This window comes from Pteronotus mesoamericanus, unplaced genomic scaffold (genome assembly GCF_021234165.1).
Source record: "Pteronotus mesoamericanus isolate MK-2021 breed Mesoamerican mustached bat unplaced genomic scaffold, CSHL_Meso_final contig_245, whole genome shotgun sequence".
In the NCBI taxonomy this organism is placed as follows: domain Eukaryota; kingdom Metazoa; phylum Chordata; class Mammalia; order Chiroptera; family Mormoopidae; genus Pteronotus; species Pteronotus mesoamericanus.
In genome coordinates this window covers 1,355,178-1,499,356 of record NW_026555103.1, presented here as the reverse complement: position 1 = coordinate 1,499,356, position 144,179 = coordinate 1,355,178, and the positions used below count along the sequence as shown (strand labels likewise).

At 40.3% G+C, this 144,179-nt stretch overlaps 1 protein-coding gene, 1 long non-coding RNA gene and 1 pseudogene across 3 annotated transcripts; all 3 read right to left on the bottom strand.

Moving 5' to 3' along the window:
• Window positions 1–24,882: 24,882 nt before the first annotated feature.
• Window positions 24,883–78,671, bottom strand: LOC129070093 (uncharacterized). 2 transcript variants are annotated; one of them, XR_008529094.1, is made up of 4 exons: window positions 78,459–78,671; window positions 29,852–29,983; window positions 29,556–29,774; window positions 24,883–25,243 (listed from the first exon to the last, which is right to left on the bottom strand). It is a non-coding gene; the product is annotated as an uncharacterized LOC129070093 (long non-coding RNA). The 2 variants fall into 2 exon arrangements; XR_008529095.1 differs by lacking the exon at window positions 29,852–29,983 and having other exon boundaries at window positions 78,459–78,664.
• Window positions 78,672–81,699: 3,028 nt separating this feature from the next.
• FOXA2 (forkhead box A2) lies at window positions 81,700–84,488 on the bottom strand. Its single transcript, XM_054572891.1, has 2 exons — window positions 84,384–84,488; window positions 81,700–83,351 (listed from the first exon to the last, which is right to left on the bottom strand). Exons 1-2 carry the CDS (start codon window positions 84,468–84,470, stop codon window positions 82,053–82,055), a joined length of 1,386 nt encoding a protein of 461 aa, XP_054428866.1. The 5' UTR covers window positions 84,471–84,488; the 3' UTR covers window positions 81,700–82,052.
• A 41,254-nt stretch (window positions 84,489–125,742) lies between these two features.
• On the bottom strand, window positions 125,743–126,411 carry LOC129070091 (ubiquitin carboxyl-terminal hydrolase isozyme L1-like; annotated as a pseudogene).
• Between the last annotated feature and the right edge of the window lie 17,768 nt (window positions 126,412–144,179).

The following is a 144,179-nucleotide window of genomic DNA, read 5'->3' as shown; positions in this document are numbered from 1 at the left end:
TCCCATATCTTGAATTAAAACAAAACAATCCTCATTTGTTGTGGACTAAATATTTATTTACGTCCCTCTAAAATTCTTAAAATAAAGCCCTAAGCCCCAAAGTGATGATATCTATAGGTGTGGTCTTTGGGAGGGAATTAAGTTTAGATAAAGTTATGAGTTTGAGATCCCAGTGATGGGGTTATTGTCCATATAAGAAGAGATCAGAGAGTTTGCTTATTCTCTCTGTCCTTCTGTCCCTCTGCCTGTCTGCCATGTGAAGATACTAAAAACCAGGAAAAGAGCTCTCAAAATACATAGAATCTCTGAACACCTTGATCTTAGACTTTTCAGCCCCCAGAATTGTTAGATATATACATCTGTTATTCAAGCTACCTACCTTATGGTATGTTGCTATAGCAGCCCAGTCAATTGAGACACCATTTTTCTGAATGAATGGCCAAGATTCAGGTTCATTCTAAAGACCAGGCTTCAATAAATGGCCTTAAAGTTGCTCACTGTTTAGTTCCATGTGTAAGTTACCCAACACCTTCATTCTCCAGTTTTAAAAAGTTGTGGGGTGAACACATGTCCCAAGGTGAAATCTACCATGGACAGAGCAGGGCCCAGGAGCAAAGGGATATAAGGGGCAACAGGATCCAGGTCCAATATCATGGAGGTGATGTTGGTTGGTTGGTTGTCAGAGATACTATGGAAGTAACTTCCAAAGGCTGCGGGCAGCAGCAATTGATTATGGGCAAAGATCAAAACTAAGACTTTCTCAGACATAGATTCAAACAAATGAGAAGGGGTGCAAGTGACACAATGGAGACCTCAGTGTCCTTTTTGAAAAACTGGGTTGGGAAGCATGAGGGATATACTGAAAATTTTTTTAAGATGCTAATATCTATTAAGCTCTTATTGGTGCCAAATACTACTCTACAGTCTTTACACTTAATTCTTCAAGCTCACAAAATCTATAAAATAGGTGTGATTATCATCTCCATCTGTTAGACAAGGAAACTGACTCACAGAGATGAGAGGTGCTCAACATTACTTAGCCACAATGTGAGCTGAGTGGAACTCACTCTGGGGTAATTCCTCTCAACCACTCCACACATGACCTCAGTGCACATCTCTGAACTTCATCTTCTCATCTGTTCAGTGATGGTAATGATGGCAACTGAATAGGGATGCTGTAAAATGGGATAATGGGTATGACTGTGTTTTGGAAAATGAAAACCTCTCCATAAGCATCATAGTTTTTGTTGTTATTTTTATCACTTGTTCCAGAGAAGAAAGGCTGTTTTTTTCATTGACTGGATGCCTCAGACATGACACTTTGGAAGTTCCTCTGTCCCAAAGGGGAATAGATAGCTGTTGGTCACACATGTAGCCTTAAAGCCTAGACACTCTCCCTGGCATGAGCAATGATTTCACAGGCAGATGGCTCTGGTAATGAAATGCTGAAAGGATTTCCAAAAAACACCTGCCTGCAAATAGGGGTTGCCAGCCACTTATCTTGCCATATTTGTATCCTCAGCTGCGGGAAGCTCACAATAATGGCAGCTCATCACCTTGTTCATCAGAGTGAGGTTGCAGGTGTTGTGCTTGGGCAATTTGATGGGAACCTCTTGATTGAAGCAGCTGCCCTTCCCACATGGTCTTCCTGTCCTCATTTAGAACGTGGGTGGTATGAGTAGAGACAAGAGAAAACATGGGCTGCTTGGAACACACCTGCTTCAGATCTTGTTTACTGACCTTCTTGCCCCCAACCTCTGTCAGGGACCAGGAGCCCTCTGTGTGCTCAGCAGATGTCTTGCTAATGCTGTTTTCACAGGCAAAGATTTTTCTTTCCCTTTTTTATATCAAGAACTCCAAAACAGCTGTCCAATGGGCTACTTGCTTCTAAGAACACATTTCCTCTGTAAACACCAGCTTTCAACTGGAACAGACCTCAGGCCTGATCCTCTCCTTCAGTGCCCATTCCAGCTTCATCCCTTGTCAGGAGATTTCCTGTAAGAACAGCAGAGAGAGTAAAGCTGAAGATTTAATTATTTGACCAAGTTCTGTAGCCTCCTGCAGATCAGCAGTAACATTAAAGAGGCTCCAGCTAACTCAGCATGGGAACCCTCTGCCTTCCTCACAACATGGTAGTCCTAGTACCTACCTGAAAGGGTCATCTTTGACACAGAAAGAAACCAAGAGAAATTCTAGAAAACTTGAATCACCTCAGTGTAACATCTTTGTTCCACACCTATCGTTGTCTATTCTACCCACAAAAACTATGTCTTTCTCTAAGACCTAAGCATAAAAGTGTTTCCTCTGTGATCAATGTGGTCAGTAAAGCAAGAGGGAATAAGATACCCAGACAGAGAATATTTCAAAAAAGGAGGAATGTAAAGAGTCTGAGAAGGTATATAGATATGATGTTGAGAGGCCTAAACTGTAACTCTTCTTATACAATCCTTTTCCCCCATGCCCTATTTGGAGCCCTTATTGCTTCTCTCCATCACTGCACATTGACTCTGGGCCTTAACACTCCCCTCTTAGGGTCAATCAGACCAGGGGGCTAGCATATAGGCTTGAGCTTTACAGCTCACTCAGCCCAAAGAAGCCTTCTTTCACTTTCACTTCCATGGATGTTAGCACTGGTCAATCTGCAAAAGACATTATAGAAAAATAGGGACAAGATCATAATAAGCCATTCTCAACACCAGGAAATGAACTCCAAAATAATGCTGTATAAATTAAGTGACTACATTGTTGTTTTAGGATAGAAAAGGCAGAAGAAAACAATTGCTGTTCCCTTTTACCAGGTGAAATGGACAACACACTGGACTTTGAATCAGGACACATGAGTTTGAGTTCCAGCTTTGCCAGTGACCAGTGTCTTGGGAAAGTCACCAATCTTTTCTCTTTCACTACTTAACAATAATAGGCATAATCATAATGGCCACCAATAATGCCATCTGTGTGTCTTGGTTAATCTTCACAAGTTGGGAGGTAGATATCTACAGTTCAGATGTACAAATCAAGGGCACAAAGTGAAGGAGTTGAAAAATGGGATATTTAGGGATCTGACCATTCCCAGGGAAAGCCCTCTGTAATAACATCCCAGAAAAGGACTGATTTGTTTCATAATAGAAACCACCTGAAGTCAGCTTACGGCACTAGCCTTCAAAATATCATGCTCATCAGCAGCCTTCAATGTGCCCTGCTCATCAAAGGTGAAGACATATTCTCATGGCCTTGGCTTTACATTGTTCTCTCAGACCCAGTATCAGTTCTGTTTCCATCCTGCTTTACTGCATATGCAGCTGGTCCTCAGCACCATGTTCTCTCCTTTTCCTATGGCTTCTCTCAGTAATGGCCCTCTTGCCTACTCCATCTCTGCTGTTTGGGATAAATAATTCTTCATATTCAACACATGTGTGGTGGTATGTGGTGTGTCAACTTCATTTACCTTGGAATTATATTCTCCAGAACCTCCTGCCCTGTATTGTTCTAAGTTAGAGAAACTTGCATAATGTTTGGGCTTTAAAAACAAAGCAATGATCATTATTCTCAGAAGATTGCCAAGGGGTTGGAAACAATGATGGGCAGAGAGAGGCACAAGTGTCCTGTGGTGTTGAGTTTGTCCCGGTTCTCCTCTGCTCTCTGTCCAGCTTATCTTTTCAGACTCGCAGCCCTGCTTATCAAGAACTAAATGGAGCCCTGGCCAACTGGTTCAGCTTATTGGGACATCATCCAGTACACCAAAAGGTTGTGGGTTTGATTCCCAGTCAGGGCACATACCTAGGTTGCGGATTGCATCCTTGGTCAGGGCTCATGCAGGAGCAACTGATAGATGTTTCTGTCTCTCATAGATCTCTCTCTCTCTCTCTCTCAGAAAAAAAAATCAATAAACATATCCTCAGGTGAGGATTTAAAAAAAGAATTGAATTGGACACCCAGAGTGGTACCTACACAGAGGAAATATTTCCCCATACATCTTTCCCCAAAGTCCTCCATCTAGGTCCCTGTCCTCTCAAATCAAAATGTAGTTAACGTTTCTCTAATTTTCCAATGTCCTTTGCCAGTAACACTCACCATATCCCTGCTTCCTGTCTGATGCAACATTCCTGAAGCACTCTTACCACAGGATTTCCAGGACTATGAAATGGGAAAAGAGCGTCATGGGAGACCATAGGTACCGGAGAAATTTCATTCTGCTGCAACATTTCTAAAATAAAAAGCTCCATCCTTAGTTCTCACTACATTTTTCAAAATGCAGGAATCCTTTCATGAGACCAACAGAGAGATATCTTATCACCTTATTTTCTGAAACTATCAAGGTGGTCAACCATGACAAAAGAACTGATGACCGAAGCCCAAATCAGCCACTTCCCACAGCCAGCAATGATTTTTGACATCCATGACAGTCTCCATAAGTGTCAAAGGATGTTGCAACATTCTTAAATAGTAATTACCATAAATTCACACTACATATAGTGTTGAAAAAAGATGATGCCAATGGGAAATGAAGAAAGTTGAGCTGCAAAATCAAGTGATCAAGAATCAGGAAGACAACTCCTCTGGTGGGTAAAGAGGTGGATTAGTGAGAAGATAGATAGGTCTACTCTTTTGAAGTGTTGCTAGAAGCAACGCAAGGCCTGGGTGTCCACACCCAACCTGTTCTGGCTATAAAAATAGTGTGTCAGATGACAGACAGGCTTAAACACTCCTGGGTGACCTTACCTGTGCAGGGGAGTATAACTGCTGTGAGGGGCCTTGAGGTGCAAGGATCAGCAAACAGGAAGAAATTAAAATGTCTCCTACCAGCAATGAGGATAAGCCTTGTATATGGGTGCAGGCTGTGCAAGATTTTTAGAAGTTTGCCCCAGAAGAACAAAGAAGTAATTGTTTTTGTTGTTGTTGTTATGTAGAGAGGTAAGAATGGGAGCAGAGCAAGGAAATTTCTACTCAAAGCTTGCAAGAAACTAAGGCAGCCATTCAAGTTCCCATTTTGAATTAGACAACCAGCAATTGATTGTCCTCTGACTGCATGGTGTAATAGCTGGGATACAGAGAAATCCAAAAGGGGCCAGTGGGAGAAAACCACAATGTGCCCCTCACAGGGTAGTGTGAGTGATGCTGTGAGCAGATGCCAGATGGGGTGTAAACAAAGTTCTGAAGGAAGAGAAGGCACTGAGGCCTAGAAAGGAACCCAAGGCTGAGTGAATTCCACCAGTGGGGGCACAGAGTGTGAAGAGGGACACAACATATTTGGGGAAACAAGAGTTTGGTTTTTGAAACTGATACAGGAGAGTGGAGGGCCACATGGTAAGGAATGAAATGGTCATGCTAACTGAGGTCAGACTTGGTCCTCAGAGCACTGGGCTCTGTCCAGAGACCATTCATATATGATCGGTTCTGTTTTAGGAGGCCAGATTTACTCAGAGCTGTTGACCTGGATAAAGAAGATACCTACTCTGGGTGAAAAAAGGGTCCTATAATTAACTGTAAATTTCTAACTGTACTGTGACAGGAGCCCGATATCAAGCGCTCTAGCCTACAAGTCTCTAGTGTCTATTGCACTGGCCAGGGCAGATATAGAACATTTCTCTCATCACAGAAAGTTTTATTGGGCAATGCTTCCCTAGACACTGACATTTTACATGATTGAAAACAATATTAAACAAGTATTTGTAATCACCTCCTCACACCCCATATTGCCTGTTATTTTTTAATATGCAGAAATTTAGAAATAGGTTATTCTGGAAAAATTCTGGTGTCTGGGGAGCCTCTTTTAATTGGCGAGTTTCATCCCCAGGTAACCAACCTCCTTTTCTTACCAGCTTCATATATGTATTACTGGTTTATGTGTCTTACATGTGTGTAAGTATACATATATGTATGTCTGTGCACTCATGCAATACAGCAGTGTTCTATATCCTGCAAACCATTTCCATTCACCAGGCTAAAAAATTCTCATGATCTCCAGTGAGGAGACTTAACTCACTTGTGAAGGCAACGCATGCTGAATATGCTGATGATCCTTCCAGAGACTCTGCAGATACTGTCTTGTTTTTGTTCTGAATAAAACTTATAGCTGGTCACTTCTAAAGTAAGTAGGTAGAGTATGACTGGTTTAAAGTAACTCCTGAGAAATTTCTGAAATTACCCTGAAAGGTAACTCTATATTGTATCACCATATGTATTACTCTTCCTGTCTCTCCTCCAGCACCAAAAAATAGTTATCTCTTCACACAAGCAACTGGTGGAGTTACTGCATTCATTTGTCCAAAACACAAGGATCTGAACAGCTGGTGCAACAAGATGCTCATACTAGGAGAAATAGGTGGAGATTCAAACAAAGGGGGCAACAGGATTTGCAGGCAGCCCCTGTTGCCCAGTGGGATGGCAGCTGAGCATAAGCATGACCTGCTCTCGCTCTCTCTCTACCTAAGGAGTTAGGATTCAGGGGTATTAAGGTCATATATGATGTTGTACCACAGCACTGCAGTGCCAGCCACCCATCTGTAAACACAGTCATCCCCACACCACAACTCCTGACAAGCCACAGAGAGGATGGCCAGAGGCTGGACTGGTGGGCACAGCACTTGCACTGTAGACATAGATCCTGTACAGTGAATCCTTTCTGCCCCTGGGTCTACTACTGGCCAGGTGGAGAGAGTATCTCTCTCTGACAAAGAAGGCAATGCAATTTACAGTCAAAACCAGATGATGCTTTCTGTTCTACTAACAGAAAATAGAAGTGTTACCAAGCAGGCATTATGGGGAGTGGCAATGGTGGCAAACCGAGTGTTCTCGGGGCCAGGCAGACAATGCTGGGCATCTTGGGTGAGAATGCCCAACCGCTATTTGATAAAAAGTTTTCTTTTCCTAGTAGCATGAGGGAAGAGAGTGAGAGTTCATAGAAAGGTGATGGAGAATGGAATCATTTCTGCACTGATTTATTGCAGACTCTTAGGGTGTCCCATCAGAAATGGATCCACAGGGCTGCATTACATTATCCTAATGAAGTCAGGATTAAAAAAGAAACCAACATCTCATTGTCTTAATGCTTCACAGTTAATGTAAAGATAAAGTACCAATGTTGAAATATTTTTTATTTTTCCTATAGATGTTTTTGCTCTGTAGACCAACTACTGAAGACAACTCAGGTTTAATAATTTTGTTCATTTTGCTTTCCTGGGATGTGTTTTAGGGGGCAGAAACATTAGCTTGGATTCTCTTTTTATATTCTTATTTTTAGAGTATAGAAATAATTTTCAAGTTCAAATAGCTTGCACATTCCACTGATTTGGAGCACACTGCAGACCTCACCACATGAAGACAGACTGTGGGCAGCTACAGAATGTAGTTTCCTCTGTCCCATCCTTGACTCTGAGGAAGACTGAGATTGCAGATTTATCTTTCTAAAGTACCACTTGCAACTTCTCAGTGCTGCAAATCAAACTTTATGCAGGCTGTGAAACCAATGCAGTTGGTTTAATAAATTGTTTGCTGAAGTTGACATGACTTGCAATTGTTACCTAAGAACCCAAATTTAACTTTCTATATAATAAAAGCTATGTTTATATTTTAACCATATAATAATATTATTTATTCTCTTTGACCTTATAATAAGCAAATATTATAAATATAAGCTAAGAAATAGTACACCTGCTAGTTATTAAACTAATAAGATATCTCCTTTTTGGCTCATATACATTAAGGTCTATGTATAACAATGTCTTTGAAAATAGAAGCATTTTTAAAAATTTATTTTAAATTTTATTTTTCAATTACAGTTGACATTCAATATTATTTTGTATTAGTTTCAGGTGTACAGCATACTGGTTAGACAATCATACACTTACAAAGTGATCGCCATGATATTTCTAGTACCCACCTGATGCCATATATAGTTATTCTAATATTGTTGACTATATTCCCTCTGCTGTACTTCACATCTCTGTGACTATTTTGTAATTTTCAATAATACTCCTTAATCATTTTGCCTTTTTCTCCCAGACCATTAACAACCCTCCCTTCTAACAACCATCAGTCTCTTTCTGTATTTAGGAGTCTATTTCTGTTTTGTTTCCTTTGTTTTTTAGATTTCAATTATATATGAAATTATATGGTATTTGCCTTTCTCTGTCTGACTTATTTCATCTAGGAGAATACCCTCTAGGTCAATTCTATCACAAATTGTAAGAATTATTTCTTTTTATAGCCAAGTAATATTCCATTCCAAATGTGCCACCACATTTTTATCCACTTTTCTATTGATGAGCACTTGGGATGCTTCCATATCATGGTTATTATAAAAAATGCTACAATGATCATGTAGGTGCACATATTCTTTCAAAATAGTGTTTTGGGTTCCTTCAGATATATGCCCAGAATTATAATCATTGGGTCACAAGGCAGTTCTATTTTTAATTTTCTGAGGACTGTCCATAATATCTTCCATAGTGGCTGCACCAATATGCATTCCCAACAACAGTATATGAAAATTCCCTTTTCTCCACGTTCTTGCCAACACTTGTTTGTGATTTATTTATAGCCATTCTGCCATGGGTGGAGTGATATGTCATTGTGGTTTAATTTGCATTCTTCTGATGATTAGTGACATTGAGCATCTTTTCATATATCTATTGGGCATCCAAATGTCATCTTTGGAAAAGTGTCTATTCAGGTTCTCTGCACAATTTTTTTAATCTTCACCTGAGGATATATGTTTATTGATTTTAGAGACAGAGGGCAGGAGAGGAAGAGGGGAGAGAGAGAGAGAGATTGATTAATTGCCTACCATTGCATCCTGTCTGGGGATCAAACCCACAGCCTGGGTACACACCCAGACCAAGTATCAGACCTGCAACTTTTTGTGTATGGGACAATGCTCCAACCAACTGAGCCACCCAGCTAGGGCTGCACATTTCTTAATTGGATCATTTGTTGTTTTTTTTTTTTTTTTGGTGTTGAGTTGTATGAGTTGTTATGAATTTTGGATATTAACCCCTTATAAAATTTATCATTGGTGAATATGTTCTCCCATTCAGTAGGTTGTTTTTGTGTTGTTGTTGTTGTTGTGTTGATGGTTTCCTTTGCTGTGTAAAACCTTTTTAGTTAACGTAGTCTCATTTATTTATATTTTGTTTCTCTTGCTAGAAGAGATATATCTGTATTTATCTATATATCTATCTATCTATGATGTATATAGATAGATATTGCTGAAAGAAATGTCAGAGAGTTTACTGTCTATGTTTTCTTCTAGGAGTTTTATGGTCTCAAACCTTACATTCATATATTTAATTCATTTTGATTTTATTCTTGTATACAGCGTGAGAAAGTGGTATCATTTAATTTGTTTGCATGTATCTGTTTGAATTACCCAATATCATTTATTGAATAAATTTCTTTTTTATCTTTACCCATTGTATGTTCTTACATTCTTTATCATATATTAATTGACAATATCAGTGTGGATTTATTTCTAGGCTCTGCATTGTGACCCATTAATCTGTGTGTCACTTTGTATGCCAGTACCAAGTTGTTTTGATTACTATGGCTTTGTATTATAGGTCGATATCAGGTACTGTTATACATTCAACTTTGTTCTTCCTCAAGATTGCTGTGGCTTTTCAGGGTCTTTTGTGGTTCCACATAAATTTTTGGTTTATTTATTCTAGCTTTGTGAAATACACCACTAGTATTATGATAGGAATCACATTGAATCTATAGATTGATTTGGGTAGTATAGACGATGTTTATTCTTTCTGTCCATGAACACAGAATATGCTTCCATCTATTTGTATTTTCTTTATTTTTTTCAATGTCTTAAATTTTCTGAATACAGATCTTTTCCCTTCACAGTTAAATTTATTCCTAAGGTTGTTTTTTTTTATGCAATTGCAAATGGGATTGTTTTCTTAGTTCCTTTTTTTTGATAGTTCATTATTGGTGTATAAAAATGCAACCAATTTCTAAATATTTATTTTGTATTCTGCTACTTTAGTAAATTCATTTACTTGGTGCAACTTCTAGGCTTCTCTTTGTATAGTATCATGTTATCTTCAGATAATGACAGTTTTACTTCTTTCTTTTCAATTTGAGTGACATATTTTTTTTTCTTCTTGATTGCTGTGAGTAGGAGTTCCAAAACTATGTTAAATAAAAGTGAATATATGTCCTTTTCTGCTGTTAAGAAAAATGCTTTTAGTTTTACCCCATTGAGTATGATGTTGGCTGTGATTTGGTCATATATAGTCTGTTTTATGTTGCAGTGTATTTCATCTATTCTCACTTTGCTGATAACTTTTACCATAAATGGGTACGGGATGTTGTCAAATGCTTTTTGTGCATCTATTTATATCATCATGATTTTTGTTCTTTATTTTGTTTATGCAGTATAGCATGTTATTCAATTTGCAGGTATTATACCCTCCTTGCATCCCAGGAATAAATTCCACTTGATCATGGTATGATTTTTTTATTGTGTTGCTGAATTTGGTTTGGTTTGCTAATGTTTTGTTGAGGACTTTTGCATCTATGTTCATGGGGAATATAGATCTATATATTTTTTTCTTTGTAGTGTGTCTATCTGGTTTTGGAATCAGAGTAATGCTGGTTTTGTAAAATGAGCTTGGGATTCCTCTCTCCTATTGCATTTTTTCCTGGAATAGTTTGAGAAGGACAGTATTAATTTTTCTTTGAATATTTAGTAAAATTCACATGTGCAAGACTTGTTTTTGTTGGCTTTTTTTTTTAGTGCTTTGATTTCATTGGCTATAATCAGTCTTTTCAGCTTTTCTGTTTCTTCTTGATTCAGTATTAGAAGATTGCATGTTTTTTGGGATTTACTTATTTTTTCCAGATCATACACTTTGTTTCCATATAATTGTTTGTAATATATTTTTACAGTCTTTGTATTTCTTTGGAATCAGTTGTCACTCCCTTTCCTTTTTTTATTTTATTTATTTGCCTCATATCTCTTTTTCTTCATGAATCTGGTTAAAGATTTATCAGTCTTGTTTATCTTTTCAAAGAACCAGCTCTTGCCTTTATTGATTTTTTTTGTACTTTTTTAGATTTCATTTCATTTATTTCTTCTCTGATCTTTATTATTTTCTTCCTTATTTTTTCTTAGGTTTTGCTTCTTGTTCTTTTTCTACTTCCTTTAGGTCTGAGGTTAGTTTGGTTATTTAAGATTGTTCTTCGTTGGTTTCTTTTCCTTTCAGTGTTGCTGGTCTTATTTTCTTTGCATCTTTGTATTGTTGGTTAGGTTCCACTTATAGGTGAGATCATATGGTATTTGTCTTTCGCCCCCTGGCTTATTTCGCTTAGCATAATGCTCTCTAGTTCCATCCATGCTGTCATGAAGTTTAGAAGTTATTTTTTTCTTTCTGCCACATAGTATTCCATTGTGTAAATGTACCATAATTTTTTGACAAGAGGGAAGGAGTGAGGGTGGGGCGGGTGAAAAGGAAGGGAAGGAGAAAGTCAAAGAACATATAGCAAGGACTCATGGACAAAACCAAAGAAGAGTTGAGGGAGGGTGGGAGGGGGCAAGGGAAAGTGGTGGGGGGAAGGCAGAAACAAATGTATTTGAAAAAATTAATTAATTTAAAAAATTCAATATTAAAAAAAAACGATTCTTGTTTTTTGTGGTAGTTTTGTAATGCTATGAATTTCCCTCTTAGGACTACTTTAGGTATGTCCCAGCAATTTGTGTTAATCTGCAGCTGTCTCAAGATATCTTTTGACTTCTTCCTTAACCTCAGTCTTAATCCATTCATATAACCCATAGTGACATATTATTTAGCTGCTATGTGTTGGTGTGTTTTTAGTTTTGTGGGGTTTTTTTTTTCCTTGTAATTGATTTCTAGTTTCATACCATTGTGGTTAGAAAAAATGCTTGATATGATTCCAATCTTCTTAAAGTTATTGACATTTGTTTTGTGGCCTATCCTAGAAAATGTTCTTTGTACACTTAAAAAGAATATATATTCTGTTGCTTTGGGATGAAATGCTCACAATATATCAATTAAATCACTTAAGGCCATTTTTGCTTTGTTTATTTTCTTTCGGGAAGATCTATCCATTGATGTCATTGGGTGTTATAGTCCCCTAATATAGTACTACTGTTGATTTCTCCCTATGTCCATCAGTATTTGCTTTATATATTTAGACACTCCTATGTTGGGTGCATAAACGTTTAAAGTGTTATATCCTCCTGATCCCTTTATCATTATTAAATGTCCTTATTTGTTTCTTATGATAGCCTTTCTTTTAAAGTGTATTTTGTCTGATATTGCTTCCCAGCTATTTTTTTTCACTTCCATTTTCATGAAATGTTTTTTCCATCCTTTTACTTTCAGTCTGTGTGTGACTTTCAAGTGAAGTGAATCTCTTGTAGACAGCATATGTATGAATCATGTTTTTTAAATCTAGTTAGCTACTTTATATCTCTTGATTGGAACATTTAATTCATTTACATTTTAAGTGATTATTGATAGGTAGATATTTATTGCTATTTCATTATTCATATTTATGTACTTTTTTTTTTCTTTCTTCTTCTTAAAGAAGTCCCTTTAACATTCCTGTAATACTGTTTTGGTGGTGATAAACTCCTTCAGCTTTTTCTTGTTTGGGAAACTCTTTATATCTCCTTCAATTTTAAATATTAACCTTGTGGGGTAGAATAGCCTTGGTTGTAGTTCCTTGCTTTTCATTACTTTGAATAACTTATGCAATTCTTCCTGGCCCAAAAAGTCACTCTGTAGAAATTAGCTGACAGAAAGTTAAGATGGCCACCTAGGTAAACATGGTTTGCCTCCTCCCACAACCACATCAATATTACAACTAAACTACAGAAAAACCATTATTAAAAACCACAAGAAATCAAACTGAATGGAAGTCCTACAACCACAGAGTTAAAGAAGAAATGACACTGAGACCGGTAAGAGAGACAGTGACATGGAACAGGCTGGTCCCACACCCACATGTGGTAGATCAAAATTAGAAGGGATATCTTGGGAGTTAAGGGTCCCAGCTCCACAACAGGCTTCTAAGCTGAGGGTCCAGTGCCAGGAAGATAAGTCCTCATAATGTCTGGCTGTAAAAACCAGTGGGGATTAAGGCTGTGAAATACAGAAACTTCTGGATTCCCAGGCAGTTTCTCTTAAAGGGCCCACACATGGGCTTACTCAGACTCATGCCCTCTGAACTCCAGCACCTAGGCAGCAGCTTGAAAGGTGCTAGAAGCACATGGGGAGGAACTGAAGTGTCTGGCATCAAGAAAAGAGCTGGGGGAAGCTTTCTCCAATGACAGAAGTATTGGCAGAGGTCATTGTTCCTGTTATGAACCCTTCACCCATAGAGCTGGCAGGTGGGCACCATATCTGAGATTGGATCAACCTCGCTCATACTATTTGCTCCATTGTGGTAATTCCCTGAGACTCTGCCCAACTTTCAGGCCCACCCAAGCTGTTTCCAGTGACTTCTCCTTATGAATGGCTTGTCTTATATCATGTTTAATTTTCCTAATCCTCTCAAACAAGCAGCATCTGACTGCAGCAAGCCCCATATCTCTTGCTATGTGGATCACAAACCAGCTCTAGCACCAGCTGGCCTTGGTTCACAACATTGCCTCACTGGGGTACCTCAAAGGCCAGCAGAAGTAGCAGCCATCTGCAGGTTGTGTTGTAGCTTACGCCAGGTGACCCCTACAAAAGACAGGTGCTGGATAAGCTTGGACAGCACCTCCTAAGAAGTCAGAGCCTGTACATCCAGTGGACAACTACAGACTACATTGGAGCAGCACCATCCAACAACTTCCACAAGCAACACACTCAAGGTGTGAACTCAGCAGGTACCAGAGCCCTGCTGAAGTAAGTCATGTTCTGTGGAGGGTCCCAAGCACAGCCGGTCCTCCAAATGGTCAGAAGTTGGTGATCAGTGGTCAAAGCCAGTCCTTGCAGCTGATTGGCCTGGATAAATCTTTCCCATTAATCTTTCAACAACAATCGAGACTCAGCTACAAGAGGAGAGTGTACACAGCCCACATGGTGCACCTTGAGTACCAAGCGTGGGTGATACAGAAGGCTGTGCCACTTGACCTATAGGACACCTACTAGATTAGGCCTTTCTACCAAGCCTAGGAGATGTAGCAGCTCTACCTAATATACAGAAACAAAGTCAAGGAGGGTACAAAAACGAGGAGAAAAGAAACATGGCTCACATGAAAGAAAAGAACAAAATTCCAGAATAAGAACTAAACAAAATGAAGACAAGCAATATACTAGATGCAAAGTTCAAAACACTGGTAATAAGGATACTCAATGAACTGAGGGAAAAGAAAATAAACTCAGATATAACTTCAATTCATAAAAAAAAAGACTTGGGAACCATAAAAATAGCCAGAAATGAAAGGTATACCAGCTGAAATGAAGAACAATTTACAGAGATTCAACAGTAGATTGTAGAAAGCCAAAAATCAGATCAGTAATCTGGAATATAAGAAAGGAAAAACACCCAATCAGAACAGCAAGAAGAAAAAAAAAATTTAAAAAAGGAGGATAGTGTAAGGAGCCAGAAAACTTTGCTAAACTTGGAGAAGGAAATGGACATATAAGTTCAGGAAGCACAGAGAGTCTCAAACAAGATGAACCTAAAGGAGTCCATACCAAGACACATTACAATTAAAAAACGAAAGTTTAAAGATAAAGTGAGAATCTTAAAAGCAGCAAGAAAAAAGCAGTTAATTACCTACAAGGGGGCTCCCTAAGACTGTCAGCTGAACGGATAAGAAAACATGACCCACACATATGATGCCTACAAGAGACTCACCTCAGTACAAAAGACTTAAACAGATTGAAAGTAAAGGGATGGAAAAAAATATTCCTAGCAAATGGGCAAAAAAAGAAAGCAAGGATAGCAATACTTATATCAGACAAAATAGATTTCAAAACAAAGGCCATAAAAAGAGACCCAGAGGGACATTTTATAATACTTAAAGGAAGAATCCATCAAGGACATAAAAACATTGTAAACTTATATGCACGCACCATAGGAGCAACCAAATGTATAAGGAAAATCTTGGACGACTGCAAAAACGATGCACACAGCAACGCACTGATAGTAGAAGATTTTAACAGCCCATTGTCAAAAATGGAAAGATTTTCCAAACGAAACATCAACAAGGATATTGTGGAGCTGAATGAGGCATTAAATCAAATGGACTTAACTGACATATATAGAACCTTACATCCCAAAGAAGAAAAATGGACATTCTTTTCAAATGCGCATGGAACTCTTTCAAAGATAGACCACATGACAGGACACAAAAGAGGCTTCAGCAAATTCAGGAAAATTAAAATAATACCAAGCTTTTTTTTGGAACACAAGGGCTTAAAACTGGAAATCAACCTCAAAGAGAAACTTCAAAACCTTGCAAACTCTTGGAGACTGAACAGTACACTATTAAACAATGAATGGGTCAATAATGATATAAGAGAAGAAATCAAAAAGTTTCTGGAAACAAATGAAAATGAACAAACAACAGTCCAAAACCTATGGGACACAGCAAAGGCAGTCCTGAGAGGGAAATTCATAGCAATACAGGCCTACCTAAAAAAGATAGAAACATTTCAAATAAAAGACCTAACACTACAACTTCAAGAACTGGAGAAACAACAGCAAATAAATCCTGGAGCAAGTAGAAGGAAGGAAATAATCAAGATGAGAGCAGAACTGAATGACATAGAGATGAAAAGAACAATTCAGAGGATCAACCAATCCAGAAGCTGGTTCTTTGAAAAGATAAATAAAATTGACAAGCCATTAAGCAGACTCATGAAGCAAAAAAAGGGAGAGGACCCAAATTAATAATATCAGAAATGAAAGGGGAGAATAACAACTGATACTACAGAAATACAAAGGATCGTCAGAAACTATTATGAAAAATAATATGCCAAGAAATTTGAAAACTACGATGAAATGGACAAATTTTTAGAGAAGTATAATCTTCTAACACTGAAGGAGGAAAAAGCAGGATGCCTGAACAGACCAATAACAGCTTGGGAAATTGAAGCAGTAATCAAGAAACTCCCAGCACACAAAAGCCCAGGGCCGGACGGTTTCACAGGAGAATTGTACAAAACATTTAAGGAAGAGCTAACCCCTGTCCTTCTCAGACTATTCCAAAACATCCAAGAGGAGGGAAGACTCCCAGACTCTTTCTATGAGGCCAGCATCACCCTCATCCCAAAACCAGATAAAGAGGCTACAAAGAAAGGAAACTACAGGCCAATTTCGCTGATGAACATAGATGCTAAAAGCCTCAACAAAATATTAGCAAACAGCATCCAGCAATACATTAAAAAGATTATCCACCACGATCAAGTGGGATTCATCCCAGGGATGTAGGGATGGTTCACTATACGCAAGTCAATAAACATGATACATCACATAAATAAAAGAAAAGACAAAAACCACATGATCATCTCGATAGATGCAGAAAAAGCATTCGATAAGGTACAGCACCCATTTATCATCAAAACACTCAGCAAAATGGGAATAAATGGGGCATTCCTCAATGTAATAAAGGCCATATATGAAAAACCTACAGCCAACATCATACTCAATGGTCAAAAACTAAAAGCTTTCCCACTAAGATCGGGAACATGACAAAGACGTCCACTTTCACCACTTCTATTCAATATAGTATTGGAGGTCCTAGCCAAAGTGGTCAGACAAGAAAAAGAAATAAAAGGCATCCAAGTAGGAAAGGAGGAAGTAAAACTACTGTTGTTTGCAGATGACATGATAGTGTACATAAAAAACCCTGTAGACTCCACCAAAAAACTTCTCATTCTAATAAGTGAATTTGGCAAAACAGCAGGATACAAAGTCAATATTCAGAAATCAAAGGCATTTTTATACACCAGCAATGAAATAGAGGAAATCAGAAATAAAATACCATTCGATATAGCAAGAAGAAAAATAAAGTACCTAGGAATAAATTTAACCAAAGAGTTAAAGACCTGTATACAGAAAACTATACTACATTCAAGAAAGTAATTAAGAAAGACACAAACAAATGGAAGTATATACCATGCTCACGGATTGGAAGAATTAATATCCTCAAAATGTCCATACTACACAAAGCAATGTATAGATTCAATGCAATCTCTATTAAAATACCAATGATGTATTTCACAAAAATAGAACAGTCATTTCAAAAATTTATATGGAGCAATAAACAACCCTGTATAGCCGCAGGAATTTTGAGAAAGAAAAACAAAGTAGGAGGGATCACAATACCGGACATCAAACTATATTACAAAGCCACTGTACTGAAAATAATCTGGTACTGGCACAAGAACAGACCCATAGACCAGTGAAATAGAATAGAAAGCCCAGAAATAAGCCCAGGTCTATACGGGCAACTAATATTTGATGAAAGGGGCAGAAGCATAAAATGGAGTAATAATAGCCTCTTCAACAAATGGTGTTGGGAGAGCTGGATGGCTACATGCAAAAAATTGAAATTGGGTCATCAGGTGACACCATACACAAAAATAAACTCAAGATGGATAAAAGACTTAAATATAAGTTGCAACACCATAAAGGTCCTACAGGAGAACATTGGCAGGAAACTCTCAAATATCCCTCGCAGCATTTTTTTCACTGATATGTCTCCTAAAGCAAGGAACATAAAGGAAAGAATAAACAAGTGGGACCTCATCAAAATAAAAGGCTTCTGCATGGGTAAAGAAAACATCAGCAAAATGAAAAGGAAGCCAACCATATGGGAAAATATATTTGCTAATGATACATCAGATAGAGGTTTGATCTCCAAAATATATAAAGAACTCACATGACTCCACTCCAAGAAAACAAACGATCCAATCAAAAAATGGGCAAAGGACCTGGGCAGACACTTTTCCAAGGAAGAGATATAGAGGGCCTAGAGACATTTGATATGATGCTCGGCATCACTAACCATCAGAGAAATGCAGATCAAAACCACAATTAGATACCACATCACATCAGTCAGAATGGCCATCATAAACAGATCAACAAACCACAGGTGCTGGTGAGGTTGTGGAGATAAAGGAACCCTAGTCCACTGTTGGTGGGAATGCAGACTGGTGCAACCATTGTGGAAAGCCGTGTGGAATTTACTCAGAAAGCTGAAAATTTAACTGCCTTTTGATCCAATGATTCCCCTTCTGGGTCTATATCCTAAGAATTCCCAAACTCCAATTCAAAAGAACCTATGCACCCCAATGTTCATAGCAGCACAGTTTACAATAGCCAAGTTTTCAAAGCAACTTAAATAACTTTTGCCATTTTAATCATGATTTGTCTTGATGTAGGCCTCTTCTGGTTTATCTTGTTGGGGACTTGTTGAGTTCCTGGACTTGTGTGTCTTTTTCCTTCATCAGGTTAGGGAAGTTTTTCATCATTATTTTTTCAAACATATTCTCAATTTCTTTCTCTCATTTCCTTCTGGTACCCTGTGATAGTAATGGTTTTACGTTTTATGTTATCCCAGAGATGCCTTAAACTATTCTTATATGTTAAATATTTCTTCCTTTTGTTTTCTGATTTTGTGTTTTCTGCTACCTTGTCTCTCAAATTGCTGATTTGATCCTCAGCTTCTTCTAATCTGTTCTTGATTCCTTCTAATGTAGTCTTTATTTCAGTTATGATAACTTTTCTGACTGGTTCATTTTTATGGTTTCTGTGTCCCTTTTTGTGGTGTTGATGTTCTTACTAAGTTCCTTGAGCCTCTTATAACCATTGTTTTAAACTCTATATTTAGTAGAACACTTGCCTTCATTTTAATTTAGTTCTTTTTATGGGGATTTCTCTTGCTCTGTCATTTGAGGCATGTTTATTTTTCTCCCCATTTTGTCTGTCTTTTCATGTTTTTTTCTGTGTTTCAGGTTAATCTGCTACATTTCTCAGTCTTAGTTGGGTTGCCTTATCTACTATGTGTTCTATGGAGCTCAAGGATGCAGCCTCCTTGATCACCTGAGCTAGGTCCCTTCAAGAGTATTTCTTGTGTGTGTTATGTGAACTCTCCTGTTGTAGTTGAGTTTTATTGATGTTGGCCTATCCATGCATCGGGTTGACCCTCAGGAAGGCTGTCTGTGAAGTTTGACCCATAGCACAATATAAAAGCTACTGCGTGTGAGTTGACCCTATGAAGTAGAATTCACCCTGGCAGTTCAGTGTCTGCAAAGATCTCCCCTTATCTGTACTACTTTTAGAGCTAAAAAAGTCATGTTCTGAGGTGGTCTAAAGCCAGTCACTAGATGTGTTGATTTGGAGATCCCTTGAAAGGGACTCTGGTGCAGGTCAATTTTAGATACTGCCTGTGACTGTCCCTGGGACACATGTTAGGAGCTATGAAGCAGTCCATGATTGGTAGCTCCCTGTGCTGGGTCTGGGTGCATGTGCAAAGGTCAAAGCTACATATCAAGGCTGACTGTCTTTAAAATCAGCTCTAAGGCATATTGGCAAAAGGCCAAACCACCCTGAGACCTGCCATTGACTGCCAGCTGTCCATTAAACTCAACCACTGAAAAAGTCTCACACAATATACAAGTTGCATAATATAGGTTCTCAGAGAGTTACAAGATAAAAAACAGTGGTGTTCACTAGGTTGGCACAGATTCAACTTGGCACCAGTGGTTGGCCTTAGGCCACTCAGCCAAAGCTTCTAGGTACCTAGGGGCCAGCCATCCACCTGAGGTCTACATACATTTATGGTGGGGCAGAGTCTCAGAGGTTAGTTGGGATGGAGCCAGAATATTTTGTCAAGAAATTGGAGATTAAGATTTGGCCTTGTAGAGGAAGAGCTCAGCACAGGAGCATTGTCACCTATCAAGCATTTGAGAAGATGGCCCTCTCCCTAAAGCCACACAAATTAGTTTTTCTCTGTGTCACTGGCACCCCCTTAAGCTTGCCCAGAATTCCTCGAGAAGTTTTCTTTTTAACGATTGAAATAAGGGCTCAGGCTGGCCACCACTAGCAGAGCCCACAGGCATGTGCAAGCTGAGTTGGGGGAGGGAGCGCAGGAAGTTGGAAGGGTAGGGCTAGTGCATCTTTCCAGGCTGATGCCATTGTGGGGGAATGTTCAACCCAGGAAAAATGGGGTCCATGTGCAGTGTAGGATAGAAACTTCACACAGGCATATTGGTGGTTATTCCTCCAGCCCTTTCCTTGAAGCCACACAACTCAATCTCTACTCTTAAGATTGCAGCTCCTTCAGAGCCCCTATTTCTCTGCTGGAACACAGGGTGAGTTGCTGTAAGCAAGGGTCTCTGTGTTGTCCCTTTAAGAAGATGCCTAGGTTTCTAGCAGCCTTATGTCTCACATGAATAGATGGAATCTCTACTGATTTTCACAGCCAGATGTTAAGTGGGCTCTTCTTCCTGGCACTGGTGGGCTAGGCTGGGCTTGGGGGCCCACATGAGATTGAAACCTCTCACTCCTCAAGAGGACCTCTGCAGTTGATATATCCTTTCTGATTCTCAACCACTGCACATTAGTGTGGAGAAAGCCCATTTTGCATCTCTGCCCCTCCTACAAGTCTTGATGTTCTTCTTCTGTATATCTTTAGTTATATGACTTCTATTCAGTTAGTCTTCAGATGGTCATCCAGGTTGGTTGTTCCATGTTGGATATTTCCAGAAGCATTTTTTTAAGTACTCAGGAATAAGCCAACCTCCCCATTCTATGGATGATAAAAAGAAGGCTCAAAGAGAGGAGTTAAGTAGGTCACAGCCCAATATATCAGCAGAGCTAAGACTAGTGTAGTATCTTCTTTCTCTAGATACAGTAGGAATTCTATCTTAATCTACTTCTCTCCTCTCATGAAGCTCAGAAACAATTCAGGATTTCAAATTCATCTTTAAAATAAAAATACAAAGAAAAATTCTGTGGTATAGCTAACCAAAAAAATAAAATAAAATCTTAAAACAATATAAAATAGCCCTGGCCAAGCGGCTTAGTTGGTTGAAGTGTCATCCTGTACACCAAAAATACTGCAGGTTCGATCCCCAGTCAGGGCACATACCTAGGTTGTGGGTTCAATTCCTTGTCAGGGATCATATGGGAGGCAACTGGTAGGTGTTTCTCTCTCACATAAATCTCTCTCTCTCTCTTTCTCTTTCCCCTTTCTTCTCTCTCTAAAATCAATAAATATATCCATGGATAAGAATTTAAAAAGTAAGTTAATTAAAATAATATATATATACATATATATAAAATAAAAACAATTCAAAATTAATTGAGATACTATCTTTCCAAATGGCATAGAGACAAGCTGATCATTGTCTGGCTACTGCTAGCCCAACACCAAGTCTCTACAGCACATGGTGACAGCCACTCTGCAGGCTCAGAGTAAACAGTTCCGCAATGCTCTTCTGTGGAAGGGACCTAGTCTGGCAGGCTGGGGTCAAGGTCCTCACCCCAGTTTCAAAACCCACTGCCAGACACTTAAAGACACACAAATACATTCTGGTGTGGATTTTAAGAACAAAGCAAACAAATTTAAAAAAAAAAAAAAAAAGAAAAACACAGAATGAGCCATGAGGGAAAAGGCCATTTTCTCTTTGAACAGAAGAAAAGGGTACCTGACAGTGACAGATGGAAAAAGAGAAGAAATTAAAATAGCAAAAGTGGCTAATAAAGTTGCATGTATAAATGGTTCTTTGGTATTCTTGTAGGAATCTAGTATCTGTTGGCAACTGGTGGCTGCCTACATCCCTCAGCATGTAAAAGACAGCAGGCGTCATGACCACAGCCCAGCTGGAGTCAATACACCTGGCCCGTGGTCTGTCCTGTGACTGAGGGACCTGAAGATTATTAGCCCTCTAAGTAGCAGGAGGTTAAAAACACCTAAGGAGTAAAAGGTGCCCTTTGGATCAGTAATTCTTTATTGCTGAATTTGTACAACCACTAGACAAGGAAAGCAGAACAGAAACTGCTATCTGCCTTGCACATCAGAGAAGTTATGGACATTTCTTAAGGTCATACAGATAGTTGATGACAAGACAAGTCCCCAGTTCTTCCATGGCCTATAAGTCTTCATGGTATCATACTTACCATTTCAGAGGAGGACGTTCTAATTGGCAAGGAGCTCTCAGCTTTTCCACTTAATTTATCTGTAGGCCAGAGAACTCGGGAAACTTTTATCCAATAAATAAAGAAGCAAACAATCAACAGAATAACTCCCATCTGGGAGGCAGGGTTTTTTACATTCTCACTAACCTTTCTGTGACCACCCAGATAGTCTCTGGGTACCACTGGCAACTTGCTTTGTTGGGTTTTGCTCTGCTCCTGTTTACCTGTTTTATCAAGACCTGGTGGTGTGTCAGTGCCTTGCAGGATATTAATAAAGATAAGAAAAGCCATAAATACCAAACAGTTTTCAAAAACTTTCCCTTGGTTTCTCTGGCTGCAGGGCTGTGTGCACAAACACACAGAGCCACTGATGTAGAAACTATTATTGCCATCTGATTCCTGTCATTGCAATGTCTATTCAACTGCCCTTTTGTAAGTTCCTAGAGGGCAGGGGCTGTGTCTTGGACTGCTTTTAATGAATTCATACCTTCCTACTTCCATTCAGTCATCCTACACACATTTATCGAGTGCAGCCCTCATTGTGTCTGCCACAATGCTGGGGACCCAGAAAATAACATCACATTCTGTGGGTCCTCAGTAGCACAGCCCTGCTCTGACTGCCAGCATTTGTCTACCCTTCCAAGAATGGAGCCCCAAATTGGACACAGACTGCATGATCTACAGCAGCCATAAGGTCATGAGGCTACAGGTGGCATCTTCCATCAACACATTCATTTCATCCAAACTTCTATAGCATACTTTTCTTTCTTTTATAATAAAACAACAATATAATAAAGTCTGCTTTTTAAATCTACTATTTTAAACCTAAAAGTCTATTTTCTTCATCTTTGTCCACTGGAATCATCAAGAGAACATTAAGATACTAACCCTGGGCCCTAACTAGTGTGGCTCAGTTGATTGGGCATCCGCTCACAAAGATAAAGCTCACTGGTTTCATCCCTGGTCAGGACACACAACTAGATTGCAGGTTCATTCCCTGGTTGGGGCCTGTGTGAGAGGCAACTGATCAATATTTCTCTCTCATATGACAATGTTTCTTTCCCTTTCTTTCTCCGTCCCTTGTCCTCTTTCTAAATAAATAAATATTTAAATTTAAAAAAAGAAAAGATACTGATGCTGGGTCCCATGCACATTGAGTCTGATTTCATTGTCCTGGCCATTGAGAGTTTTTGAAGCTCCACAAGTGATTATAATGTGTGACTAACATGAGAACCACCATTCGAACTCAAGGCAGAGGAGAGACAGTTACAAGTTTACAAATGGGGATTGCTCCCAGATATGTTTCTTTGTAAATCTGCCCATGTATTTTAGACCACAAGATCCCTGTCTTAACCCCACATTTCCCAGCTGCTCCACCCATGCCCAAGATCTCTCTGTGTTTTATGACTTCTTGACTGCTCTTGATTCAGGATATTCTGTTCTTCTCTGGTCCCATTAAAGCTTCAGGACTCTGGTCCTCTAACCTGGCAATATGCTCTTTCTTCTGACTTCCCCAAACCTGGCTATCCCTAGTCTCTGGACTCCAGGACGTCATTCTCTCTCTGCCTGGAGTTAAGATCTCTTTTTTATTCCTCTTACTGTCAGGTACACACCTGCCACTCCCTCTCCTGGTGGCAATGATATCCTGATTTCTTTTAGGAAGAAAGGCCCAACTGAGTATCAGAACTTGTGGCCATATAGTAGCTTTCAGGAGATGCCAGGAGAGTCTGTGGGAGGCTCCACAGGTCATTCCTTGATATTCATTCCAAAATTCCTTTGAACAAAAAATGACTCTTGAAATGTGCAAGTCAAAAGTACAGTGAGATACCACTTCACACCCATTGGAAGGGCCATTCATTTTTTAGAAAAAAGAATATAAATACGGAGGAGGATGTGGAGAGATTAGGACTTGTCCATGACTGGCGCAAATGGAAAAGTGTATGGTTCTCATGGAAGGCACTTCGGTGGTTCCTTAAAAAATTTAACATAGAATTACTATACATCTCAGCAATTCCACTCCAAAAAAACTAAAAATTGGGATTCAAATAAATACATGTTCATGCATGTCCATAGCAGCATTGTTCACCATAGCCAAAGGATGAAAGCAGTCAGGATGTCAAATGAATAAATATATTCATGAATAAATTTTATACATAATTATGTATAATTCTATTAATGTTTAAATATCATCAAATATATATTAGTGCTTAATGAACAATAATATTGTAATAAAATATATTAATACAACATGCATTTAATACTGGGTTATCTTACAAAATATATTACATATACCAAAATTGAAATTAAAAAATGAGGTTAAAAATACAAAGAAATTCCTCTTTCCTAAAGCCTCCAGTGGGGCCACCAATCTGGCAGAACACTACCACATTTGTTTCTCTTTGTGTAGAAACTCTGAGAGTCAAAATCTGAAGAGCTCTTCTACCCCCTCTCTCTGCTTTCTTTCCTGGCTTCAGTGAAACTTTAAATTTAAGGACAAAATTTGCTGTGCTCCTGTTTTAAAGGTGACTATTTTGTTTTCCAGATTCCTTCTGGAAAGACAATGTAGGTGTTTGGATTCCTTCAATTAGGTATATTTGCTCTAAAGACAAAACTGTGCTTAAGAGGTGTCTATGAGAATGATGAAATAAATGTAATTGAAGCTCTGGTGCTAGGATATGGAAGTGGACACACATAGCAGTGGGCAAAAGTAGGTTTACAACAGTGAGTGTGGAAAAAGACACACAGGTTATGATTATTGTAATAGCTTTATTAACTCTGTGTTTCACGTACTCACAACTGTGAAACTGTATTCAAAGATATGTAAACACAGAGCTGTTTTCACCTTTATACTCTACACATTTTGGAGTCCCCTATGCATTTAACACAGTGTTTGTCTCTTATCAAATGTAGTCCCTTTGCTAGATAAGAATCTTTTGTCCAGAAACTCCAAGTGAAGATCAGAGATAGAGCAGCTGGGGGATGACTGGTATCCAGATCTCACTCTACAGTCTGCTGGTGTAAGGACATGATGGGTGAGTTTCAAGGATGACTTCAACTTCAAAGAAGATTCTATTTCCATTGTGAAGGTATGCTTAAGATAGTCATAATTATAGGAATGTTGTGACATCTGGAAAAAAGAGGGGGACATTTTACTTCCGAGAAGGGCAAGGCAGAACAGGAGAAATAAGTTCTAAACAGAAAATTTGCTTCATGAATATTTTTTTTTTTACAAAATTAAAACCATGAACTGGTTTAGCTATCATCTCACACATGTACTCTAAAACAAAATGGGCAATTTTACAAAGAAATTTTTATATATATATATATATATATATATATATATATATATATATATATCTCCATACAAAAATGCCAATATCTGACTGTTTTAGACCTATAAAAACATTAAGTTCAAATTGTTTAGTCTAACACTTATGTAACATAATCAGTAAACTCCTGAAAGTGTAATATTTAAACAGAAAATGTTTTACTGAGGAATAACAATTATGTATGAGAGAGTGAGAAGGTTCTAGTTTAAGAACAATTAACCAAGATAAAAAATAAAAGCAGCAATATTTATTTTTGAATGAATGTTGAAATTCCTCTTAAAAGAAGAAAAATCAGGGAAAGATCAAATAAGCAAATGTGTGTAAAAAATAAGGCTTTTACACACATGGTGGTATATGAAGTAATAGATGGACAAAGACAAGATCCATATCCCCTTTTCCAAAACTGGTCTTTAGCAGCAGCCACTCCACAGAAGGACAAACCATAATCAAGAGACTTGTGAAATTAATACAATGCAACAAGGAGATTTCACTAGCTGGTGAGCACACAGCAGACATGCTGGATTGGACCAGGGTTCAGACAAAGGCTCCTGTTCAGTGGGAACAGGTACAAGACAGATGGTTTGTTAAACATTGCCAGCATACTTGAGCAGTGCCATTCAGCGGTCAGTGCCTGGATAATGGTCCCAAGGACATTGTGTAGCAGCGTGGTTGGCCAATTTCAACCCAGCTAAAGCTATTGCTTATCTTTGTTGGTTTTGCAAAGATTAAGGCCATTTTTCTGCTTTGAATGCACAACAGCTGCCCCGCAAAGCATTCCTGAAGCTTTGTCTGAAATCCCACTGCTGAGAGGGGCCAGCAGAACTTGGCACATGCAAAGACTTGTTTGCTAGTAGCTGGACTTGGTTCTCCTTAAAAGACCTGGGCCACTCTGTACTCTTACTTCTTAAAGACATGCTGGAGGGGCGGGGACCTTCTTAGTGAAATTTCCCCTGTGGGCTTCAAAAAGCATCTGCTGTGGGTTTATATTCCCTACCAGGACTGAATAATTTGCTACTTTTGTGTAAAAGGGTTAACACCATCATAAATTCTATCCACTGAATCATGGGGAGGTGATGGTGCAAATTAAACGTATTTGCTTTTGGAAAGGGCCCTTAGCTTATCTTTATGTACTGAAGCAAATCGAGCTCAACCTGGCCCTTGTGACCAATGGAAATGCACCTGGAGGTCAACCTAGTCTGAGCTCTAACCTGCTGCTCCTCTCCTCTGTTTGCAGATAAAGAGAGGCAGCACATAGCTGATGCAGAGGAGCCTAGAGGCCCAGTGCAGAGGGGAGTATGACCATCACCTGGATGTGTTAGGGAAAAGCAATGCCTTGATCAATTGGGTATTTAAGAGCATTCAGATGTCTCTTTTTTTGTAGGTGGTTCATGGTTCACCCTAGCTCACTGAACAAGTGTTACATTTACTTTAGGCAGCCTCTACTGCCTAAATTAGATTATTTTCAGATATAAAATTAAGATATTGTGCAAAACAGATAAGCTATTTAGCTTATCTAAATTAACTTTTTTGACAGCATCTACAGAAGCAGTCTCTCTCTTCCGCACCCCCCTCCATAAACATACACACACACTCCTAGGCTTCAGTTTCTCTGCTTAGCTTCAGATGTCGTCATGTAGAATCAGTCAGTAACAGCAAAGCAGTACTTATTTAGTAAACATCAAAGCATTGAGAATGTATCCTGGAGAAATAAAAGTCATTTCAATTATGAAGAGCTTTCTTTTAAAAAAAAAAAACTGCAGAACAGGAGAAACCATTGGGAACTGACATACTTAAATTTTGTGTTACTATATTTTTGGGATTCAAGAAAGAAGGAAAAAGCCTGAGCTGGGAAGCTAATCCAAAAATTCTTTATAACATTGACAGAAACATTATATATCTCTTCAAATGCAAAGAATTAAAATAATAACACTCAGGCCATGGCAAATCATGTCTACACATGTCCCCTCTCCTGATTTATTTTATATTATTATTTCCCCTTGATTGCCATCTGTGTTCTGGCTGCCAACCACTCACTCACATAGGCACCCACCTGAAGGTGTTGCGTGTGCAGTGCAAGACATGCGTGGATAGCTGAAAGATGTGTGGGGTGCCATCTGTGCTGACAGGCATTTTGCGGGGAATGGGAGTGCTTTCTTCGATTCATGGCAGCTTCTTTCCTTTGATTCCTCTAGTCAAGGATCACTATTTCTCTTTGTGCCATTTAATCTAGTTTTAAAGTGTATGAATGTATAAAATTTTATGCCCACCTTTATCATCTCACTTTTCAAAGAATCCAATTTAATTAGGGATTTGGGCTGTTTTGTTGATTTTCAACCTTACCTCTTTTATGCCCTTCCTTCTTTTTGCTTTGGTTTTACTCCATTATTATTTTCTCTTTTCCTAATGTGTTTACTTATACCCTTTGGCCTTGGTTTTCAATATGCCTTGCTTACTATTAATGTATTAAAGTTATGCAAAACTTCAATTGCTACTTTAGCTATAGGCCACAAAATTAACATTTGACACTTTCTATTTGTTCGTTTTTAAATATTTTGTAATTTCAAAATTTCCTCTTAACCCCGGTGACTATGTAGTACACATTATATACAGTTTTGTAAAGGGCCAAGGAGATGTTTAAAGCTTTCTTGTTGTTGTATTTTTTTTATTTTATTTCATTATGATCAGAGTACAATCTGTATGTGTGGATTATTTGGTATTTATTGAAACTTCCTTTGTTCTGTGAAAACTTAAAATGAATACTCTCTGTGGATGTATGTCTGATATATAATATTATACAATATATGTAAGTGTATATTATATATAGCCACATATATGTATGGTTGTATATAATATATAATATAGATATAATTACATGCTTTCTAGAAACCATGTAAACAAAGTAAAATTACACAGGTGAAATTAATTTTAATTATATATTTTACTTAAACCAAAACATGCAAAATAGCATACATAAAAGTACTAATGAAATATTTTACATTATTTTAAGTAATAGAAATCTGGTGTGAACTTTACACTCAGTGTACATCTTAATGTAAATATTAAATTCATATCAAATTTAGATTTTATTTTACAATTGAAAGTTATTCCAAACATACCTAAAAGTTTTTCTTTACCTGAATCACGTACAGTAGACCCCTTTACCCATGGTTTTCTTTGTGCAGTTTGTTTCCCAAAATCAATTACAGTCTCAAAATTGAAAATAACTATTAAGCACTTCAAAGGTTGTGGCTATTATGTACTACAAAAATTGCTGGCCCAATCTTGAGATATGCTGTGAGTATAAAACACACATTAGATTTTGATGATGTAATATGCAAAAAAATTAAAACTCTCAATATTTTTATATTGATTTCCCACTGACATAACATTTGGATATATTACATTAAATAAAATATTAAAATTAATTTTGCCATTTTTTTCAGGTTAATTATATTTTAGAGTTCATACTGTACTTATCAAATATTATTTGTTAATGATATTAACAAATATTATTCGTTCAATTAAAAGGACACTTTAACAAGGGGCCATGTTAACAAGAGGTATACCATTTGCAAAGGCTTCTTAGACACCTGAGGTGACAGTCAAGTTATTTAAAAGAAATTATACCCATTTGTTGACTTATTCACTTAAGAAAAGCTGTTGATCATATTCCGCATGCTAAACACTGCTCCCAGCACTCACCCTGCTACTGTGGGGTTATCTTCTTGTGAGTAAAAACATATGATAAACAATAAAAAAAAAGAAACTAGCACATTTTAGTGCATGCTCAAAGCCAATGGGTGCTATGAAAATAAAGAGAAAGGGAAGGAATAAGGGAGGTGTGGGCAAATGGATTACCATTGAATATTTGGTATTTTCATTAAGAAAGTAATATCGGTGCAACAATATGGAAGAAGTGAGGGTGTTAACCATACTAAGAGGATAGTATTCCAGATGGACTGGAGGCTGATGGGACTGGAGCAGATGAACAGGGTTGGGGAAGAGATTATCTTACTGGGGTAGTAGGACTGAGCATGTACAAATTTTTAGTTTAATCTCTGTGAGATGGGATGTCATTAGTGAGTGGAGATGGGATGTGTCTTAACTCACTTTACATTTTTAGTGGATGATTGCCTGCTTTGTTGAAAATAGGCTGTAGGCCGGCAAGGATGGAAACAAGGGAACCAGTGAAGGGGCTCCTACAATAATGCAGGAGCAAGGTCCTGGCGTAGCACATTCGTAATGGTCAGAGTGGTAGGAAGTGATTGGATTCAGGATGTAGTCTTGAGGTTGCTCTGATAGGATGTCTTGATACATCGAATATGTGAGCTGTAAAAGAAAGAGAAAGGGATGACACACAGCTTTTGACCTAAGCACTTAGAAGGATGCAACTATTGGGCACTCACTATTTATATTAGGCAGCATATGCAGGAAATATGGATATCCAAGTGTTCTCTGCACTGAAGGGATCCACAGCAAAGTGGCAAGAAAGATATATAAGCATGAGAATACATGGCATTCCATACGATAGTACCTCTCTGAAAAGAAAGAGAAGGATCATTTTAACTTGTCTGTCAGGTTTCAATTAGGTAATATAAGGATGCATACAAATTCATCAGACCCAAAGTACCAAAAGCTATTCTAAGGTCAAGAAATAGAAAGTGCAAAGCCCAACGTTGACAAAGAAAGTGGATTATTTGGAAAGCTGCAAGGTGAATGGATGGTGGGTGGCATTCAGGAAGAGGTCCATCATGAGAAGAGGTAATTAGAATAGGGGCCTGCTCATGATGGTATGTACAGAGCTAAGGGGCTTGGGTTTCCTGCAGGAATTGGTGAGAGATCAGAAGTTTCTTGTCAGGACAACTAGGTAGTTAAATTTGTGTTTTCAAAGGATAAGTCATGTAACTCTATGAAGATTTGAGGGAAGAAAGGATAAATTTTAAATATATAGAGGAGTTAGGAAGCTATTAAAATTTTCCAAAATTATGTTGACTGTTTTAACTAGAGAGACTTGGAAATAAAGGAAGGACTGATAGGAAAGATTTGTGTTTACTTCATAGGAACAGTGACCAAATGAAAGATGAATTTTCCAATATAAAGAAAAGAAAAAAAATCCCCTGAGTGATGATTTGGGGGTTGTTGGGTGCTTTCATAAACTGAGATGGAAAAAGTAGAAGTGAGAGACACATGATTCAAGCATGCCAAATTTGAGATGTATCTTTATTTGGGTTCCCCCAAAAGCTAATTCTGAAAGATTCATTTTTAAGTAGTGCATTTGGAAGGAGACTTTGTGAAAAATAATATAAGGTGTTAGATGAGCAAGACAAAGAAGAAAAGGCACAAACATAAACTTGCACAAGTTACTATTGTTTGGGGTGGGCAGGTAATATCACTCCTGCTCAGCCCCCTGGAAGAAGCAAAGAGTATACATTAGAATTGTTCCACCGAGGGAGTTGGGTATTATTCACAGATTCTCAGGAAACCATTGATTCCTGACTTCCTCTGAAGCCCTGAGAAAGCCCTCAGGAAGAAAGCAAGATGACCCCAGAAGGAAGTTCTGGGTGCATTACACACATGACTGGAAAAGCAAGTGCCAAGGGGATAAATTTGACAACATCACTTAAAATGTATCACTTAAGACAGATCTGCATGTGGAAATGCCACTGTAGCTACAGAGAATACAAATACAGAGTTCCAAGGAAAAGTCAGGCTGAAGACAGTGCTCTGGTGATTCCAACATACTTGGTTAAGATTAACATGAACATTTTCAAAGTGGTTTCTTTTCCAAACAGTTCTTTAGGTGAAGACACCTCCATTTGTAAGATATTAATGTGTGCCTCTCCCCAGCACCAGCAACACAGGTGCAGCTGAATTGAATTTGTGTGCCAACCCTCCTCTTTTGATAAAATTTCACTCTATTGGGCAATAACTCATCAGGTTTTATTACTAAAGGATTTTTCTAAGATTTCATTTCTTAAAGCCAAATTTATTCTATTAAACAAGTGGGTATTCCATTCATTGATTGAGTCCAGCTTTCTAAAGAGTAAACAATAAACTTCATCATGGACCAGTGTTATAAATATTCCTAAATTTGAGTTGGAATTTTAGCTTTAAAAGAAAAGCTGCAGGCTTGATTATAAAAAAAAGAAAAAGAGGAATAAGGAGAAGAAGGGTGAGGAGGAGGAGAATGGAAAGAAGAAGGGGGAGAAGATGAACAAGAAGGAGGAAGAAGAGGGAGAGCATAATGAGGAGGGAAAGAAGTAGAAAAAGGAAAAAGGAGGAGAAGGGAAGATAGGAAACTTCTATGTCCTTTTGTGGCAGGGACCAGTAGGACAGGAAAAGTCTTGGAAATAGAAGTATCTGGTGAAAGTAAGCACTCTTGTATATTTTCCTTTTAGTCTTTTTCTGTACAGCCTCACCAATGAGCTCCAGCCATGGAGCAGGAGCTTTCAAAATATTTAAGCATACATATTAAATTCCAATCTGTATCCATAAGATTCCAAATGTCTAAGAACTATCTCTTAATGATTATGAAGAGAGCCTTAGAACTATCTTCAAGTTCAAATTCTATCTCTGTCCAGGTAACAGTGGGCCTTTGTATGGGCTGTTTGGCCTTTCAAAGCCTTAACTTCTTCATCTGTGGAGTGGCAATTAGACTCATTTCACAATTTTTTCAGAATCAGGTATAATAGGGAAATAAGAAACTGTCATGAATACTGAAAAGTTCTCAATAATATTAAAGATGTGATCTCGAATGACTTTAACTGTTATCACAGCTCTGGATAATTCTTAAACTTCTTTTGACTCTAGTTATATCATGTAGCCCATGGCCTGAATGCCTACAGTATGGAAGGTAGATATCCACCTCTGGGGTCTCCCAGCTCGTGACTCAGGCAGTAGAAAAACACTGGACCACGGAGAGAGACCTTGAGCTCTCGATCCACGTGGACCTCTCACAATGATATGACCCTAGGTAGATTACTTCATTCCCTTTTATGTGGGAAAAATGAATTAGACATATTTAAGTCCTACAGTTCAACACTTCCATTATGTGTACTTAAGATTCTGGTCTTTACTAACCCATACCCCTATTAATCTGGTTAATTAAGAAACTGAGGTGATAGAAGCCATTATATTCTTAATGAGTGCTAACTGGCCATCCTCAGAAGCATTCCAGTTTTCTCAGCCACTGAGCAGCTGACTCTAAAACTATTACCTCCAGCCTTCACCTTTAGGTTCTGTTGGGAGTGAGGGGAAGGGAGGCTCTGAAAGGGTTAGGAGAACCAGGCACCCTATGGGGATGCCATGTCCCAATCTTAACAGGGGATTCCTTAAATTAAACTAGAGTTGGCTTCATTTTCAATTTAGGATGAAATTCCAGACTGGTAATGAAAGAAAATGAATTAGGAATTCAACACTTCCATTCAATTCATATCCCTGAGGGACTGCAATGTCAAGCACTGGAAAAAGTGAACAAAGTTGAACACTGTAAAACAAAGCATGGTTTAAAAATAAACATCAGTTAGGATATGACTAACAGATGCCCACTCCCTATATATGTCTTTATGTTTTTAATCATTCAGCCTTTAATTTCAAGATACATTTCCTCTGACCCACCTCCACCTTGGCCCAGGAAAACATATGCTGCGTAAGAGTTATGGTGATTCCGGCAAACATGTTGAGTCAGGGACATATGGTGTCCCCGGGCTCTCTGTTTACTCTTGTACCTGGGCAGATTAGTCAGCCAAAGCACAGAATCAGCCCGAATACCATCTGGTGATTCTCTGGTACAGGTTGAAAGTGACAAGTTAGCCCTACATACCTTGATAGCTAGGTGAGGGTTTGGATCATTCAAAATGAGAACTTCAAGCTGCAGACTTGAGCAGAAAACAAGGCTCTTGTTGCACCCACTGGCAGACTGTCTTTTCTATCTGAGCAAGGGGAAGCTGCATTCTGGAAAAGGAGGACTGGCCTTGAGTTGTTGAGAATCTGGTTTATTCAGGGCCCCCAAGAGCTCCAGTGGGCTCTTTCTGAATTCAAGACACAAGGTGCCTATTATCACTCTTTCCCTTGTTGGTCTGCAGACTTCAGGAGGTGGTCTAAGAGTTATAGGTATTCTGCATTTAAAGCTCGTGTTTTGTCAGTTGAAAGATTCTAGACTTTGTCCCTGTATCTGCCTGCTTTTAAACTCTGGTCTTGAGATCTTGGATAACTTTTCAACCTCTATATGTCTCCCTTTCTTTGTCAGACCTCAGTGGATTATTGCCTAGGATGAACTTTTCTTAGATAATCTATGTAAAACACCTGGATTTAAGAGAACTGCAATAAAAGTTAGTGTCCTTCCCTCTTCCCTGGATTATTTGGTTTTGTTCTACTTGCTAGAGACTCCTTGATGAATAGAAAGTTATTATGTAATTAGTCTGCAATCCATGTGATGAAATAAAATTCTCATCAAAATAATATTAATATTCCATTGACATGTCTGGGACACAGGAATAATGATGGGGTGAAATAAAGTTGAAGCTTTTGGCTGAAGGAAGAGGTTAACGAGTCACAGTGTGAAGAGAGGTAGACTGGCACTTGTGGGCAACTTGAACCCTTCTCCATGAAGAATAAAATTGTATGTGACTCTCTTGGGTGGTGCTTGAATTTGTGGGCCTCCATGATACATGCTTTGGATGAACTTTCCCCTCAGTCTCCAGCATCCCAAGTTCACTTTCCCCTAAGTCCCTCCAGAAGTGACTGTACTTCCCCATCCACCATCCCCAGAAGCAGGGCAACTTGGCAATGAATTTCCATAACTGATCACTGATGGGAAACTTTTCATCATTTATCTTGGGACAAAATGTTAAGTTAAAAGTTATAAGGTTCCAAATTATGAAGGAATCTCCACTGAATTTCAACTGGTCCAATGGGTTTTGTTAAACGATTTGATCTGTTTTTGAAAATAGTAATGTTATCTTTAAAATAAATCCTCTACTTGGAACACTGTCCCATTTGCAGCCATCCACTGTTGGTTCATGGAAACCTCTGGGTGCTATTTTCACCACAGAACTTCCCTGGACCTGACAGCATTTGATCAACCTCAGAGAAATCAGTTGGGGCTGACAGGGTGGACTTTGTTCACCTATAGTATTCCAATGAATATTTTCAGGCTTAAGGAACTGAATACATAAAAATCAAATTCATTGATTTTTGGAAAGGGCAAATGCAAGCAGATGGTCCCATTAAAAAAAGGGTTTCCCAATGGCTTTCTGACACTCACTCTTTATTCTTTATGTTGAACAGCTGCTCTTCTGGAGGCTGAGAAAGAAAAAAGAAATCTAATGTTGGCTACTGTGGAATATGCAAAGGGCAGAGGGCATTTTCCATAGAAAAAGCTGCCCAGTTATAGAGGGCCATCTCCCAAACCTCATACCCTGTGTGCAGCCATCTCCATGAGCTCCCATTACTTGTGGCTCTAATTTCTAGTGTTTCCATACTAGAATAGGTTTGCTAAGATCAGAACAGCTCTGTTTATACAAAATGAGAGTGACCCCAGAGTCCAAAATGACACAAGGCTGGAGGAGTGCCAAATTACATAAATACAGCCTCTTCTTATATGTTCAGAAGTGGGAACAATGCCCAGGTTGGAAAAAAAAAAAAAAAGCATAGGACTTCAGAATCAAAAGGAGTGGGTTCTAGCCCTAGATAGATAGCTTCCAAAATTAGTTGCTCTCTTCCAAGATAGTCACACAATTTAATCTTTCCCAGGCTCAGTTTCTGCATCTATAGAATGAAATCATGATGCCTGCGTTGGCAGTGGGCTCAGTGCTGGCTGAATGTGGTATTAGAGCAGAAATGGAGACAACTGACTTGCTTTTATGGAGGAATTTTAAAAAAGGAAGTTGGGAAAGTGCAACCTGTGAGATTCAGTGACACTTCCTTCTGCTACAGATCCCAGATGCCATATCAGATGAGGGCAGAGATCCCACCTCTGGCTACATTCTTGAGCAGTGATACTGACATCCCCAAGGTGAGAAATTGAAATCTGGAGCATTGAGCTGTTCTGGAGAAACCACCATTAATGGTAATAATCCAAATTTAAGCTGTGGCCAAGGACTTTTGTCTCTGCTAGTCCCCAGCACATCTTAGAATGGTGTTGGTGGTTACTTTTCCAGAGTGAACCTTTGCCTCCTGAACCATCCAGATTCGTCCTGGATTCTTCTTCTTTTTTTTTTTTTTTGAACTAGATATATTTTATTGTTGATATATTGGATTACAATTTTATGGCCAGAGGGTGACTTTTGGAATTAATTGAAAATCTTTTTTTTTTTAATCTATGTATTTATTTATTTATTTTTAATTTATTTATTTTTTCAAATACATTTGTCTCCACCTTACCCCCACCACTTTCCCCTGCCCCCCTACTCCCTCTCCCTGATCCTGGACTCTTCTTAAAGGGAAAGAACCCAGCACATATGTACAATTACTTTTTGCATCTAATTGTTGTGAAAATTAACTCTATTTTTACACACAAACAAAAATTGTGTTCTTAGAAAAATATTGGGATTATGTGGAGCTGTGAACTCACTCTGTAGCTGGGTTTTAATTCTCATGTTGACATTTATGGTGACTGGATTGCCAAGACGTATGCTCTTACCCCAATATCTTGAAAAGGTCCAAAGTCACAGAAAAGCAGAATCAGGGAGCTAAAAGGGCTGCGGAAAATCTGTTATTAATTAATTGTTAATTAATTAAGGGGAGACATTTCTGTAGCAGTGTGATTTGGCTGAGAGCTCAGCACTGGTATTTCAGTGGGACCTCTCTTCTGTGACATTAGGCAGCCCCCCAACCTCTCTGATCATGTGTTTCCTCCCCTATGAATACAGAAATGACACCTGATAATATCTCTTTTGGCTATACCTTAAGGGTGGTAAAGATCCACAAAGAAACTAGACCTGAAGACATTTTGAAAAGCACTACCATCTATAAAATATTATAATAATAAATTGCAATGATTATTGTTGTATGTCCAAGGAGTGCTATCTGGCAGAAGACACATTTTTCTACCTACTGGTTAATTTCTGCTCAGCATCTTGAAAGACATGTATTTGTGCTCAAAAGTCACCTGAAGCAGTATATTAAATTCCTTCAACTTTTCTGCATGTTTAAAATATTTCATAATAAATTATTGGGAGATTTTTTTAAATTACATTAACTGAAAACTGCAGTTTTATACTGCAGTGTATTTAGAGTCTTCATTTTAGGGGAGAAAAAAGGGCAGCATTATCAAAACAAAGCAAAAAAAATTGTAAATTCTGAAAGAGTATACCATGTTATATTCCAGGATACCCATCACAGTCCTACTGAAAATAGCACAACACTCCCCCCGAAAAGAAGTTTGAATTTTCTATGACACATTACTCTGAGGGAATGCTCCACACCCATTAAAACACTAAGTAAAAAGATGACTCAGGAACTTTATGTCTATTATAATACTAAGTAAAACAAGCAACAGAAAGGCAAATTTTTATGCTTTTATTGCAACTATGTTTAAAAGAAAAACAGAAAGACTAGAAATAGAGGTACCTAAAAAGATCCTGATGATTTGATAATTGGGACGAGGATTATAGGAAGACTTTCTCTTTCTTTTATACAAATGTTACCTTTGGTGAGGTTATATGACTTTTTTTTTTAAAGAAAAAATATATTTATTATTTTCATTCAGTATAATTCTTTGTTTTGAAAAAAATAAATGGAGGACTTTATGCCCAGGGCCCTCCCCTTGGCACTGCTGGCAAGAATAATTTTGCTTTGAAAGAAGACCTCGTTGGGTTGCCAAATACATTGTTCAACTGTGGACACAGAAATGAATTTGAACACAATAGTTGCCAAGTTAAGGAGCACCTTCTGGGCAGCTCTACTCAGCCTTGGTTCTAGTCCATTGTTGCATCCAGTACTTCTACAAAGAGCCCACGTGGCCAAGCTTTGAAGTTGGGTTCACTGAGCCTGTTTTCTCAGAGCATGAAGTTTATTATGTTGGAGACCACAGACTTGGGAGTGGCAGACAAGATGTTCCAAAATGTTCCCCAAAATCAACATAATCCCACAGAAATATGTCAGGAAGAGCTGGAGACCTCCAAGAAAAGGCTGAGGTGTTGCCAGAAGGCAAACAGGGTATAGGCAGGGTATTCGTTTCAGAAATTGATCCAGTGATCAGGCCAACCTTTGGCAAACCAGCCCTTGGCTTCCACTTAAACTGTGTCTCACAAAAAAGCCATAATTGCCCTTTTTCATAGGCAGCAGGAGTCAGAGTCACATCTCAGGGGATCACATCTAAAGCTCCTGGTTTCCCAACCAGAACTGGGCAAGGCTGAGAGGTCAGAATCCAAGAACACCACTGTGCTATGCCCTTTGTCAATGTTGCAGGCCTGGAATTCTGCTCCTGCTCTGTTCCTGTATTGTCAAAGGCCTCAAAGTCCCAGAGTTTCACCTCTGGGACAAAATATGCACCATTGCCCCGGGGAAGAGTTCTAGGTGAACATTTTGTTTCAGAGAATGTTAGATTCTTTTAAGAGCACTTATCTCAATGAGTTAGCAACAGTATTTCTTAAATACCTTCCATGTATAAGGAGCTGAAATGGTAAATATGGATAAGATATCCTCAATGGCTCCATAAGGAATCAACATAGGCATAGGCCACGCAAGAAGAATGTTTGTTGAGCCTTACTCCTTGATAAGCACTATTCTATAGACTTTTCCTAAATTAACTAATTTAATCCATATAACAGCTGTATGACATGGGTTCATTTTATAAATAAGGAAACTGAGGCACAGAGAAGCAAGCATAAACAGTCTGGCTCTAAAGTCTGCAGTCTTAAACCCCCATGCACACCCCAAGGCTGCCTCTCATAGAGTGGCAGGTGTCATGGGGCATTAGTTTTGGACAGGAAGTTTAGGGAAGGAAACTTTCCAGGTTTTAGAAGTGTGTGGTTCCAATGTGGGCTTTTCAGCATTGCTTTTCAGAATAAGGGATCAGAGACTAAAAGTCCTTATTTATTCATTTTGTAATCTCTGAGTGACATTATTTTTTTTTAATTAATTTATTTACTTTTAAAATACATTTGTCTCTGCCTTCCCCCCACCTCTTTCCCTTGCCCCCTCCCACCTTCCCTCCCTCAGCTCTTCCCCTTTGGTTTTGTCCATGAGTCCTTGCTATATGTTCCTTGACTTTCCCCTTCCCTTCCCTTTCCCTGCCCCCTCCCTTCCCTCTTGTCTCTGTTGATTTCTTTTCCTTTCAGTGTTGCTGGTCATATTTTCCTTCTGAGTGACATTAAATAAAAATATTTTTTCACTATAAAAACAGCAAACTATAAATTTTTTCTTAATTGAAAAAGTAACATCTTTGCGTAATCTCAGAGCCCCTTAATTCAGTGGTGTTTTGCATGCTTTTTTTCTCACCTTTCCCCACGTATATAACTCTTGCAATAATATGACATATAACACTCTGGCTTTTGTGGCTTAGTGGATTGAGCACCGTCCTGCAAATCAAAGGGTCATAGGTTCAATTCCCAGTCAGAGCACATGCCTAGGGTGCTACCAGGTTCCCCAGTTGGAGGCATGACAAGGCAACCAACTGATGTATTTCTTGCGCACTGATCTTTCTCTCCCTCTCTTTCTCCTTCCCTTCCCTTCTCTCTAAGAAGTAAATAAATAAGATCTTTTAAAAAATATGATATATAACAATTTGTCTTCCTTGTGTTCCTGTCACTTAAATTTATAGCAGCTACAAAGCTGCTACATAATTTTTGTATTTATTACATTAATGTATTCTGTCCAGTGGATATACAATGATCATCTTGACCATTATCTTATTTTTGATAACATTCTTTATGAATAACATTGTGATAAAGATGTCTAGGTTTAAAACATGTTTCATGTGTTACATTGTTTCCCAAGCCAGAATTCTCAGACATAGATTTACAGAATCAAAAGGTAGGAACATTTCTAAAAATTTTTAATATCCATTGCATGTTATCCACAAAAGTATATTACAAGGCTGAATGTTTTACTTGTCAGCAGTTGAACACTTGTCAAGCAGTATTTTAAGAAAGAATTAAGTATATGTGTGCCCAAAAATGTCAGTTGAGTCCAAGCTGAAGGATGAGACATTTTAAATAAAACAGGAAGTTCATGGAACCCCTAGGAGATGTGCTAGGGGAGGGAGAGGTGAATGAAAGGACTGATCACACACATTGTTAAAGAAAAAGGACTTGACTGTGGAGATAATGTGGACCCCCTTTCTAAGGTGCATAACAGAGCCTATAGGGTCAGATTTGCATGTGTGAAAGATGCCCATGGAAGGAAGACCTGGGAGGATGTATGGTGATAAGAAGACAGTGATTACAGGAAGCCAACTGAGGAGTGAGGGATGTGGAATTAAGACTTGAATGTAACTGATAAGAAATGAGGAATTTAGATGTCTCCCAGATTCCTGGATTCCTGGACTTGATGTCACACAGCTTAGAAAGGGCACTCAAAAAAAAAGAAAGGCTCACAAATGAGTATGGAAGAAAGTGATTAATTTAGCTTAAAACTGAGGCACTGATAGAGTGTCTAACAGGAGGACTGTTAAAGAAGAATAAGGGTCATCACCAGGGAGGGATTGGGAAAGGGGCTGAACTTGAATATCACCACTGTTTGGGGATAAGCTGAAGCTCTGTGAGGTGGACATCCAGGGAGAGGTGCTAAAGGGGACAGAAGAGAGAAGACTGACAAAGCGCAGACATTCTAGGATGCAGCTGATGGCAAGGATTCAGAAAAGGGTGAAGAGAAAGAGTGCTTTGAAAATGCAAGAGAACATGATATGGTGCAGCCAGGTCACTGGAGAATTTTTTAAAATTTTTAAATACTTAAATAATATATGTCCTGTGACCTTAGGAGAAAATTTTAAAAAGAAAAGGCAGAAGTAGTGAAGGGAAAGCAGAGATTAACCACAAATGTTGCAGAGATCTGTCAGCATCCAGGACAAACACTATTTGATAATGATTTCATGACATCCTGATTTTCAGTTTTCTCACCTATAAAATGGAAAATGTTACTTTTTAATTACAAAGTTTTTGTGAGGTATGGTTGAAAAAAATACAAGTGTCAAAATTGCCTATAAACCAGCATTCCCCAAAGTGTATTTTGTGGACTATTCCTTGAGATGTGAAGTGTAAGATGATGAGTGTTATGGTCTGATGGAAGTAGAAAATGACATTAGAAAATATTAAGCAGGTTTCCTTGCTGCAACTCCTCTGAACTTTTAAAGGACTTACATGCAGAGTAAGTTTTCAAGAGAGGTTACAGTGTTTTCCCAAATATATTGGGCCATGGAACACTTTTCACAGAGTACCTGGAAGGATGAGTGCCTGAAAAACCCACTTTCGGAAACCCAGTACCTGGGGTACAATGATGTCCACCTTGCCAAGCTGAGAGGATTGGGTGTGATAATATGTGAAGAGTCCCTGGCATAATTGGTGATCAGGGATCATTATTTCCCTTCCTACACCAAAAAATGAAAGCAGAGGAATCATTCTAGAAAACAAAAGCTAAAATGTATAAAATAAATCTTAACAGACACTCTAGGATTCTATGTTCTATAGCATTTTCTGAGAAGCAGCTATGAATGTGTTTAAGTGCCAGGTCTACAACTTTCTAGCTGTGTGATCTGAGAGTAGTTACTTAACCTCTCTGAGAAATGATGCAAGAATAAAATCAGATAATCTAGCATGTGCTATTAGTTACTGCTTACTGTATAATGAATTACTCTAAAACTGAGTGGCTTAATTAACACCCATTTATTACTTCACAATTTCTGTTGGTAGAAAACCAGGCATCATTTAGCTGTATTCTTGGCTTTGGGATCTCTCATAAGACTACAACTGAGGTGTTGGCCAGGACTGGGGTTTCAACTGAAAGCTCCACTGGAAAAGGATCCACGTCCAAGTTCATATAAGTAGTTGTTGAGGGATTCAGTTTTTTGAGGGCCTCAGTTTCTCTCTGGCTATTGGCCAGAGGTCATCCCTCAGTTCCTTACCAGGTGGGCCTCTCCAAAATGGCAGTTTGCTCCATCAAAGCAGGAAGAGGGAGAGAATTTCCCTCTCCTAGCAAGAAGTCACAATATTTTCTAACTTAATCATGGAAGACCCATCCCCTCATTGTGTCCATACTCTATTTGTCAGAAGGACATTACTCAAGGGCAGGAGATTACAAAAGGCCAGGAGGTGGGGTCACCAGCTGTCATCTTAGAGACTGCATACCACATAAAGAGAATCATTTATTTTAAACTTCCATATAATGGTTGATTATTCTTACTCCTTTTTAAAAATGACTGCTAAAATCTATCAGTCAATAATATCAGCTGATTATCACCTTAGAGAACCAAAATAGTTCGAAAACATGGCAGTGGGGGAAGAAAAAAAATACAAGATTCATCATTGGCTGACTATTGTACAAAACACTTTGAAATTACCTCAACCATAAAGAACACAGAAAGCCACTGCTTAATAATTTTTATCTTCCTTGACCAATGTCCTTGGACTTGTACCATTACCCATCTCTTTTTTGAAAGGCAAAGATAATAAGTTGTCATTGTTTTAAATATTTTACACATAGTAACTAATTTAGTCCTCAGAATAACATTGTAAGTTAGGTTTTATTACCTTTATTTACAAATGAGGAAACTGAAGCATGAAGAGATCACAGGACAAGGCCAGTGGTCTTGTAGCTCATGAGTGGCAAATTGGGGATTCCAAACCTCTTTGTGGCTACACACACCATCTTAACCTCTAAAGTTTATGACCTCGTAGGAGTAGGCATACATTGTTTCTGGTTTCTCAATGTAAATTAATTACAGAGAAACCATCCTCCAGATGAACACTAGAGGTTTAAGGTGGAAGAATGGGAGGTGGGAGGACAACAGACAGATATGCTCCCCTGAAACTTTGCCTTGGTCCTTGCTTCTATTCAGCATATCTGTGGGTGTCACTTGGCCAAGGCTAGCTCAGATTCTGCTGAAAATTGTAGGTAATTAGGGTCCTAGTTACCCCTTAGTGAGCTCAGATGAAGTTCTTGGACTTTCTGAACCTCCAAGTGAAAACATAAGACACTAAAAAAAATTTCTAAGAGCCTTTCATATGGCCAAGATTCCACAAATAAATAGGCCTGGATAACCTTCAGAGGCACGGTTGGGTAAGGACCCATGCCCTGATCTGTACAGATTACAACTGACCTTTTTACAGACTGATGATTTGTGTAAACTGTAGCACAAAGCTTGGAAACCTGAAAATACCTGTGCATGTTTCTGAGATTTCACAAGCCAGGGCACCACCAAAGAGATTTTGGGAACCTTATGAGATCAAATGTATTATACAGTTTATCTGGTAGACCCTGGTGTTCCCCTGCCTTCTCTACCCCTGCAGAGAGAGAAAGCTACTTTCCAGGAAGAACGAGGAAAAACTTCACCTTTCTCACAAATGGATCATGGTGGTCACCAGGACAACCCATGAACTTACTAAGGATGTCACAGCACCAACAGGTGAGTTTAAGAAGAGACAGAAGTTAGCACATCATGTGACTGAGGAAATAGCTGGAAGGAGTGTGAATGAAAGACCCTCAAATCCCCATTACCCACCTCCTAAAAATGAGAAGCCAGGGAGAAGGAACCACAGTGTTTCTGCCATTGTTCTCCCTAACTTTGGAGCCTGCTAATTAACCACTGAGCCAAATCAGTTCAACCAGGAACAAAGGCCAGTGGGGACAGGGAGCAAAGGACAAAGAAAGCACTTCCCAATGCCTTGTGGTCATTCTCCAGATCTGATGCTTGGAGAGCTACCCAGACAGGCACCTGCCACCTGCAGAACGGGAATCCGTTCCCACAAGGAGACTTCTGTACAATGCTCTCCAAACTTCACAAAGAATCTTTTGAGAAGATAAATACAACAGCCCCATACACACTCACATGAACCACACACATACTACCTTCACCACCATTAGACATTTTGAGACAAGATCTCCCCAATAATTCGAAACACTGCTCTGTCTTCTAAGAGCAATTCCAATCACATCCATTGAATATGTGGTGGGATTAGCCCTGCATCTGGAATCAAGGAACACAACATAACAGATAAGATCTCTTCCAAATGAGATCACTAGCTCTAAAAAGACTGCTTTAATTTTACATCAGTGTTTTCACTCTGGTATTGACATCTCTAAGGATAGAAGAAAAATGTTAAGAAGTTTCATGGGGAAGAAAAGAAAAAAGAAGTTTTATGACCTGAGAAGCTCTCTTTTCCTAACCCTGGGTATCTGGGCTTAATTCCATGTTTCCCACTTCCTAGTTGTACAATCCTAGACTTGAGGATGAACTGCTCAGAGCTTTAGTATCATTTGGTATAAGAACAGGATCATCACACAAATTTGGATGGTTTTCTTTAAGCACTGAATCATACAAGGTATATGATGTAACTTGCTGTTGACTTTCATTTTACAAGCATTTCTTCAAGGATTCCCAAAGGTGCTCTTGTCTTGCCTTGTTCAGCCAGATAGGTAAGGATTTTTCACTCCCTTCCCAGCATCCCCAGGTGGCAACACTTTTTAGTTCACTCAGGATTCTTGGATAAAATGCAAACATGACCCTGTCCATTGGGGTATGAGCTACTTACCAGCTAATCCCACAAACAGAACCTGAGAATTTGGTTGACTCAGTTTCCCAATCTTGCACAGTGCCTCTGTTCCATCTTGGGACTGGTTATTAAAGGTATACATTTGCAGTAAACCTGTAGTATGCTGGGTCTCTACATTGCCCATCCATACCTTCTGTTGGCTCTTGTCTCTGAATTGGACTCCTGGCCTTAGATCACAACCCTGCTCCTTGTTGTCTTTTTTACTTTTCATTTTGAGGTAAGCTCAGTTAATAACATTATATACATTTCAAGTGTACAATATAATAATTTGGTATCTGTATATTCCGTTGTGGTGCTCACCACCAAAAGTCTAGTTTCCTTCTGTTACCATATTTTTGTGAATTGGGCAAGGAAGGTCAAATATATGCTCCTTCTTGTGGTGCTGGTGCCTAGTTGGCTTTCTTTTCCAGCCAGTGGTGCTCAGAGCTGACCCTTGTTGGTGATTTCTTATTTGTGTCTCAGAGAATTCAGAGCCTCAGCCCAAGAAAGAGTCTTAGAACAGAGATAACAGGTCTAACTTCTTTCTGTAAGGAATCCCTTTGAAAGCCAGCCAGTCAGCCAGCAAACCTATTGTGCTCCCATTATATCCCAGGTGCTGCAGTAAGTCAGGAGATTCAAAAATTAGTAAAACTTCAAGAAACTCATCCTTCAGTGAGGGATAAAAGCACATAAATGTATGTATGTGATACAAAGTGATTGTTCTTCTTAGAGGCTATTCACCCAGGCTGTACACCAACATCCCCATGACAGGGTCTTCTGACTTTGTGATATGGTTTAGTCCATCATCAGGTGTTTCTAATTGCTAAAATGTCCTTTCTAAATTGATCCCCTTTCTCTTCCCTTTTGCTTATTGGATTTAGAGTTTAAACCTAAGTCAATCTGAGATCAGACTCTATTCTTACCAGCAGTGTGACCTTGAGTAAGTCTTCCAACTTCTCTAAGCCTCAGTTTGCTCAGCTGTAAAATGAGGATAATAACCACATGAATTTATTGTGTTACATTAGATAACACGTTTTGCTCTACACAGATAAAAAAACTGAGGCTCAGAGTTTAGGTAATATGCCCAAAGTCAGTCAGTCAGAGAAGGCATATAAACATTGGTTGTTTGGCTGTTGTTGCACATCTGCCATCTCTGAAGATTCTGTCTACCCATCTGTTGACATTCACCAAGTCAGCTTCTCCAGGAAAGACCCTTCCTTTAGGGCTCCAGACCTAAATGTTAACTGTGCACAGGGCCTCTCCATTTGATGAAATATAGCTACCTCAAGATTAACGTGAATTTATTTTCTTTCCCTACAAATTGGTTCCATCCCATCTTCAGCCTCACACAAGTGAGATGGCTGGAAGTCATCCATACTTCCTCCTCCTACTCATCTCCCACAGCCAATCAAGCCTCTAGTGTTGTCTCCTGAATGCTGCCCACTCTGCCCTCTACTCTTTACCCCTTTGCATACCCTCACTTCCTGCAGGTTTCATTTTTGCCTAGATTTATGCAAGTCTCCTAACTACTCTCCCTGCCTCCAGTTGGACCTTCTGCAACTTGATGTCCTGTCCCATGCCCAAGTATTTTTCTTTTTCTTAAAAATCTGTACTGCTTGCTTAAAATCCTTCTTTGGCTAATCATTGTCTTAGAGATAACATCTAACTTCCTTAGCATACAATTCAGCCCATTTATCCTCTGTCCCTGCAGCCTTTCATATCTCCACCATCATCCCCTGCTTCACCCTCTGGTCTACACTATATACGTCACTTGTGTTGTGAGCATAATTAAAACAACAATGAAGCCCATTGGGAGCTCACTAGTAGCTACACAAATGTCTCCTGTCATCCTTATATTTGTGTAGGTGTAGAAATTACTGTCTCACAAGTGAAGTAAATGGGATTCAAAAGGATTAAGTCCCTTGCCCAGAATTTTCAAACTCAGGTAGATCCAGCTCCAAAATGCATGCTCTTCAACACTGTGCTCTAGGCAGCTGGCTGACTGCTCAGTGTGGACTTACCTTCTATGTCCTTTCCCTGCTACACTGCAGGTTGGCCGATTCCTTCAGGTTTTAATTCAATGGTCAGCTCTCTAGAAAGCACTAGCTGGCCTTTTGCCCCCAGGCTGGCTCAGATGGTTCATTAACTTTCTATTTATCATGCTCCTTTCAGTTAAAGATTCCATCATCTGGAAGATGCATCCTTAGCTTAATATTATATCTCTTTAGGGAAACAAAAATCCCACTATGCTAAGTGTACACATCCTGAGTCACACTGCACACACACACACACACACACCCACCCACACCAGCACACAAGATAGCTCCTGTGCAAAAAGCTAAATTCAATCCCAACTAGCCTGTCTCCATTGGTCCAATTTCCAATTCTACTAGGCTAAACCTCTTAAGGGATTATCTCATTTTGATACTTCCCAATGCCTGACACATGGTAGATGTTCAATAAATAAAATTTTAATGGATAAATAATAAACAGCAAGAAAAATAGCTAGCATTTTTAAAGCACATACAAAACTTCAGGCATTGAACTAAGCATTTGGCATAGATTATTTTATTTTAATTGCTCACAATAAAAACTATGAAATAGGGAGTTTTCTTATCTACAATTTGTGATATGGAAACAAAAAATCAGAAAGGTTAAGCAAGACACTTAAAATTCTACAGATAGAATGAGAAAAGATTGAGATTTGGCTGATATCAAAGTTTGAGTTTTAAACATAGGCTACTTTTCCAAAGAACACAAGCTCTTTATCACTCCTCAGAAATGTTCAGCCCCTTAGCTCCTTTGCCTTCCTGTCCTCACCCCTAGGCCAAACCTATCAAGATTATTCTTGTCCTTATTTCTTTTTTTTCAATATGTCTCTTTAAAAAATCACAGAAAAACTTAACTTCAATTCAAGCATAGGTCATTCAGTATAGAAAGCAGTAGAATTAGTACCCTCTTTGACCTGGATGCCATGTTGTCAACCTATTTTAACTTCTGAGGTTCACTACCAATAGATATTAGGTGGGTATGTAGTCTAGGTCTTTCACATAAAAACTAAGCCAAGCTACATTAGTCTTGTATTTCTTGTACTTCTTTCAGTTGAAGACTCTATGACTTGCAGGATAAATCTTTGACTTAATATTATCTTTGCAGAAAAACAAATAAAATATTAACTATGGTAAATATACACAACTTCAATCTCTACCATATGCCATATGTAAAAATAATTGAAAATGGACTATAGCCTTGAATGTGAAATTACAAAAGTTTTAAAAGAAAACATAGCAGAAAATCTCTGTGACCTTGCATTAGATAAATACTTTTTAAATATGACACCAAAAATAAAACACATAAAAGAAAAAAACTGATAAATTGGACTTCTACAAAATGAATATCTATTCTTAAAAAGACACTGTTAATGAGTGATAAAACAAGCCACAGACTGGGGAACAATATTTGCAAAACACAAATCAGATAGAGAACTCACCTATAATAGGCAGAAAACTTTAAAATTCAGAAACAGAAAACAAAAAATCCAAGAATACATTGAACAGACACTTTACCACAGAAGACATATGGACAAATTATGACAAATTATCCTAGGAAAAAATGTTCATATTCAAATACCTTTAAAAAATGCTGACAATATCAAGATGCAGAACTCACATTGCTGCCGGTACTGCACACTGGTATGGCAACTTTGTAAAACAGTTGGTCAGTTCCCTAAAATCTTAAACATACACTTGCTGTATGACCCAAAAATATTACTTCTAACTTTCCAAGATAAATGAAACATGTGTTTACACAAAAACCTAGACATGAATGTTTACAATGGCTTTATTCATGATAGCCCCAAACTGAAGACAATATAAATGCCCTGTAAATGATGGATGGGTGAACATTATGTGGGACATCCCTGCAATGGAATACTCCTCTGCAATAGAAAAGAACAGACTACCAATACTTCTAAGAACATGGATTGATTTCAAGCGCACTCACTAAACAAAAGAAGCAAGATACAGAAATGCCACGTACATATATCTCTATTTATATGGCATTCTAGAAAATGCAAAACCATAAGGAAAGATAATAAATCAGTGAGTGCAAGAGGGTACAGACAGGGGTTTGACTGTAAAAGAACACAAGTGAGAATCAAGATGGCGCAGGAATGAGTGAAAGTCACACTGACCTCCTTCCAGAACTAACCAGGAGTTACAACTAAATTGTGGAGAAATCACCTGGAACAAATAACTGAACAATAGCAAGAGAGGAGCCTTGTAACCTCAGAGACAGAAGAATCAGCTTTAGCGCAATCTAACCAGTAAGGAGTGTGGTAGAGACTCAAGAAGAAGGGCAGAGCACCCGCAGGCGGCAGCACCAGAAGCATATTGAAAGGGCCAGTTGGATCCCCCTGAGAAGAGCGGGGTCTAAACCAAAAGTGAGGATCACCAGCCTACAGCACCAGAACCCTAATAGTACACAGAAAACAGCTGCAGTGAAAAGCAGCAGGGTTGTTCTCTGCTAGAGACAGGTGGCTGGAGACACAAAGGGCCATATAAAGGGCCAACACATAAATTTTTATTTGCAGCCACTTACCATGGTCTCCAGTAAAGGTGGAGGCAGAGGGGGCTAGAGACACCTGAGGAGAGAATGGGGAAGGAGGCTTTGGGGAGAGAACTGAGAGAGTCACTGACAGCATCCCAGTGCTGACTCCTTCCCTATGGGGCAGCAGCCATCTTGCTCAGGCAGAGACCACTCCCCTGAGCTGAAGCAGCATCAGAGGACCCAATAACCTCGCCCCCAGGGAAGACTCCACCCCACCCTGAGCTGTGTAAGCTGGCCTGCTGAGTACAGAGAGACTAGATTGACAGCTGAAGGAGACAGCCACAGACAGTAGATTCCTTAAGTCTTGAACAGACTGCCTAAGGTCAGACAGTGTCGACATCTAATAGCTTCAGACAGATCCAGAAAGAAAAAACAGTGGTCTCCTACTATAGAAGTTCACACCACAAAGACAGGAAGTTAAGACAAATTAATTTAAAAAGCAGATGCAAAAAATAAGAGTCTCACAAATAATAGGAAGACAAATAAATATCCCCCAGTAAAAGGGAAATGAGGAATCCCCAGAAAGAGAACTCAGTGAAATAGAGGCAAGTAAACTATCAGATATTGAGTTCCAAACAACAGCTCTAAGGAAGCTCAATGAGCTCAGTGAGCTCAGAGAGAATTACAAAAACTACAGAGAAATTACGAGAAACTTACTGCAAACTATATCAGCATGAGAAAGGACATAGAAACTATGAATAAGAGACAAGAGGAAATGAAGAATACAATTTCTGAATTGAAGAACATAATAGAAGGAATCAAAAGCAGGCTAGATGAAGCTGAGGCTCGAATCAGCAAGCTGGAGAACAAGGTAGAAAAAAGCTTGGAGAAAGAGCAAGAAGAGGAAAAAAGACTCACAAAGAATGAAGAGGCATTTAGGGAAATGCAGGACAACCTGAAACGTCATAATATCTGTATAATAGGGATACCAGAAGGAGAAGAGGATGAGGAAGGGATAGAGAACCTGTTTGAAAAAATAATGATGGAAAACTTCCCTAATTGGAGAAGAGAAAAAGTCACTCAAGTCCAGAAAGCACAGAGGGTCCCATTCAAGAGGAACCCAATGAAGTCCACTCCAAGACACATCATCATGAAAATGGCAAATATCAAAGACAAACAGAGAATCCTAAAGCAAGCAAGGGAGAAAGAGGTAATAACATATAAGGGAGCCCTGATATGGCTAGCATCTGACTTCTCAACAGAAACACTGCAAGCCAGAAGGGAGTGGCAAGAAATATTCCAAGTCATGAAACACAAAGGCCTGCAACCAAGACTGTTCTACCCAGCAAGGCTCTCAATTACAATGGAAGGCCAAATAAGAAGTTTCCCATACAAAAGAAGTCTAAAAGACTATACCTCCACCAAACCAGCACTGCAAAATATGTTAAAGGGACTGCTTTAAGATGAAGAAAAAGAGTCTATGAATACCTAGTTCCTTTGACAGTTGCCAATACTTCATATTTACCAATATTTTTTAATAAGTAGTAATCTGATTGTTCCAATGGTGTGTTATCTTAAATTGTCCCTTTATTATTTGTTGAAACTAAACCTGTTTTAGTATATTTCTTGCCTATTTCTATTGTTTAAAAAAAACTTTAAATGACTTTCTGGTATTATTTATCCATTTATTGATTAAAGGTTTGTAGAATTTTTTTCCCTAAAAAATATAAAAAACAACTATTAACCCTTTTTTAGAAGTGTGGCAAATCCTTTCCCATTCTATTACTTGTCCTTTAACTTTTTTATATGTATATTATTATATAGTCTTAAATGTTTAATACAGTCATATTGTCAATATTCTACTTTATAGTTTCTGGGTTTGAATATTTTACTTCAGGGTAAGAAAAATATTAGTTTTTATTTTCTCCTAAAACTCCTTAGATTTTGAATATTGATTTTTAACTCACCTGAATATGTCTTGTATAATGTGTGAAATAGGGCTCTATATTTGTTTTATCTCAAGTAATAGTGGTCAATGCATCTTATTTGTCGAATAAGCCTTATTTTACCCATTGACTTGAAATATCCATTTAATCATATATTACATTGTAAGATAGATATATACTTTTGACTCTAAAAATGCTTATTATATTTCATTGATCTACTTGATTATTTCTTTGCCTGTGTTATGTTGTTTTAATTGCTGAGACTTTATAATGGTTTTAATTTTTTTAATATTTTATAATTAACTTTGACAGTAAAAAATAAAATCTATTTGCATTTAAAAAAAGAGAGAAAAATGAATGAAAGAAAGAAGAAAGAAAAAGAAAGGAAGAAAGAAAGAATGAAAGAAAGAAAGAAAGAAAGAAAGAAAGAAAGAAAGAAAGAAAGAGAGAGAGAGATGGAACTCCTACACTTTGCAACAACATGAATGGAACTGGAGAATATTAAGTTAATGAAATAAGCCAGTTCATTAAAGACAAATACCATATGACCTCACCTATAAGTGGAATCTATTCAACAAAATAAACTAACCAACAAAATAAACCACTGGCATGGAAACATGGAGCAGACTGAAAGTGACCAGAGGGGATGGGGAAAGAGGACAATGGTGGAAAGAAGGGGAAAGGACTATACAAAGAACATGTATGAATGACCCATGGACATGGACAACAGAGTTTGAATTGACTGTGGGAGAGGGGGTCGGGTGGAATGGGTGGAGTGAAAAATTGAGACAACTGTAACCGAATAAATTATTTAAAAATTTTTTTAAATATATTTACAAATTTGTTGAAACAGGAGATATAACAAATGATTACTGCACAATAGTTATAAGACTGCCAAATTATAAAACTTTTGACATCAAGATTCAGGGTCTCTGAGTCTCCCTATAGTTTAGAGGCATGTAATCTAGCACAAGGAACATCATGATTACTTAAAGCAAAAGAAATGTGGGTTCATGAACGTCTGTCTTTATATGGCTATATTTACAACAAGGCTGCTGTCACAAATTGTTTTATAGTTCTATGCATCTAAGGACAGAATAGAGCCTGAGAAAATGTGTCATTGTGCAATTTTGTCCTCCTGAATGTCACAGTGTAATTAAACACACCTGGAGTGTTCAGCCACCACTGTGACCATAGGTACTGTGCTTTTACATGACTGACATTGCAGTAGGTTTGTTTGCATTACAGTCAGCACAAAAACATGTGTGCAATATGAGACACTACAACATTACAGCACCGATGGTGTCCCGAAGCAATAGGGATATTTGAGTCCCATTAGGATTGTATGGGAACATTGTCAGATAAGTGGCCTGGTGTTCACGACCAAACCATATATGTTTGTGACTGTACAGGAAACTATAGTCATAGAATTTGGCAATGGCAGATATATTTAATGCAATGCTTCAAATGTAAAATAATTTCTGGACAAAATGTTCATCTTTTTTAAGAGCAACTTGAAAGATCCATGAAATTGGAATATGACAGCTGGCCCATCCTCTCTGGCATTTATTGTTATGAACACAGAGATGGGCACCCTGTGGAGCCTCACTCTGTAGGGAGACCTGCCTGGCCTCTTTGGAGCATCTGTCAGGCAGCAAGCTTCTTCTCTGCACATGACTCTGACTGTTTGTGAACCATCATTGCTACTCCTCTCTGCAATCACAGGGCCATGGTGTTCTTCACTAAAATATTAGGGAAATAAAGGATATAGTCTCTATGAAAAAAAAAATCTGATAGAGTATGGTGGAAAAATAAGTTGAGAATATCATCTTGCAAGAAACAGGAACTCTTTAATGGCCTTCGAGGGGTGAGCATAAGAACAAAGAGGCTCAGGGATACTTTTCAGATGCTAGTCAACAATGTGGAAGATACTGGGAAACTCAGAAAGAAAGTAAGACAGAAGGGCCTAACCATGAGTATTGGAGGTAAGGATGGAGAAGAACATCGATGGGAGAGATGAAACATTATGAAAGATGACCTGACAGTAAATATGGTACCTCAAGAAATATGGGAGAGGAAGGAGAGGGAAGGAATTCATTTTGTAGAAATGCTAGGTATGAGTAAATGACAGAACCTCTAAGTAGAAATGCCTGGCAAGCAGCTGAAGAGATGAGACAAAAAAAAACAACAACAAAAAACAAACAAACAAACAAAAAATCTCAGGACGGAGGCAAGGCTAGATGCTGAGTAGAGAGTACTCTACACAAAGGTGATATCTGTACTTAGGACAGATGAAGTCTCTCAGATGAAGTAGTTATAAAAAAGAAGAGACAACTGAACTCTGGACCCATGCAGCAGCTTCCATGGTTGGCTAAGAGGATGGACAGTTAAGGACATGATTACAGTCTTACAAGAAAATCCGTAGTTGCATGATCGTAAAAGCTGAGGAGATGAGTCTTTCAAGAAGGAGAGTCTGATGAATGGTGTCTATCACTGCCATGGTCACAGAGAAATAGCCATTGAGTTTGTGACTCAGAGTTCAACTTTTGTAAGCACTCTGTTAGCAAGTGAAACATCAAGGAATTGGGAAGAATCTAAGTAACAAGGCAGTTTTAGCACCACCTACAGAAGACTTCTTCAACTAGGCCAGCAATCACCATTACAAGGTAAATTGAGCAGGAGTCTAGAAGAAGAGCATGTGGCTTGAGTGAACAGGAAGATGGCCACTTCAGAATCTCATCTATCTCTAACATTAAATCACTGGCAGATTTGGGGCAAATATCTTAATGAATGTGCCCCCCCCCCAATTTTTTCACTTTGTATTTTGTAAATTTTCAAACACTTTAGAGAGAATAGTAAATCACATCTGTCTTCTCCCACAGTTACCAACCCATGACCAATCCAAATTCACCTTTACTCCATCCACTTTGTCCCTCAGCTAGTTTATTTGAAAGTTAATTCTACTTATTAAATCACCCTTTTTAAAATAATTCCTTGAATGCTACTCTAAAAGATACAGATTTTAAAAAGTATAGTCACATGTCCTGGCAGCATCTAAAAAGTTCAGAGTAATTCCTGAATAGTGCATAAGTATTTAAATTTCCCCAATTATTTCATACCACTGGGCGATGGTGTTTTAATTGAAATCAAGTTCCAAAGTCCAGTCCTGACCAGTGTTGGGCATTGTCCCTCAAAGAGAAAGATCACCATTTCGATTCCTGGTGAAGGCACATGCCTGGGTTGTGCGTTCAGTCCCCTGGCGGAGAGTGTCTCAGAGGCAACTGATCAATGTTCCTCTGTCACATCGATGTTTCCCTTTCTCTTTTTCTCTTTACCTTCCTCTCTCTCAAAAAAAAAAATCCAAAGTCCACACATGGCATTTGGCTAACACATGTTTTCAATTTTTTTAATCTATACGTTCTTACTTTTTCTTCTTAATGATTATTTGTTGAAAAAAAGGTAATATGTCCTGCTTCCAAACATCTGGATTTTACTGATGCTACCCACATGATGCTATTTTATAGGTTCCTTAGTCACCTGTATTTTCTATCAGCTGGGAATTAGGTATATGATGAGATTCATATTTAATTTTTGTCAAAAAATGCTCTATGTTCCCTGTTGCATCATATCAGAAGATGCAACTGTCTGTGGCTTCTTTTTTTGTGATATTCAGATTGATGTGTCAGTACAGAGGCCATCTATCCCATCCACCCACTGTGAATTTCCAATACCTTTCACTGTGTTGACAAGAAAATACAAGTTCTCACTTTCTTACAGAAAATCTGATCTAGTTCAATTTGCAGAATATTCAAGACTCTACAGACAGATGTAAAACATGAACTGTTCTTAAATTTAAAAATTGTGTTCATATCCATGACAAACTATAATTGATTTTTGGAAAATGAAAGCCATGTTCAGAATGTGGTCTGTCATTGACATTGAAATAATAGGTATGGAATGCCTAATAAAAAGTACAAAGATAATCGGGGGGTAAGCAACTTTTGCAAATTGCCCACCCTCCCGGGGAACATTGACACAGACCTCTAAAAACCAACTAATAGTGGTGCTAGAAACGAACACAGATGACACTAGAAGGTGATTTTCCTTGTCATAAATATTGTCCTTGTCATAGAGGACCTATACTGGCAGAGAAAATGGAAAATTAGTTATAAATGTGATATTATGAAAGAAGAATTAACAGGATTTGGTAAATAATTAAAGAAAAGGAGAGTTGAGACATTGCCAGTAACTTGACCAACTGACTTCTCAAGTAACAAAAGAATGTGAATTAGAAGTTTCACAAGAACATGAAAAAATGCCCTGCTGGTTTAGGCTAATGGACATCCCAGCTGGTATTACTTTAACTTCACCGATAACCGGTATGCTTAGATAACCCTGGAAATTTCCTAAACCATCAGAATCCACCTTTTTATCTCTGTATTTCTTAGAAAACTGCTATAAATAACAAGGAGACCCATTGCCAAGGGATATTGTAAAAATCTGTCATGTGCCAAATAGCCTTTTAAGGAAATAAAACATCAATGTATTTATCTGAAAAATATGAATTAAGTAAATACACTGAGGAGCAGCCAACACCCTTGCACATATAAAAAATTCTGTAGAGTATGTTAAAATTGTGAGTTTTCCTATATAGGCAATGTTATTAATGATTTTGTGCATGGTAGAGCCTGGTGGGGATGGAAGCTTGAAGACTGACAAAAGAGGCATGAGACACCTGGGAACTCAGACTTGGACCCTGGAAGTGAAGAAGAAGGCAAGGGTAGAGGAGGTGGGGAAACCCAGAAATAAAAATCTGAGAGAAACCACTCTGCCCTGCCAAAGATTCTTGTTAAAAGTAGTACATTAGAATAAAGGATATAAATCTCAGGTGATTAGGATTTCAGTGGAGACCTTCTCGCTAGTCACTAAACTTATTTATCAGTAGATATTCTCACACCAAAAAAACTATTTGCCAACCCATTCCTATCTATATCGGTGCAGAGCAAGGGTCTCTTCACTCCCAGGTACCTCCTTGAGAGGAGTCCCAACTACAGATACCGCCATTTGACAAGGAATCTCCCACTTGGGCACACAGAATCAGATGCCAGTTGGATGACAGGGTGAGATTGCTGGTACCTGCAAAGGGCCTTCCCAAGACAACCAGACCTTCCCAGTGGGCTGCCTGTTGTTGAGGGGTCACAGGTTCTCTCTGAGGGCTCCTGGTGGTCTGGTGTGGAAGGAATCAACATTGCCTATGGAAAAAAGTCTGCTTTACAGATGATTAAAAGGAATTAGCCAACTCTTCTCCACTTAAGAGGGGATCAGTGGAGGTCCCTGGGCCCAGAGTTACATGGCAAAAGGTCCTGGTTCTTATAAGGAAGCAGATTTTGTATGTCAGGAAGAGGAATTGGCAATGCAGGAAGGAGGAAGGAAGAAAAGTGGGTGACGTGTGCTAAGCCAAGAACAACAGTCTAGCAGGCTGGGATCCCAGCACCTTATCCTGGAGGTACTTGAGCCTCACTTGAGACAAATTCTTAAGTTAATCATAAAAAAAAAATAGCAACCTTGTTGATGTTGGGATTTGCACCAAGATTCCAAATCTAAAGGTAGGGCAGGAGATCTCTTTCACAGAGCAGGAAAAGAACGTGAGGGCTTTTCCATGAATTTGAAGAGCTGACTGCTAATCACATATTGGCTTTGCTCATACCCTATTCTACTCCAGGTTTCTGGAATGAGAAATGAGTTCAAAACACAACACTATCACTGGCATCATTCATTTCCAGAAAACTTTGAGAAGCAAATTTTTAAAAATGACCTGTGAAATTATTTTATTTCATCCTCTGACAGAAGGAAAAAGAGACTGAGGCCAAAAGAGACAAGTAAGCATTTCCAAACCTTTCACTCACATTAGGGGACAACGAAGATAAAAATGCAACCAAACACTCAACTGAATTATGTACCAGTGTATCAGATCAGAAAACAATCAGATGCTTTTGAGAACATGGATAAGTAATCTCAACAGCATGAGGTCTCCAGAATTAGGTTAAAATGATAAAATAAAGGGAAGAGCTCAGTGGTTCCCTTAGGTTGCTCCTCAAACATGAACTGATGGATAGGACCAGTGAGCACATGGACATGCATGGAGGACAACTTTCTCAGGTGGAAACAAGAAGGTGTGTACATATGGACTCTGGGAATGGGACCTCAGGAAGCTGAAGAAGAGGAGGCAGTGAAGAGAAAAAGCAAATTCAGGAAGGCACCATTGGGATGGTCATTGCCATCAGCAGGAAGAGCTCCAGGCTACCAGAACCCCATGAAGAAATGAGCAGGATACCTATCAGAACTGTTCCCATAGGAGTAGCATGTATACACCTGTCCCCCAGAGCATGGTAAACAGTGACTTTACCAAACTCTAACCAGCACACACAGTGTGGTCCCTCCACGGGCAGAAATCAGCCCATTCTGTGTCAATACCAGGTGCATCACAGCCCTCAGGGATGGCTCTCCACAACTGCAGCAGTCATCAGAGGTGACGTGAAGGGTCTGGGAGATGGGGTCCGATAGGAGCCTACAACATTCCCAAAAACTGGAGGACCCCAAAGTCATTATTCACAAGTTGTTTTTCTTTCTTACATTATTCTGAAAGACACTCTGACATGCCAAGTCTGCTTTGTACGCTTCTCTCCTCCCATCCCACCATCCCCATGTGCTTTCTGCTGCTCCCTGTCCAACAGAAAGGAGGAAGGGTTGACTGTCCAGGATGACTTTGAGGCACCTCCCAAATGTCTCCAAAGATGCCCCTCCTCTCTCTTCTGACCCTGAGAGTACCATGCCAAAAAGTAAGTCTTTTTGGACACAGATGTTCATATACACACAGTATTTTCAGAATCGCGCTTCTTGTAGTTATCATTCAGTTTCATTCTCTCTAACTCTTAGGAGTAAGAGTAACAAATTTCCCCTTCCTTTCTTAGATGTACTTGACATCAGGAAGTCTGAGCTCTCTCCATCTCCATCAGGTAACAGAGCGGGAGTGGAGTCTTCCCAAACACCACACAGGAAAGGGTGCTACAGAAAAGGGCAGTAGTCTCTTTCTTAAAAGGACAGAGGACATAGGCTCTGGAATCAGAGCAGTCTGGCCCTGCCCCTTACTGCCTGCATGACCTTAGGAATACTATTTAACCACACTGAGTTCAGTTTCTCTGCATGTAAGACATGTTAACCTGCAGGTGATGCTGTGATCAAGAGAAATGTTCATTCATCCTCAAAATGTGAGTCTCCAGTTTTCCCTTCATTTTCACTCTTAAATTCCATAATGTGGATCACCATGAATATATAACATTGCTAGGAGCATTTTTAAAGCACTTTACATTTAATGCTATTTAAATACACATACACATACACACATGTATGGACATATATATTTATATATGTCCCTTTCTTTGGGATAGGGATTAAATACACACCTCTTTGTACAAATTCATCCCCCTTAAGTCATGAATGTGATCTGGAGCAGTAAGATCACATTTAGGATTCCCTCACCTTCCTACTCTTTGGTCAACGGTAAAATCAGGATTGCCCTAAAAAATATACCAGCCTTCACTTGTTTTTGCTTCCAGGAGCAGTAACAGAATAAATTGATATTTTTTTCTGTTTATTTCCCATACATAAGGCCTTGAAACCCTGAAACCTGCACTGATGGCATTTTAATTAATGTGTATAGGATTCTCCATTCCACCTACCCACCCCCTCCCCCGCTGGTCTGTACTAAGGTAAATAAAATAGCAAGTCAGGAAAAAAGCAATGTACGAGTATGTGTCCTTTAAAACTACCCCTCAGGATGATTAACCTGTTCCAAGCCTATCCACCCCAGTCAATTTGGAAATTTTCAGTTTAAATAGAAATCAGTGTGGGCAGGGGTAGGGGGGTTAATATTTCTCCTTTTAATAAATATAATAAATATTTCTGAGGCCTCTTACTCAGCTTAGAGTCTCCATTTTCTCATTACTGGGATCATTTTTATTCTGAAATCTGCCAGCATGCTTTAAACTCTCACTTCACCACCACAACAACAACAAAAGATACATGGCAAATGTCTTCAAATTCCCAGAATCTGGCCTTGAAATCAACCTGATATTTAAATCAACATGGATATCATCCCGTTAGGTCAAAATATAGTCACAATTTCCCCAGAGATAGTGTTTCTTTTTTCTTTTCTAGTAAATTTCTATTCCCCTCACCCCAACCCTCATAGCTTAAGCATTTTATCCAGTTTAAACGATTGGGATTTAAATTGCTATTTTAGTGGAGGAGGCTTGATTAAAACCTGTGTCCTCATCAAATTATTGGACAGTGGTTCTTGGGCTCTGTTTACATTAGTGTCAACCTTAATTTAAATTCTGCATAACTATATTTGCTTCACTAAATGCATCCAGGAGGAACACACCACAAATTACTTTGCATGATGAGCAGTCTCTTTGTCTATTGCAAAGTGTTTTGAAATTAGCACCATAAGTAACTAGCTGTAAGTGTCACTCGATCTCCTTAATGCCTCATTAATCAAACCCTGTGGCAGCTGGTGTGATGACCACGACAGTCTCACATAAGATCAGTATTACTTGCTCCTTGCTTCTGACCATTCTTTCAAACTCAATTCATTATTTGTGCATTTGCCCTCTGCTCTGGTACTCTTCCCTTGGAGGCCTCCCCACATGTGCAAATTTGTACTGCATACCACTTGCATGTTCATTCTTTGCAGAAATTGACAATAAACAATTATTTCCCCTCACATGGAAATCCATGATCTCAAACATGAAAAAGTCATTTTTCTGAGTTACCCACAATGATTCAACACGATTTTCAGGTCACTCTTAAAATACCATGCTGGAAAAATTTCCCTGGACAGGAGTTTCTTCATGTCAAGAGTTAGAAAAAAAGCACATTTACCAAGGCAAACTACAATTTTCTCATCTTGGCCTCAGTTTTCATAAAGATGGAATACATTTAGTTTAAGCACCTAACCAGACCAAAAAAAACTGTGTTTGTTCTTTATTATGTGATAATATTTCTGTACTAAATACAAAATTTTAAAATTTGTGCTTGCAAAGAAAATGTAGAATAACTTGTACTTGATAGTTTCATTACAATCCTTATAGAAAAAGAGGTTACTATCCATCCATACATATTATAGAAAAGCATAGCAAAAATGATATAATTTATACGACCTTTTTCTTTTTGCATGATGCCACCAAACACTTACAAATGTTTAAATAGAACCTTCTGCCATATTCTATCCCCTCTCCCTGCATCACATACTGGCCAGAATTTACACACACACACGTCCACACACACCCTTTTAACCAAATTTAATACAGCCCTTAAAACTACTTAGCACCATTAGTGGACAATGGCCACACGGATATTTTACAAGATGTCTTGAGCCCAGCATGGGACACATTGGGTGGGTGTTTCCCTTAAAGGAACCCCCATCTCCACTGTAGGGGCAGGTGTGAGTCTGTTCCCAAAGACCGACAGGTACTCTCATCTCTTGAGCAGCAGCAGGAGAGGTGGGCTGGGCTTTTCACAGAGCAGTATCTCAATGTGAGGTCTTTGGCTTCCTGGACTTTCCTTCTGACTAACCAGCAGGAAAAATATACAGAAGGTTTTTTTCCCCCCTGGAAGTTTTATCAGTGTAGGAAAAAAATAGAAAACAGCATTAAACTCTTGTATTTCCCTCAGGTGGACTTTTGGCCTGTGAACGTTTAATACAATCATAGCACTAAATCATTATTATTTTTTTTTTTTTGGTGTTAAACTCTTTACCTTTCACCTTATAAAACCACTCAGGCTAAATAAACCTTATTACAATAGAATTGAGCATTGTTAGCCTGGTTCCCAAAACCAATATCAGTGTCAAAATCCACTGAATTGGAACACCTTACAGTGAGAACTTGTATCGGTTTTGACTTTAAAATCAACTTAATGTAAACTGTACTTTGTGTTTTTTTTAAATATTATTATTACATCCACTTTCTGTAACTACATTTAAAATAGGCTCTGACTTTAAAAAAACAGATGTGAAAGATCATCCTGATTATATTTTAAATGATATTTACTCTGAATAGAGATATGAGCTATGACAATTACACTTTATGTCCTATTTCCAGTTCATCCCCTTGTTACTTCATCCAGCAACCTCTTATTAGAATTCTGAAAAAATAAATGTGGAAAAGAGAATTCCAAAATGATTTTTTAAAGTGACAAGTCATCACTGAACAGTTTTTAAATTGCCAATTCAAAACTTTTCTTTCTTTTCAGCTGCCAGAGAAGCCTGACTATTTAACCCAAAAATTCTGCCTTGACCCTCTCCCTATTTTCTTACACTACACACATACCTCCTCCTCTGCCTTTTGCTAAAAGACAATATTTTGGCTTGGTGACAAGTACTAATCACTCACTAAACCTTTAAAGTGTAATGTTCCACAAAGCTTGTGTCTGATCACAGCCTGGATTTAAGGGTGAAAAGGAAAAATGTCAGAAATGAGATACAGGCGATGTCACAACCCTATCTCCCACCCCATCCCGATCCCGCCCCCACCTCTTCCATTCTTTCATTCTCTCCCTCACCATTGCCTTGTAAAATAAAAGGGAGCTGAGGCTAACCCGTTACAGTAAAGGCACCCTAAGATTTAGGGGGATAAGTGCAGCCTTACTTAACTGCAATGCTGCAGCTGTGTTCTTATCTGGCCAAAGGAGACAGGGAACAACAAAAGACCCCAAAGAAGGGACTGTGGATGCCTGGGAAAACCACTGCCCCTGCATTGTGGTGCCCTTCTGCTGAACAAATAGTTCAAACTGTTCATTCCCATCTTCTATTCTCTCCCTGGTACATTGTTTGTGCCCTTGCATTTCATTCTGCAAGGAAGGTTGCTCTCTGGGCCTATAAGTAAACAGTCCAGAAAAGAGCTAGCCAGCCTCTTCTCTTCCCCGGAGAACTAGCATTTTTATTTCAGCTCCAAGCTGTCAAAGACCTGGAGAGTTGATGTCAGTGTCCTGAATTAATTGCTTTAAGCTGGAGCAAGCTCCACAGGCTACCAAATGTCCAGAAGATGTTTATTAATAACATTTCCTCCAGGATTCTGGCTTCAAGCTATCTCTTGGTTGTGGCCTTTATCTGGCTGCTGCCCTCTCATCCCTGGCCTCCTGGTGCTGGGGGGTGGGGAGGAGCTAACCTCTTTCAGTCATTGTGGCAAAATTTAGAATTGGCTGGGGTAAATAAAATATTCACCTATATAATGAGATGTATATGATGGACATCTTTGTTCTGGCCCAGAAGAGTCCAGGAGTTACAGAAACCACATATGTGACTCTGAAGTGGGCTGTGGGACAGAAAGCTGCAAGGACACTCCTCTAATGTCCTTGCATTTGAGAAATGAGAAAATTCATTTAAACCGATACACTTAGCAAAAGGAGCAGAAGAAATCAAATCCCTCTACTACCCACCCCACCTGCTCCCTCAAAAGAAAAATCAGTGAAGCTGAGAACATGATGTAATTTAAAGTTTTCCTAGTGTAGAAAGAAGGAAAGAAAAGAAAGAAAGAAAGAAAGAAAGAAAGAAAGAAAGAAAGAAAGAAAGAAAGAAAGAGAAAGAAAAAGAAAAGAGGGAGGGAGGGGAAGGGAGGGAGAAAGGAAGGGAGAGAGAGAGAAAGAGAGAAAGAAAGAGAGAGAGAAAAAGGTGCCTCTTTAATGGAATGAAATAATAAACCAATTTATATACCGATATAAAACCAGGATCGTGAGTGCCATTGTGTAATTTTCCACTTGACTTTTCATTATCTACCTGAACAAAATCAATCTATATGTATGGGATCAACATACAATTCCAGAGATAAAAGCTGAAAATAAATGTGCTTTGCATATCCCAGAGATAAAAGACATACTCCTTTATACAGACTTTTCTTCTCCAGCAGATGCATTTATAAAATAAATTGTGTGTCAAGGAAAAAACAAAAACAAAAACAAGACATAGCAGTGTATCTTGAATGTTGACTGCTTTGCTGGAAATATTGATCCTACAAATGAGCAGTGGTTAATAAGTACCCTGCAGATGATATCAGGTCTTTGCCCTAGTTTACCCAGAGGACAGTGTGGGTCAATGTTTCTCCCAAACAAACCTCCCACCTACAAAAAAAAGAGAATACTTCCCCTGTTATCATGGATTTAAGGCTGAGAACTTCAAGGGCCTTCTGAAACCTCTCCACAGAGATGAAACACACTGAAAAGTCACATTATGTCAGAACCACCACCTCCCCACCACCACCACCTGCAGCAAATGGCACCTTGTGAAAGACACTCAGTCTTCAAAAGAGAAAGGGAGGTGAGCTGCACCCATTGGGTTGATATTTTTACTCTAAACAAGTTGAGTTTCATCTCTTGTATGCCCTTCCTCCCTCCAATAATTAGAAATGGCACTAGGAATAGTTCAATTTTCTCAAGTCCTGGTTACTCCCTTCCTTTGGGGCAGATAGCAGGGGCAGTGACCACAGTGCCCTGGTCTGTTCATGTGCCCTTTTGGGTCAAGGTTCCTAGGGGAAAGTGCACCCACTGGGCTATCCTGGGAGCCTCACAGGGCCTGTTTACAGTCTGGCCACTGTTCATTCTCCCCTCTGTAAGGCAGGAGGTCATTTCCCATACTTTATGGGCAAGAGCAGAAAGGCCCACCACAAAGTATGGGTCCTAGACCACCTTTTTCTCCAAACAATCGGAGTTTGTGGGTTTTTTCTGGTTATTGAAAAGAAATGATGGCCCTGGCTGGATAGCTCAGTTGGTTAGAGTGTTGTCCGGATATGTTCTGATACGCCAAGGCTGTGAGTCTGATTCTTGGTCACAGCACATTCAGGAATCAACCAATGAATGAAAATAGGTGGAACATGTTGATGTTTCTCTCTCTCTATCTCTCTCTCTCCTTTCATTTCTCTCAATCTAAAAATAAATCCATAAAAAAATGACCATATTAAAAAAAGAAAAACAAAAGTAATGATGTCTTAGCTAGTCACTCACTCTTAGCCCAGGGGTTTATAAAAATTATTCACTAATTATTACTTATTCATTGAAAGCTTCAGAGACGGTTAAATGTCTTCTTGGGCAACTTGACTGTCACAAATTCAATTTGTTCAACAGGAGAAGTCAACACTTATATTTTAATATCTTTGTGTTGATAAACCCTAATGTCTATTGGTTTGAGAGTTTGGTACAAATCTGTAAATTTTTATTTTCAAGTGCCCTTTCCCCTTATCTGGAGAGCTCTATATCCACCTGGACCTGGACCATCACTTATTAACAATCTGTTTTGTTTTCCATTCCTCATGGAAAATGTTGAGGAAAGCACCCAGGAAAAAATCTGAAATTAGGGTGATGGCCTCTCAGGACATTCTTGTGATGATGGTCAGAGTTTGGCATGGGGAGAAGTCACTTATGTACTTTCAGTCACACGAGACTCAGGAAAACAAATGTCCTCCCTCCATCTCATCTTTTTTGTTCCAGTAGCTGTGAATAAGCAAATCAGAAGAAAGCATAAAACTAAAGTCAAGAAGAGTCAGACAGTCATTGGAATCTTGTTTGAAAAGTGAACTACACCCTGATGGAATGTTTTGAAAAGTCCCTGTATTTCCACAACAAAATCGATGGCTTCTATACCTAGATTATTCCCCCTTCATGAACTCAAGGTATATTTTTTCTGCAGTTTAATTACTCAATCATCCAAACACTCTGAGCACTAGAAAATATAATAACACATAAAATTTACGCATTATACAGACAGTCCTTTAGGAGTGTTGTGCCTCGGAGCTCCATGGGGAGAGAACACATCAAAATAGGGTGTTTCTACTTCCACATTTACTTATCTCCCAAAAATGTCACTGCAGAGTGGCATCATTATCTTCTTCTTAGGCAGGAACAACACTTCATAGACAAGCAGAAGTCTGACACAAAGTCAGACTGAAATCCATAGTTATGAAATAAATATTTATTAAACAGAATAAGCTGAAAAAATTTAAAGGTATTTTTAGGAACAATGTCGGGGAAGAAAAGTGGACAGTCAGAAGTTCAGTAAACACATTCAGATAAATAGAAAAATAGAAAGTTATCATCACTAGCTCTGGCATTAAAAAATAACACATATCAGCAATTAAAATCTTTATAGGAGGAGATGAGGGGTGTAAAAAAATTCAGGAGTGATGTTTCGAATATTCACCTATTGGTCCTCTTGGCTGGACTAAGACAAGACTCTCAGAATGTTGTCATACTGCAGTTATTGAGCACTTATTAGAACCTGGGAAACTGGAATTGTATATGAAGAGGCAAGCTAGCCTGATCATACTTATCTGCCTAGGTATGATACACTAATTTTTCCCTCAAGAGTTGCCTCACTCTTGCCTTCTAGTATGTGCACACCATCTTTAAAAATAAACAAAGTTAAGATTGCTCTTCATCTCCACCAATATAAGAGACTCAACAGCAAAGCCCCTGCTTGGCCCTTCACACCAGGCTTAATGGAAAAATAAGGAACCCATTTATAGATGAAGAACTAAAATGTCATCTTTATAAAGGCCAAATGGGAATGCTTTTCAAAGTTATTTATTTTTTTGGAGGGCAGGTGGGAATGAGACCTGAATGGCCCATGCCCTTAGATCAGAATTTTTTGCACACTCCTTTAGAACCATCCACTTGAGCTCAGTGAAAATAAAATTCCTCCTCTTGGCTCTCTGAATTGTCAACACAGAAACCCACTCAGAAGAAGGTGAGATGGAGAAATAGGGCCGTGAGAGGGCTTTGCTGTGCTCTAAACATGCCACAAACTTTCCACAGTATTTAAAATATCCTTCAAGTTGTCCTTTATCAAGAGAGTAGTTTAAGATGAAAAGAAAAATTATTGTAACTAATAATTTGAATGGAATTTTCATTTTGAACGCATACTGTTAACCATGAAAAAAATTATAAACTATAGAATGCTAGAGAGAGTATAGACATTCTATGAGAGACACATAATTTCATCTTGTCTAATAGTTGTTTAAAACATTTTTAAATGTGGAGAACTAAAGGAAAAATCTCTAAAACTAAATTATTATTTGACCCATAAAGTGTTGCTCTTGCCACAGGAAACATGCATGAATGTGGACCACCATTCATTCTATATATGTCCTAACTTTTCTTGATTTGAAAATGTTTTCAAATGTATTTTTAAGTATTTCTTTATTATTTAACAGTAAGAAGTATGTATCTTTATCCAATTTTTTCCATATTATTGTACACAGAGACCACATAATATGAAGGAGGGAAACAGGTTTCTTTTAAAGAAATATGAAAACAGTTGATTTATTACACAACTTGGATAGTTATGGTTAATGACAATGAGAACTTCTCCTTTAAAATAGCATTTCATACACTTCCACAGATGGAGCATCAAGCATTCTGTTTGTGCATGAACACATGTCATGCACATGCACATGATACACGGCTGCAACAGCAGGAGTTGTATCAAGCCAAATATGTTGCTATAATATAGGATTCATTAGAATCAAGTTAAGTGTTCAAATGTACTTTATATTCTTTTCCAGAAACTCTACAAGGTGGAATGGGAAATTCACAGAAAAGACAGTTCTCGATGAAACCAGGATGTGTTTATTGAGAGTGTCATTTTAAAGAGAACTGCAGAAACGATGATTGCTTGTCACAAACATCACTTAAAAGTTCAGAAGTATCTGCAACCCGGCACAGGGAACGCATTTTACTTGCCAATTCACTCACACTTTTTAAATTGTTAATACTGGCTGTAGATTTACTCAGATAAATCAAGAAAAACATCTTTGTAATCTGACCTGTGAATTCATGGAACCAAAGAACATTGCTAGAAACCCATTTTTTTCCCTCTCCTTTTGGTTTCTTCCAGCAGCTAGGGAAAGAGTAACAGGACAGTAGGAACTAACACATTGGTCTTTATTTTGACAAAAGATAAGCATCCATTTTCAAGTAATTTGAAGAATGAAAATTCTGATACTGAAGAATTTCAATGCTGGCTTTTCTAGAAACTAAAGACTAATTCAAATAGCAAATACTGAGGTGCGATTTCTTTACAGTATGAGTTCCTTTTTCCTTTTGAGTAAGAAAGTAATTAAATTAAGAAAAGCAAAAGAGAGATTGGGAGTAGCACGTTATTAGATATTTTGCTTGACATTGCACAGAGTAATTACACATAATGAAAGGATATCAAATCTCAAAAATTTAAATGTTCCTGTCCTAGCTATAAAGTCATGTCATGTCTAAAAAGCATGCTCGAGTTGATGTGAAATTGTATACCGATTTTAGGTCAGATAAGAGAACTTTGTGGAAATATACATCATGGCTTGGGGTGGAATTAAATAATATGCTTGATTCCAGTGTCATTTTGAACTTATTTATGTTTATATCTTTCTCCAATTTTTGCCCAAGGTCTGCATCGAATACAGATGGTTACATTCTCATACTGGGCACCCAAAGAAGGTCACATGCTTCACATCAATGGCAATTAGTTCTCTTTTTAAAATGGAAAATGTCATTAAGTTCTTGAATAATTCAAGAGTAGAGGTCACAATACAGTGTCCCTTTTGGGGGTCTTTATGGTGCAAATGGAAAAACAAGGCGATCCTATCAGTAAGAGTAGATCTAAGGTTTACAATGTAGCTCTATTTAGTGTGACAGGAAAATTAAATTACTCGAGGCACTCATTCATTGTCACCCGTTAACAGGCTTGGGAAAATTGTGGATCCCTGGGGGAAAATCACTGACAATGAGCGAGGCAAATAATAATATTTCATTTTAATTGGCCACTTTTTCTTCTGCCTAGTTTTGAAAAAATATATATATAAACATGTCCCCTACAAATACGGTCCTAAATCTCCAAAACGCGACCGTCGCTTAGAAGCACGTTAAGAGCTCTAGGGGACATGGGTGTGATCCGGGGGTTCCTGGAAAGGGAGTATAGATTTCAAATAAAAATCGGCTTGCGTTACTCCCCACCCTGTTTTCATCTGGGCTGCTGAGCCGGAGTTACTGCGTTTCTGGAACAGGACCTTCCCCTCAACTGTACGACTGAGGCCAGGACGGAGGACGCAGTGACGCGGAGTACACCAATTGCGTTCCCTCCCCAGGGGAGAAAAAGTCAGATCGCCTTTGGCAATCTCGGGCCTAACGCCAGGCTCTTGGGCTGAGGTAGGGTGGATGAGTGTTAGAAAGAGAGGAAGAGCAGGCTGTGAGGCTAAATGAAAATCCTCGGAAGTCACCGAATGAGATGAAAATTGTTTCGAGGCCAAGCCAGCCCATCGTAGCCTTTGCTGGCGCCTCCAGCCTTCCTCACTGTCCTAGTTAAGGCTGGTGGGCGTAGCTGCTTGGGTCCTGCTCCCACCCTTGACCACGGACCCTGCTTCCTAAGAGCGCGGGTCCCCCTGCTCCGTCTGACGCCGCTGCGGAAGCCGCGCGGACCATCTTCCAATGTGACAGCCCACGGCACCTGCAGAAGAAACCAGGGCGCGTCTACTTTCTCCGAGGCAGGAGGGAGACGGGCGCGGAAAAGGGTGGAGAATAAAGTTTGTAGCACCCAGGCAACTGGGGGTGAGATTGACCCCATTCGGTGGGTCGGTTGCCTGCGCTTTAGAACTTGGGATAAAGGCAGGAAGACCGCTGGTTTTTCTGTTGCTTTTTTTTTTTTTTTTTGAACTCTCTCTTTTTTTCTTCCCTAAAAATACTAAACGTGTCACGCACTTCCCTTTTTCCGCTTCTTCCACCAAGTCCCTGGAAAATGCTGTGTTAGCTAAGTGAGTATTGAGGGAGGCGAGGTTTGCAAAGCCCCTCACGGGGACTCCTTTACGTTTCCGTGTTTCGCTCATCTCTGTCGTGGGGAAGCCCAAAAGACGAGCTAAGAGGCTCCCGGGCGTAGCTCGCAGCTCCTGGCTCGCTGAATCCACCTCTGAGGTGGCTGAGAGAACGCGAGGCGCGGGCGGAGACGGCCAGGGGCCGCATGACCACTACCAGTCGCCAGGGCGCTGGGGTGCCTTCGCGGGGACTGCGGCCGAGGGTCTCCCGCCACCGCCATTCGCAGCCTGCGGTTTGAGGCTCATTTCCGACTGAGGAAAGCAAAGCCGCTGCCCTTTGGTTTTGGAAACAGGCCAGACTTTAGTAACACGTAAAAGGGGACACTTAAGTTCTAAGAAAAAGTTATATTCCAAGGTGGTTGAGGCTAGGGAGAATGACTGATGCCTGAACCTCAATACATTTCTAGTAGAATTAAAGAACAAAATTCATACTTAAGGGTGAGGGAACAGAGAAGGACAATATAGAGGTTTTTCATTTTCTAAAACCTTCAATTTAAGCAAACACTTGGGGACTCCAAGCTGCTGTAATTCCAAAGACAATTTTCCCTGGTTTTAATTTTATTTGCATTTTTTTCAACTTTGATAATATTCAATTTCATGGCTGAATAAACATGTAAACACTGGTAGGTCGTGTTTTTCGCCCCTTGCATCAAATAGAATGGTGCGTGTCTCAGAGCTCCATGGGAGGTTACATCCCCCGTGCCACTAATATCTGCAGGTTTCTCCTGAGTTATTTTTCAGAACTTAGAGAGGATTTGCCTGGGCTCCAGAGGTGGTGAACTATTACAGAATATCGAAACATCTCAGGTGTGGGGAGATCCGCACAAACACTGCATAAAGGAAGGAGGTAAAGAAAACAAATTCCCATTTCACTTAGAATCTATTCTATTTTTACCCAGAAACATTTTCTATATTTTATTAAATGTGTCAAACAATCCAAAAATGTTCCATCCCCCCCACAAAATATTTTTTTTTAGGCAAATTTCATGGCTAGGAAGACAAACACTGAGAAATACAAAGAAATAGCCTTTGAAAGCAGAGGTTTAATTAGTGCCATTGGGCTATTTTATCAAACATAAAATTTAGAGAAAAAGGTAAAGTGAAATTGGATAATTAGTTTTGGTCATATCAAAACTGATACTTAACAAGGTAGCAGTCAGTAACAACCAAGCTAAGATACTGTGAACTGCTCGCTGTAACTCTCCTGGACAGCCATTTTTCATTCTTTCGATTTCTCAGGACACACCATAGGCTGTACATACTGAAAAGTAATATTTGATCCTCAGCAAATATGCAGGTAGGTGGCATGTAATAAATACATCAAACCCCCTAATGTTTGTTATGCTTCACAAAATTGTGCTAGAAAAGGTAAGGAGAAAAGAAATTACATACTTTCCTGGTTTGTCCGAGGGTACCTAATATAATAAAATAGCAATCTAATTTCAGAGACTACCTTTTTTTAAAAAAAGTTATTTGCTTAATGTTCATTATTGTGGAACATTTGACACTGTGAATGTTATTTCTATTTTAAATTCTAAGAAATCAGTATTTGTCTTATATTTTAGGATTTTTTCATTTGGTTCGTTCATGGACAAGATAGTGATTTAAATATTTTTTAAAATATTATACTTTTGATTTCTTGGAAAGAATAGATCCAGAAATTATATTTATGAGACTTTTAAAAAGCTCTTTGTTTGAAGCTGGCAGATATTAAAACACTGTATTTAAGTTGAATGATCTAACTTCAAAAATATTTTTTATTATGTGAAAGGCATTTAAGCAAACAAGAAAAGAATTCCATTTGAAATAGTACCAACTCTGAAAAAAGAAGTTCCTTAATTTTTAAAAACATACATGTTGCAGGCTGATTATGTAGAATGCCTTCAAGAAAACTATTCTTTATCATTTACCAAGTTTTTAAAAATTATTGAATTTGAAATTATCATTGTTTAGGATTTGTACTAATTTTTATATTATGATGACTGGCAATTATGTCTTTCTATTTATTTTGCACAAATAGACGACAGAATGTATATGTTTCACATGATCCCTTTAGAGCAAACCTATTCCTAGAAATAGAGCTAAATGAAATGGCCCAATTAAAACAAATAGTCAGTTCAGAGAATTGCAAATTGTGGACAATAACAAACACATTTCTCTTTTTCTTTTTGTAACTGAGGAGTAAAATGGGGATCTTGCTAAACACACACACACACACACAAACACACACACACACACACACACACACATAACCGTAAAAGTTTGGTCATCAGAGTAAGCTTACTACTTTAATTCGCTTTTACCCCCAAGGCCCAAAGGGTCAGGTGTAGAAGCCATGCTCCAGTATTGCAGACAGGAGATTCGCCCCCATCTCCAACTTTATTAACCTGGATCTGAGCTGCAACAGGTTTATCAAAGATCGACTGAGAATGATAATCTCTGGGGGGAGATAGGAAGGGAAGCTAGGGAAAAATAGTACAGAGAAGTCTCTAGCAGGTATTTTAGCTAGGTGTGAACTTTTGGAGGTGACAGCGTAGGGAGCCTAAAGGGTCAACACCTTCTCAGTAATCTCTCCTACAGATTTAGGAATTTGGGAGGTTATGTTCTTTGGGAGAGATGTAAGTCCTCAGAGGAAGGTGTAGCATACCCCCCAAAAAGAATCAGCTCCTGGGGATGGGGAGGTCAGCTTTTGCTGTTATAAAAAGATCACAGTCTGCTTGTTTCTTAGCCTGAAGAAGGGAAGGAGTGTGTTGGGGGTTAGGGGGAGAGAGAGAGAAGAGAGAGTCCTCTAAATGCAAGGAAAAAGCCAGAGAGGTAGAAAAACAGAGACAGAGAGAGAGAGATTCCTCTAAATGCAAGGAAGAAGTCCATCAGTTACTTTTAGTTGTTTACTGAGCAAGAATGGTAAAATCTGAACAGCACTTTCCACAATCAATGAAAAGATCGCCTCGGGTTCCGGAGTTGAGCTCTCTAAATGAGGCTGGCTTTCTGATAACTGCAGGTTAGCACCTGAGATCAACTCCTTCCCACTACTCAATGCTGGCCAGAGATAAGGAGGCATCTTGTTCGTGAGCTGTGGGAAGGGAGAGGCCAGAGGGGATTTAATTGTCTGCCTGGGTGAATCGAAATGTCCTTTTAAAGCAAAGAAATCAAGAGACACCTTTAATTGGCAAACTCTGTTGGTGGGAGGAGAGTGGTAATTAAAATGGAAAGTGGGAAAAAAAATATAGACTGGATACCTGCCTCACCCCAACTCACTCCCATAAGTAGTCATAAGATTGCATTCTCCCCTTCTCTTGCAATCTTTAGAAGGCTGGGCACCTGATCTGAGTTTGGGTGACTGTCATTCTCAATGTATTCTCCACACCTTAGCCTAACACATCAATTATCCAGTTTATAATGGGGTGTTTTGGTTTAATCTAGAACCCCATTCACTTCCAAGAGCTGGCCATCCCCATATCCTAGACATCACTGTGTATTGACCTGGCCTTATAGTCCAGTTGTCTAGAGCCTCCTCTGAAATCCCAAAGCAAAAGACACTAAGTCTAAAGAAAATCCCATACCACTGAAAATGGACAGTCTGGGGAACTTATATTCTAAAATGTTGATGGAGGAAAAGGAGCCCTCCATGTCCAGACTGAGATCCTGTTGTCAAGAGGGCCAGTGCTCAGTCAGCTCCATGCCCCAGGGCCTGGTGCAAGCGGGTGTCTGCCATCTTTAGCTTGCATTTCCACGTGCTCTAGTGCAACTTAGTGGGAAGCTGCGTGGTGCTATTCTCCGAGACTGCAGGCCTACTGAGTGCTGCAGCGCATCCTCCCTCTGTGATAGAAGCAGTCAGTCTAGGCCAGCCTCCTATTCATAGGCAAACCTCCAAGGCAGGTGTTTATACAGATCTTCATTTACATAATGTGGGAGGGAGGGGTGTTGTGGGAGCAGAGGTCTTGCTGTTCTGTTGGCTTGGATGGGGCAAGGACAAGAGAGCACCGAAGCCCAGCTGTGGTGCATTCCAGCTGTGCTGTCACCTGTGCTGTCAGGCCACCAGGTGCAGGTCAGGAGGAGGTCAGAGACAAGAGTCTCAGGACATTCTTGGGCCTGCTTGAGGATCCCCAGTAAGGAATAAGGCTAACAGGCTACCTCTTGAGAAATAATTTGACTATGTGTATTGCTTTAAACCCATAGGTCAGGCCATTGTTTCTGTCCCGAATTTTTCTCTTTTCTAATCACAATGCAAGAGCTGTCTCCTTCCAGCACTCACCAGCTGGCCCCAGAAGCTTCATTGGAAAAAGAGTGGCTGGCCCAGACCTGACTGAACCTCTGGCTGACTTTGAGGGACCATGGTCACATGGGAATTCTAACTGTATTGCTGCAAAAGAGGAAATAAGAATTCAGGCTGATTCCACTTGTAACGCACCCATACTGGCTTATAGGTTACTGGGTGGGATCTCTGCCATCCTCTGAGGGAGAGTACTCGAGCCTTGATCTTCTTGAGATCTTCTTTTTTCTTTCCAGCTTTCTCCTAACATTTCAGCCTTCATTTTCTACCAGAAGCATTTCACTTTGAAACCTGGGGTTTCTGGTGAAGGCAGGTTTCCTATTGCATTTGAATCAGAGAGATCTGTGTGCAGGGCCATATGAAGACAAGAGAAATTACAAGAGAAGAACTGAAAGACTTGAGTTCAGTACTGAGCTCTGAAATTGGAGCAGGTTCCCTAAATTCTCTCTGCCCCAGGTCCATCACCCATAAATTCTGACATCTACCTGTGGAGTGTGGAAGAGCTTAAACAAGGTCATGTTCATGAGACACCTTGCATGTTGTGCAGGGAACCCCACTCTGTGCTGCTTGGATTGAATATAGTTGTGGTGAAGAGAAAAAAAAGAGAGGGCAAAAAATGAGAAACACAAAGATGGGAAAATAAAGTGTAAAGTTTTGGCAAGAAATAGACTCACTCTTCTGGAGAGAGGGTGAAATTTTTCACCCAGCAAGTCATGGAAGTTAGAACTTCTTTCTGTGTGTGAACAGTGCTGTTTAATGTAGTTCAGAATTGCAGATTAAATGGAAACTTGTGGAATTCGTCTCTTTTATTTTAAATTTCTTAGATTGTGTCTTAGAACATATGGCAAGCAGAAAGTTTCAGGATAGGGTTATATACTTAATAACAGAGTGTACACATGTTGATCTCTTGATTTCTTTGCATACAGAGCTTCCTGTGACCCATGCCCTGCCCTAGCTGACATTTCACCCTGTTTCTTCAAAGAAAATGTCATATAATCATTATCTTCCCTTCCCAGTTCTCCAGCCACCCACTGTAGACCTTAGTTCCTTACAAGCATTCTTCTCCGAACACTTCCCAAGATGACATTTTGTACTTTCAAATAATAAGCTTTTAACATTCATGTCTTCAGATTAGGAACTCCATGCTTTTCTCTACATGAGCAAAACCTTTCCAATGAAATCCATTATACAATTGTCTGCTTTGTGTAAAGAGAAGAAGTAATGAATTGAAATCATATTTCTAATGAAATAGTGAGTCAAAATTGATTTTCTGGGATCATTACCAACCCTGGTCTAAAAATATTCCTTACTATTATTGAAACCTCTGTCTTATTCTTTTCAAATAAATGAAACAAAGGAAAAACTAATTTAACCAAGGAAAAACCCAGTCCTCAACCACTTTACTCAATTTAAGCAAGTAGAACTGAGAAAACACAGCAAACAATTCTCATTCCAAAATTGTAATGTGCATAATGCCAGTATGTGTTCCTCAGAAGTATATGGTTGTTCCCTCTCAGTTAATTTGATGTTTTTAAGTTAAAAGAAAATGGTATTGCTGGCATGATGTCCTGACATTGCAGGGTCTATTGGTGTCTACAATTAGCTTCAGGAGAGAGTAAACCCTAGGCACTTGCCCTAATGAGAACATGAGGCCTCTGGTTTAGCATGAAGGAATCAGTGTGACTTAATATGGGTTGCTTCTTTCAGCATTCCCAGCTATCAGTTAAGTTACCTGATAGTAAAATGAGAGAGAGAAAGTCAATGTCTTTTAATGGGAACCTGGCAGGGAGTGAGAGTGTGTATGACAGTGACATCTGACCAGTCCTTGTCTTCTTGGCAGTGAGCTCAAAGTTCTGACAAAGAGCCACTAGTGTAAAATATAAGCATACTGTTGTGAAGGTGTGTTTGTAAAACAACCCTATCCTCTCTACCTGTGCAGGAGAGGGGCTTCAGTGGCAGCTGCTTCTGCAGAGGATAAGCCCCCAGGATTCAGGGGCTGAGGGGGAAGGGAGAATAGGAATCACCTTCAGTCTGGCAATAGGGACCCGGGTGGAATGACAGCTTGTAAAATAAGCCTCCATCAGTCTCCCAGGAGACAGCCAGCTTCAACTTGGGTGTTCCGGGCTTGTTAGCCTCAATCATAATTGGTCTCTCCTCCCATCCCACGTTGTTGGTTTTCTGTGTGTGGCTTTTGGTGTGAGCGTGTTAGGTCATCAACAAATACAATGGCAGGAGGGGGCGGGGTGGGGTATACACATGATTGTTTTAAAGAAGAAAGGAGAAAAAGGATAAGAGTGGGCAGGAAGACTGTGAAGAGAATGGGGAAGATGGCCCAGGATTTAGGCTTCCGTGGCAACCCCTGAAGCGCTCAGAGGTAGGGCACTCCCTGAGAGCTTTGTCAAAGGAAGAAGAAGGAGCTGGAACCCCGCAGAGTGCCCCTGAGAATCGGCATCTGTTCCATGCAATTTTTGTTTGCTGGTCTCTAGAAGTGCCTGTAACATCCTGCTCATATCTGGTGCATCTCATCAAAAAAGAATTTTTCAGAAAATCCCAATCATTGTGACATGCCCTAGAAAGGTTTTGAGTCAGGAGCCAAAGGCTTAAAGAGCAGTCTAGGCTTCAGGGCTGGCCAGGAACACAGGCAGTTTCTATTCAGCCTGTCTCTGCTCATTTTTTTTCCCCTCATTTTTACTGAATATATTGGGATTCACTGGATAACAACATTATACAGGTTTCAGGTGCACAATTCTACAACACATCATCTGTAAACTGTATTGTGTGTTCACCATCCCAAGTCAAGTCTCTCTCCATTTTCATCCTCCCACATACTCTTCCCACCTACCTCCACCATCCCCCGCGCCCTGGCAATTACCACACTCTTGTTTGTATTTTTCTCCCCAATCTCTCCACCCCCTCACAGCCCCCTTCCACACAATCCCTGACAGCTGTCAGCCTGCTTTCCATTCATTTTTAAAATAGTTTTCTCACTGCCTCACAATCTTTTTATCCATCTCCTATATCTTCCTGTCTCCTCTTCTCAGAGGAAAACCAGTGCCTAGGGGTAGAGGCTATAAGAAGCTGTGATCAGGATTCTGCTGTAAAACAGGGAGGAGATGTGCCTTTGCAATCAAGGAAGAATTGTAGATCCTGCACACAGTTTTGGCACAAAGGGGACATATAAGTTTCTGAGACTCTCAGATATTTTTTTATTGTAAAAAGAACATTTGATGGGGGAAGGAAGGAGCAGAAGTGTAGTTAAAGGGAGCTGCAAGCTTTTGAGAAGTTTTTTCTCGTGTTTTTGTTTTTTTTAATTTCACTTCATCAGTCCTTGGTTGCCATGGTGCTACAGGCAGGGCTGGTGTCCCCAGTGTCCCTGACCCAGCAAAGGACATTCAGGGCCTGAAATCTTGCTCTTCTACTACAAATGAGGACAGCAGATTGGAACAGATTGGGACTGGTGGCTCTAAATCGTGTATGTAAGGGGAGATGGGGGAGGGGCGGGGGTGGTGCCTTTTTTGTGTGGCAGGACTTGGTGCCTACAAGTTTCTGGGCAGTAGCCTACACAGACTGTTCTGCAATGCCTTTCACCTAGGATGGGTGAAAACTCGAAGAATTCCCTTTCCTATTTCCTCTTGCAGGCTGAAGATTCGCAGCCAGAAAACGCCCTGCCCCTTTCCCGGACAGTTCTGACCTGCACATTCCAGTAGATATTATCTAGGCAACTCCCCCCCAACCCCCGTCAACATCCCTGGCCCCGTGCTTAGACAATGCACTGGCCTTGATCAAACCAGGTACCCCGAGGTACCTTCAGGTAACTTCTTGTACAAACACCCTGAACCCCTGCCCTATTAAGCTGTATCTCTCGCTTTTCTTCTCCCCACCCCCACATTAAAAGGCCCCCAAAGCACTGAGGACCAACTTCTCTTTATAAAGCCGAGAGAAGGCAGTAGGCGGGTGATAAAGATCAAGTGTTTAAATTGGCCATTTTGAAGATTACATCTTTTCAGCGAGGGTCTTTCAAAACTCGCACTGAATTAAGGGCCGCGGCTCCTTCCCACCCTGCTCTCAAATGCTGGGCACCTTTCATTCAGCCCTGGAATGGGCTGAGCTAGGTGACCTGGCGCCATCAAAGGGCCGAAGCAAGGCCGTGGGGCGACACACGTCTAATGACAAGTAATTGACAGATTCGAGCCCTCACATTAGCAACGGAACGGCGAGACATTAATTATTTAAAAACGATTAGCCTGGCTGTGTGTCCTGCAGACATTCCATCTTGTTCAGGGAAGATAACCAGACAAGCCGGGGTTTGGAGGACAGCGGACTAGCAAGTCAGCTGTCTTCCGGAGCGACGGACAAAGGCGCAAGGCCCGGGTCGGGGGCGGGGCGGTGGGCAGGGAAGAAGGGGAGGGAGCCCAAGCTTCCCACACAGGGAGGTGCCCACATAACTGACCGTATCAATTACCGGGACCGATTTCTGCCCATTTGGGATAGGAATCTGGGGACTTTGGCACAAACTGGAAGAGCTTTTAGGTTGGGGTGGTGTGCAATTTCTGTAGGCCGGCTACCCAAAGCGTCACACTGGAGAAATATCCAGAGTAATCGAGCCGACATGGGCCTCCTACAAGGCAGGATACCCGACTGTTTAAAGCAAAAATCCCAGAGGGAATACAGATTTCAAGGGGGTTCCTGGTAGACTCCAGAGGAAAGACACCTTTTCTGTACCCTCGAGAAATGAGGGTCTTGCAGTTTTAACTGGCGGTACCGGTACCACTAGTTTTCCCAGCCCGCTCCTTCCTAGAAATTTGTATTCGATTCTTTTCGATCCTCCAAACTCGCGTCCTCAGGCACCGCAGCCCGCCCCTGCGAGCCACGCGCTGGGAAAGTGGAGCAAAAAATGGCTCCTCCACTGATTTCTGACTTTTTCTCCTGGACCCAGCTTGTAACCCCCCGAGGCTCTCGAAGGTGGCTGCCGCCGTGTGCCTGTGTGCGTAAAGGCCACCTGCCACTTCTTGTCACCCGAAACACAAGTGCACTCGCTTTTCGGAGAGACACTACCTTTCCTTGCTTCCTCACGGTGTAGACTCTGGCCACCGCCTAGGCCCGATGGCTTCTGGAAAACGCCGAGGGTGGACTCGAACCTGTGTTCCCCGGGGGAGGGCGTCGCCACTCGCGAGTCTCTGCCTCTGCAAGCACTCCACTACCAGCACGACCGTACCTGCTAACCCCCATCCCTGACTCTGAGACCAAGGGCGTTACCCCACCTTCCCACAGTCCTTGGGAAACACTCGGTCCTCAAATCGAATCTTCAGCCCTAAGTGCCTGCAGGAACCGGCCGTGGCTTCCTGTAGCTTGGGGCCATTTCAAACTGTACTAAGAGCCCAGATTTAGTCCGAGTTTATAATTCTTCCACTCATCATTCTCTAAGACTATGCATTCTTAGAAATCACCGCAAAAAAAAGGCCACTTCACAAAACCCTGAGTCTCGGATTTAGTTTCTCACTACCTCTACCACCAAGTTCCCTCCTCCCAGGGTTCCGAGCTCTTGGAAGGGATAAGTGCTACCTGGGGGAGGGGAAGCGCTCCGCTTGGAGTAGGGGTAGGGGGCTGACGCCGCAAAGGGCCTACGGGCGCGGCCCCCGACTGGGCGCGTTCCTTACCTGCGGAGTTCGGGAAGGCGGGTGGCGAAGCGTCCAGCGCGCGGAGGGTGGCGGCGGACTGCTCCCAGCCCAGGCATCCCCGCATTTATTTGAGCTCAAACCCAGCGACTGTTGACTTTAGCACACAAAGCAAAGATTTCACTGCCCGCTAGTTTAAAAATGAATATTTTACCAAGATATCGATCAGCGTTATAAAATTCAGTTAAGTATAATGGGATCTTGGAAAAAAGAAAGAGTAATAAAGGAGGGGGGAGGCAATATAATATCTGTGCAAATTTGCTGAAGTCTGACGTGGCATGGAAAGTTTACCCTCCTGGAATTTAGATCTAGAATTTTTTTTTCGGTTGTTTACTGACTTTGTTTATTCACAGATCACGGTTGCTTAAACCGGCGCGCGTTCGGCGCGGGGAAAAGGAAGGAATAAAAGAGGGAGGGGGAAGGAAAAAAGAAACGCTGCACCCTATAATACTTTGAGTTGAGGGGAGGCAGGCGGAGGGCTATCTGTGAGCTAGTGAGCTTGGAGCCGGGGCTTGGGGGAAGGAGGCGGTGGCCGGAGGGTGGGGTGTGAAAGACACAAGAAGCGCAGAATCCTCCGAAAGCGCCCACTCTCCGACATCCTTTTTTTGTATTCGGACAGAACTCTATCTTATCGGACGGGATCAGTGAAGGGAGGGCGGGTGGCGCGCTAAGTAGTTTAAAACGACCCTCACACAATGGGCGTGCGTTACGAAACATAGCAGGTTAGGGCAGCGCTTTCAGCTTCCATTGTCCCCAATTCGGCCCCCTGTCCTGCCTCTCCGGTCCTTCGCCACAGGAGCCTTTTATGTGATAATGAAACACATTTCAGGCCGGGCTCACGACGTGTGTGTCCCGGCTAGGGGGAGACAGCCCTGATAGCTGGATTCGGCCTCCGGATACCACCCACCCCCACTGCCCCCCCCCGCCCCAATTTCTCTTCCTTGAGTTACTGGGGACAATGTAGCCTGTTAAAAACGAGGATTTAGAGGCCTCGGGAGAGAGTGGCCAAGGCGAGGGCAAACGCCCTTAAGTGCGTGGGAGGGCCAGGGTTTGAGGGGGCAGAGGCTCCTCAAGGTGGCGGAGGGCGCACGGAGAGTAGTCTCCAGGTCTGGGGCGAATCTGGGACACTGGAGGCTTGGATCCTAAGGAAGCCCAAAGATTAGTCCCGGAAACAAGAAGCTAGGCTATAGAAACCTGAGGCAAAATGTCCTGGCCTCAGAGGCCTGCGGAGAGTTCTTTACCCACCTCAAGCTTGCTGTGGTTCGGGTGGCCTCAAGTCTAAGAGGCCCGCGACAACACTAGCCCCTGACCTCCCCCAGCCAGCTGGCCAGCTTGCAGCCCCGCAGATGCCCCCGGCAAAGCCAAAGCCGGGCCCTCTTTGCAAATCCTGGCCCGCCTTCGCTGCTGGGGTTTCCAGTGAGATTGGCCAAGGATTTAGTCTGTCTGTGGGGATAGGCAGCGTGATTGTAAGAATTTATTCTGAGTACTTCTTTATACATTTGAATTTTCCTTTAAGGCTCTCAAAATACCCCTCATCCCTTCGGCCCCGCAGTCCTGGCTTGCCAACCCAGCTAAATGGATGTTGTGCAGGCTGTTGGCTTTTGTGTCGAGGAGGAATAAGATCCTGCAAAATTTGGGATCTCTCCACTGGCTACTGTCACTTGGCAAGCCCCTAAAGACACCCTTTACCTCCCCCTCACCCCTAAAATACCTTATTTTTAAAAGGAAATTCGGAACATCATCCTGTGCTATCGATCCTTTTATAACCAATTCTGGGGAAAAGTCCTGTTTCCAGATGCCTCACTACTGCCAGGCTTGAGCAAGGTCTGACAAAGTTGTGGAAAACACCTAAGTGAAGAAGAGGCTAGAATAGAATTGTGGAGTGTAGAAACAGAGGTCCAATTCCACAGGGGGGTAAAACGGTACCACAGAGAGGCGGCTATAGAAAGGCAAAGTGCTGCCCCAGGAATTTGCCAATTAAATCTGGACTGACTTGAAGGGGGAGCTAAAATGGGAAATACAGCAAAACATGTAAAATTCAGGCTTCTTCCCAGAAAAGCCTGCCCTAGGGCCCAAGAGATGTCAACAACATTGAACCTTCACGTGGCCCAGGTGGAAACTCAAGATATGTGGTTTGCATCTGTCTTGAAAGATAAATCTGCATCAAACCCATGGAATGGTTGGCCTGAGATCTGTGTTTCATTGCATGTAAAGATAAACTCAAAATCCAAAAAGTAATCATAAACAATATTGAGTTCTATCTAAATGATGTGCTTGTTGAAGTGCTTAGGGAGAAGTGTACTAATGTCTGAAATTTACTTTGAAATGCCCTTAAAATATAAGACGAATCGACCAATGGATTATAGGCAGATGGACAAATATGCAATATAACCATTATAGTGAAATACTTGCAGGATCTGGGCAATGGGTATGTGTGTGTGTTTTTAAGACTTCATTTATTTATTTTTAGAGAGAGGGGAAGGCAGGGAAAAAGAGAAGGAGAAAAACATTGATGTGAGAGAGAAACATCAGATCAGTTTCCTCTCGCCCTTGCCCAACTGTACCAAACCGCAACCCAGGCATGTGCTCTGGAAATCAAAGTGACCTTTCACTTGGAGGGAGGATGCCCAACCAACTGAGCCACGACAGTCAGCATGTCTGTAAAATCCATTCAAGTTCAATATATCTGAAAATTTTAATGAAATGTTGGTAAAATAACAATTCTTCCCAAAATATAACCTGCAACCAGCCAGGATCTTCCTCCCTCCATTAATTTCTAGACCTGTGTATTTTTTAAGTCAGGCAAAGAAAAAAAAAATCTTGACAATTCAAAGATAAAACCGGCAATAACACTTTAATATAGATTTGTGGAACTCTGGTCCTTGCAGCCAGAACACACATTTATAAGCCATAAATAAAGCACACAGAAACCATAAATTAATCAGATCCGAGACCTGGATTTCACTGTGTCAAGCATGAAAATGCATTTTTTTTTTCTTGGTCATATAAAACAGACCCTTACATCTTTTTTTTACCACCTCTCTTTTTAAACAATGGTACAATTCTCTGGTTCTCTGTTACAACTACATTGTTTTACATTGACTCACAAAAGTGGGATATTTTTTGTTGTTTCGTTTTGTTTTTCTTTTTCTTGGTTTTTTTTTGTTTTTTTTTTTGTTTTTTTTTTTGTTTTTTTTTTGTTTTTTTTTTGTTTTTTTTTAGTAAAGACTTCCCTGCAACAACAGCAATGGAAGAGAACAATAAGAAAAATCAGAATTCGCAGATGCTGCAAGAAGCAGGCATCTACACAGTAGTTAAAACGGGAGCTTTTTTCTTTTTGTCTTTTTTGACTGTTTTATCATTTTTCCCCCTTTCCCTCCTTACATCGGATGATACATATCAGTGTGGCTCATCTGTTTGGGAGGGAAGAGCTTCAGAGGTGAGGAGAAACTGCCGTCTTGGGGGTAGGAGTGTCTTGGATTTCTTCTCCCCTGTATCTTTCCAACACCCCTACCTCAAAGTCTCCACCCCACTTCCTCTCTCTCTTGTCTTTGTCCGGCTAGACAAGTAGCTGTCTTAAGAGGAGTTCATAATGGGCCGGGAGTACACCCCTTGGTAGTAGGTGGTGTCCGCGGCCAGGGGCGAGGCGTCCAGGCCCGCTTTGTTCGTGACTGAGCCCATGGCCAGGCTTCCCGGCATAGGGGAACCGTAGCCAGGGTAGTGCATCACCTGTTCGTAGGCCTTGAGGTCCATTTTGTGGGGCTGGTGGTGGTGGTGGCTGTGGTGGTGCTGCTGCTCGGAGGACATGAGGTTGTTGATTGAGAAAGGGTGGTTGAAGGCGTAGTGGTGCTCCGGCTTAAGGTGGGCCTCGGGCGGCAAGCCGGGATGGTGGGGAGGGCCCAGCAGGTGCGCCGGAGCCTGCGGCTGCTGCCCGGGCGAGGGCGCTGTCTCCGGGGGACTCAGCGCCGCGGCCGACGTGCCCTTCAACTCCCCCATGACTCCTCGCTTGTGCTCCTGGCACGGAGAGGCCCTGGAGTGGGGTGACTCGGTGCCTACCGTTGTCTCGGAGACCTGCCCAGTGCCCTCCCCGAGTTGACCCTGAGAAGCCCCTGCGCCCGCCTTCTTTCCACCGCCCGTGGAGCCCGCTGCTTCCTTCAGGGCCAGCTGTTTCTCGCACTTGAAGCGCTTCTGACGGCGCAAGTAGCAGCCGTTCTCAAACATGTTGCCTGAGTCGGGGTGCAGGGTCCAGAAGGAGCCCTTGCCGGGTTTGTCGGGGGAGCGGGGCACCTTGAGGAAGCAGTCGTTGAAGGAGAGTGAGTGGCGGATAGAATTTTGCCAGCGCTGCTGGTTCTGTCGGTAAAATGGGAAGAGGTCCATGATCCACTGGTAGATTTCGCTCAGCGTCAGCATCTTGTTCGGGCTCTGCTGGATGGCCATGGTGATAAGCGAGATGTACGAATAGGGCGGCTTTGCGTGCGTGTAGCTGCGTCGGTACGTCTTGGGGTCGCGCGCGCGGCTCAAGCCTGCCTGCCCGTACATCGGGCTCATGGAGTTCATGTTGGCATAGGGAGCCAGGCCACTCATGGCCCCCGCCGCCTGTCCCCCAAGTGGGCTCAGGCTCGGACTCAGGTGTGGGCCCATTCCCGCCACACCTCCCGCCCCAGCCGAGCCTCCCATGCTGGCCATGGCGCCTGCCCCGGGGGACATGCCGGCTAGGGACGGGCTCATGCCCGCTCCCACGTACGACGACATGTTCATGGAGCCAGCGCTCATGTTACCGGAGCCGTTGCCCATGGCGGCCGCCGACATGCTCATGTAAGTGTTCATCCCGTTCATTCCCAGGCCGGCGTTCATGTTGCTCACGGAGGAGTAGCCCTGCGGACAGAACCCAGGGACCGAGGCACACAACGTTAGCACTACGGCTTGGGAGCGTACTAACCTCCTAGCCCCTGGCCAGCTCAGGCCCCGGCCTCCGGGGAGTCCTTCCCTTGCCTTCCTCCACCCCGCCCTACACACCGAGTTCGTTTCACTCAGAGAATGCCGTGATCACCCTTGGGGAGGTAGCCAGCAGGGTGCTACTCTGTGCGTGTGCCTGGTTTATAACCCTTCTCTACCTGGCTCAGATTCTAAAACAGGGGACACCTGAAGCATCCCCAAGCCAGGTACCTTAAATGCATCTGTCCTTACTAAAATGTCCCCAGCTCTCCGGCCGGCATACTGAATTACCGCAGCAGCTCCAAACCCCACCTTGACCTTAACAAGCAACCCGTGGCACCCCTCGCAAGGCGACCTGGGTTGCCTCAAGAGGAGACAGTCCCAGGGTCTTCTCTGCTCAGTTTTCCTTCCGGGATCCCATTCTTGGCCCCAGGGGAACCGAAACCCAGTGCCTGAGTGGAGTCTGGGGCCAGCCGGTGGCACTGAATGGAAGGATAGAAGAGGACTGTGAACCGAAAACTACATGCGGCTGTGTTTTGCAGCCACAAACTTTCTCTTTTGTCCTCTAGTCTTTTACTCTTTGCCTCTACCTCAGCCCCCGACTTCTGCCCACCTTCGGCTTTCCATCTCCCCACCCCCTCGCCGCCGACCTCCCACCCCTCCCCAGCCGCGCGCTGCCAAACATAACTCTGTTAGGATAGTGCGTGGCTCGGCCACGAAGAGGATTTGGAGGCGCCGCAAGTCAATATTTGATCACAAAGTTAATATTATCTCAAGGCTAACAGTGTGTCGTATAAAAAAGAGACCCATTTGAGTGGAAGGAGGGTGGAAAAGGCGGCTGCCCAGAGTGGCTGGGGCGGGGATGGGGGTGGGGGGAGATGGTGGCAGATGCCGGCAAGGAAAGTAGTCCCGAGGTTGGGGAAAGAGCGGGCGCCGCCACCCCATGTCCCCCCGGAAAAGGCGAGTGCCTACCTCTGGCTCGGCATAGTAGCTGCTCCAGTCTGACGGCTCGTGCCCTTCCATCTTCACTGCTCCCAGCATACTGGAAGCTGAGTGCATGGCAGTTTAAAATTTAACAGCCACAACAAACGACCAGCAATCACCCCCCACCCCCACCCTCTTAAAAAAAAAAAAAAAGTCAGCTAGGGCAGTCTCCTCCCTCCCTCTCTCTTGCTCCCTCTTTCTCGGTTCCACTCCCTCTCTCTCCTGGGGCTGGCCGCAGACTGTAGTTGGAAGTGGGAGGGAGGGGTTAGTGGCGGGAGGAGGGGGCCGAGGATCGGAGGTGGCCCAGACAGGAGACCCGGGGCCGGCAGCGCCCACCGCCCTTCGCTGTCGCGCTCGCGGGCTGCCGGACGGAGGCTGAGGTTGGCAGTGCGGAGCTGCCAGGAGGCGGCGGGAAGCTCGCGGCGCGGGGGCGGGTGGGGAGGGGGGTGGAGAGAGAAGGAGGAGGAGGAGGTGTGGACCGCGGAGCAGACAAGTGCCGCAGTGACGTGGGCGGCTGGTGATATAGCGCTGCGCGCCGGCGCGGGCCTCCAATCCCCAGACCCCGGGCAGCCTATTTGAATAATCAGCTCACACCTAGGTGAGAGGGAGCGGTGGCCTGCGCCCCGCACTTGCCCCTCGGCGCCCGCAGCCCTCGGCGCCGGCGTGCGGTGCAGTGACTGGCGACTAGGAGAGTGGGAATGAGGGTTCCCCAGTAGGGCCCCTTTTCTTCCGCGTGCACCAGAGAGACCGTGAGAGGAAAGCTCTGGGAGGAAGCCACCCTAGGAGCTGCCCAGGGCTCTGACCCCCGTCCTGTCCCATGGCGCTGGGCCCCTGGTGCTTCTGTGCGAGGGCGCGTCCGGCATTGCGGCCCAGTTTTCTTCTGCAGAACTTTTTAAAAGAGGCATTTATTTATCCAGGTTTCGTCGTTCTCAGTGCTCATTCCCTGTCAAAACAAGACATTGGCGGAGACAATTTGCAAAGCGCTGTCGTATTTAGAAAAACTGTGTACACACCTTTAGCTCGCCCGCCACTGCTCCTGGGAGGCCCCTCCTTACTACAGTTAAGACTCAGAGCGGCCCCGGAAGGTACGGAGCGCGCCTGGTTCGGCCGCCTCGGCTTTTTGCCTTATAGGAGCCCGGCCTCCAGGGTCCTACTGAGGGGTGGCCGGTGGGGAGGAACGCTGTCCCGACGCAGGGCGCACGAGGCCCCGCCAGCTGCAGCCGACGGTTGGGAGACTGTAATTTGTCTCTGACATTCAGGAGACCGTGTTTCAAGGTTACTTTTCAGTCACAACCGAGGTGCCCACAGAATTTCGTAACTAAAACAAACAGGACAGGAGGTGGAGGTGAGGCAGGAGAAGAGAAAGAAATAAAAGAGCCAATACGGGGCACATGGAATCTCTTCAGGAGTGTCTCTGTCCTCTCTGTTTTCTTGGGGGAGCTGTTTTATGAGTTAAAACCCCCCAGCAACCATATACTTCCTTTTAATTTTTGCTTCAGCTTCTGGGCCCAAATTATCATCTGCCCTGGGGCAGCCCGAAGACCCCAGTGAGCCCAAATTTGGGGAGGGGGGAGGATGGTATTACAGGTGTTCGGGAGTGGGCTCCATTTCTTGATTCTAAAAACCCACCTGGGAGCCTGAAGATCCATCCCTGAGACCTCCACCTCAGAGGAAAAAGTAGGAAATCCTGGGCAGCAAGCCCACCTCTACAAGTTGTGGATGATGGTGGCAAAAGACAAGGAAGTGGCAGGCAGGGGGATGAACATTGGGAAGGGAAGTACTGGATGAAGTTCAGGCTAGAAGGTAAGCAAGGAGGAGCAGTAGATGCAGGACACTCCCACCCCTTCCCTGTACCCCAAGTCTCTCGGGCCTCCATCTTTTTGAACCAGAGAAACGCCGGATGTTTTGACTAATTCATACTGAAGGCGTTAATGAACTCGATGATTGAGTTACAGGGTAGGATTCCCCAAAGCCAAGGTCTGTGTCGTCCTAAAGCCGTGCCCAGCTCTGAGGGGTTCCAGGAGGGCAGTGTCTCTTGGAAGTGCATGCACACTTATTGTGGGAGTGCAAAGAGGAGCCAACGAGACCAGACCATCCGTATCTATCCTCAGAGGAGTTCTGGGGATTTGGGGAAAAGGGTTGCGCACTGGAGGAGTTGCCTGTTTTTCAGAACTTCGTGCGCAGGCCTACGGCAGAAATGCACACATACAGACCACCACCGCCACCGCCACCACCACCGCCACCACCACCACCGCCGCCACCACCACCACCACCACCACGACTTTAAATCCTCTTTCTCCGCCCCACGGGTGCTTCTCACATTCAGTAGAAAAAGAGACACCAAACATAGACATAATTCGCGAAATAGCGACAGCTTTCTGGTGTGTATGGAATTGAAAACGCAAAAGAATGTTCTAGTTTATGCATGTGTAATGTATCCAAGCCCTTTTCTCTTTTGGCTCCTGGTCTAAATATGGTTGTGGAAATTATTCCTTGAGCAAAAGGAGCGAGCGGGGCCGGGAGAGGAGATCCGCTGAGAAGGGGCGCTACCTTCTTAAAGAGCGGAGTTTGCAAGTTCCTCGACCTTGGGTGGCGGCACTTATGGGCACCCGGGCCCGGGAGCAACTGGCACTAGCGTCCGCAGTGATAGGGCGCCCCCTGTCGTCCGCGCTGCATTAGGGACCGACCGGAGCCCTCCTTTACCCTGGTCCTTTTCACTCCGCCAAATCCCGCGCACTGCCATTCTGAGTCTTCACGAAAACTCCTTCAGGGGTTTGGCATTTCTTTGGAGCCCCCGGAAGTTATGCGCAAACTCAGACCTGCCTCCTCCGATCTCTGGAGGCTCGGAGGACTCGGGGAGGGTTGGGTGGCGTGTGACACTGTCTGGAGTCCCTCTCTGCTCTTGGCTTCCGGGGGTTGGGAGAAGGCGAGCAGCTCCGAATCCGGCAACAGGGGATATGCAGGAATCAGGGACTTCCACTCAGCCTGAGGTTCGCTTTCCTTCTCCAGCGCCCAGGTCTTTGGAGGCGCTACCTCGCCTACGCACTTCTGGTCCTTCCCGGCAGCTTCGGTTTCTAAAGGTTTATTCAGAGTGTCTGGCACGAAAGTCTCTTGTTGGAATGCTGTAAATTGCTCCAGGAGCTTCTCTCCAGGAAAAAAGTTCACGGGTAACTCGGGCTGAACACAGATATTTCCCCTGATCCCCGCTTAGTTTAAACCCACCTAGCACTGTGACCCACAAAGCTTTCCTTGGCGCGAGTCCCCATTCCCTTCCTTTCCTGCCAGTGTTGTCCCGGTTCCGTATGAAGCAGCTTTATAACCGACGATTATGCTTGGGGTTAGCACGCTGTTTTTATTCTGGAGGCTGTACCAGCGGATTTGACTTGGGCTCAAATCTGAGACCCCTCTTCTTTTTCTGGGGAGAAGACGCTATGATTCTGCATCCCTTAGGAAAACTCCTTCCTCCCAGAGCCATCTATCTTATGAAACTAGTTTGGAGAAGGGGATCAACTTTCCTAAGGGATAACCCGTTAAATATCGACTGTAGGGGAAGCCGCGTTCGGTTGATCAATCTCCGATTTTCCTAAGAGTTTCAGGGAACGTGTATCCGAGACCAACCTTGCTTCAGGGAATGATCAGGCAGGTTTTCAGGCAAAGTCAAGATAGAGGGGGAAGAACGGTAACTTGGCAAACTCTTGTGAAAATACACATTTCACTTTCAAATAAGCTTTTGGGTTGGCAAAAGCAGAGGCTCACAGCTCCCTATTCACAGGGTGGATATCTCAGGGTGAAGCCCATGTCTTAGCAAAGAAAAGGCATACACACACACACAGATATATCTATCTATCTATCTATCTATCTATCTATCTATCTATCTATATCTATCTATCTATATAGATAGATAGATATAGATAGATAGATAGATATTTGTGTCACAGATTATAACCAATATTTCACTTTCTGTGGGTGGGTTGTTATTTCTGAAATTGCATTTTAAAAACCAAACTATTAAAACTAGTTCACGTGAGCACACTTTCAGATACTCTTTTTTTTTCTTTCTGGCTCTCATAGTTCTTGCATGACCAAAAGACTAGTTTTTTTATGGAGAGGACAATTGAAAAGGTAAGCTAAGAGTTATCTTAAAAAGAATTTATGAAAAAGCCTGCAGGACATTCAGCATGTTGCAGTCTTCTGCAAAAACACAGGGAAGTGCTGATAGAAGTTGGAGGAAAGCAAGGTACAACACTGTAAGTTAAATATACAATGCACCTGCATACAATTTATCACTTCTGGGCAAGATTCACAGGAAAAGATGGGGCATAAATAATAATAATGATGAAATCAATGCTATGCTAATTGCCCTGATTGTGTTTGAGCGCTAGAATTATATCTTCAATCTACATATTTTATGCCATATAGTGGTATAATATTTTCATTATTATTTTATTATATTTTATTATTTTATGGTGAACTATGTAATTAGAATATTAGATCCAATGTCAAGGAAACTTTAGCAAAATCACTTGTACAGATATTTGTTCAGTTCTTACACATGAAAGGAAACCAATGAATCCACCATTCAATAGACCAAGGGTTTTATTTTTGAAAAACAAACCAGTGTTTTTTCTTACCTGTATCAGAAAGTAAACTGTGCTCTTTCTTGAGTTGAGAGAAGAAAGGAAGTGATATTCATGTCAACAAGAGATAGTGATTTCCTAACATGGTACAGGTAAAGAAGGGAAACTCTGTTCTCAGGATACTGTTAGGAAAGAGTTTGGCATGCACACCTTTCTCTGTGGACATAGAACTGGATAGCAGTTTGGAAGGCTGGGTGTAGTTATGGATTGTTCACCTTTTATGGGTTTTCTCATGGTTAGGGTGACTCCATTCCCATAGGTTGGGGAGGATGGTGTTCTGCTCACTCTGGTTTCGGGTTTGACAAATATTCCTGGTAAATACTTTGCATTCTGTCCATCAGTCTTGAGTTTTTAAACACATTTCTGGTATGTGGGAATATTACAGTAGGTAATTAAAATAATTAGAAGAGACAAAAATAAAGAAACAACAACTTTTAGTAGCAATAATAGCTTGTCAATGTGAGTGAAAACAAATGATCCTTTGAGGGATGCCTAAATTAGATGCATCTGCATTTGTGGCCCTATGAGCTGTTTCACACACTTGGATGTTATTCTTGGAGGATCAGTTATTCCTGCTGAAAAGGCAAGCAGTAAACTTCATTAAGAATAGGATCTATGGAGAGACAGTCAAAGACCCGGAAAATGAGGCCGCCAGCACTCCTTCTTAGGGAGACTTTGCCTTAGACAGAGAGAGAATTCAGAAGCGGATCCATTAAATACTGATTACTTATTTGAATAAACAGAGTTTTAATAACTATGAAAAGAAGAAACATCTGATATATGGAGATCAGATGGAGTGTGGGTAGGTATGAATTTTTAGTTTTATGCTTATGAAGCAATTGTTTGCTTCTTTTTTTCATTTCAAAGTGATGATGAGGGGGGCCTCTGTATAAACATAAAAGTATGATATATAACTTGTTCTAATGTTAAGCAGTGACAATGAAGAGGAGTTTATGTATTTTTGGGCCATTCAACAACTGTTTTAATGAGTACTTACTATATTCCAGATGGTGAAAATGCAACCCTGAACAAGGTAGGCCAAACCATGTGCTTAAAGAGATTGTTTACTTGTTCTACTTCCTCCCTTCTTTCTGCCAAAAGTTTCAGCAAAACTTGTTTTTCCCTGTTTTCAAGTTTCCTTTTAACCATGATCCAGGAATTTCCCAGTGCCAAAATCCCATTCCAAAAGGAATCTACATTTCAGCCTATAAAATAGCTTATCTGCTGTCAGGGATGCACTAATATGCAAGAGATCTTCTGCCTGCGTTGAACCAGAATTGATAGAAAGACCAAGGGCTCAGTCCTTTGAAGCAGTCAGCATGGCATTAAGATTAATAGGTATGATCAGAGTGCATTAACACAGGAAGGAGCACTAAGTAGGCCAATCCTGTCTCCCACCATTTGTAATCTCTCTAGTGTATGTTTTCCATCTTTTTGAAAGAAGGAAGAAAGCAACAAGAAAGTGCTCTCAAGGATGGTGGATGCTGCCTTGGGAGCCCTGTTTTGTCTGCGTGAGAACTCTGGGCTTGGCACAGAAGGAACACTCAACTGTTTTTAATATACATGCCTGTATTCACTCTGCCAGTTTTTACTTCCAAAAATAATTCCAAAGGAAGGATCCTGGAGTTTCTTGAAAGACCCAAAACTTTATTTTATAGGGAGGGGTAACATACAACAGCAACAGTGACCCAGAGGGACTGAGGTAATTAACCAGGCCTGGGACCACCCTTCACATCTTTATGTGCATAGGAACTCCCTGGGGATCTTGTTAAAATTCAGATTTGGATTCAGCAGCTCTCGGGAGGTACTTGGGAGTTTGTACTCTATCACTTTCCTGGTCATGCTGCTGCTGCCAGTTTCTGACCAAAGGTAGAATAGCCCCATGCTTAAAAGACTTTCACTCATCTTGCAGTCTGTCCCAAGCTGCCTATTGACATGTGATTTGCCAAAGTGAGCAATGTTAAATCTGTCTTCACTGCCTGACAGTTCTCTCCTCCCATTCAACCTCAGCCACACCAACCCTCCCCACGGCCAAGAGATTCACCTTCCCAGACCACAGGACTCAGAAGCTGTCTGCTGCCAGATGCCCAAGTAACAGGGGTAAACTCCTCCAAGCAAAGCTCCCTACCCCAATACCTACTAAATCTCTTCCTGGGCTGCATTTTTCTTAAACAGGGGCCTACCTGGTTGACTAGGGAAGAGAAGGGAACTGTGGCAATTATCAGGTTGCAATGTGGAAGCTGTCATTTTCCAAGAATGGAAAATGGTCTAAGCAAAGTTTCAGCAATCACAGTGCACCAGCTAAGGTCCACAGAGGTCCTTAGCTTTATTTTCTCTTTAAGGAAGAAGCCCCAGAGAACCCAGTTTTATCCTGCCTTCCTGTGAACCTCTGGCACTGGGCTCACCCTGAAAAAGAAAAGGGATAGGACTGACCTGTTCCTAAATATCCTCCAACCTCTTGATCCCAGTATGCATTTTAAAGAAGCAAAATAGAACGATTAAAAAGGAGAGAAAATGACAAGTAGATTCCTGTTTACTGACTTTTGAATGGGGTTTGCATGTCCTACTCCTGCAAAAGACATGAGCCTCTTGTGATGGCAACTGTGAGTGTGTGTGTGTGTATGTGTATGTGTGTGTGTGTGTGTGTGTATGTGTATGTGCGTGTGTGTGTGTGTGTGTGTGTGTGTGTGTGTGTGTTTTCCACACAGAATTTGACCCAGTGCTGAAATGGCACTGCCTGCCAAAACATGAGAAAAAGAACATGACCCAGGTAATAAAAACTGAACCCAGAGACAACACCCAAATTTCCCCCCTTGTTAAGAAACAGTTTTCCTTGCTTTGTCACCCAAATAGCTTCCAATATAAATAAAGGAAACACTTAGGAATTAAAATTTGAATCTCAGATAAAGGTAGCAGAATTTAAAAATTAAGGATGTTTCCTTAAGGCTTATTCTATTTGCAATATGAACTCATAACTAGTGCAAACACTGTCTCACCCCTGTCCCAAGGCCTTCATTCTGAAAAGAGCTCTGTTTTTTCAGGTGAGAACTGCTAAAAGGGAGTGAACATATTTTTTTTTTCCTGTAGGCATATTTTCTTATTTCTATAATATAAATATAATATAAATAGTACCATATTTATATAAGCACATGAAGAATTACTGTAAACACAGTGAGAATTTTGGACCAAGTACTCAATCTATGTTTGATGTTGAAGCAATGTGGATATGGGATAAGAAAGCTGGTGAGGAGATTGAATTGAGCTGCTTTGAGATCCCTGAATGAAACTGGATATAAAGTACAAACTTATTTTGCAGTTGTTCCTTTCACACATGGCTACTAAATCTTCCTATTGGTTGCCTCTGTCAGACTAAAGGATCAACATAGGTGCTGCTGACTTTGAGTATATTGTTTAATATCACATGAAAGATGATAAGTGCTGTATAATATTCTCCAGAGTATTCTACATAAATAGGTCTGTATCTTTCAAAATTCTGAGCTTAGCTCTTCCTTTTAAGAGTAAAACTTCATAAATTCATTTCTCTAAGTTTTAAAAATAAAGTGTTAAGTAGATGTTAATGAAGAGGAACATCTGGCCCAGGTGGCAATTCTGTGCCTCAGATCTGAGATCCACTTCCCAATCTTATACTTAAACAGAAACTGGAAAGAGAAATGTTATCTCTACTTCCCCATTCCTTTTAATCTTTTCTCTCTTTTAACATGTTAAATTTAGAAATACAGAAGATTTTATTTATGTTCTCTCCTTGAATTCCCTGCTTCCCAGATGACTTGGATCTTAGATAATAAAGAGATGTGTGGAAGAGGCTCAGGCCTTTCCCATGTGGGAGCTTGCTCTCTTTGTTGCCATGGGAACAGGAGTGCAAGATGTTCAGGGCCTTTCTCTGGTCTCCCAGACCTTCAATTTTAGCCCAGGCTCTCTGACCCAGATCTTGACCTGTTTCTACCTTATGTTCTCATCCTTCCCAGTTCCTTCAGCGAGATGGAGAAGATGGAGAAAATGGGAAAAGAACGTGCTTACAGGAGTATTTCAGCTATTGGTATCACGTGTGTGTGTATGAAGTTTATCAACAACATGCCCAAATCATGAAAAGTATGGTTAAATAAACAATAACCTGACATCAAAGTCACAACTAAACTATAGAACAATGGTCATTCAGAACCGTCTGACATCTAGCAGAACAGAAATCCTATAAATAAGGATCTACAAAAGAAGCTACCTGGAAACTTTCAGAGACATGGAAAGAGCTGACATCACGCCCATGTGTGGTGGGAATTGGAAGGAGTGTCTCAGCTGTAAAGATGTCCCCTGAGTACGGAGGGGTCCCATCCCCACACCAGATTTCCCAGGTCAGGGTTCCAGTGCCACAAAGAGAAGTCCCTATAACTTCTGGCTATGAAGACCAGAAGGGACTGTGGCTGAGTGAGGCAGAGGGCTTCTGGAATCTCAGACATTCCTCTTAGAGGGCCTGCTAACATACTTACTTGGATTCACTTGCTTTGAGTTTCAGCTCTGGGGCAGCAGCCTGAAAGGTAAAAGGGATGTTGGGAATAGAACTGAATTGTTTGGCTGCTAGGCAAGAGCTGGTGGAGGGAGGGCAAATTTCTCCCAGACAAATATGTTGGCAGGGGGCATTGTTCCTTTGCTGAGCCCTCCTCCTGCAGGTACCAGCAAGGCTGAGTTTCCATCAACCTGAAGACTCTACCCTACCTAACTTGTAGGCCCACCCAAGCTACTTCCAATGGCTTTTCCATATAAATGGTCTGTCATGACTCATGCAATGAACTTTCAAAGGCTTACAAACCCGAAACAAGCAATATCTGGCCTGAGTGTGTCTGTCCCAAACCTCTCTCTAGATGACCTCAAGTCTGAAACTAGTAGCAGTTGGCTTCAGTTCACACCTTGGCTTCTCCTGGGAACTTCCAAGCCCAGTACAAGTAGCTTTGTAGTTCATGCTGAGTGACTTACGGTGGGATACAAGTAAAGGCTGATCTTGGTTAGAACCTTCTGAGAGTCCCCAGAGCCAGTGCATCTGGTGGACCACTTCAGACCATGACAGACCACCACTTGACCACCTCCATGAGTGATACACTGAAGGGGCAGACTTGGCGTGTGTCAGAGCCCTGCTGAAGTAAGTCCTGCTCTATGGGGTCAGCCCAGTACACAGCTCCTCTGCTGTGGTTACAGACAGTTCTTGAAAGCTATCTGCCTGGGAGTAAATCTCTCCTACTGATGTGCCAAAAGAAGTTAAGGTTCAACTACAACAGAAGAGTACACAAAGCACTCATCAGGGAGTACCTGGAGCACACAGCATTGCTGAAAAAGGAGATTGTACCACTGGGCCCCACAGGATGCCTACTGCATTAGGCTACTCTACCAAAACTGGAAGACATAGCAAGTCTACTTGATACATAGAAACAAACAGAGAGGCAGCCAAAATGAAGAAACAAAGAAATGTGTCCTAAATGAAATAACAGAACAAAACTCCAGAAAAAAAAACAAATAAAATGGAGACAAGGCATCTGTCAGATGCAGAGTTTAAAACACTGGCTAGAAGGATGCCCAATGAACATAGTGGAAGAGTAGATGAACTTAGTGAGAACGTCAATGAAGAGATAAGAAAAGTAAAAATAGAGCTCTGATTGGTGTGGTTTAGTGGGTTGGACATTGTCCCACAAACCAAAATGTAGCTAGTTTGATTTCTGATCAAGGCATATGCCTGGGTTGCGGGCCAGGCCCTGTTTGAGGGTGTGGAAGAGGCAGCTGTTTGATTTTTCTCTCATACGTCAACGTTTCTCTCCCTCCCTTCTCCTCTCTAAAAATAAATAAATATATTTTTTTAAAGTAAAGAAAAACAAAAATGGAAAGAGAAAACAAAAAGAACCAGTCAGAAATGAATACAATACCTGAAATGAAGTATACATTACAGGGAATCAACAGGAGAGTAAATAAGGCAGAAGATCAAATCAACAATTTGGAAATTATAGTAGCAGAAAATGCCTGATCAGAACAGCAAAAAGAAAAAGAATCCAAAAAAGTGAAGATGGTGTAAGGGGCCTCTCGGACTCCTTATTCTATCTCCAAGTGTACCAATATTCACATATGGGGGTGTCAGAATAAGAAGAGAAAAAAAATAATTGAAAACCCATTTTAAAAAAATGATGGAAAACTTCCCTAACCTGGAGAAGAAAATAGACACAAGCCCAGGAAGTGCAGAAGAGTCCCAAACATCATGAATCTGAATAGGTCACACTAAGACAAATCATACTTTAAATGCCAAAGTTTAAAAAGAAAAGGGAGAAACTTAAAAGCAGCCAGAGAAAAGCAGTTAGTTACCTCCAAGGGAGCTCCCATAAGACTTTCAGTTGATTTCTCAACAGAAACTTTGCAGGCCAGAAGGGATTGGCAATATTCAAAGTGATGAAAAGCAAGTACCTACAACCAAGATTACTCTACCCAGCAAAGCTATCATTTAGAATCAAAGAACAGGTAAAGAGTTTCCTAGACAATAAAAAGCTAAAAGAGTTATCACTACCAAATCAGTATTAAAGGAAATGGAAAAGGGTCATCTTTAAGAAGAAAAAGGAGAAAAGAGATAAAAAGTATGAATAACCAACAATTACTTTAAATGCAAATGAATTAAATGCTGTAATCAAAAGACATAGTGTGGCTGAAAACATAAGAAAACATGACCCTTATATATATTGTCTGAAATATGACCCTTCAGATCAAAAGACACACTTACACACTGAAGGTAAGGTGATGGAAAAAGATATTTCATGAAAATGGAAAAAAAGATGGTGTGGCAATACATATACCAGACAAAGTAGACCATAAAACAAAGGCTATATCAAGAAACAAAGAGGGACCCATTGATCATACATCTGGGTATTTATTGGAAGAAACCCAAAACACTAAATCGAAAAGATATATGCATCCATATGATCATTGCAGCATTATTTACAGTAGTCAAAATATGAAAGCAACCTAAGAGTTCATCAATAGATGAATGGATAGAGAAGAAGTGGTGAATATATACAATGGTGAATATATACAATTGGCCATAAAAAAGAATGAAATCTTGCCATCCACAACAACATGGATGGACCTAGAGGGTATTGTACTGAATGAAATAAGTCAGACCAAGAAGAACATATGTGATATGATTTCATGTTTATGTGAAATCTAAAAAACAATAAGCAGAACAAAAACAGGCTCATAGATACAGAGAACATTTTGATGGTTGTCAGATGGGAAGAGGGGTTAGGGGGATAAGTGAAAAAGATGAAGGAATTAAGAAGTAAAAATTGGTAGTTATAGAATAGTCATGGGGATGCAAAGTACAGCATAGGGAATATAGTCAATAATATTGTAAAAACTATGTATGGTATCAGATGAGTACTATTTATTGGAGTGATCATTTCACAAATTACATAAATGTCTAATCATTAGGTTGTACACCTGAAACTAATATAATAGTGTGCATCAACTGTAGTTGAAAAATAAAGTTACTAAATATTAAAAAATAAACAATAACTTAATTTTATTGTGAAATATTGCACAGCTATTATAAAGAATTATATAAATCTCTATGAAATCACATAGAAAGTATATCTATTTTAGGATGAAAGGTTAAATAGTTGCAGATATGGGTAATTTTATTTAATTTTTATAAAAATAAACCCTCACTCTGTAAATGCATAGAAAATATTTGATTGTCACACACAAAACTATTCACAAACTAACTCCCAGAAGCTTGGACTGGGAGGGGTGGGGAGAAGACTTTCACTTTCCACTTTATATATTTCTCATTTTTTACAATCATTATTAATGATTTTGTCATTAAATAATAGGAAATAAACAGACATTGCAAAGAATGTTCTTTGCCACTGAATAGCTTGCTGACAGGCTGCACACACATATTTCTGGTCCTTATTAATCAAAACACACACTTTGCTGCATCTTGTTTATGAGGAAATGAGCTAGTCCTCTGGAGGAGCATAGATCATATTTGCAAGAAGAGAATCAAATTGGGAGCACCCACAGGGCAGGAGAATTTAGGCAAGTAAAAGAAACCACTAAGATTTAATAAATCTGACCTAACTTTAAAATAAAAAAGTGAATATCACATGGCATTCTTAAAGAACCATCTAATACTTTAATTTCTATGGATCTTAATTGTTTATGGTCCTCAGGAAGTGAATGGATTGAAATGCAGCTTCTCTGTAATTAAGCTTAATTCATATTTATGACTGCAGAAAAAAATTAAACAACCCAAATGGTATAATTTTAAACAGCCTGTGATCATGGTTAGCAGGACTCACAACAAATTCAGAAAGTGAGAAGAGAGGGTATTGTGAAGACTAACAGTGTGGTTTCAGTTTTCATTTCCCCATCCATTTTTTATGCTGTATGAGACCTTCAATTCTGACCTCTCGGAGTGCTATAGTGACTGCTTCACTTATTTTTTTTTTTTTTGCACATTTTCTTTTTATTTGTGACTGATTGTCTAAAGGAAATTTTTTGAGGAGGCATTGTTTACACCCAAAGATGTTAACTCTGGAATCATCTATAATTGCTCTCTTGGGTGCTTCTAAGGTGTGTCCTTGCCATTTACTGATTCTTTGTATGATTTGATGTTTTGAGTTTTCCCATCTTGGGAGATGAGGATTAATGAGATAACATCAATTTCCTGTAATGGGGATTTCAGACCATAAAGTTAGTTCAACTTCTGCATGCTAATAGATGTTTATTGAATAGACAGAAGGATGGGAGGATGGATAGATAGATGGATGAGTAGATGGAGGAATAGAGGACAGATACTATGTGACTTTGATTTTAAAACTCATAGTTTTAGGTAAGGACTGGTAAGGACAGGTTTTAGAGGGATACTATCAGATCACAACAAATCTTAGGTGAGTATTTTTCAAACTTCAATTGATGGCTCATTAATATGTTGTGATTGCAATGGACTTCATTGAAACTACTATTAAATAAAAGAAAGGAATAGAATAGATAGAATCAGTGCATTTCACATAGTAAAGGCATGGGTAGTTTTGAAAAACCTGTTTCCATGATAAAAATATGTGTATTTGCATCAGGAGGGAAAATGCATTTCTTATTCTGGTTACTCATCTAAAAAGCCTGAAAGACTAGGTACACTGAGGGGCTGAAGGCTCATTAGCTTTCTCTGCAAAGCAACTTCAGATTTCTCATTTGTCAAGGAGGGTAATAACGGGAGCCACCTTCATGAACTAGGTGAGGACAAAATGGATTGAGGCACCTGGCATATTGAGAATGTCTGGTCAATGTTGCTTTTGCATCCTGTACAGTGTCACAGCATTACACTGGATGAAGATCTCAATGCTTTACACAGAGAGATGCTTTACAGTAGTATAATTTACAATTTGTCTCAATTCTAACCAAAAATAACACTCTTAAAAGACAACTAAACTTGCTCAAAATGACACCACATATTTGAAAAGATCACTCATCTCTTTGTATGACATAAGAGCTGTGCTGAGATCTGGGCCAAGGACTGCTCCAGGATTAACAAACATGTTCTACCCATCTGTGACACTTATTAGCCAAGAGCTAAACCTTGGTTTCAAATCCATGGCTTTTCCACTCTTCAAAGGCTAAATTTAGCACATCATTTTTTTTATCCTGACTATAACCCCAACCACTCCCTGCTTCTACTTCTTTCTAAACCCTTTACTACCTCCTAAAACCATACCCTTTTTTTCTGTTCTCTTCTGAAGTCAGTTCATCCAGAAAGCCTTAGACTCAAAATGCTTTTTGTAAACTCTCTTCTTTGCCCTTCCAAGTAATACATGTTGCTCGCCATTTCTCTTTCTGATTCCCTTTCTGTTCTCGTTAAAGTCTCTATACTCCCTTTCTCTCCCACGCATAAAGCCATCTTCCACCCAAGTGATGCTCTTCAGGTGACCCAAATCCATCAGAAATTTCCTTCATCCCTCTTTACGGAAGGACCCTCAGCTGCCAGAGGCAGTCTGCCCCCTTCTCCCACTGTCTGCTTCAGACCAGCTTAGGGGACCTGCTCTTGGAATATTTTCCATGTTTCACCCATTAGATAAGCAAGTAAACAACAGCAACAACAACAACAAACCCAGTCTTCTGCTGGATTTATTTTAGCAACTTGAAGTTCTCATGCTCTTAAGCTAATGTGCCTACTTGATTCATAAGACAATAGAAACCTTGCTCTTAAGTGATGAAAAATTCTTCCCTTTTCCATGGGACATGGTAGTTGTTGAGTCAGAGCAGAGGTCTCCATGATCAGCAACTGCTTTGCTTATTGCTTGGACAAATTGAAGAAGTCAGGCTGGAAATAGACAGCAGGAGTGGGAAGAGGACAGGAATACTTGGGGGTAGTGGGAGGGGAGTATGCATTTCTTAGCTTTTCAATCACATTACTCTGGAGTATTATTTTTCTTCAACACTGTTTTTACACATATATCCATATCATATTTTATTTTTTATTTTAAAATATATTTTAGTGAGTATGCTATTATAGTTGGACCAACTTTCCCCCTTTGCCTCATCCACACAACACTTCCCACTGCCTCCAGCAATCCCCCACCTTAGTGCATGTCAATGGATCATGCATATAAGTTCTTTGGCTTCTCCATTTTCTATACTGTTCTACACATCCCCTTGTCTATTTTGTACTTACCAACTTGTATTTCTTAATCCACGCACCTTTCCCATTTTTCCTCTCCCCTATCCCAACTGGTAACTATCCAAATGATCTGTATATCTATGATTCTGTTTCTGTTCTTCTTGTTTGCTTAGTTTGCTTTTTAGATTCAGTTGTTGATAGTTGTAAATGCACTGCCCTTTTAATGTTTATAGTTTTGACCTTCTTCTTTTTCTTATGTCATTTTAACATTTCGTATAATAATGGCTTGGAGATGATGAAGTTCTTTAGCTTTACCTTGTTTGGGAAACTCTTTACTTACCCTTCTATTCTAAATGATAACTTTGCTGGATAGAGTAATCTAGGTTGTAGGTGCTTGCTTCTCATCACTTTGAATACTTCTTGCCAGTCCCTTCTAGCCTGCAAAGTTTTTTTTTTCCTTGTGTAAGTGGTTTTATATTTTATTTATTTATTTGTTAAATATCACCCTACAAAGTTTCTTTCAAGAGATCAGCTGACAGCCTTATGGGAACTCCTTCATGGGTAACTATCTGCTTTTCTCTTGCTGATTTTTAGATTCTCTCTTCATCTTTAACCTTTAGCATTTTAATTATGATGTGTCTTGATATGGTCCTCTTTGGGTCCAACTTGTTTGAGACTCTCTGTGCTTTCTGGACTTGTATGTTTATTTCCTTCACCAGACTGGGGAAGTTTTCTTTCATTATTTTTTCAAATAAGTTTTCAATTTCTTGCTCTTTCTCTTCTCCTTCCAGCACTCCTATGATGTGAATGTTGGTATGCCTGAAGTTGTCCCAGAGGTTCCTTAGTATATCCTCATTTTCTGGATTCTTTTTCTTCTTGCTGTTCTAAATGAATGCCATTTTCTTCCTGATGCTCCGAATAATTGATTTGATTCTCAGCTTTATCCATTCCACTGTTGGTTCCCTGTAAATTTTTCTTTATTTGAACTAACATAAACTTCATTTCTGATTGAATCATTTTTATGCAGTTGAAGTACCCAATGATTTCCTTGAGCATCCTAATAATCAGTGTTTTGATCTCTCCCTCTGAGAGATTTCTCATCTCCATTTCTTTTTAATTATTTTTCTGGAGTTTTGTTCTGTTCTTTCAGTCTATGGCCATACCACCCTGAACATGCCCAATCTCATGTGTTCTGTTCTTTCATTTGGGCCATATTTCTTTGTATCCTCATTTTGGCAGCCTCTCTGTGTTTCTTTCTATGTACCAGATAGCTTGCTTTGACTCCCTGTTTTAGTAGCATGGCCTAATGTAGAAAAGCTACTGTTAACCATTTATTAGCCACTATATAGCCACTAACCACTATAGAGCCATTGGTTGGCTCTGTAAGTTGGATGGGGGCAGAGCCTTAGTTAATTGCCAGGGCAGGGCAACCTATGTGAAACAGGTTGATGAAGTCTCAGATATGGTGTTGCTGCTCTGTGGCTCTGTATGGGGGAGGGCTCAGAAAATGAACAATGACTGCTGCCTGGCTTCTGAAGATTTGTCCATGAGGAAGCTGTCCCTTGGCTCTTGCCTGAATGCAGACAGTTCAGTTCCTCTCTGTATGCCACTGGTACCTCTCAAGCTGCTGCCCGGTTCTGGGGCACAGAGTGAGCCTGGTTAAGGTCATTTGGGGCTCTTTAAGAGGAGATGCCTGAGAATCCCACAGTTTCTTCTGCAGCCGCAACCCCCACTCTGTTTTTACAGCCAGAAGTTACGGGGATTTATCTTCCTGGCACTGGAACCATTGACTGAGTAGTCTGGTGTGGGGCTGGGATACCTTGCTCCAGAGATATCGCCTTTAATTTTTATCTACCACACATGGGTTTAGGATTAGCTCATTCCATGTCTCCATGTCTCTGCTCCTTCTACCTCTCTGGATGAAAGTGACTTCTTTAATTCTTTTGTTGTTGGACTTATATACAGCTCAGTTTTCTGATGATTCTGAGTAATAGCTGTTTTGTAGTTTAGTTGTAATTTTTTCAGTGCTTTTGTGAGGAGGCAAGCCATGTTTACCTACACCTCCATCTTGACCAGAAGTCTGTGTCCATATCATATTTTAATTCGCTCTTGGAATCTTCCAATGGTGACATATACAGAATGAACTTATTTTTAATTCCAGTGCAATATGCATTTTCCACTGTTCTTTAGTTAGTCTACTGTTGTGTCAGTGTGTCCCCAGAAGCAGAGCCTTAAAAAGGCTGGGTGTCTCTCATGTGCATGCCACTTATTATGGTAATGGTCCCAGAAGAAGTCAGTGAAGGAGTGGGGGAAGTAAGGCACATCTTGGGCAAAGCTGCACAGAGAGGAAGTATAGCCTAATCCCACAGGGGACTCTGGTTTAAGTGAAGCCTCTCTCCTGTGGCTTCCTGGTTCCAGGTCATACATTTTCAAGCACATGCAACTCTCTGTGGGAGCACACCAAGTGGTTCCCAGAGCCCAAAGGCAGGCTCTGATAAAGCAACAGGTGCAAAAGTTTACTGAAAGCATACCAAATAGCAAAATGAAGAGGGGAGCAGAGCAGCATGCCAACATTATATGTTACAGGAGGATGCAAATTTTGCTATTGTAAAGAATATTACAGTGAATAATTTTTTACATCTCTATATAGATATTAATTTGTTTCTATGGTGCATGGAAGGCCTGGACAAATCCACAAAATACCCTGTAATGGTTATTTTTGGGGTAGAAAAGTAGACTGATGTAGGGGGGTTAAAGGAAACTTTGCTCTTGTCTGTAATGTTTTAATTTTTCTTCAAAGAGAATGTATCTATATGTTGTTTGTGTATTTAAGTTATACTAAAATATTCCCAAGAGCATCAATCAATTTAAATGTTAGCCGTTCTAGTCAAGAGGTGAGTCAAGCCTCTCTTTGATTTGGGCCTCTTCCCTTTGGGTTGCAGTCAGCGGTAGCAGACATAGGACTTGATTTTCTTTGCCTACAACCTTGGTCATTAAGGATTCTGTGGTCCTGAAGCTCCTGAAGCAGCCCTCATTCTTTTCAATTCCTGCCACAGTTGTGACAGGGAGTGTAAATTAATCCTTGTTTTAGCTGTCATTTAGAGGCATAGTTATCCATATTCTTGGAACAACACAGTCAATAGGCACTTGACAAACATTTACTGAATCTCCAATATTCTCATGGGTTCATGTCTCAGGGGCACCAAAGATGTCTTTAAGGAGTTCACAGAGTTGGGGACCCACTCAGAAATAAACACAATGTTTTACTGCCACAGCAGGTCATGCATCCTTGAGATAGAAGTAATATATTTTTTCTTGGATGGAGGTGTCAGGGTGTCCCTTGCCTGAGGGGTCTACACTTAAGTCAAACCCTGGAGGAACAAGAAGTGTTCACACAACTGAAAAAGACCAAGTGCTCCTCTGGTACAGAGAAACATCAAGGCAAGTGCATGAGCGTGTCCAAAGGCACAGGCCCAACTCAACAGCAGGGCTGGGGAAGAGGCATACTTGGACAGGCAGCCAGATGATGGGAGAAGGGAAGGTCAACCAGAGGAGCTGAAGGCTAAGGAGTCTGACCTCTTTTCTGGAGGATGGGGAGCTACTGAGGTACTGGAATGATTGTTCTCTCAACAGTGTGAGGGGAAGTGACTTTGGACTCAGGATCACCAGTCTGCTGGCCCTTATCAAGAAAGGGTTTGTTGGCTGATGCTGGGAGTGCTGATCACAGGCTACCATTAGCTGTCATCCCCTTCAGGGTCACCGTGGCTCTAGAGGTCAGAGCTCTTCTTGGGTGGCCCATATCCTATACCAATGGATGACAGTGTACAAAGGCCCAGCTATCTCAGTTCAAATCTAGACAAAACTGATGGCTGCACAGGCTTGGGGAGTGCCAATGGGGTCCCCAAAGCTACTTCAGGGCTTCATGGAATCTAAACTTCTCCTTTTGTCCACTTTCACCCCACCCTCCCCCTTACTCTCATCTGCCAGTCATTGACCCCACTGATTCTCCATAAACCTCATACATGCTCAACTTCAACTCTGAAGCTGCCTTCAGAAAACCCAGCTGAGACACTAACAGTGATGTAGGTGGGGAGGCTTCTTATCTGGAACCAACATTCTCTGGTTTCCACTACAGAGTAATGAAGACTGACTAGTTTTGGAGGGAGAGATCTACTGGTCTCTGGTGGCTCCTCAGAAAACCCCAAAATAATACAGACAGAAAAGCATCAGGCAAGCCAGACTGGTTCAAGCTGGAGTGGCCCTGCTCTGGCAAGATCTGGGATTTCTACAATCTTGACTTGTATGGAGAAGAATTCAAGAACAAGTCTAAGTGAGAGAGAAAGCAAGTTTTATTTAGGTAGAGAAAAATACAGAGGCCAGGACATGGGTTCAGGGAGACAGAATCAGTGTGTAAACCAAAGACTGACTGATGCTGCCTTCTGTTCCCCTGGTTGCAAATCTTAACAGGGCACCCCTATGAAAGAAGTGAAAGTATACATTTGAGTGGATGTGGGTGAGTTTGCAAGTGAGTTGTGTGCCATAATCAGTTAGTTCTTTGAATTTTATGTGTTTCCCAGGGTGGGTTGTTTCTGAACTTTGTGGTTCCAAATCCTGACTCTGCCTTCTGGTGGGAGACGGGGGTTCTTCTTCCTAATGTGGTCCATTCTGGTGTTATGGCAATCATCTCAGCCCCAATTCTACTTGTAGTGTCAGTTTTATTATAATGACGGTATAATGAGCTTTGTGTTCCTTCTCTGGTCAGTTTTTCCTCCATCTTGGATTGATCCGGTTTTAGCCAGTTTTTGTTATTGATTTCTGTGACCACCACAGAAGTTGCTTGCCATAAACTGTTTTCGATCATATATGCAAGTGGGGACTCTGAAGAGCGGATTTGGAAGCTTACCATCCTGGGATGACTGCTCCTACTTCTCATTCCACTTGACAAAAGTCTTCCCTAACTTCTTTCTATCTTGTCTCAAAATAAAAATATAGACCCAGGGATCAAAAAAGTCTGTGTCTTAGTTTTGGTTCCCCTAGAAGTAGATCCAATGATTTGAGTGCAAACCAGGTGTTTAGCCCAGGAAACTCTAAAAAAGAATTGGAAAGTTACTCTAGGAAGGAAAGGCAGCCACTAAAGGACAGGACATTGAGCTAGTTTCTATGATAGACAGCTGAGCCTTAACTTGCTGGGGTTTCTGGAAGGCAGAGTAGAACTAGCACTTCAGAGATATTCCTATCAAATGGGGAAGGAGCTGAGGTATTTATCCACCAATTCCTGTCAGTTATTGTTTGCCAACTGCTGCTGGGGCATCTTACTTCTCTGGGCACTTCTAATCCTGTGTGAGGAGAGTAGGAGTCTGTTGTCAGAAAATACTTCAAACACAAAAGTACTTCCATGCTAGAAGATGGAAGTTGGCCTCAGGGGATATATTCAGGGCTATGACATCATTTGTTTAAGTTCTAGTGTCTCCATTTTCTTATGTATTTATATATTGACTTGTAGAGAGAGAGGAAGAGCAGGAGAAAGAGAGAGAGAATATCAACTGCTCCACCTATCTATGCATTCATTCATTGACTCCTCTGTGTCCTGGCTGAAATAAAAACCTGCAACTTTGATGTATTAGGACAATGCTCTAATGAATTGATCTAGCTGCCTAGAGCTAGTGTCTCCTTTTTCTAATGGCAAGAGCTTAGAGGACTTATCTGCCATGAGCTTCAGCCCCTTAATGATAAAACAAAGAGAATGATGATAAATGCCTCATAATGGCTGTGAACTTTAAATGTGACTTTGTTTTAGTTGTCAAAGAATATCTTTAAGAATGCGTGATGTGGCCCTCACTGGTGTGGTTCAGGGGATTGAGCACTGGCCTGTGAATCAAAAGATTGCTTGTTCAATTCCCAATCAGGGTACATGCTTGCGTTGTAGGCCAAGTCTCTGGTTGGGTGCATGTGAGAGGCAACTGATCAGTGGATCTCTTGCATATCAATGTTTCTTTCTCTCTCTTTCTCCCTCTCTTTCCTTCTATCTAAAAATAAATAAAAATACTCTTCAAAAAAAATGAGTGATGCAGATGGAAGAGACAAGTAGCTGTATAATAATATTAATAGTTATCACATGCCCTAGACCCCAGAATTGCATTCCCAAGTGTAGAAAGCCATGAGTCCTCTCTAGCATCTTCAAAACAGAATCAACCTTCCAAATTTGAATTACCTGCATTCTCCATAAGTTATATTTTGCCAACTACCTCTAGAACTATTAAATAAGCTATTCAGAAAAATGCTTTAGAATTTAGTAATGTTATTTCCCTACCTTTTAAGAATAACATCTAGGAAAAATGAAGTTAATGTCAACTAGAGGGTTAACAGCATTTAGAGTCCTGTCTCCACTGCAATGCTCACTGAGCAACAAGCCTTTTTATTACTTGAAGACAGTTAGAAATACCCAGTTTGAGCAGAAACCTTCTAAAACTATGTGTTTCCAACACTTGGTGTTGGGAATCAGCTAAAGTATTGAGTAATGGTGAACTTTGTTCCTTATTAAATAGAAGGTAAACTATTGCCTTGTTCCTGGTAAGATGATTCACTTGTGGTGAAAGGGAACTCATGATAAAATTATATCATGATGGAAAATCTTCATAGTAAATGCCGAATGTCTAGCTGCTTCCTAAACTCTGGAGGCCAGAAAGTCCAATACACTGTGGGCTCAAATAGAGTAGAGATCACAGAGGAAAGTTCTTATAATTTGACCCTCGGCACTCTTGTGCAAATGCCTGCCTTGTGAGGATGGACATCCCATTTCCAGGGCCATTTCTACAAACTACTGATAGAATTTCTGCCATCCTTATAATAACTCTTATTTTCAGATTTGCTTACACCAGAAAGCCTTTGATTAGATCTCCATGAGGTTAATGGTCCTTAAATCAGTCACAGGATTCTTCAGAATTTATCTGAAAATTCCACCCTCTCTTTATTTTTATTACTATTCCAATGGTCCTTCCTATAACTGAATTTTATGTTCTAGACATTAGTCACTTTAATTTTTAATCTTGATAACATATGAAGGACTACTTCCTATTTCCTAGTCTCATTTGGGACAGTACAAACAGTAACACAAAAAGCCTTAACTTCCCCTAGTTCAAAAAATCACACACACACACACGTACACACACACACTCTTGAGATATTACATACTTTATGATCTGAGCATAAAAGGGAGGGCTAAGACTTTGATTCATATTTTATTAAATAACCAGTATAGCAGTGCTGAAGGGTTTGTATGTTTAAAGGAGTCTTCGGAAGAACCACCCATATAATGAATTCTCCAGGGGTCTTTGCAGAAGAAATGGCTGGTGTCTGCTGCAGAGTCTGTGTTCTCCCAGCATGCAGACTGGCCATCAGTGCTCATAGCAGCCAATGATAAGATATCAGAGCAGAGGACTGTGTTTTGGCTAGACTTGGGAGTAGGAAGGGATGTGTTGAGCAGCCAATAAGCTGCACCAACTGGTGGAGTGGGAATGTGTTTGCAGCTATTAAGGAGTGGGTGGTGGGGATGGTTCTTTCTCTCAAAAAATCTCTTTAGCAGAGCACACCCTCTTTTCTAGGGTTTGAAAACCCAGATATATCCCTTTCTTTGTTTTATGTAGGCAATTGCATGGATCACTTCTTTTTCTTGTGGGAAAAATATACTGGGAAATGGAATGGGAAGAGATCCTTTGGCTGTCAGATTGGTAGGAAATTCTGCACTAAAATGTTCCATGGTCTGTGCTAAAACTGCAGCATTCCAGTGCCTGGAATATCTATAGTTGAGTTTATTTAACATTTTTCAAGGAAAGATGAAGGCACACCACTAGCATGCATCGAACTCACTGTTTCTCAAAGTGTTGTATGAAAGAGATCCTGAATGGGGACTGGGGAGAATCCTCAGTTTTCCTGTAGCATTAGCCATCAACAACTTTACTCTGCAGTTGTGTCAACATGGTGAGGAGGACCCTCTCTGTTAGTCACCGCCTTTGATGTCTGCAGTTTCTTAACTCTCTATCCCCACAGGTCCTTCAAATGTCCCCTGCTGGACATTCTTTTCTTCCAGGGCTCTGCCAGTGATTGTTCCTCATTGAGGTGTATCATTCAATCTAACAGGTAATCTAAACCAAAGGTTTTCATTCTTTGAGGAGATAAATTGATGGGTGGCAGTGGTAAAGATCACTAGCTTCAAAATCAAGACTTTGACTTCAGTCTCTGATTCTGCCATCTCTGAGCTGGGTACCCTTGATTAGGTTACTTAGCCTCCCTAAGACTTAATTTTTTCTTCTCTCAAAGAAGATAATGATTATTCCTTTCTCTAAACATTATGGACCTCATACCTGTCATGCACTCAGTGATTGCTCATAGTAAGCCTGCTAGATGTATTAATCACGACTTATAAAAATATGATAAGATTTCTTTATACAATGGCTATTGCAAGTTGTAGAAACAGCTGAATGGATTGTCACTGAATTTGGAAGTGATCTGACTTACAACACAGGCTGTGTGGTACCTGAGAAACTCCTTTTGTAGAGCTCTGAGAGTTCCAGAGGAGAAAAGGATGACAAGTATATATTTATTTTGAGGATGGTTAATGTTTTTTCCAATAAAACTGAATACTTATTTATTTCTCCTATTCCTGATCTTCCTCTTCCTCCTCCTCATTATAAGGGGTGGTAAATCTTAATGTTTGAGGCTGATATGTTGGAGGCACATCCTATTTTCCCACAGAAGGTTATGTAGAAGAGCCAATTGTTCGGACTCCATGCAAGCATTTTTATTCTTTTTGTGATTATTTCTAAAACAACAGAAACAAGATTTTTGCTGTCATTCTCCTTTTCAACAGCTTAGAGAAGATAATGGGAATAGCTTTGCCCTCAGCTCTGTCTCTTGGGAGATTGGTGATCTTTAGTGAGTCATTAATTTCACGGAGCCTCAGGAACTTACCCTGTTTTATGATCAGATTGCAAGGTGATATGACATTGAAGGAGGATAGAAGCTTTGGCCCATAACTTGGTGTTCAGCAACATAAGAGGATTCACACTGAAAGGCTCTGAGAAGCCCTCCCATAAACCAGTTAGTTTTTCAGGGCATGGGAAGGGTTTGGTTCTTCCCAAGAATTGTTCTTATTTCTGTTTTTACAAAGGTACACACCTATTAATAATGACTAGGAGTAAATCCTTATTGAAAATATTAAACCAGTGCCTTCCTAGTCCCTTTGTAAATCACATTTTATTTCAATCCATCCATTGTGAAACTGAATCCATGAGGGAAGGATTGAAGTTTCTTTTTCTAAACCAATGCTACTTTATTGTGCACACAAGTCATGTGGTTGAGAATTGAGGAGTCTTATTCAAAGACAGATTGATTCAGAAAGTCTGTGGAAGCCTGAGATTCTACACTTTGACAAGCTCCTAGACAATGCCAACCTGCCATTCTGGGGACCAGTCTTTGAGCACCAAAAGTTAAGAATAAAATGGCAATTAACTGGCTTTGAGGCTCAAAGTTCTCTATCTTGAGAACATAGCAAGAAAATAATTTTGAAAGGTAAATTTTGGAGAAAGAGAAAAAGATATTTTAAACTCCAAATCCTTTTTTACATGTCAAGCAAGTGGTGGGGGGGAAGCCAGAGACAAATGTATTTGGAAAAATTAATTAATTAATTAAAAATAAATTAAAAAAAAAGAATGAAAGCAGACATAGTCTGACCATAAAAATTGACTATAAACTGTGACAAAGGAAGATTGCAGATCATGATGTTAAACCATTGCCCAGCAAACAGCAAGTGGGAAGGAAGAGCCCCTTGGTTTCAGAGAGGGTCAGGGAGATTGGAGTAATAGCTGGGACCTTGGTTATTTTTCCTGAGGGCCAAATCACAGGATAAGGGCAGAGTATGAAAACATCTAGAAGATGTTTGCTGAGATTCCAAAGACTTCTGGTTGCATGTTCCTTTTCCAACAGGGGAGGGTCGCTATTGAGCAGAATGGAAGGAAGTGGGGTTGGGGTGGACAGTCCTGACCTGGTGTTTTATCTTCCTCTCTTGCCTCCATGGGAGGAAGGCAGCCAGGCATTCCCAGGGGTGAGTAGGTGCATAAAGTCATCAGGTCTATCTTGCCTGCTGTGGGTTAGACGAGTGGTGGAGGGATTCCTCCAGCAAAGGCTGTTGGGTGAAGATTTCAATCAGGGACTGAAGGGGAAACTGCCTGGGACTGAGAGGGTCTGCAGTCCCTGGAAGTGAGTCAGCCTTCCTTTTATGTGTCACTAGCCTGCCATCCAACTCTGATCCAGACACATGCTCTGCAGACACTCCAGCACAGCAAACTCCCCAGTCCCCCAGAAGAGCCAGGTAGGGCCAGCACGCCATGGTGGCACCTGAAGCTGTCTAGATCAGGTAAGAGAAGTTTCTCACCTAGGGATTATTCAGGCCTAGAGGAGCTCCAGTACAGAATCAGGGGCCTCCCCCATCAGCTGAGGATATGTAAGCATTTCTTGAAACTGGAGTCTTCTTGAAGAAGCAGGAGGAGAGGGATAAATTGCTCTGGTGGGAAGGTGGCTTTTGAATAAATGTGATAATTAGCTGGCAGAGGTGCTTAAATAGAGGAGACTGTGTGACTTTTAATTATCACTTTGGTCAGGCCCCTTCCCCCACCCCAGTCTTTAGAAAGAATGCAGGTGGGAGGGACTTAAGAGCTGAGTTCCATTATGGGGGGAAAAATACCCCACTTTTTTCTTTGTATATGGGAATAGTGCTGTATACTGCCACTCCTGCTACAGTATCATTTAATCTATTTAACAACAAACTAAATATCATCACTTCAACACAAAACCGTTTAATTTATATTTTTTCTTCAAGACTGTGACTTATACATACATACATACATATTTTACCTAATAATAATATTAAATTTGATATTTTATTCTCAGAATTGGACATTGTGTTATATATATTCTAATGCTTACTTAAACTTCTTAATCTTTATGTTTATATATCAACGTTGCAACCATTTATTGAGAAAAATGCCAAGTGTATATATATATATATATATATATATGTATGTATATGTATATTTTAGTAAATATAAGTGTAACATACTGGCATACCTCATTTTATTGCACTTTATTTTATTACACTTCACAGATGTTGTATTTTTTACAAATTGAAGGCAAGACCTTCCACCAGCTGTGTTCTGGAACCAAATCCTAAATACTCCAACATATGCCTGTATATACTAATAGCCAAGTGCTGCTTAATGATGGGGATACATTCTGAGAAATGCTCCATTAGGTATTTCATTCTGGTACAAACATGATAGAGTGCACTAGCACACACCTGGATGAGATAGCTTACTACACATTTCTGCTATATGGGATAGGCTATCGGTCCTAGACTATAAGCCTGTACTAGATGTTACTATAAAAAACAGCATGAGATTAAATCAACCATAAGAGACAATGATGCCCTGACTGGTGTGACTCAGTTGGATGGGGGTTGTCCTGAAAACTGAGGGGTTGCTGGTTTGATTCCTGGTTAAGGCACATGCCTGGGTTTCAGGCTGGGTCCTGGGTAGGGGTTGGTGAGGGAGGCAAAAAATCAATGTTTCTCTACCACATTGCTGTTTTTCTCTCTCTTTTTCTCCCTCCTTTCCCCTTTCTCTAAAAATAAGTAAATTAAAAAAATAGAGAGAAAATTATGCCAAGAAACTCAGTAAACAGGAGATGTATGAGATTACTACTGGCATCACACTGCATGCTGTTTTATAGCAAACATTTTTTTTTAGCAAGTAGAAAGAGCACTCTCTAAAATAATGATAAAAATATAGCATAGTAAACACATAAAGCAGTAACAGTTATTTATTATCATTATCAAGCATTATATACTGTACCTACTTTTGTGCACTACATGTTTAGATTACAAGTCAGCACAGTAAGTTTGTTTACATCAGCATCACCACAAACATGAGAGTAATGTCTTAAATCAATATGACAATGTTAAGACAGGTATGAAGTTACTCAATGACAGGCCTGCTTCATGTTTCCAACTGCTTACCAGGAGTCACTCTTATAGAGTTCAATCAATTGGCATTTCGGCAGGAGCCAAATATAGTCCAGAAGGTAAATTTGGAGTGACTCATGTTGAGTATGTTATCTGCCATCAAGCATTGGGGTGTTATGTGGGATTATTGGAAAAAAGGAAATAGGGTGAACAAAGCTTTACAAATATTGTATCACAAGTACAGTCAATATAGCCCATAGAGAAGTTTGTGATTATGTGACTCACAGCTGAAAAAGCACAAAAAATCTTGAAATCCCTAGTGAGTTCTGATGGCCTAAACATCATTGAGAGGTAGCTTAAGTAAGTAAGTAGGGCCCTCAGCCCTGATTTGTTCCCACCAAAGTTTTGTACAGTTGGTCTGGACAAGTTCCAGGAGAAAGCATGCACTGCCATGGTAGGGGCCTCATTCTTAACATTAAGATGTCACTAGGCAATAGGAAATATTTAGTTCTATTATAATCCTATCTATATACAGTTCGTCCTTGGCCAAAACATTGTTATGAAGCACATGACTGTATATATATATTAGACACATGTAAATCTTTTTTTTACTAAACAAAACCACACAGTAATCTAATAAGTTAGAGATGACTTAGAATTGTAAAATATTCTTTCTCACCCCTCCAACAGATATTTACTGAGTGCTTTCTGTGTTTGGAGCATGACAGATGCTGTGGTGACAACAACGAGTGACCCAGTCCTTGTCCTAAGTGGCTGTGCATACATGTAAATTCCCCCAGGTCATGGCAATTTGGAAAGGCAGATAAGAAGCATAAAAATTACTGGAGTGGTTCAGAGGGAAAGGTCTAGGAGGTGGCTTTTAAACTGAATTTTGACGGGTAAGGTGGGAAAATATCCCATTCAGGAGGAGTGGCATGAGCAATAATGTGGAGGCAGGGAGGTAAAGATATGTTCTGGAAATAATGCTTAAACAGTAGGATGAGAATATGGGCAGGATAGAGGTGGGGCAGGAATGTCAGACTCTGGTTAGAGTTGGCTAGGCCTGAATGACAAGCCTAGAAGCCCAGATTTTATTCAATTGGGAATGGGGAGTAATTTAAGTTTTTTAAGGTGAGATGACACAACAATTAAAGTGGTAGATTAACATGAAAGAAACATCCAGGTTGTAGAAAATTGTAATAAATATAAGAAAATAGATGGACACTGTAACATTCCAGGTAAAGAGCAACTGAGAAGAGGGAGAGATGGAGCCTGAGAAGATACTCAGGATTTGGCAACTTGCTTCCCCCTCCCCACCATCCATAGGTAAATAAATAAATTTACATGGTTTGGTAATCTTTATTGTGCTGCCACATGCCAAATTTGGAAGCATGAAAAGGTGGAGGTCTCTGCCTTTTCTGAGGCTGGCTGGGATGGGCCTCTTTGGTTCTGCCTATCGTAAGTCATTCACATACTTATAATGGAACTCAGGTTCAGAAAGTAGCCCTTGAGAATCAAGATAGACAGTGTTGTTGGTAGGAAATTTGTGGGTCAGTGAGGTGATAAAATAGTGAGTGACAGCTGTCCTACTGGTTGCTATTAGTGCTGGTACAGTCAAGTGTAATGATGAGATAACTGAATTTGCACTGAAATATTTCATTGTCCTACTGGCTAAAGTTCCACCACACCAGGATTGTGTTTTGGGTCTTCTGGTTTCTGAGAGGTGAGTGTCCTTTATGAGAAAGAAGAACTGAAATATCAAAGACTGACCTTTGACATGGTGTCCTCTCTTGGCAACCCCTTGAGATGAGCACACAGATGCTATATTGACCACTTCAGAAGACCTCCAGACATTCTTTCTTGGCTGTCTTCAATTTCCCTGTTCTTTTCTCTGAAATTTTTCTAATATTTTTGTTGCCAAAATTGCTATATTTCTCTTAGGCCTAGAATGAGTGTACCTGCTTGGATTTTCCAGTTCAACTATGCCTCTGGTGTGCATTCAGAAGAAGGCTCCGCCTTGAACCTTCACTCCAAACCCACCTTGGATTTCTCCTGGGGCTTGTCTAGGCCAACATTACAGAACTTTGGTGGGAAAATAGTGGGAGTAGGGGCCCTACTTACTTATGTTAACTCTGTATGGTGTTTAGGCTGTCAGAACTCACTGGGAATTTCAAGATTATTTTTGTTCTTTCAGCTGTAGGTTGCATAATCAGAAACCCATAGAACTATGGGCTCTGCTGATTGTTGGTATTACTATACTTGAGGTACAAATATTTGAAAGGCTTTATTCACCTTATTTATTTCTGATAATCCCACATGACATCTCTGTCCTTAATGCTATACAGTGAATTTAACTTGAGCCACTCAGAAGTTACAATGACAATTGATCCAACTCTGTAAGAGTGACTTCTGGTAAGCAGTTAGAAACATGAAGCAGTGCTATCATTGGGTAACTTCATAAGCCCTATTATATCTACTGGTTCAGGCATGTTTTAAAAAAGAGGAGCATAGCCAAAAATTTCCAGTTGGCTCTGCAGTCCTTAAAACATAGGTATGCAAGTGACAGCTGTCCTGCTGGTTGCTGTCAGCATGAGCACAGTCAAGTGTAGTGAAGGGCTAACTGAATTTTCACAGAAATATTTCATTGTTCTAATGACCCACTATAAAGGCCCACAGAGTGGTGGAACACAAACACTCAAAGTTTATAGATCTAGGTGGACAGAAAGTAGTTCCCCTCTAGATTCTCATTTTCATGGATACAGGCAGCACATTCCCACTTTGATGCTGGTAGTGCAAGTGTGAAAAATTTAGCAGGTATACTATATGGGGAGGGTGTTGGTAAAGAGAGAAAAATGCAGTCCAAGGATGGCAGAATTCTAAGATCTCCCCTATAACTCCCACCTGCTGGTATTCATGACTTAGTCCTCTCTGTAATGAGAATGCGACTTGCTTTAGCCAAAAGTATATGGCAAAAGGAAGGGATTTTGTAGCTGTCATTAGGTCCCAAATAAGCTGACTTTGCATTAATCAAAGGAAGATGATCCCAGTTGAGCCTGACTCCATCGGGTGAGGTCTTAAAAGGTGACTTGAATCATTATTGAGGTCAAAGTCTTTCCTTGGCTGGTTTGAAGAAGCTGGAATATGGGTGAGCTGGCCTATGAAGAAGGCCACATGGCTAGGGCCCTTGAACAACAACCTGCCAGCATCAACCTGCCCTGGTTCTTAGGAGCAGCTTTGGTCTTAGCTAGAGACAGGGCGGCTTGGACACTTCTATAGTTGACCCAGGGGTGGACAGAGACTTTAAGGAGCCCTCCTTTTAAAGTGATCATTACCTTGCCAGCAGCCCCAGAAGTCAGCTGGCCACTCAGCGACCTGATTAGGTTTGAGAGGACCCTGGGGCTATTAGTAGTCCTGGCCACTCTGTGACTACTCAGGCCTCTCCTTTTTAGATAAGCAGGCTCCACAACATCGATTCCCTCTTTTTCTGGTCAGTTCTTGGTAACTCTATATCTTAGGTATCTATATCTTTTCTGTATGGTCCTTGTATTTGGGAGATGCTATTGCTTGTCCTTGGCTGTGGCAAGTGTCTTGGGAGTGAGGCCTGAGCTAGTTAGCTCAACTTCACCCCCTGGCCACAACTGTGAATTTAGGAGTGGCTCTACATTCAAAATGAACCTCAGTGAACATGTGCTGGGAGTATCTGAAAAAGAAAAAACTGCCTCGCTTTTCTGAAAAGAGATCTTCATTCTCCCTCCTGGATGTGGTGGAAGAAGTTTGCAATCTTGAGAGTTGCTAAGAGGTATTTGCAGTTCTGTATGAGGCTGATCTCACAGAGAAAGACAAGAAAAACAGAATGAATCCAAGGATTTGACAATTCTACTATACCTTGGAATCAAGCTAAGTCGAATGCTTCCCTCCCTCTGGACCTTTAGTGAGGTGATCCCTGATGCTCATTCTTGTGTGAACTTGGGAGTGGTGGTCTTTCCCAGCAAATGCTTAGTTGGGTTAGCTGAAATGTTAGCAAAGTAGAACCTCACTGGCAAAAGAATAGCCTTTTTAATAATTCTACGTTTGCACTTTTCAAAGACTTCACAAGCCCAGCTGACTTCATAAATGATGGTAAATATCCCTCAAACCATCATCAAATGAAAATTCTCATTTCCAATTTGCAAAATGTCTGTATTCAAAAAGTCCAGAAGATTAGAGCAAAGTGGCATTTTTCTTCTAAAAAATATCTATGCCAGGATTACAACAATTGTAAGGATTACTGAAAAGAAAAAGTCCCGAAACTTTTGGGACTGGGATTTGCATTTGCAAAATAATTTGCAACCAGACCTGCTAGGTAGCACGTCATGGAAATCAAGAGGTGAGTTTTGAATATCTAGATATCCCCTAACTCCCAGCACCCAAATCTATAGTAAAATCAACTTTCTATCTCTCTGGAAGAGATGGGATTAAATTCTCAGAGTAGCTCTCCCAAAAGTGCTGAATAATTGTGATGAAAGTAGAGGAATCTGGGATATAGTCATGTTTAATTTTCTCAATCAGTTTATTGCCCAAGAAGTTCTTCAATTCAGTTGTCCTTGCCCTGTGGCCACTTTCTATAGTTGCCAAAGCTGGCTCCTCCACCCTAAGTAGCTCTGAATCTGTGCATAGGCATTGGGGTTGCTTTGAAATGGCAGAATTTTCCCACCCATTTCTCCATTGAGGATTTAGTTCCTTCAAAGGATACTTTGTATATCTCGTGTTTCCTTCCCCTGCTTGTCTGAATCTAAAATGAATCTGAACTAAAAGTACTTGTTGAGTGGTTATGATCCCAGCTGTAATTTGGAGTTAAGGTATGAATATTTTCTACTCAAAGAGGCACTGAAGATTTATAGGTTTTTTAAAAAAATAAATGAATACACTCATTTTTGTTGGCATAGGCATACCATAGCTGGAGGGAAACAAAAATATACGCAAGCCCTCAGTCATTAGTCTTTAAAAAATTAACTTGGATTTGTGTTTTGGGATAATCTAGAGTAAGTGTGGTGAGTACACAGTGTTCCTTAGAAGAAAGGAATACCAGGATCAAGGAGAACTTGGTAGGAAACAAACACAAAAGCCACCCAAAGCCTCCAATCTCCATTTGAACCCACCCAAATTCTAAAGGTGTAGTTTCAGAAGGTGCTCTTCATGTCCTGGCAGAAATTAGGTGTTGGGCTGGAGAGCCAGTATTTAGATGCCTGTGGCTTCCTTTCACTGCAAAAATAGACTTAAAAAATAATCCAGTCTTTGGCAGTCCCTTCCAAAACGGAGTGACCTGAGTGACCCCCTTACTTTCACTGTGTTTGCCATTGCAGTGAGCCCACAGCTAGGTGAGCCCATAAGTAGCTCAAAGATGTTGAACACAGTTGAAACAGAATACTAATAAATGTTAACTAAACATTTCCTTTTTTCTTCTTGTATAAATCTGTGAGGTTTGTTCCCTTAATAACATCTATTGGTTTATAGGGAGGGTCCTGTTAAGTAATTTTCTTTAGCTTTAAAGAACTAGAAAGTGGAGACAAAGTGTTTTGGCTCTTTAACCTGTAAACATGACTACACTAAGAATAATGATTACACCAGCAACTTAAGCTTTCCTTCCTTAAAGATTTCTGTAGAAGGATATTCCAGTCACAAGTCATTTCTAATTTTCATTAAGTTCTCTATATATTTTAATTGTGCCTCATGCATACTGCTTCTCTTATAATACCCTAATTTTACCCTATGCAAACTATGTAACAATTAGAAGAAAAGAGGAAAGTTTCCAAACTTCAGTGGGTGCCTGCCAAGATTATAACCATCTGTGGGGGGTTGGGTACACTGCCTTATAGTAAATGTTCTTACAGGGCAAAAATTCTTTCTTTTTTTCCTTTATCCCTAAGGGTTTCATTCCTATCGCCTAACCTCTATTCACATTCTGGACCCTTTTAATAGATTAGCCTGAGTGAAGTTGGTAAAAATTCAGAATGTATGCAATAAAAAAAACAAACAACCCCCCCCCCCGAAACTAAATACCATATTTACCTATTAAATTGGCAAAGATTTTAAAGTTTCTTAACAGGTAGCATTGATCAAAGTGTGGCTAAAATGTGGCAATTAAGACTGGGTGTAAAAGTAAAATGAGTGTAACTATGGAAGATAAGTTGGCAAGACATACCCCACAAGAACACTTTTAGTTACTTAGAGCTGTAGAGGAGAACAAAAATTTATGTAATACATTTATTGTGATAGCAAAATATGAAAACAACTCCTATGCTAATCAATAGGATATTCCTTACATAAATGAAGGAATATTTACACAAAGGAATATTACATAGCCATGTAAAAAGACAAGCTAATTAGAATATTGTGAGATAGCCAAGATGTAGGCTTGAAAAAAAGAAAGGGGCATGCCCTGACCAGTATGGCTCAGTGGTTTGGGCACCATCCCAAACCAAAAAATTGCTGGTTCCATTCCCGGCTAAGGCATATGTGTAGGTTGTGGGCCAGGTCCCCAGTTAGGGGCATGCAGGAGGCAGCCTGTCAATGTTTCTCTTGTGCACATGATATTTCTCTCCCTTTCTTCCCCTCTCTTTAAAAATAAATAAATACAACCTTACAAAAAAAGAAAGGGACAGAACAGTATGTATACTTTAACCCCATTTGTATAAAAAGATATACATGTGCACTGTACATTTGCAGTAAATTTCTGAAAGGACGGATAAGAAGTTGTATTGACTGGTGATTTTTAAGGTACGGAACTGGGGATCAGAGAGGAGAGGAGAGAATTAACCTTTTGAATGTTATACCCTTTTGAATTACTTGTTTTTTTAAAAAAAACATTATGTATGCATTCTTTCACTATAATGCAACTTGTATAATTTTTAAAAATACATTTTATTGATAATGCTGTTACAGTTGTCCCAGTTTTTCCCCCCTTTGCTCCCCTCCACTGAATAACCTCCATTCTCTCCGGCATTTCTTACCCCTCTTAGTTCATGCCCATGGCTCATGCACATAAGTTCTTTGGCTACTCCATTTCCTATACTGTTCTTATCATGCCCCTGTCTATTCTGTACCTTCCAATTTGTACTTTGTTTTTGTTTTTGTTTTTGTTTTCTACAATAGAGTATCTTTTAATAATTATGGGGTTCCATCATCTATCTTATTTTTTTTAATTTATTTACTTTTTAAATACATTTGTCTCTGCCTCCCCTCCACCACTTTCCCTTGCCCCCTCCCTCCTTCCCTCCCTCAGCTCTTCCCCTTCGGTTTTGTCCATGAGTCCTTGCTATATGTTCCTTGACTTTCCCCTTCCCTTCCCTTTCCCTGCCCCCCCCCTTCCCTCTTGTTTCTGTTGATTTCTTTTCCTTTCAGTGTTGCTGGTCATATTTTCCTTGCATCTTTGCATTATTGGTTAGGTTCCGCTTATAGGTGAGATCATATGGTATTTGTCTTTACCAGTTTGTACTTCTTAATTCATGCACCTTTTCCCTCTTTCTTCCTCTCTCCTTAGATTCTCTTTTTATCTTTAATCTTTAGCATTTTATTATAATATATCTTGGTGTGGTACTCTTTGCATCCACCTTGTTTGGGACTCTCATTACTTCCTAGACTTGTGTGTTTACTTCCTTCACCAAATTATGGAAGTTTTTTTTCATCATTTTTTCAAATACGTTTTCAATTTCTTGCTCTTTCTCTTCTCCTTCCAGCACCCCTATAATGTGAATGTTGGTATGCCTGAAGTTGTTCCAGAGGCTCCTTAGCCTATCCTCATTTTTTGGATTCTTTTTCTTTTTGCTGTTCTTATTGAATGTCATTTTCCTCTTAATGCTCCAAATAATTGATTTGATTCTCAGCTACATCCATTCCACTGTTGGTTCCCTGTAAATTTTTCTTTATTTGAATTAGCATAAACTTCATTTCTGATTGTATCATTTTTTATGCAGCTGAAGTACCCAATGATTTCCTTGAGCATCCTAATAATCAGTGTTTTGATCTCTCCCTCTGATAAATTGCTTATCTCCATTTTGTTTAGTTCTTTTTCTGGAGTTTTGTTCTGTTCTTTCATTTGGGCCATATTTTTTTGTCTCTTCATTTTGGCAGCCTCCTTGTGTTTGTTTCTATGTATTAGATAGAGCTACTTCAACTCTCTGTCTTAGTAACATGGCCCACTGTTGAAAAGAACACTGGTAAGTTAGATGGGGGTGGACCCTTAGAAAATCACCAGGGCAGAGCAACCCATGTGAACCAGATGGATGGAGTCTCTGATATGGTGTCACTCCTCTGTGGCTCCGTGTGGGGGAGGGCTCAGAAAGGGGACAGTGCTGCTGCCTGGGAGAAAGCTGTCCCTCAGCACTTGCTCTGATGCCAGACACTTCAGTTTCTCCCTGTATGCCACTGGTGCCCTTCCAGCTGCTGCCCCAGTGCTAGAGCCCAGAGGGAGTGAGTCTGCATACATCCTAAGTCTGTTTTGGGCCTCCTAAGGGAGATATCTGAGAGCCCCACAGTTTCTTCTGCTGCCCCAAGCCCCACTGTTTTTTTGGGGGGGAGGGTCTTTTAAAAATATTTTATTTATTTATTTTTAGAGAGAGAGGGGAAGGGAAGGAGAAAGAGGGAGAGAAATATCAATGTATGGTTGCCTCTCGCTCACCCCCTACTGGGGACCTGGCCTGCAACCCAGGCATGTGCCCTGGCCCACTGGTTTTTGTAGCCAGAAATTATGAGGACTTATCTTCCTGGCACTGGAACCCTGGGCCAGGGCCTGGTGTGGGGCTGGGATTCCTCACTCCGGAGATTTCTCTCCCAATTTTTATCCACCACTTGTGGGTCTGTGACCACCTGTTCTGTTCTTCCACATCTTGTGCTTCTCCATGTCTCTGTCTTTCCTACCTATCTTGATGAGTGTGACTTCTTTAATTCCTTGGTTGTCAGACTTCCATACAACTCGATTTTCTGATGATTCTGGGTGATAGTTGTTTTGTAGTTTAGTTTTAATTTTTCCTGTGGTTGTGTGAGGAGGCAAGCCATATTTATCTATGCCTCCATCTTGACCAGAAGTCCCAAACTTGTATAATTTTTTAATAAACAAAAAATCCATCTGTGGCCATGAATCTATGTGTCCTAAATTAATCCAAACCATTTCCTATTTACCTCCATTGATGTTCCTCAAACTCATGTCACTTCCTCTGACAACCTCTTTTTGGCTGAATTTCTAAGCACAGAGGACATCTTCACTCTCACTGTTCCTGTGCTCAAGTCTTACATGAAACGTAAAAGGTGTTAAGTGTTCTGTGGAACACAGGACCTAATTGTTATCCTGACTTTTTCCTTTGCCAGTCATGTTTTCCTTGGTTCTCTAAACACTTTAGGACTCCCCTCGACCTTCATTAATGTCATTGTATTAGTTTTCTATTCCTGCATATTAAATTATCACAAACTTGGTGACTTAACAGATCATAAATTTATTACCTCACAATTTATGTAGGACACAACTTATCTGATGCTTTAGGATGTCTCACAAGGCTAAATTCAAGGGGATGTGATCTTCTCTCAAGGCCCAACCAGGGAAGGATCCCCTTCTATGCTCATAATGGTGGCACAATTTGGTTCCTTGCCACATATTGGATTGAGGGGAGTGTTTCTTATGAGTTATTGGCTGGTGAATCTCTCAGGTGCCTTTCTTCAGTAAAGCCAGTGAGGAGATTGCCTGCAGTATTTTTGTAATGTAATCACAGCAGCGATAACTCATCCCTCATTTATTTGTTAGAAGCAAGTCACAAATCCTGCACAAACTCACTGAGACAAGTATACAAAGGCACAAATACCAAGAAGTAAGGTCATAGGGAACTACCTTAGAAGCAGAATAGTTTTGAACTTATAGGATTGACATTGGGGTAATCTAATGGGAACTTCATCAGAAAGATCTATTTTTTAAAAAATAGAAAAATAGATCTTTTATTTATTTATTTATTTATTTTTAGAGAGGTGAAGGGAGGGAGAAAGAGAGGGAGAGAAACATCAAATGTGTGGTTGCATCTCAAATGCCCCCTACTGGGGACCAGGCCTGCAACCCAGGCATGTGCCCTGACTGAAAATCAAGCCAGTGATCCTTTGGTTTGCAGGCCAGTGCTCAATCCACTGAGCCACACCAGCCAGGCAGATCTTTAATTTTTTTAAAGTTTTCAATTACAGTTGTCATTCAATATTATTTTATATTAGTTACAGGTGTACAGTATCATGGTTAAACAATCATATACTTTACAGAGTGATCTCCCTGGTAATTCAAGTACTGACCTCAAACCATATGTAGTTATGATGATATTGACCATATTCCTTACGCTATATTTTACATTCTTATGAATATATTGTAACAACCAATTTGTAGTTCTTTAGTCCTTTCACTTTTTTCACCCAGCCCCACAACACCCCTCCACTCTGGCAACCATGCAGTCTGTTCCCTGTATTTGTGAGTCTGTTTCTATTTTGTTTGTTCATTTTCTCTTTAGACTCCACATGTAAATGAAATCATATGGTGTTTGTTTTTGTCTGACATTTCATTTAGCATAATACCATCTAGTCCCATCCATGCTGTCATAAATAGTAAGATTTTATTATTTTTTGTAGCTGAGCTATATATATATATGTATGTATCTGTGTATCTGTATATAGATGTGTGTGTATACATATCATACATACATATCATAACTTTTTTATGTCATCTACTGGTGAGTACTTGTGTTGTTTCTATATCTTGGCTATTGTAAATAATGCTTCAAAAGCATAAGAATGCATATATTCTTTCAAATTAGTGTTTTGGGTTTCTTTGGATATATACCCAGAAGTGGAATTGCTGGGTCATAAGGCAGTGCTTTATTTATTTATTTATTTATTTATTTATTTATTTATAAAGATTTTATTTACTTTTAGATGGGAAGGGAGGAAGGAAGAGAGGGAGAGAAACATCAATGTGTAGTTGCCTCTCGCATACCACCGAATGGGGACCTGGCCCACAACCCAGGCATGTGCCCTGACCAGGAAGTGAACTGGTGGCCCTTTGGTTCACAGGCCAGCATTCAATCCACTGAACCACACCAACCAGGGCAGGCAGTACTGTATTTATATTTGAGGCATATCCATGTTTGCCATAGTAGCTGCACCAGTCTGCATTCCCACCAACAGTGCACAAGAGATCCCTTTTTCTCACATCCTTACCAACACTTGTTGTTTATTGATTTATTGATGATAGCCATTCTGACCAGTGGGGGGCATTATCTCATTGTGATTTTAATTTGCATTTCTCTGATGATTAGTGACACTGAGCATCTTTTCCTATGTCTATTGGCCATCTGTATGTTGTCTTTGGATAATGTCTATTCAGGTCCTCTGACCACTTTTCAATTGAATTGTTTGAGTTGTATGAGTTCCAGAATTCATGCAAGGGAAGGGCTCCTTAACCACAGCACAACTGAACTTTTATTTTTTTATTGTTCAAATACATTTGTCTCCATTTTCCTGCCACCATTTTCCCCTTCCCCATCTCTCCTCCCTCCCTCAATCCTTTCCCACTTTGGCTTTGTCCATGGTCCTTCATACATGTTCCTTGACTTGACCCTTCCCTTCCCTTTCCCCACCACCCCCCACCCTCCTTCCCTCTTGATTCTGTTGGCTTCTTTTTTCTTTCAGTGTTGCTGGTTATATTTTCCTTGCTTGTTTGTTTTGTTGATTAGTTTCCACTTACAGGTGAGATCATGTGGTATTTGTCTTTCTCCCCCTGGTTTATTTCACTTAGCATAATGCTCTTTAGAACTTCTTATGTTAAAAGCTGGCTGGGGAAGAAGGCTCAGTTTTACTAGAATCAAAATTTAATATTACCTAACCATGAAATGAGCAGCAAGGGCTATTTTGATTGTAAAATGAGTGTCCACATATAGCCCACCATCTAGCACAACATACTCTCAGATTTGAGTCTTATTCTTTGTGTGTCTTCACAAGTTTCTCTCTGGTGCTGACTTGGATTTGAATTCTTGATGAGAGGCCTCAGCATCTCCTTGGGCTCATCTGGGCCAGCAAATAGTTTCCTAAAGTGTATATATGTTACCATGGTCAACAGTTGAGTAAAATTTTGTTCATTTTTGAGGTAATACTGGCATACATATGCCCCTACAGTTTCTTTTCTGTTTGGTAATTTGTGCCTTTAAAATTCCCACTGTTAGGTCTATTAATTTACAAAAATTAAAACATTTTGAAACATTTTAAAACTTAGTTATTTATAAATTTTGGATATTAACCTCTTATGTAATGTATCATTGGCAAATATTTTCTCCTGTTCAGTGGGTGGTCTTTGTGTTTTGTTGATGGTTTCCTTTGCTGTACAAAAACTTTTTAGTTTGATGTAGCCTTATTTGTTTATTTGTTGTTTGTTTTGCTTATTTACCTGGCTTAAGGAGATATGTTAAAAAAATACTGCTAAGAGAAATGTCAGAGAGTTTATTGCCTATGATTTCTTCAAGGAATTTTATGGTTTTGAGACTAACGTTTAAGTCTTTAATTCATTTTGAGTTTATTCTTGTATATGGTGAAAGAAGGTGGTCTAGTTTCATTTTTGCATGTATCTGTCCAACTTTTCCCACACCATTTTTTAAGTAGACTATCTTTATCACATTGTAAGTTCTGGCCTCCTTTGTCAAATATTAATTGACTATAAGCAAGGGTTTATTTCCTGGCTCTGTACTATATTCCATTGATCTATTGTTGTTTTTATGCCAGTATCATGCTGTTTTTTTGTATTTATGGTATTTACTTTATTTTATCTTAATTTTTTATTAATTAATATAGTCTTGTAGTATAGTTCAATATTAGATTGCATTATATTTCTAACTTCGTTCTTCTTTCTCAAGATTGCTGTGACTTTTCAGGGTCTTTTGTAGTTCCACATAAAATTTTGGATTATTTCTTCAAGTTCTTTAAAAACATCTTTGGTATTTTGATAAGAATTGTTTTGAATCTATAGATTGTTTTGGGTTGTATGGACATTTTAAAATGTTAATTTCTTTCCATGAGTATGGTATTTGCTTCCATTTTTTTGTATCTTCTTCAATATCTTTTGTCAGTTTTTCTGAGTATAAGTTTTTCAAATCCTTGGTTAGATTTATTTCCAAGTATTTTTTTGGATGCAATTATAAATGGGGCTGTTTTCTCAGTTTATCTTTTTGATAGTACATTACTGGTATATAAAAGTGCAATCTGAGTATTGATTTTGTATCTTGCTGCTTTACTGAATTCATTTATTAGTCCTAGAATTTTTAGGGTTCTCTATATAGTATCATGTCACCTGCAAATAATGGCACTTTTACTTCTTCCTTTCCAATTTGCATGCATTTTTTTCTTCTTTTTTTCTGATTGCTGTGCCTAGGAATTCCAATACTCTGTTCACTCGTAGTGGTGAAAGTGAACATCCTTGTCTTGTTCCTGATCTTAAGGGAAATACTTTTAGTTTTTCCCTCTTGTGTGTGATGTTAGCTATGGGTTTGTTGTATATGACCTTTATTATGTTGAGATATGCTTTCTCTGTTTCCACTCTGTTAAGAGTTTTTATAAAAATGAGTGCTGGATTTTGTCAAATACTTCTGCTACTATTGATATGATCATATGATTTCATTTTTTTTTTGGTTTTGTTTTGTTTTGTTTTCTTATCAGTAAAAAAGTTTTATTCCTTTTAAGGACAAACAATTTATACCACATCCAAGGCCTTACCCTACAGACACAAACCAAGTTAGCCACTTAAAGCATTAGATATTGAGGTACCAGACACACAATGGGGGAAATGCTTCACAGTCTGAAGCTCACACCAAACTGCCTCATGACAGTTGAGCTCTGCTAACACTTGGGTGTGGTTGAGGAAGAGTTCAGCTACAGAACCAAAGGAGAACAGCTGTTTTTTACAAGTACTAAAGCATTTTAAGACTGCATTGGTAGGAACATGTTTTGATGGTGAAGGGAAGAGGGGAAAAGAGCTTAGTCCTTTCCTACAGGACATTAGGCAGCCTTTCAGAGGGCCAGGGTAGAGAAGTGGACTTCCCCTTGCTAATACTCAGTGAATTCTCTGTGGACCTTGGTGGCATATGACAGCATCAAAACCTCTACACTGGTGTCATGGTTCACTGGAAAAGGCATTCATCCATCAAGTTCATTGAGGTCGCCATCCATGTTGTTAAACAGAACAAAATGGAAGTTAACTTTGTCATCTACCCGACACTGGCCTTCCTGGGCCACCATGTCATGGGCTGCCTGAATGGCCTCATTCTTTTAGAAGCATTTTGGTCTTTCTTCTTAAGACAACTTCTCCATTTCAGAAATAAATTGTTTCAGAACTGATCCATCCTCAAATTTGAGTTTGTCTTGATTATTGGCCACTGTGTGGATAAGTCTGATGGTACCACAGGAGCTCCCAATGGTCTGCTTTATGAAGTACACTTTAGGACTGACTTCCTGCCTCTTCAACTCTTCGATCTGTTTTTTCCTGAAGTTCTCATGCTCAGCAGTGAGTGGAAACAGCACCAACAGCACACAGGCTGGTACAGGCAGAACTCAAAGCTTCCTCCTCCAGGCCCAGCAAGTCCACAATGTGCCACTGGCTGGGACCCCCAGATGGGCCAGCACTTTGTTCAGCATCTCAGGGTTAATCTCCATGGGTTTGAATTGCATCTTTGGGAACTGCAGGTGAAATCACTACCGAGAGAAAAGGAAAAACTGCCTGATCATATGATTTCTATCCTTCATTTTGCTTCTGTGATTTATCATGTTAATTGATTTGTGTATATTGTACCATCCTTGTGTCCCAGGAATAAATTCCACTTGATCACAGTAGATGACCTTTTAAATGAATCACTGAATTCAGTTTGCTAATATTGTGTTGAGAGTTATTGCATCCATGTTCATCAGGAATATTGGCCCATAATTTTTTTCTTTGTAGTGTCTTTATTTGGAATCAGATAATGCTGGTCTTATAAATAGAGTTTGGGAATATTCTGTTCTCTTGAATTTTTTGGAATAGTTTGAGAATGATAGGTGTTAGTTCTTCCTTGTATGTTTGGTATAATTCACATGTGTAGTCATTCAGTCCAAGACTTTTGTTTGTTGGAAGCTTTTTGATTACTGCTTTAATTTCATTTGTTGTAATTCATCTGTTCAGATTTTCAGTTTCTCTTGATTCAGTCTTGGAAATTTGTGTTTCTAGTAATTTTTTCCACACCCAATTTGTTGGCATGTTGTTGTTCATAATATTTTGTTATAATCCTTTGCATTTCTGTGGTGTCAGTTTTTACTTCTCTTTTATATATAATTTTATTTATTTGGGGCCTTTGTTTTTTTTCTTAATGAGTCTGGTTAAAGGTTTATCAATTTTGTTTATCTTTTCAAAGAACCATCTCTTGGTTTCATCAACCTTCTGTATTTTCTTTAGATTCTATTTTGTTTATTTTTCACCCTGTTCTTTATTATTTCCTTTCTTCTGCTCACTTTGGGCTTTGTATATTGCTCTTTTTTCTCATTTATTTAGGCATAAGTTTAGATTGTTTGCAATTTTTCTTCTTTGTTTAGGTAAGCCTGTAATGGTATATGAATTTCTATCTTAGGACTGCTTTTGCTGTGTTCCATAGATTTAGTATTATTGTATTTTTATTTTCATTTGTCTCAAGGTATCTTTTGATTTCTTTCTTTATCTCATTGTTAATCCATTCATTGTTTAGTGACAAGTCTTCCATGTGTTTGTTTTTCTTCTTATCAATGATTTCTGGTTTCATGCCATTGTAGTCAAAGAAGGTGCTTGATATGATTTCAATCTCAAATTTATTGAAACTTGTTTTGTGGCCTAACATATCTGCTATACTTCAAAATATTCTAGGTACACTAAAAAGAATATATCCTGCTGCTTTGGGGTGAAATGATTTAATATATCAATTAAATCTATCTTGTCTTGTGTGTCATTCAAGGCTGCTGCTTACTTGTTGATTTTCTGATTTTCTCTCTGGATGACCTACCCATTGATGTCAATAGACTGTCGTAATTCTCTACTATGACTGTATTACTGTCAGTCTCTCCCTCTGTGTCCATGCATATTTCTTCATATACTTAGGTGCTCTTATTGTGGGTGCATCAATGTTTACAAGGGTCCTATCCTCTTGTTGGATTTATCTCATCACTATGTAATATCCTTCTTTGTCTCTTATTATATCATTAGTTTAAAGCCTATTTTGTCTGATATGTGTTGCTACTTCTACTTTCTTAAAATTTCTATTTGCATAAAATATGTTTCTCATCCCTTTACTTTCAAACTGTATATATTTTCATCTGAAGTGGGTCCCTTATAGACAGTATATATATTGTTTTCTTATCCATTCAGCTATCATATTTCTTGTGTTTGGAGCATTTCATTTATTTACATTTAAAGTGATTATTACTAGGTAATATTTATTGCCATTTTATTATACGTATATATGTTCCTCTTGTTTTTTCTTCTCATTCTTTTTATAAAATTAATTATTTTTTAAAAAAATTATAAATCATGTTTATTCTATTACAGTTGTCTCAATTTTTACCCCTTTACCCCCCTCCATCCATCCCACTCCCACCCCCTACTCCCATGGTCAATTCCCACTCTGTTATCCATGTCCATGGGTCATTCATACATGTTCTTTGTCTAGTCCCTTCCCTTTCTTTCCAATATTGTCCTTTTTCTCCATCTGCTCTGGTCACTTTCAGTCTGCTCCATGTCTCCATGCCTGTGGTTTATTTTGTTTGTTAGTTTATTTTGTCAAATAGAGTCCACTTATAGGTGAGATCATATGGTATTTGTCTTTAATCAACTGGCTTATTTCACTTAGCTTAATATTCTCCAGTTCCATCCATGTTGTCACAAAAGGTAGGAGTTCCATCTCTCTCTCTCTCTTTCTTTCTTAAATGCAGATTGATTTTATTTATTTTTTAAAAGTCAGTTAATTATAAAATATTAAAAAATTTTAAAACTATTATAAAGTCTCAGCAATTAAACCAACATGACACCAGCACAGAAATAACCAAGTAGATCAATGAAAAATAATGAGCATTCTAGAGACAAATGTATATATCTGTCTAACAATATATGATTAAGTTGATATTTCAAATCAATGGGTAAAATAAGGCTTATTCAACAAAGTGCATGGACCACTATTACTTGAAATAAAACAAATATAGAGCCCTATTTCACACATTAGACAAGAAATATTCAGGTGAGTTAAAAATCAATATGTAGAATCTAAAGGGTTTTAGAAGAAAATAGAACTAATATTATTCATGACCCAAAGTAAAATATTCAAACCCAGAAGCTATAAAGTAAATATTAACAATATGACTATTTTAAATATTTAACTATATAGTAATATACATATAAAAAAGTTAAAGGACAAGGAATAGACTAGAAAAGTATTTGCAACACATCTAAAACATGGTTAATAGAGTTTTTTTTTTTTTTGGTTTATTTTTTTGGAATAAAGTTCTACAAACCTTAAATCAATAAATCAAAAAAGAATACCAAAACGGCAGTTAAAATTTTTTTTAAACAATAGAAATAGGCAAGAAATATACTAAACCAGATTTAGTTTCAACAAAGAGTAAAGAAAAAATTAAAATAACATCATTGTCACAATCAGATTAATGAATATTAAAAATATTGGTACTATCAAGTATTGGCAACTCTGAAAGGAACTGGGTATTCATAGAAAGTTTTCTTCATCTTAAAGCAGTCCCTTTAGCATATTTTGCAGTGCTGGTTTGGTGGAGGTGTATTCTTTTAGTCTTCTTTTGTCTGGGAAACTCCTTATTTGGCCTTCCATATAATTGAGAGCCTTGCTGGGTAGAGCAGTCTTGGTTGCAGGCCTTTGTGTTTCATGACTTGGAATATTTCTTGCCATTCCCATCTGGCTTGCAGTATTTCTGTTGAGAAGTCAGATGATAGCCGTATCAGGGCTCCCTTATATGTTATTACCTCTTTCTCCCTTGCTTGTTTTAGGATTCTCTGTTTGTCTTTGCTATTTGCCATTTTAATGATGATGTGTCTTGGAGCAGGCCTCATTGGGTTCCTCTTGAATGGGACCCTCTGTGCTTTCTGGACTTGAGTGACTTTTTCTCTTCTCCAATTAGGGAAGTTTTCCATCATTACTTTTTCAAACAGGTTCTTTATTCCTTGCTTCTCTTCTTCTCCTTCTGGTATCTTTATTATATGGATATTATTACATTTCAGGTTGTCCTGCATTTCCCTAAATGCGTCTTCATTCATTTTGAGTATTTTTTCGTTTTCTTGTTCTTTCTGGGAGCTTTTTTCTACTTTATCTTCCAGCTTGCTGATTCGGTCCTCAGCTTCATCTAGCCTGCTTTTGATTCCTTCTACCTTGTTCTTCAATTCAGAAATTGTATTCTTCATTTCCTCTTGTCTCTTTTGGATAGTTTCTATGTCCTTTTTTATGCTGATATAGTTTGCAGTAAGTTCCTCGTAGTTTCCCTGTAGTCTTTTGTAATTTTCTCTGAGCTCACTGAGCTCATTGAGCTTCCTTAGAACCATTGTTTGGAACTCAATATCTGATAGTTATCTTGCCTCTACTTCTTTTAGTTCTCTTTGTGGGGATTCCTCCTTTCCCTTTGAGTGGGGCATATTTCTTTGTCTTCCCATTATTTATGAGACTCTTCTTTTTTGCTTCTGATTCTGTCTTGATTTCTTGACTTTGTGGAAACTTCTATGGTTGGAGGCCGCTGTTTCTATTTTTTGGATCTGCCCTCTGATGGTGTCAGATGTTGACCCTGTCTGACCTTTGGCAGTCTGTTTGAGACTTCCAGTAATTTACTGTTTTTAATTGTCTCCTTCAGCTGTTAACCCCGTTACACTGCACTCAACAAGGCTCCTTAGACAGCTCTGGGTGTGGGGTTATTGGGTCCTCTAATGTTGGTGTGTATGGGGGAGGTGTCCACACGGGATCTGCCACCCCCATACTCTCTCCATTCTCTCTCCAAAGCCTCTGTCCCCAGTCTCTCCTTAAGTGTCACCAGACCTCTTTGAGCCCCCTTTACCCAGGGATCTACTGTCTGTGGCTGCCACTCTGCACTCAGCAGGCAGCTTAGACAGCATAGGGCGGGGTGGAATATCACGGGGGGTGGGGCTATTGGGTCCTTTGAAGCTGGTGCTGTAGGGGCATGGTTTCTGCCTGACTAAGATGGCTGCTGCCATGTGGGGGATGAGTCAGCACCAAGATCCCTCCAGTGACTCAGTTCTCTCCCCAAAGCCTCCTTCCCTAGTCTCTCCTCAGGCATCTCTAGCCCACCCTGCCCCCAACTTTGCTGGAGACCAGGGAAAGTGGCTGCAGATAAAAATTTATTCATTGGCCCTTTAAACATTTCTTTGCATCTCCAGCTGTCTGTCTCTGGCAGAGAGCTACCCTGCTGCTTTTTGCAGCTGGCTGTTATCTGTGTAATTTTTGGGCTCTGGTGTTGTAGGCTAGAGATCCCCGCTTTTGGTTTAGACCCTGCTCCTAGGGGGATCCAGCTGGCTGTTTCAATATCCTTCTGGTGCTGCTGACTGTGGACACCCCGCCTGCCTTCTTGATCTCTCCCACACTCCTTACCAGTTAGATTGCGCTAAAGCCGATTCTTCTGTCTCTGCGGTTACAAGGCTTCTCTCTCACTCTTGTTCAGTTGTTTGTTCCAGGAGATTTCTTCACAATTTAGTTGTAATTCCAGGTTGGTCCTGGGAGAAAGTCAGTGTGACTTCCACTCACTCCTCCGCCATCTTGATTCCTCTCCTCTCCTTATTCTTAAAGGAGTCCCTTTACCATTTTTTGTATCACTGGTGGTGATGAACTCTTTTAGCTTTTTCTTTTCCCAAGGCTCTTTATCTCTCTCCTTCAACTTTAAGTGATAATATTGTTGGATAGAGAAATTTTGATTTTTAGATATTCATTTTTCATTTTCCTGAATATTTTGTGCTAATTCTTTCTGTGCTGAGCAGTTTTTGTTGACAAATCAAATGACAGTCTTGTGGAATCTCCCTTGTAGGTAACTAATTTACTTTCTCTTGCTGCTTTTAAAATTCTCTCTTTTCTAAAAATATCATTTTGATATTTTTAAAAATATCAAAATGTTAAATTTGATATTTTAATTATGATACCTCTTGGTGTGGGCCTCTCTGGGCTCATCTTGTTTAGGAATCTCTGCACTTCCTGGACCTTGTTTCACCAGGTTGGAGAAGTTTCAGTCATTATTTCTTCAAATAGTTATCAATCCCTTGCTCTCTTTCTTCTTCTTCTGGTAGCAATATGATACAAGTGTTGTTATGTTTGATGGTATGCCAGAGGTCCCTTAAACATTCCTCATTTTTTAAGATTTGCTTTTTTCTTTTTGCTGTTCTGATTGGGTATATTCTGCTACAATGTCTTCTCAATCACTGATTTGATTCTCTGCTTTCTTTAAGCTGCTGTTGATTTTTATTTAGTGCATTTAAAATATGATTTCTATGTCCTTTTTCATACTTAGTATCCCTTTGTTTAAACTGTGTATTAGGTAGATATGCTATGTCTCCCAGTCTTTCTAAGGTGGCCTTGTGTAATTGGTATCTCATGGGTTTCAAGGGCACAGTCTTCCTGATCACCTGAACTAGGTGCTCTAGGAATGTTTCTTGTGTATGTTACAGAGTCCTTGTGTGTGTTATATGAGTCTTGATTGTCGTTGACCTGTTCCTGTTTGGGGTTGATCCTCAGGCTGGCTGACTATGATTATTGACCTTGACCAGTACCTGTGCAAGGACTCACAATATGAAGCAAAATTTGACCTAGAAGGTTTTGATGCCTGCAGAGATCTCCCTTTGGGTGTGTTCTAGGTGATTTCTCCGCAGGGCAGGAGCTTGGCAGAGTGGAGTGACTGTTAGTCAGGAGAGTGTGGCTAGTGCTTTCTTTCTGGCTGATAATGGAGAAGAGTGCTCAGTCTAGAAAAACTATTATTTGTAGGTGTGGGAGAGGGACTAAGCACATGGATAATGGTAGCCAACCCTCAGTTCTCCCCCAAAAGTCACACAACCCAATTTTTCCCTGTATAATTACTGTCTGCTTTTAGTGGCTGGCCCTCCAGTGGAGCCCAGGGTGAGTACATATAAATGAGATTTTGTGCCCTCGTCCTTTAAGAAGGCATCTGGTCTTCTAGCAGTCTCCCATCTCCCTGGTAGACAGAATCTCACTGATTTTGACAAGGATATATTATGTGATCTCCTCTTTCTGGTACTAGTGTTCCAGGCTGGGAAGCCCAGCATGAGGCTAAAACCCCTGGCTTCTCAGGATGGACCTTTATAGCAGACATATTTCTCCACATTCTTAAACACCGCACGTGGATGCAGGATGTCCCTTTATGTATGCCTTCCTTTTTTTATCAGTATCATGTGGTTTCCTCTGTATATCTTTAGTTAAAAGGTTTCTGTTCAGCTTGTCTTCAGTTGGTTATTCAGGTTGATTGTTCTATAATTTAGTTGTAATTTCCATTTTGTCATGGGAGGAAGTGGGTATAACTTCTACCTACTCAACTGCTATGTTGGATCTCCATCAGAAAGGTCTTTAAACCACAGATGATTTTTCCTAATAGTCTCCTTACTTTTCCAGTTACTTACAGCTTCCCTGAGGTCTTTTGAGGCCTCATTCCATGCATCCTGTGCTCCTTTTTATATCTCCTTTCTATCTGAGCTTTGTTTGATAGTGTCAACCTGTATTGAAAGACTAATTACATTCTTTCCTCATTTGTGTCCCCTTCCTCTTGTCCTGAGGATTGGAGGGAAGTAACTTGGGAGATGTCGGGGTGAAACTATATAATAAGTAATAAGTAATCCTGATTTGTCTGGGCTCTGGTTCCCAGCTTGTGACCTATTCTCATTGTCCACTAACAGCCTACTGTGCTCCTGCTCTGCTACTCATTACATATCACATTTTCTATATTTTTTCCTTCATAAGTGTAATCACAAAATCACCACCTGAAGCTCTCTGGTTTGATTATTTGTTTTCTTGTTTATTATCTGCTCCCTGTGAAGGGGGTAAGAAGCTGAGGTGCAAAGTTCTTGTTTTTCTTTGCAGTATCTCTAGGAGCTGGGATGGTTCCTGGCACCAAAAAAACAAAAACAAAAAACAAAAACACAAAAAAAACATTTAACATGTGCCTGTGAAATTAATAATTGGATTAGTCAGTGCATAATCAATGTACCCTGTGAATCCTCTATGTGGAAAAAGCACTAATGATGCCTAGGCCCCAAAGATCATTTCTTACAGTTTCCCCAGATGCTCAATAGCTGTGAACCTACACTTCACCATCTTTGTGTTATTGAGTTTTGCTTTGGTAATATCTAAGCATTCCCCACCCTTCAGTCTCTCTCTCATGGAGCATTATAATCTCTGGACTAAGACATGCTTCAGTAACTCAGCCCACAGGGTGAGTGGCATCTGGAAGTTTCTTTCAATGGCTGCCAGATGTTGAATTGTGACCATGAAATAACTGCAAAATTTGGAGCCCAAAACTACCCTTTTTTACCTGCATAATTGTTGCCAGAGATCACATAATTACAGATGGTAAACGCTGTAAATGCTGCTGTTTTGCCCATGGAGCACACAAGGTCTGTACATAAATGCCAGACCTTGCAGAATCTCACTGTCTTTTTGATGCAGAAGACAGCTTTTCAAATGTCTGGTTTTCATTTGCCCAAATTTTTCCCCGTATTCAAGTACTGCTGTCTCCAATAGTGTGCAGCTTCTGGTTTTCAATATCTTACTTCAGGGTAAGAAAAATATTAGTTTGAGAGAGAAGATGGCGGAGGAGTGAAAGGGAGTCACGCCGACCTCCTCCCAAGACCAAACTGGAATTGCGACTAAATAGTGGAGTAATCACCTGGAAAACAATGGAATGATAGTGGAAGAGGAGCCTTGGAGTTGTGGACAGTGGATTCGACTCTCACACATGCCTACAGGTGAGAAGTGCGGTGGAGGCTCGAGAGGGAGGGCTGGGTGCCCACGGGCACTGGCACCAGAGGGACATTGAAACAGACAGTTAGCTTCCCCAGAGAATGGGGTCTGAATCATAAACAGGGACCCCTAAACTACAGCAGCTAAAACCAAGAAAATACAGACAAAACACAACCCCGAAAAGCTTAGGGGCGCTCTCTGCCAGAGACAGGTGGCTGGGGATGCAAAGAGACATTTAAAGGGCCAATACAAAAATTGCAGTGGCAGCCACCCTCCTTGATCTCTGCGTAGAGGCGGCAGCAGGGTGGACTGCTGCCTGGGAAAAGATTGGTGAGGAAGACTTTGTGAAGAGAACTGAGATGGCAGTCGGTGGAACCCTGGTGATAACGCATCTCCCACTCTGCAGCTACCATCTCGCTAAGGCATAAGGGAATCAATTAACCTGCCTTTTGTGGGCTCCGCACACAGCTTTTGTTCATGTGAGCTGGAGGACTGAGTGCAGACTGGCTGGGAGAGCCTTGAGGAGAGACTGGAGACGGAGGCGTTGGGGAAAGAACGGGAGGAGGAACCGGGGAGCCCCACTCCCTCCCCGTTCTGTAGTCTCCATTGTGGGCTGGAAAGGCATGACCCCAAAGAGGGAGAAGCTAGGCGCGCATGAACCAGACTGTCCGCGATTGAAACGCAATCCACACAGGGGGTGGATCCTTGGCCGAAGGGGTCATGGAACTGCCTGGAGGCCCCTGAAGAGAGTCTGGAAACGGAGGCGTCGGGGAAAGAAAGCGAGGAGGAACAAGGGAGTCCTGACTCCTTCTCCTTGCCGTAGTCTCCATTGTACGGGAAGAGGCTACACCCCAAAAGAGCCAAAAGCCTTAAAGCACACATAGACACCCCAAAACCACCCAGTACAGGAGCGTACACTTGCCCTGAGTGACCCGCGCGGGCTAGCGAATGCTTGCACCGGCCGGCAAGGCCTCCCACACATTGGCACTGATATGGCCTGCAAGGCAGTGCACAGAGCAGCACGGGCAGGCGTAATTTGAGCTGCCTGCTGCAATTGAGGAGAGGCTCACAAAATTAGTAGATCCTGGCCTAAGGGATCACAGAGCTGCCCAGAGTCCCTGAAGGAGAGATGGGAGATAGGATTAACCAGAGAGTCCAGGAGCTGACTTCCTCCCATTTCCGTGTCTCCATTTGGCGAGGGCAAGCAATGCACCCAAAGAGACAAAAGCGGGGAAAACACACAATAGAAGATCCTAAACTGACCAGTGCTAGGGAGCTCGCCGGTGAGGGGGGCCAGACGAGTACGCGAGGTCGCAAATAAGTCCCCTGGTCTGGGGAAAGCATGCGTGAGCCCAGGAAGACGGGGGATCCTGCCACGCAGGAGAGCACGCTCAAGGAGCCGGCAACAGAGTGCAGAGCGATCCCAAAAAATAGTCCAGCCCTGACCGAGGGGGTCACAGAGGTGCCCCAAGCAGAAGTCAGAAACAGACAGTAGACTCCTGGAAGGCTCAAACACACAACCCAAAGTCATATAGTGTCAGCAACTGACATCATCAGAGGCAGGCCCAGAAAGAAAACTAAAGGGAAAAATAAACAAATAAATAAATAAAAAGATTCACCTACTACCATACAAGTTTAATCCACAAAGTCAGGAAATCTAGACAGCCCAATTGAAGCAGAAGCAAAAATAAATAAATAAGTAAGTAAATTACTTAACAGACTCTCACAAAAATGGAAATAAAAAGAAGTTCCCCCCAAATGAGTGGAAAAGGGGACTCCCCACAGAGAGACCTAAATGAAATAGAGGCAATGGAACTATCAGATATGGAATTCAAAACAATGGTTCTAAGGAAGTTCAATGAGCTCAGCCAGCTCAAAGAGAACTATGAGAAACTGCAGAGAAACTATCAGGATCTTACAACAAACTATATGAACCTGGAAAAGGACATAGAAACTATCAAGAAGACACAAGAGGATATGAAGAATACTATTTCTGAATTGAACGCAGTAGAAGGAATCCAAAGCAGACTGGATGAAGCCGAGGATCGAATCAGTGAGATGGAGGATAAGGTAGAAAGAAGCTCCCAGAAAGAACAAGAAATGGAAAAAATACTCAAAAAGAATGAAGAGGCATTTAGGGAAATGGAGGACAACCTGAAACGCAATAATATCCGTATAATAGGCATGCCAGAAGGAGAAGAGGAGCAAGTGATAGAGAACCTCCTCGAAAAAGTAATGATGGAAAATTTCCCCAAGTTGAGGAGAGAAAGGCTCTCATGGATCCAGGAGGCACAAAGGACCCCACTCAAGAGGGACTCATGGAGGTCCACTCCAAGACACATCATCATTAAAATGGCAACTATCAAAGACAAAGAGAAAATCCTCAAGGCAGCAAGGGAGAAGGAGAAAGTAACATATAAGGGGGCCCCGATACGGCTAGGAGCTGACTTCTCAACAGAAACACTACAAGCCAGAAGGGAATGGCAACAAATATTCCAAGTCATGACAAGCAAGGGCCTACAGCCAAGGCTGCTCTACCCAGCAAGGCTTTCAATTAAAATAGAAGGGGAAATGCAGAGTTTCCCAGACAACAGAAGTCTAAAAGAATACATCCCTACCAAACCAGCACTCCAAGATATGCTAAGGGGACTGGTTTAAGAAGATGAAGGAAAGAATGAAAGAGAAAGGAACACAGGTACAAAGAGAAAAGATGAGTAAGTTTCTATCAGTAATGTCTCTCAATGTGATTGGACTAAATGGTCCAATCAAAAGACACAGGGTAGCTGAATGGATAAGAAAACATGATCCACACATATGGTGCCTACAAGAGACCCACCTCAGAGCACGAGACCTACACAAACTGAAAGTAAAAGGATGGAAGAAAATATTCCAAGCAAATGGGCATGAGAAAAAAGCTGGGCTTGCCATTCTTGTATCAGACAAAGTAGATTTCAAAACAAAGGCCATAAAAAGAGACCCAGAGGGGCACTTTATAATACTTAAAAGAAGAATCTATCAAGAAGATGTAAACATTGTAAACTTATATGCTCCCAATATAGGAGCCCCCAAGTTTATAAGGAAATTGTTGGATGATTTCAAAAAAGATATAGACAGCAACACACTGATAACAGGGGATTTCAAAGCCCCACTGTCAAAAATGTACAGATTTTCCAAACAAAACATTAATAAACATATTGTGGCTCTGAATGACGCACTGAATCAAAGAGACTTAATGACATATATAGAACCTTACATCCCAAAGAAGAAAAATACACATTCTTTTCAAATGCTCATGGAAGTTTTTCAAGGATAAACCACATGATAGGACACAAAGCAAACCTCAGCAAATTCAGGAAAATTGAAATAATAACAAACTTTTTTCCAGAACACAAGGGCTTGACACTGGAAATCAACCTCAAAGAGAAACCCCAAAAACTTGCAAACTCATGGAGACTGAACAGTAGACTATTAAACAATGAATGGGTCAATAATGAGATAAGAGAAGAAATCAAAAAATTTCTGGAAAAAATTGAAAATGGACAACAGTCCAAAACCTATGGGACACAGCAAAGGCAGTCCTGAGAGGACAGTTCATAGCAATACAGGCTTACCTAAAAAAGATAGAAATATTTCAAATAAAATACCTAACACTACAACTTCAAGAACTGGAAAAACAACAGCAAATAAATCCCAGAACAAGTAGAAGGAAGGAAATAGTCAAGATCACAGCAGACCTGAATGGCATAGAGACAAAAAGAACAATTCAAAGGAACAACCGATCCAGAAGGTCGTTCTTTGAAAAGATAAAGAAAATTGACAAGCCTTTAAGCAGACTCATCAAGGAAAAAAGTGAAAGGACCTAAGTTAATAATGTCAGAAATGAAAGGGGAGAAATAACAACTGATACCACAGAAATACAAAGAATTATCAGAAACTACTACGAACAATTATATGCCAAGAAATTTGAAAATCTTGATAAAATGGACAAATTTTTACAAAAGTATAATCTTTCAACACTGAAGGAGGAAGAAACAGAAAGCTTGAACAGACCGAAAACAGTTGGGGAAATTGAAGCAGTAATCAAGAAACTCCCGGCACACAAAAGCCCAGGGCCGGACGGTTTCACAGGAGAATTTCACAAAACATTTAAGGAAGAGCTAACCCCTGTCCCTCTCAACTATTCCAAACAAAAAATCCAAGAGGAGGGAAGACTCCCAGACTCTTTCTATGAGGCCAGCATCACCCTGATCCCAAAACCAGATAAAGACCCTACAAAGAAAGAAAACTGCAGGCCAACTTCGCTGATGAACATAGATACTAAAAATCTCAACAGAATATTGGCAAACCACATCCAGCAATATATTAAAAAGATTATCCACCACGATCACGTGAGATTCATCCCAGGCATGCAGGGATGGTTCAATATATGCAAATCAGTAAACGTGATACATCACATAAATAAAAGACAAAAAAACACATAATCATCTCGATAGATGCAGAAAAAGCATTCGATAAGGTACAGCACCCATTTATGATCAAAACACTCAGCAAAATGAGAATAAAAGGGGCATTCCTCAACATAATAAAGGCCATATGTGAAAAACCTACAGACAACATCATACTCATCAGGCAAAAACTGAAAGCTTTCCCACTAAGATCGGGAACATGACAAGGATGTCTGCTTTCACTGTTCCTTTTCAACGTCGTATTGTAAGTCCTAGCCACAGTGGTCAGACAAAAGAAAGAGGTAAAAGGCATCCAAATAGGAAAGGAGGAAGTAAAGTTATCATCATTTTCAGATGACATGATAGTGTACATAGAGAACTGTGTAGACTCTACCAAAAAACTCCTCAACCTAATAAGTGAATTTGCCAAAACAGCAGGATACAAAGTCAATATTCAGAAATTGAAAAATAAGGCATTTTTGTACACCAGCAATGAAATAGAGGAAGAAGAATTTAGAAATAAAAATACCATTCTATATAGCGAGAAGAAAAATAAAGTACCTAGGAATAAATTTAACCAAAGAAGTAAAAGAGCTGTACGCAGAAAACTATAGAACACTGAAGAAAGAAATTAAGGAAGACACAAATAAATGGAAGCATATACCGTGCTCATGGATTGGAAGAGTTAATATCATAAAAATGTCCATACTACCCAAATCAATTTATAGATTCAACCCAATCCCTATTAAGATACCGATGACATATTTCACAGAAATAGAACAGATATTTTAAAAATTTATATGGAACCATAAACCACTCCGAATAGCTGCAGCAATTTTGAGAAAGAAAAACAAAGTAAGAGGGATCACAACACCAGACATCAAACTATACTACAAAGCCACTATACTCAAAACAATCTGATATTGGCACAAGAACAGACCCATAGACCAGTGGAACAGAATAGAAAGCCCAGAAATAAGCCCAGGTCTCTATGGGCATCTAATATTTGACAAAGGGGGCAAAAGCATAAAATGGAGCACTAATAACCTCTTCAACAAATGGTGTAGGGAGAGCTGGACGGCTACATGCAGAAAATTGAAATTGTATCATCAGCTGGCAGCATACACAAAAATAAACTCAAGATGGATAAAAGACTTAAATATAAGTCACAACACCATCAGAGTCCTAGAGGAGAACATTGGCAGGAAACTCTCAGATATCCCACGCAGCAATTTTTTCACCCATATGTCTCCTAAAGCAAGGGACATAAAGGAAAGAATAAACAAGTGGGACCTCATCAAAATAAGAAACTTCTGCACTGCAAAAGAAAACATCAGCAAAATGAAAACAGAGCCAACCATATGGGAAAATATATTCGCTAATGAAACATTAGATAGAGGTTTGATCTCCAAGATATATAAAGAACTCACTTGACTCCACTCCAAGAAGACAAACGATCCAATCAAAAAATGGGCAAAGGACCTGGGCAGACGCTTTTCCACGGAGGAGATACAGATGGCCCAGAGGCATTTGAAAGGATGCTCAGCATCACTAGCCATCAGAGAAATGCAGATGAAAACCACCATGAGGTACCACCTCACACCGGTCAGAATGTCCATCATAAACAGATCAAAAACAACAGGTGCTGGTGAGGCTGTGGAGAAAAGGGAACCCTAGTCCACTGTTGGTGGGAATGCAGACTGGTGCAGCCACTGTGGAAAGCAGTGTGGAATTTCCTCAAAAAGCTGAAAATGGAACTGCCTTTTGACCCAATGATTCCCCTGCTGGGACTATAGCCTAAGAATACCAAAACGCCAATACAAGAGAACCTATGCACCCCAATGTTCATAGCAGCACAATTTACTATAACTAAGTGTTGGAAGCAACCTAAATGCCCATCAGTAGATGATTGGATCAAAAAATTATGGTACATATACACAATGGAATGCTACGCAGCAGAAAGAATAAAAGAACTACTAAACTTCGCGACAGCATGGATGGAACTGGAGAGCATTATGCTAAGCGTAATAAGCCAGGGAGAGAAAGACAAATACCATATGATCTCACCTATAAATGGAACCTAACCCACAATACAAAGATGCAAGGAAAATAAGACCAGCAACACCGAAAGGAAAAGAAAGCAACAGAGACAAGAGGGAAGAAGGGGGCGGGGCAGGGAAAGAAGGGAAGGGGAAAATCAAGGAACATATAGCAAAGACTCATGGACAAAACCAAAGGGGAAGAGCTGAGGGAGGGAAGGAGGGATGGGGCAAGGGAAAGTGGTGGAGGGGGGAGGCAGAGAGAAATGTATTTGAAAAAATAAATATAAATAAAATTTAAAAATATAAAATAAATAAAAAAAGAAAAATATTAGTTTGTATTTTCTCCTAAAACTCCTTAGATTCCAGTTACTGATTTTTAACGAATCTGAATATTTGTTATATATTGTGTGAAACAGGACTCTTTATTTGTTTTAGTTTAAGTCATAGTGGTCCATGCACCTTATTTGTTGAATAAGCCTTATTTTACGCATTGATTTGAAATATCAACTTAATCTTATATTACATTGTTAGATATATATTTTTTTCTTTAGAATTCTCATTATATTTCATTCATCTACCTGATTATTTCTGTGATGGTGTCGTGTTGGTTTAATTGCTGAGACTTTATAATGGTTTTAAATTTTTAATATTTTATAATTAACTTTGACATTTAAAAAATAAATAAGATCAATCTGCATTTATGAAAGAGAGAAAGGACATGAAAGAAAGAAAGAAAGAAAGAAAGAAAGAAAGAAAGAAAGAAAGAAAGAAAAAAGAAAGAAAGAGAGAGAGATGAGACTCCTACCTTTTGCAACAACATGGATGGAAATGGAAAATATTAAGCAAAGTGAAATAAGACAGTTTATGAAAGACAAATACCATATGATCTCATCTATAAGTGCACTCTATTCAACAAAATAGACTAATGAACAAAATAAACCACAGGCATGGAAACATGGAGCAGACTGAAAGTGACCAGAGGGGATGGGGAAAGAGGACAATGGTGGAAAAAAGGGGAAGGGACTAGACAAAGAACATGTATGAATGACCCATGGACATGGACAACAGAGTGGGAGTTGACTGTGGGAGTGGAGGGTGGGGTTGAGATGGGTGGAGGGGTGTGAAGGGGTAAAAATTGAGATAGCTGTAATAGAATAAACATGATTAAAAAAAAATGAAGACATTCAAACAAAGGCATTTCAGAGTGATTAGGGCTTTCTAAAAGTCCATAGCTACAGGCTTTCTTTGAGCTAGCTGGTGATTTTTGCCTTTGGTTGGGGTCAACTTCTCTCACATCCATAAAAATGAACATTTTATATCAAATTTAAGGTCTGTTTTTCTATTGTGTCTTTTCATTGGTCTTTTCTCCAGAGTTAATCTCTGAAAACCAATGGTCTCTTTCAATATTTGTGTCCCTGCTCTGTACTATTGTGGGTAGGGGACTGAGAGCAGAGGGAGTTAGGGTGAGTCTTACAATAGGTGAGTCTCCTATTTGTGGTTAAGAAAACTCTTGCTTTCCCTCTCCTCTCATCCCATGTCCAATCTTCCTTCTTCCTCAAGGTTCATTTATACTAAACACAATCTCCATTCATGTAGGTGATCAGACTCTAAACCTAAGTCTTGTCCTTGATTTTATACTTTACCATGTACTTTTTAATGAAGGGGAGAATACCATTTCCAAAAATATTTGCCCTAGAGACAGGGCCAGCAAATACACAGCAAAGGTATTTTTGCTACTGTACAGGGGACATCTCAGATGGTCATGTATATGGGGTAATTAGACTCTGGTTCAGGTAACTTAACTTAAGCATGGTCTTGGTAGGGTCTTAGGAATAGTAAATGATATGTGCTAAAACAACACAGACTCTGGAGTAAGATGAGACAGACTTGCATTTCTGGACTATGAACTAATGGACTGCTTTCTTAACTTCTTTGAACATTAATTTCCTTATCTATTAATTGAGGGTAGAGTAAGATGGCAACCTCACAATGTCTTTGGAAGCTTAATATTTAATGTACAAATTCATGCATAATACCATTCCTTGGTTCAAAGTAAGAAATGAAATGTGGTCTTCGCTGTCAGGACTTCCTATCAGTTTATACACAGGCCAGTGCCTCTTCTTGCCACTCAAATAAAGTTGGTTCTCTGCTAGTAAGGAAAATGAATGGGGAGGATGCCCACTGTGTAGGCAACCATAGTGTCTTCTCAACATGCAAAATCACAAGAAAGGTGAAGAATCCTGATTGTGAAAAAGCCTAAATCAAAGAAAAGAAAATAATTCTCCATAGTGAGTCCTTCGTGTCATGCTTCTCTCCTATTTGTGGTTAAGAAAACTTTTGCTTTCCCACTCCTCTCATCCCATGTCCAATCTTCCTTCTTCCTCAAGGTTCATTTATACTAAACACAATCTCCATTCATGTAGGTGATCAGACTCTAAACCTAAGTCTTGTCCTTGATTTTATACTTTACCATGTACTTTATGTCCAATCCATAGCAAGACATGTTGGCTCTACCTTCAAACACCTCCCATTATTTCCACTGGTCCAAATCAACTCGATACTTTTTGTTAGTTCTTGGGACTACTTCAGGAGCTTCTATGCTTGTCTCCAGCATAAAGCAAAGAGAGGAAATCTTGAAATGTGTAAATTATGATCCTATCTATTTTATCCTGAAGCCCTTCAATGACTTTCCATTAAATGTAGAATAAGATCTATGCAGAAATATTGATTGACTACAATCCTCAGCTTTCAAACTACAATTCAGAAGTGAGGACATTTAGGATTCAAATAAAGGAGAGGAAGAAAAAATAGAATGTTTGGCTAGAGCCACTCATTTTAAGCATAAGCAAGATGAACAGTGGCAAAGAAACTATGCAAATTAACTTGAACAAACAGAAAAGTGAAAATATAACATTTTTTTTATTAAGATATGTCCAGCTCCATCTATCAGAACATTAGGTGAGGGATGTCTTAAA

Bases quoted from the DNA above. Each gene is read 5' to 3' on its own strand.
- FOXA2 (XM_054572891.1), bottom strand. From the start codon at position 84,470: ATGCACTCAGCTTCCAGTATGCTGGGAGCAGTGAAGATGGAAGGGCAC. The intron at 83,352-84,383 runs GTAGGCACTCGC...TTCTGTCCGCAG, and splicing joins GCTACTATGCCGAGCCAGAG to GGCTACTCCTCCGTGAGCAA.